We start from the raw sequence: 144,179 nt of genomic DNA on the forward strand, positions 1-144,179 counted from the left end.
TTGCGGGTATCTGAACTCAAGACATTCTTGTTGTGAGTCAGTTCCAAGACCTGGGCCCGTATTCAAAGGATATCTTAAGTCTAAGATAGTTACTAGATTTCACTTAAATATACGTAACTTCCTGTAAGTTAAGGGTAAGTGGTATTCAAAAGCAGTGTTAAGTGTCGAATTTTCCCTTAAAGTTATGTTTTTTGTCATCACCAAACTTGATTTTGTAGAGCCATAATAGCGTATAAGGTTACTACCACCCAAATGGTTACTATTATGTTTGTATTGCTTAATCAATCATGTTTGCCACGACTGTCATATAATAAAGTTTGGTGCGTTAAATTTATTTGTAAATTTGACATTGCGATGACATTCCATTATAGATTTCAGAAAATATTAATACGGCCGCGAGAAGCAAGGCATGGTTTATTTTTTACAATTCATTACCATACAAATATTTGAAGTATATGATGATGACTGCTGAACGAAGCGTGCCACCAATGATTTACAATTTGCCGTCATGGTTAGGTCTTTGGGATTCTAAAGTTTAGGAACTGACACAATTTCTAGGAATTTCTCAAATGATAGATTGATAAACAGCACTGAATGATTTGTTCAGTTTAACTTTAAAGCCAATAGCCCTGCATATTGCTAATATGTTATTTTCTATTCGTTATAATAAAGTTTACAATATCCATCATTATACTACGTGTACCACTATTCGATAACTTTTACTGCTAATGAAATCTTTTTATTTATGATTTTTTTTGGGGGGGGAGGGGGGGACATCTATACGAAAACAGTTGTTCCGGTAACGGATGCGTACCATCATAATTTATCATAAATTATAGTCATACTATTTTCGTGCGTTACAATATAATATTTCGACAAACATTTTCCTGACAATGACAACTAAGATTTTAATAGAGTATAGTGGTGCTCTTAAGGGGACATAACTTGCGTGCGACGTGAGTAATTCGTGATTTTTGGCAGTGGAGGTTATTCCTTAAGTTAAAAATTCATGTTTTTGGGCTAATGTTGATATTCCATATATTAAGTGTGCAGTTAGGGTTTTCAAATCGCCATGTCTATGTAAAATAGAGCCTTTGAAGGTAAGACACTTGGTTAAGTGGAAAAATTAAGTACTTTTACTTAACTTTAAGAAAACCTTTGAATATGGACCCTGTAATCAAGAACGGAGGGGGATTTACTTTCCTTGTACCTCTATCTATAGTCTATCTATATGAACAGATCTGTGTAATGTCATCAGAGACGGGCGTGAGACGACTGACAACAGCTATAGGAATAGTGAGTACACCATAATAACCAGTTTAAACATGATAATAAGAGATGAGACATTATATACTGGACATCGTTTATTATAACACACAGAAAGCAGTTTTACAATCAAAATTAAACACAATAATGTTAGTTTGGGTTGAGTGTTTAGTGTACGTTAACCCACGGTCCCTCCCCCCCCCCCCTCTCTCCAATGAAGCGTCAAACACCATTCACATCTCTTTATCGTTTCCGAGTTTCCTTTGAAGTCTGGCTAGAGCTATTTTTTTTTACTGGCTAGAGCTAATGTGTTTGTTAAAAACCAAATTTGACGAAGACTACGCATCTCATCATTAGTTGGTGAGAAGGCAAAGTTGGGTTCATTAGATACAAACGTCAAAGACGTCCCTGGACTGTAGTATAAATTTAACAAAATAGAAAAACACGACAAATGAAACACGACATAATAGTCTTATTATAAAGTGTATGATATTTACTGGTACAAAAGAGTTGCGTCATGACTTCAATCAACAGGTTTCGAATTTCTACAGAACCTCTCACACAAGACAATAATAGACTTGACAACTTAATAATAACGAAAAATAATTGCTATGATTGTTTAATACATTTGAGCGACGGGGGAATAACAAGAACATTTCTCATTTACGTACAAACACTGTTATTAACACACATAATATTCCAATTTTATTTCTCATTCGTGATGCTCATTATATCTCTTAGGGCACCGGGACATCACATTATCGTCTAATATTCAAAGGATTCTTACTGAGCAAATAAATTCGATGGACTCTTACTGAGCAAATAATTTAAATGTCTAACATAACTTAGAGAATGTCAATACTGTTAATCTTAACTTGTTGGACTCACAGTTACTTGTATAGGGCTCACAAAAGCAGATTCACATCACCTGAAACTAAATACACTGTATATTCTAATTCAACGAACAGTCTACATATATTGAGATATAACAGAGGCTGCGAACATAAGCAATCAAGACAGACTATCAGGAATTAAAGGCATATTGCTCGATATTACAGCTGTGTTTAACCATGCAATTGGCTATATAGACAAATCACTTCGTCGACTGTCAATGATCCAATAACAGCACGCCAAAACATGGTACTTGCATGTTTTCATCCTTATTGTGATCAAAGTCATCATTGTCGTGACCAGTTAATTTTTGAACAGTAGGACCCCATTTCATTTGATTTCATTTCTTACTGTGAGTACAACTTCAAAAATGTTCGCGTTTTATGTGTCTGTTTGAGGCAAATAGAGCCCAGCCAATATTTTTTTTTCAAACCCACTAATTATTAATTCTTTTGTCGATACCATTTCAAAAAGATAATGTCTTTTTTTACACCTTATGTACTGGATACGAAGATATAGAGAATCTCCTTCGAGTCTTTTTTTGATATCAAAAAAGACGAGTAGGAGATTTTATTTATCACTCAACCCTTTCTTACATGCACAAATAAATAAATATAATTCTTTGCTACAGATTTCACATTTACTGAACCTGATTACAATACGGCGTAGTGATACACCCTTTTTTGACAGCAATTCAACCATTGCAAAGTCCTCTATATTGACCTAGTGTTTCCATCAAAGTCAATTAAATAAAAATAGTTCCTTTTTAATAAGAAAGAAGTTACTTTTAATAAAAAATGAACTGTTCTTTGAAAATAAAAAAAGTAGTTCCCTTTTGATTGACCAATCAAATTCGTGTAAAGCGATATTTCCTAAGGAGATATCGCAGTAGATTATGAAACACACAAGCGATATCTACTGTAGAATGTATTATTTGGTGATAAATAATTATTTTCAGTAACGTTGCCAAATTCGGCAATGCCCCTATATAAACGCCAACCATCGAATGTTCTAGGCGCGATCAAATAACAGAACTTTGTCCCCGGACGAAAGTATAGTATTGTACTCGTCACAATTTCGTGTCATCAGTAAAAGCACAGAAGTCCTGTAACGTCAAATCGGCCAACATAATATATACGATGTCTGGCTGAAAAGTTCTAAGTCTGAAAAGGATAGATTAACTGGATTGAAACAAACTTTTGCCAACAACTAGTACAACTGCAACTGTAGTGTTATTTTTTTTTCGTTCCAGACCATCTTGTGAACTTACCCATTGAAATCTCCAGAAATGGACAACACTGGCTATAGGGCAATTATTAAGTACCTGCAACTGAAAGGACTAACCCCAACACAGATACATGCCGGCATGGTCTCCACATAGGGAATGGTGCCCCCTTCTTTTCCCACAGTAAAGAAGTTGACTGCGGAATTTAAACGTAGCGGGGAGAGTACCAACAGCAAGCATTCAAGAACACATTACCCGGGTGCATGACATGGTGATAGCTGATCGACGATTGAAGGGGACTATGTAGATTGTAAAAAGGCTTAGAACTATGAAGCCAGCTTTCGTATATTCAACAAAATTACTGGGTAACGTGATAGTCAAGTCGTATTTCCAAACTCATGGAAATTTCCGGAATCAACGCCGATTATTTCGAATGTATTGGACCGAAAAATCCACCAGTTTATAGTTTAGTCCACAAGAGAAAGCTTTTGAAGCACATGTATGAGAGAGAAAGAGGGAGAAATGGGGTTTAACGACCACTCGATACAAATTAGGTCATTCCGGGACTATCATAAGGTTCAATTTTATTTTAATAATTCGCGTGTTACATAATTTTTACGGAATACGATATGTCCATGTTTGCTATTGTTACTATAGTCTGTATGCTACATTAATTGTTGTAAGGTAATCAAATAAAATGGAAAAAGGTTCCCATTTTTTATATTTTTTTTTTTACAATCCGAGCCACATTAAAGTTTATCATAAACGTCATATCAGTTGTACTATGCACTTTAGTTTGTGCATGTTTGAAACTCATTTAAAAAATCGATAATGAGTATAATTGAAGAAACTACAGCAGCTGGAATTGTACTTCAGAAGTAATTTAGTGTAACATTGTGGACAAATTACTGCGAACGGCAAACTTTAATGTTTAGCACTAATAATTATCAATGTCGTTCAGAATTTACATTCTCTAAAAAGAAACGGAATGAAATGACAAGTTTTAAAAAAGAATCACATTTTTAAAAAAAAAAAGATTAAATGACACAGTCCATACAAAATCCAGTCTGGCAAACTGAAATCATCGGATTTTCAGTGTGACGTGTTTCTTTTAAAGTATCACCTTTTAGCTATACAATCTTATAAACAACAAAGTAGCGTAAACATTGTCCTATTAGACACAGACGTCATCTGGGAATACGAGTCATGGACACTACAATGTAACAGAGCTTTCACGGGAGGGATTCCAATTCACAGGAAGTAATTCCGACAAATATACTTTCGTAACAGGCGCGGCAATAGGTATACAGTTTCAAGATATTTTGCCTGATCCATCACTGGCACTTTGAATAATTACTTCTGGAATATCACCATTACCGGTAATTTCAATCGGTAAGATTTCCCCTGGTACCAATTCTACAATCTCACCATTTCCTTCAGTCATGGCCAAGACAAATTCTGGCGGCAATGCCAAACGCAAATTACTGGCATCTCTGGTTCTGCGATCTTCACGTGGTGGGTCTCTAATCAGACGTTTGATACAATGGTTCCAAACATTGATAGGATGACCCAATGTTACAACACACATTACTAGTAGAAAAATGTTCACCTGAAAAATTTATACACAATACCGATATTCATACACACAGTATAACTATTTTATATAATTTATGTCATTCATCCACACAATTAACTATTTAATTATATAAACTATTTTATTCATGCACACATTTTAACTGTTTTATGCAAATTATGTTATCCATGAACACAATCTAACTATTTTATGCAAATTATGTTATCCACGCACATAATTTAACTATTTATATAAATTGTTATTTATTGGTTCACGGCACATGCCACTTACTAAGTGAAGCGATAGCCGAAGATAACTGGCAGAACGTCCCGATTTCAGTGAACTTTGACTCTTGTAATAAACCCACCCAAGTTCCTAATCGAGAATCACAAACTGTTTTAACATAAGGATTTAATGGTAATAGTGATTTACTTACATACAAAGAAGCGTTGTACCTATGAAGTAAAAAATTCTTGATAGGAAACTGGAATGCATTAATGATGGCAGAAACAAACATGGCAAGTCCAAAAAATTTTCCAAAGTGCTGTTGAGGAAAATGCCTAAAACAAAAGAGAAAAAATAAATACTTATTAACCCTCTGCTATAACTCTGAACTTACTAGTACATCAACGTCAGCATGTGAGAATATACGCTTTCGGACAGAAACCAACACCACTAAAACATTAAAAAAGGTTTGAATTATCCATTATTGGCAGTACCAACTCACGACACGTACAATTTTATCCGTGTCATGATGAACGCTGATCTCAAGAAAAGGCAGAAGCATCATCGATGATCAATGAGCGAAACATTGCATAGAAATACACAACCGTATCTGATACTTTCATAATTATAAATAGTATACATAATAAATCTTGACGATTAACCAAAGACAAATCGTCCACTTAGTAAAAGACATATGGAACATGTAACAAATGATGTGTAGTCTATTTAGAAAAAAGACAAATTGTCCATTTAGAAAAAAAAGACAAATTGTCCATTTAGAAAAAGACAAATTGTCCTTTCAGAAAAAAGACAAATCGTCCATTTAACAAAAGACAAACTGGAGGTAACATATATAACGAAGTCATATACCACGGATAGCCATTGTTGGAATCTCACTTTTTAAACAAAAACTGTTAAATTACCCTATGCGTGCTGATTTCTACCCCAGATATATCATATCACAATGTTTATATGTCAATTTGTTTAAACGCTACTAGAAGATCATATATTCGATTAATAAAACCAGCAGCAATGTATTATTTTCCTACAAATTTCCAGATTCCATCTCTCCACGGATTTCAGATAAAGGCAGTCATTTATTCATTACAAACACAGCATCCTTTTCCTTTCTAGACGTCCAATTACTCCATGGAAGATCGAATAACCTGTTTATCGTGCTTACTGATACAATTCCTGTTTAACTTTTTATCAACTTCACTAAACCAGTTGATTAAAATCGTGATGTGCAACATTTTTAGTTAACTACAGTATTATTCCACCAACTAATTTTGACACTGAAAACCGTGTGTGGATTATATCGGGTGTGCTATTTCCATTATAGTGATAGAACAATATTAGTTTGTTAACTTCGATTTCTTTCTCGGAAATTTTCCTTAATGTACTTTCTAGTTGCGCTTTTGACTAAATCTGTTGACAGCTGGAACACCCATCGGCCATTTCTTAATGCCAGCTAAATTTAAAGTCACACTGCCACGTTGACAATATTATGAGTAAAGTTAACATTTCATTCATGTCCACATTTATACAAAATGTTATTTTGACTATACACAAATGGCCGACATAAGAAGTAGTAGAATTGGTCTTAATTATGGTATGATAGACCGACGAAATATCATACTTTTTAGTAACAGTATTACACATTTTGGTAGATATGGTAATTCGTTCAACTGAAATGAGACTGTATTTATTACACTCTATACCAGATGAATTAAATATCATAATTACTACGTGTGCGTCTTGCTGGTGATTAGATTTTTCACACATCCATTTAATGACGCTTCCACTTGCATCAAGTCAAACCAGATGTGGAACTTTAAAAGCACTGACATTTCTTTGTATATTTTCGCATGGAAAACCGAGTTTAAATAGACTTAAATTAGACTTACAGATGCATTAAAAATGAACAGAGATTGGTGAGTAGGAAAACACGATGCATGACATTCAAGAGAAGAGAGAATATAAGAGCTTCATCGATGGGTATCATTGAAACACTGGCCTGTACAATTCCTATAGCAGATGTTGCAAACATCACCGGTAAAGTGTTCGTCATCTGTTGAGTTCCTGGTGAAAGACCTGAAAAACATCAAATACATGCTGACATTAAAACTGATACACCATCATCATTTAATTATACATCTGATTGTGAATGATATCAGAAACATTCCACTGAAAGCGACACGGGCTCTTTAAACATGCAATTGATACGTGCATTGTTCGTGTGAACTATTCGTGAAAATATAAAGAGTTACGGTGTATATATATGTGATGTATAGATGCAACAAGGTCATGATTTTACAAGCTCTAAAGGATGTTTAAAATCTGAACAAGTTAGACGTGTTCTTGTACATAAAATATATATATATAAGATCATGATTAAATCCATACAGAGCTGCTTTAACACCAAATCTAATTTTATCTAATTGGATTTCCCTTTTTCCGCTTAATCCACGACTATTCGGGTGAATTTATAGGTGGATTTATTGATTTTGTCGTTAAAGTTTTGACAACTTAAGCTATTAGACTTCTTTTGTTGCCAATGGAAGAATAATGTCCTTCTGTAATACCTGGTAATTTGTCATTTGAACTGTAATATAATTCTTCATTCAATGTAGGTCGACGTGTTCTATATTTACAAATGTTTGTTTCAAAATAGACGCATGCGATATCTACCCAGGGTTCATAATGTTTATACATTTAAATACGAATTAATAGAAAGTCTGTAACATGTGATAATGTGGACTATGTAGAACGTACATTAAAATTTTCTGAAGCAATGGCTATAATTATTTTAGTCCCATCTGACCACTGGCGTCGCGAGTCTGATTTTATTATTCTCATATTTGGATTCTAGGCGACTTAGCCGATCTTCACACATCTGACCCACACTTTACAGTCTTTTCAGATTCAAACGGCTAATGAACTATACATTTCCAATAGTAAATGTACTGATAATTTTCGTGACAATTGCCGGGGGAATATGTACATAAACCAACACGAAGGAAACGAATATCTTATCTGTAAACAGTGCGGATTGGGAGCAATGATTGAGTACATGTATTTATAAAAGACCCCACAATTTGTCGCATGGCCTTTTTACACGCAACACTGCTTACAATCAGATGCTGATACAACGCTTATCGATTTGTCGATTTTGTTGAAAAGTTCTAAGGCTGAAAAGGATAGATCAATTGGGTTTAAACAAACGTTTTCCACCAACAAGTACAATCATTGAATTAATCATAGACATAAGAACTGCAACTGTAGTATTATTATTGTCTTCATACCAGTCCATCTTCTGAACCTACCCATTGAAATCACTAGAAATGGACAAAACTGGCTAGAGGGCAGTCATCAAGTACTTGCAACTGAAAGGACTAACGCCAGCCCAAATACAAGTAGACATGGTTTCCACTTTAAGGGATGATGCCCCGTCCTTTTTCACAGTAAAGAAGTGGGATGCGGAAATTAAGCGAGGCAAAAAGAGCCTTGACGATGACCTGCGCTCTGGAAGGCCATCAACAACAACCATTCAAAAACACATTACCCGGGAGCATAACATGGTGATGGCTGATTGACGATTGACCACTCGACATATTGCCAGTGTTGTGGGCATCTCTCATGAGAGGGTTGACCACATTATCGCCAACGAGTAAGGAATGACAAAAGTTTCTGCAAGATGGGTGCCAAAGCTCCCGACTGAGAATCAGCAACGTGTCAAATTCCTGACGTTCCGTAATAATCTGCACCGTTTTCAAGCAGATACTGATAATTTTTGGCTAGATTTGTAACCATGCATGAAACCTGTTTCCAAAAAGGAACTAGCCGGTCGCCATTTTGCTAGTAATGATGACGTGTGTACACCTCGAAGGGGACAATGTAGAAAATAAACGGAAACCATCGACTTTGTACAGGTTTTTCACAGATAGGCTTAGAACTTTTCACCCAGCCCTCGTATCATTTAAACAGTCTATGTGGCCGTTATCAGCTACATATTGTCGATCTTCTGGCTTACGATTCATTTACTCAAGATTCAGAAGAGATTCTTAAAATGACAGACGAACACTTATCGCTTATTTATCTTCCTATTTCAGATAAAACATTCCGTGATTTCTACTCAGCGTATAGAAATTATATAATATTTATATATTATACTGAAATGACATTATAACAAGGGGGGTTTTCTTCAGTGCGCTGACATTGAAATTTTATGTAGCACATCATGACTCACACCAGTGTGATACAACTTTTGGGAATATCCCCCATTTTTTTCTTGGACTGTTTCCCTTATTGGAAATTTGTTTGGATTTTGAGTGAAGGCTGTATCACCACAGACCCGGGACTGTACAGTGCAGGTGGACTAGTGCGCTAGCACCTGGGTACATTTACTTGATTTGATATATGCGTTTTTTGTTTGAATGTATATTGTGTCGTATCCGTGGGTTTGTCTCGAGAGATTGTTTATTACGCTTTGGTTACTTAACAACTCACGTATTTCATTCAGACCCGTGTACTTCTTGGCCAATTATATTGTCTTATTTATGTTTGTTTCCCAAAACACAATTTCCTGCGCACACTCGGTGAATATATTTATGTTGATTGTACACTTTATCCAAGTTAGGGAAACCTAATTAAAGCTCAAATTTCCATTATATTTATTAGCTTTATGTACATAAACCAGGGCCTTATAAAATCACATTTTGTAGAATTAGTAAAGGTTACAGGTGGTATTGCATCAATTTAAGTAGACACGAAAAGATAGCCACGCAAAGCCATGGAATTACGCCCACAACGCAACTTTAACTAGAAAGAAGATTGGCATAGCTTAACAGAAAGGAAAACTAAAATGTTGACCAAATAGGATAGGGGTATTTTATGCTTTAAGAAATTTATTTTATTGCGCTCATAAGAGAAATATACAATTTTTCATGAGTCACTTTTCACGTTATTTTGCCTGTAAAGGAGTTATATTATAGTTAGATTTTCGAATTTTTTTTTCACCAAATGATATTTTTGACTGGGCTGAACCAATTTCACATTTTCAATATCACCGGCAATGGCGTCATTTTGGCAAAACAAACATTTTATTCAAATATGTCACATTTGTAATTTGTTTATAATTAAGATATTTGCTTAGAATGAACATAAAGAGTGAACCCATGCGAACATATAGATATCGCAAAATACGGTTGCACAGAAATAGACGATTTTCTACAAGTCACTTTTCAAGGTTTTTGGACTACAAAAGTGTCAATTATTATTCGATTTTTATAAAAGTTTCACCATGTGATGCCTTATGCCATTCATAGAACTAATTTAACATTTTCATTATTACTGGAAGCAATGTCGTTTTGGCAAAAACTGTATTTTTAGCCTTCAAAACACATATTTTTTTTAAATGAGATATATTTATTATTCGTTTGAAATTATGATATTTGATTCCAATGGACATATAGACCGGATCAATACGATCATATAGATATCCAAAAATTGCTTCTAGCATCTCCCTTTGTCAAAAAATAACCAATTTTTCAGGATCATTTTTTATGATTATTTTCGCTTTTTAATTTTCCATTAGAACGTTAGCTAACTTAGCGGTAAGTTAGTAACCAATTTTGTCAGGATCACTTTTTTGTCATATGTAACACATGGCGACAAATGTATAAATGGAATTGATATTGCTGGATTTGGTTGATTCTGCATCCATTTTATAACAAGTGTGCAATGCTTATGTGGAAATCTGTTTAACGGTTTTATTGGTACGGGAAGTGAAATAAGTTCAAGTTTAACGTGGCACCGGAAGTGACACAAGTTCAGGGGTAACATGGCAACGGCGAAACCCGTCATTACTGCATCGCAGTTCTACTTAATGTTAGTTTTGTCCCAGATTTAAATACGTGTAAGATGACATTTCTACCACACATAATAACTGGTATTGAGTGACTAAAACCAAAACACCTGACACTTCCCATTTTAAAGAATCATATCAGATATATTTTAAAGAATTAAACCTGTTGATTCAGCTCTGTGACACATTTTCAAAGAAATCCAAGCGGTCAGATAACATGGGTTGTTTCCGTACCACGTGCCCACGCAGTGCTATTTTTAAGAATGAATAAATATATCTTTCAGAAGTTAAGTTACGTGTATCACGTTTATAAGGTCAAACAATTATGAAGCGAGGTTCATAACGTAGTTCTAACTCTTCACCTAGTAATGCGTATGCATTTATTGGCTATAAACGTTAACATCGTATTTATTTCTGTAAAATTAAAGATGCATTATGCCAAAGCTATATTTGCCTCTTTTTTTCTTTTTTTTTTTTTGCTTCAAACGTTATATAATTTCTTTTAAATTTTTTTATTTAAACATTTCATTTATTGGAAAATGCCTGCAATATCTGCGTTAAACGATATGGCCGACCAAGCCGAAATGGCCTGGTTATGCATGACGTCACTTACGGAAACTACCTATAAAAGGTCTGACAATCGAGACTACGTACGTTTTTCGTCATTAGGGGGATATCTCAATGTTGTTGTGAACTTTGAATCTCTCAAATGAATATCAGTCCAGTATTTACAAAAATATGCAGTAATTTACAACATTCGGCATCTTCTGTTGACAATATAAACAAACCAGTGTCACTTATAAGTATTGGGTAAAAATAGATATTACCCGACAATGTATTTGCCGATCAGCAGCTTGTTTACAAGGTGGAACAAACTAATTGGATATGCAGGACAGTCTTTTAGAATAGCTTTCTGGGACGTCGGAAAATGGTCATTCACAATGGTTTTGATTAGTTTCTTTTGTGACTGCATCGTAAATTTTCTCAAGTGTATTAGGATAGATTTGGGAGATACCGTGCCCTAAAAATCTGAACCATTGTCCTAATTATATAAGGATGACAATCTTTTAAAAAATCACCGTGCCTTGTAACATGTGAAAAATGTCAAATGGGAAAAGAAGGAGCTAAATATTCAAATGCAATATTTCAAGATGCATTATTCAAGATTTGTCTATTGCGGGTCTTTCTTTAGACCTTAATTGTTATATAAATTAATAACTAGACATTTATTAACATGACAAGACTATAATCAACTCTCGATGCCATCCGATGCTCGAGATTTTAACTAGATTAGAATGGTTCAGCCATTTAAAGATTTAATTTAAAAACTGGAGGAAGGACTCTACATCTCGAATATACATTACCATGGTTACAGCAATGCACACATCTTGTCAAAATTATAAACAGTGATAACTTGGCTCAGAATAAATTATTTTAAATGAAATATTCAACATATTCATTTCACAATATCCATGTTTGAACTATCATAGCAAGCTCTTTATCTAAATCTTACACTCTTTATCTTTAAGAAATTTATGCCATATAAGGTTGCATTAGCAAGAAGTCACATGCATTTAAATGAGCATAGCAGAATCCAATCCAATAACCGAGTTCGGTAAAACCGATAGACGATTATATCTAATCTTTCAATATTTTGAGCTGAAAGGTACGGACACGGTAATATCTTTAAATTCTGGTGTTTGATTTGCATACTAAACCCCACTTGCATCACATTTTTCACTTAGTGTTTCTGAAACCGAATACCCTTGTTAAGTTTATAGAATGAAACAGTTTCAGTGGCCGACTTCTAGTTGTATACTCAACACACAACAAACTCGCATCCATCATTATTTTTTTTAATTCAGGTCTAATTTATTGTGTAAAACGAATGAAGTAATTTTTTTTTTCACATAAATACAAACTTCACAAAACGGCGACATGAAACCATTAATCTGTGCCAAATTATGTGATCAGTGTACAAAGAATCAGACCTTTTTTTTGTTCGGAAGTTAATAAAAAAAAAGTTTATACAAAACGATATATTGCCCAAGTGAACAATCATAATACTATGACAGAAACGTTATGTCATCTTGAAATTTATTACGCATTTTGTTAACATTCACTGTGGGATGTGATTGTAGATTGAGAGCCCCACCCCCTCTCCCTATTTACAGCTTCTACTGGTTATTATACGACTTCATTCATCCATTTCTACGCTACATTTCAAATGAGCTTTCACGATAATGACAAATCTGTTTCTGTAATTCAATTATCTATAGAAAAAAAATAATCTCACGTCTGTGTGTAACACTACGATCAATTGACTCTGGAACACTTTGGTTTAACTATGTTTTTATATCTTTATAACATCCATAATACAACGGTTATATACAGGAAACTAAACACACGGCTATGACATTAAATATAAGCTAAATATAAGTTCCCTATCCCCTAGCTTGTGTTTTGCTTTTCTTTCTAAGTCTACATGGTGATCTTCCTCGGTCCCTAAGCCGAGGCGACTAATGGTATGTCCCTCTAGGAACACTGCATGTTGTCTCCATTTCTTCTAAGAACCCCGCATCATCGCGGAATCGCGACCCCTAAGCCGAGGCGGCTAAACGTCCCCCTAGGACCGCTCTATGATGTCTGAATGATGTATATTTCCCAGCCTCTCAGCCGAGGAGGCTGTGGCAACGTCCTTCTGAGAATACTAAATGAGGTCTCTCTACAAACTCCAAATGATGTCTAAAGTAACTTGAACGCCGCTCTTTCTTATAAGGAGGATAAGTGCTTGAGTTATGAGCTGACCCTCCCTGGAATTTGGAGAGGTATTTCCTTTATCTGATTGGTCATGTGCACAGAAGCTACCCTGGATTTAAACCTAGAGTACTAATATGGGCACCAAGGAGGGGGATGGGTGTTCACGTTTCTAAAGCGTGGGCTACAATATTTGGATTACCAGACTGTGATGTCATTGCTCGATTTTAACACAAGGTATATCTCATGAGCTCGGTCTCGTTGTCATTTGTGTTAGCTAACGACTTCAATACATTAAACAGTGCACCTTTCATAAAACTAAAATAACCCCTATAGTATTATATTTGATGGATTCAATTCTATAAAAATAAGGCCTATATTTAAACCAATGTGCCTGGGATCCGCCTTATGGTCGTTCTTAGATTACAAACAAAAACGGCAATAAAATTCAATAAGATAATTTTGTAATATTTTAAGATGATTTCTTAAATATGGATCACCATTCCGTGTTCCTTCACACCAAGAATATGTCGTCACAGATAACATAACACAACAAAATTCTGTTCCTTACCCAATTCTCTTGGGCGTCGTTTGTCCATCCACGCTCCAGCCATTGGCGCAAAGACAAAAGCTAACATTTGAACACAACCATATAACTTCTCAAAATCTGAAATGGATCAAGAGAACTAAGTGTTCTAAAATCTATATTTCAAATGCATGACAATATTTCTATAAGAATGGTATAGCAGAATAAACAGATTCGACAACACAAGTAGTAGAGCAATTACGTGTATAAGCCTGATTTTATTATAAATTGGCCGTACAACATATTTTGATACATTGTTACAATGATTGGCCTTGATTACAGCGACACTACATTAAGTACTGGCGACTGGTATGCACTATCGAATCGGTTTTTGATATTATGGTTATCTGATATAGTTACATCCATGACAAAAGCTTTTCGTAACTCGCCCAGGAGATTGCAATGTATTGGGTAGCTTTTCGGGTTGTCTAAACGGAACACAAACATTTACAAATTGATAAACCACGCCTTTATTCCGTAGAGTTTAAAAAAACATAATTTAAACATTGAATGGGGAGTTGAAATTGAGACTAATCCAATGTAAAACCCATCCATAGTGGAGCATCGGAAGTTTTAACGTTGAGTAATATTGATGTTAATCATTTTGTTCCATCACCATGCAGTGAATTACTTTATTTTGTGAACTAGGAGATCATCTCTGTTTACCAAGTTTAATATATCAGTCAAAAGTGAACTTATGTTAATATCCATCTGTTAAATGTCAACCGGTGATTATTTAAAATACATACGGTTCAATGGAACTGGGAGTAAAACTGATCTGCGAATTTTCTATCTTTCCTCATAATTCTGGCCTTGAACGTCGCGAATATTATTGTCACTATAAAACAGCTTAATCCCGAATAGTAATGACGGAGGGGTTGGGATGGCCTAGTGGTCTAGAGTGTCGCGCTTTGAGCTCTAGCTGACCGGTCACCTCTGTCTTACGGTCGTGTTTTCGATCCCTGGTGTGAGCGTATGGAGATAGGAGCGCCATCTCAACCTCGTGGATTTACTCCAGGTTCTCCAGTTTGCTCCCACAGGAAAGACCCCTGTGCATGCGCGAAGCTAATAAAAATGAATATAAGACAACTTGTCTGCAATATCACCCTCGGTGGAAGCAGAAGTTAAACACTAAGAACAACAACAACACAAACTTGTTAAGTTTATATCAACTGTAAGAATATTACTGTCAATATTATTTAAAGAAGCTAATACTCAATATTTTACTTACACGAAATTAAAAACAAACATTAGAATCAAATCTTGGTCCAATATCAATCAATGGTTATTTAATGCATCAGAAATATACACGAATAGTACTTATTATTTTAAAGAACGACCAGCTCTCTATTAATCTTACGTATTGGATCTTTAACACACACTCATACTTATGGTTTTTCTGGTATACCAAATAGACCCTGTGATTATACGTCGTTTATTTTGAGCTTTGTTCGTAACATTTAATTTCAGAGAAATCATTTATTCACTCTAGAATCCAAATGTTGCTCCTAATTAGATATTGCCAGAGGCACCCATGTAAAAACTTTAACCTTTCGCTTAAAAATATATAATCGTGCCAATGTAAATTATGTATATTTTGTAGTCTCGATTTTCAAGTGGCTGAACCCTAATTTTCAGTTTTATGTGATTAGTTTTCCACATAAATGAACGTAATTGGCCGATTTTACAGACTTAACATTTATCAAAGAGGCTAGAAAAGGGATAAAAAATATGGTAAGAAACTGGATTTTTATTCTACTATCGACTAAAGTCACTTACTGCTTGAATCATTAAATTTAAAGCTATAAATCCCGGCATTGGATCCACCAGTAGACCTCGATTTAATATAGAGGGGGGAAGCTCTAAAGCTCCGGTAAGACAGGAGCGTAACTAAAACTGTCACCACAGTCTGTTGATTAAAAAAACAAATTCAGACCGGAACCGGATACACTGGGCAAAAATAGCAATGCGCATGCCATCTTACCAAATTTCGCCCAAGCGAGATTACGCGTCTCATAGAAATATTTTTATGACGCGTTTAATCATTGACGTCACATATTTCTAACGCCAATGAAAATAATTCTCACACGTTTAATACAATTTAGATTTGAATTAAAATCAATTCGGAAAAACAGAATTAGTTAACATTAATAGTATCACTTAAGAAACTTAATTATGAAGGTTTTATATTTAATAACAATCACACCAGCTTCGCTCTACTCAGGCAATGTCTGTTACATATTATAAACTGTTGAAATTCTCGACAAGGTCTGAACAATTTGGACCACTTTTGTCACGTGTCGAGTCAACTTAATAGTTTGATTTTGCCAAATTCGTCCAGTGTATAAAATAAAGATAGAGTCACAGTGGCTCAGCAACCAGGAAGTTCCCTGGATTCAATCCCAGTGATGGCCGAGGGGGTATACCAATGGCAACACGTTAAAGGCCTCCTGACAATTCCAAATAAGAATGGGTGGTACCCCCACAGTCAGAACTAAATAGCTCATGTCCGTCACCAGTATCCAGTTGGTACATTACACAAGACAAACCCACGGACAGGACAACAATATACACAGACGCCACAAACAACAAACGAACACCTCGGATCAAGTGAATAGTTCCGGGGACTAACGTCTAATAGCTGTAGATTCTTACCTAGCGAGCCAGTTGAACGATAGGTGAAACTATCTACATAAACAGTTTCAAATACTGATGATTGTAAAGTCTGTACAGATAACCATACCAAACTCCATATATAGAGTGATTGTACCACGTGAGGTGAAAAATCTGGATGTGGTCGCCTACATTTAGGCAAACCTACTTCTGAAAAAAAGGATACATTATAACATGATCTATTATAATAACACTTCCGGTTTGGAATTTTAGTGTTAGTGGAACCTTTTTGCGGGTATCTTCGTTCAGTGACAATAATTACGACGAGAAAAGGACAAAAGCTATTTAACATTAGCTTACTTTTACCACTCGCCTGGTTGTCAGGCCTACAAAATCCCCTCGGCACCCATAGGTTGTTTGACCTACAAACGATCAGTCAGATTCAGCTTTAGTCAAAATTTGGAGACAATTTGGGATGGAGTAATCCCAGTGGAAAGGGAGACAATTTAGGCTAGGCTAATCGTTGTCGAACTAGAGACAGTTTGGCCTGGAATGGTAATAATCGAAAAGGAGATAATCAGGGCTGGAGTGATCGTACCCGAATTATTCTGGTTAAATCATGTCCGTTCACGATATTGAAATCTTTATTATGAACCCAAGCGGGAAGAACACTCTTACATAAGAACGACTGTTGAGTTTTTAATCCGTCGACCAGATCAGATAGTGAAATTGGTAAAACTGCGCGTTCCGTCGTCCGGAAATACCAAATTTAATTAATTCCAAATGCCGCCATTAATAATAAATATGCCACTTAGCTGCTGTGGACACACATTTCATTGCACATATCCTTTAATTTGTTTGGTAGTTACATGTTGTTCCCAGGCTGCAAGTTTTAATCTATCATTAATTGAGTTACTGTTCGCCCACGATTTATCTATTTGATGTTACCTCCAATATAATCCCAATGACAAATTGTCATTCTTGAAATACTGGCAGAGTGCATCTTTTCTACTTCATCAGAATATGAAATAAGCGATGGTTGATTCTGGCTGCTGAAAATGATATCTTTGATATGGATAGAGTTACATTGATTTGCCAGAACAGCTAAGATGTCGTCGTCTAAGGTTATAGTTTGAGTTTAAAGAGATTATTTTCTTTTTTTTTTAAATGACGAGGAATATGGTTTTTGGTAATATAAATATAAGAAGAGGGAGAAATGGGGTTTAACGGCCACTCCACACAAACTACGTCATTTAGGGACTAACATACAGTTCAATTTTATTGCAAGTAGGGGAGGAAACCGGGGGATAGATGACCCTGCTCCTTGTAACGTTCAAGCGGATAATCGAAACCACCCCCAGCCTCTAATATAGCGTTGCACTTCAACACGTGTAAAACCTTTCCTCGGCATTAAAGCATCGATTATAGGTAAAATTGTCATCAATTTAAAGAAAAGTATCCATAGGTGAAGCTATGGGTTCAGATTGCGATGCTTTTGATGGCATGACATCACTATACATGAACTTGTTTATATATCCATTTAAAAGGTGTAAATAATGATCACCTTTTAATACATCAGGTTAAAGATCAAAATCTAACAATTTTTCAGCTTAATATTTTGCCGGTTTCGACCATCCCCGCTATGGTCTCCGTCTCGACTATATATGACACTGGCTGTTCGCTTATAAAATTGACGCGATGGGATGAGTTGTCTCATTCTAGCATTTAACAACGCAGATTATATTCGCTATTCGCTCTAACCAAAGCAGAGACAATACACACGAGAATGTTCGAGACTATTCCAAATGAAATGAAATGAAATGGGGTTTAACGTCCTACTGTTCTGCTCCTATGCTGGGCTAATGAAGAAGGGCATACGCCATACAGTGTGCCATGAGGGGAATTTTGCCCGGGCAGCGGCACTATCACCTACTCTTATATCGAATTCCAACTGTCAAGGGAACTTTTACGTGCATTCTAATGTATACACGGGACCTCGGTTTTTCGTCTCATCCGAAGGACTAGACAGCTGTCCTTGTCAGGCCCTCCGTCCTGCATCACTGACAAGGGGGAACCACGCCGGAAAAAAATTCCAAATGAAATGGGGCTTAACGTTTTACTTTTCTGCACCAACTGAGTTAATGGACATATGTTCTGGGTTATCAAGTGTGCATATTCCATGCTTACTGTCTGGGCTGGTGATATGCCTATGTCCATTACAAAAGAGTTAGAGGTTTTCTGAACAATTAACATTGTCTAGCCGTATATAATGATATTCTGGTGAATTGAAAGGACATTTCTTCGAAGTAATCTGCATGAATGACCTTCAGTAGTTCATTAGTTAACTCACAATAGAGACGGATATATTCTGGAAAGCGATTCTGTCAAAATTTGTGACTTTTAACTGATATCTAGCGCCAAACAGAAAATAAAAAAACACAAAAAATACTATTATTCCTGCAAGCCTCTTTTACCTGACATTCGCCTTTGCCAAGCCCTTTGTTTTCTTAACATCGTTTCATCCAATGATTGGTTTCTTCTCTTACCATAATCAGCTGGTAGTGGCCAGGGTATTCTGGATTTCGGTAGAAAGGCAATTGTTGATACCAACAACGGTACAATACCAATAGTCAAAAACATAAAAGATGTCTGTACGTTAACACCAATATAATGCGATAGCTGAAAAGTAAAATAATTATTACAAATAGGAGACATGCTCTCAGATAGACCTATGGTATATCAATAATGCTCATCTAAGAATAGCGATTAGTATTTATATCAATTCGACCGAGTTGTGTATATTTTCTATCGTTGGCGTATCGGAGGGGCTTTATATTTTTAATATTGATGGGACAGCAATCCAAATTTAATGAAATAATGCAAATTCCGCCGAGCTTGGGATTTAGTGAAGATGTGTTATAAGGAGCTTTGTTTTTTTGTTTCTTTTAATGGACATTGTAAAGTATTTTGTAGTTCTAATATACTGCCCGATCAAAATTCAATAATATAGATATATCATTGTACTTTGAATTATGCATTACAAATAATTCCATACAAAATGCATTGACTAATCTATGTTTTAGGGCTTGATTATAGTGGAAATGTGTTGGATAACAAGTTTGTTTTAATTTCAAGAAAAAAAGGTTTAGAGACTATTGTTCTATCCACCTTATTAAATATATGAATAAATATAGGTCATATGTAGATTCCTTTTGATATATCATCATTATTATTCTATAACTACATGCAAATACAAGCAAATATCATTGAATACAGCCATTGAATACAGCCTACAGCCATTGAATACAGCCATTGAGTAAACTTATGGTTGTATTCAATGGCTTGTACACGTACTACTTTTGTCCAGAATGACGTCACTTTCAGAATAACATCAAACTGTAATATCGTCAACACTAGCAACCACAATTTTTGTAAAAAAAAAAGAGAGAAAAAAGGACGGAACCTATGATGAATTTTAATTTTATTGGTGATTTTGTATTTGATAATCTGGATAGTACAGTGTATTTTGAGATTTACATGTAGTTATAGAATAAAAACAGAACTCAATGACCATTGAATACCGCTCGGGTTATTCAATAGTTCATTTGAGTGTATCCCTGCCGCATTATACTCGCTAGCGCTTGTGGAATTCTTGCGCAGGGATACACTATCTTGAAACATTGAATAACCCGAGCGATATTCAATGGTCATTGAGTTTTATTTATTTACTCAATGATACATAATAATATACAACTGGGATGCATGTTCTAATGTTGCTCTGTCGAAATTTACGGTTAAACACTTTAGGCGCAGTGGTTGTCTTTTTGGTGAACATCTCATCTTTAATGGACGCCTTACCGTCCATTTGTCCTGTTTAATTTGGAGTGTGGTTTGTATCAACCATCAATCCCCACTTCTGTTTTCTTTACATGGAATTAAATTAAGGTGACATAAACTTGATAGGAAAATCAAATGATATTTGATTGCATGTGGGTATCAAATCCTAAAAATAAAATGGGCCTCGATCTGTAGGCCTAGGCCTACTATGAATGCATGGTTGTTAAACTAATTTGTTGTAATGAATTACCTTGAATTCAAACAAAATGTATTTGAAAGTAACAGGAATCAAAACGGTTTTAGTTTTTATGTACTTACATGCTAATGTGTTCGTAGTTATTCTGAATAGAGTTTTATTCAACATTCAGAGATAGCTATCAATTTTCATCTATAGGCCTGTCGCAGAAGTAGCCCCTGAGTTATTTGTAACATAAAATATTCAGACGTAGCTATCGAGAGTTATTGCTCCTGACATTACGTTAGTCCATCGGGTTAACATTTTGTTATCACTCGACAAATCAAAGCTTTCCAGATTTCCTTTTTAAAACTTGCTGAGATGATTCTACAACTCATTGACAATAATCTGATCGAAATTCATAGTCACGATTCAATTATTAGGAGAGTAAGAGTGATTTTCAACCTTACTGACACTGCTTAGCTAGTCATACAGATAACCCCTATCGAAAAACATGCGATTTCATTTTCAAACGTAGTTTGATTGATTTGGAGACCTAATTGTGCATCAATTATTTGTAAAGTCATCGCCATTGTGACCTAAACTTGTAATCGCTGCATATATTTAACACGCACCGGGAACCAAGCATGATGACATCGCATCTATCCAAGCTCGGCAATGTCGATCCTACTTGAATTTGGCGAACTTGCTGCTTTTTTCGAAGAGCGTCGCCCACAAGATGATCAAGAAGAAGAACAACAAGCCGAGTATGTAGTACTATGGTCTTTGCGACCATATGGTATCTTTAACTAATTATTGTATAAAGTCATATCTAATAATGCACTCAATTAATGAGTGACGGATTTACACATAAAAAGAGTTATATTTTGGTAAATATTTAATTCTGGGTTAATAACAAAATAACACGTGCGACACTTATGGTGTTATGTTTCCATTGTCCATGGTTTTCGACGTCATTAGGCTACATAACCAATCATCATAATTAACTACGTCATATTTGACCAATTAGATAATTGAAGGTCTAAACCCAAAGCTACAAAGTTATCATATCTTTGGGCATTCGTCAGAGAGCAGATGGATTCCAGAGGGAGAAGATGTAGCAATCTCTATCAGCAGATTCGCCCACAGCGAGTCCGAGTGGAATGGAATTTAGAGTATGACTTTTGTAATCCATGCTTGTATCTTATGTAACCAGTGCTTGATATATAAAATGTAAAAAAATCGAACTGATGCATTGTTATCCCTGGTAAGGCAAACGTCTTAACTACTGATCGAGAAGATAACCGTGTTAACGGCGGAAATAGTAAGAGGAAAATACACAACGTGAAAAGGAAGCCAAAGAAGACAAATGAAAATACTAGACGACCAGTAAGGCTATTAAGATATGTAGTAAGAAGAGAGTGCATGAGTCATACGTAGGATGTGGCGACCGGATTTGCTTTGCCCGCTTTCCACAATTGACAAAATACCAATGGTACCACATGTAGCGCTTTGGACCAAGTTTCTGGTCCAAAAAGAGTGAATGAAAATGTAGTGATCAAATTTATTGTGGACCACATTTCAGCGTTGGCGTATGCAAAGTATATATCTATTAAGTCTAAAAAAATCCGGAATAATTTAGTAAAAATCCGATTTAAATACTTCTCTTTCTTTTCTCTCGAAGAAAGATAGTTGATCAATCTCCTACCAGTTTGTAAGCATCTTAAAATGTTTATGTCAAGTGTTCTAAGATGTGGAATATCGATTGAGTAATGCTAGACTAAAGCTTTCCAATACAGACATTAAATTGAATTATGAAAATCAGCCCTGTTAAAGTGGTTACATTAATGGACACCTGGGCGTACTGGGAATTCACCGAGTTACAATCTATAAATTAGACAACAACAAAATTGACAGTGACATGTTCAAAATTGAGTATAGGTCTATTATGATACAGTGTGATTTCTCAATACTGATGCCTTTCTGTGACCTGGTTATATAGTCGCCATTAACAACGGCTGTAACAGTGTAAACCGTAATACCTTGGGCAGACGAGCGTATTTTTGCGATCGCGCCAATTTTTAAAATCGCTCGAAAAAATCGCCGGTGTGCCCGTTCACGGCGACGACGATTCTGCTCGCCTGATCATTTGTCCGACCGATCGTCCGTATCTAGCATGTTAGATATTTTCGGCCGAATATTTACGCCGACGATCGATTCGCCGGCATGTCCGCTCGTCTGTCCGTGCCCAGCATATATTGTCGAGCGAACCATTTTCATAAGCCAATCGCAGACATGAATGATATACAATGATCTCAAAATGGCTTACTCCACTGCCGAAGCGTGGAGTCTGACGAAAGAAGAATTGATGATTCTTTGGTCAGAAAGGCCCTGCCTGTTTGACGTCACGATTCCAGAATTTTAGAAGCAAATAAATAGCAGCTACCACAGCAAGCTTACGTTTTAGGCGATTCATCATTCATTTTGTACAGTCACGTGATCGACGTCATTTACTCGCAGAGTGGCGTAGCCTTTGAGACAATTGCTACGCGTGCCCGCTCGTGATCGGTCGTAAAAAAAATCGCTTGCGAATTCCAATCGCCGCGATCAGGCGAAAAAATACGCTCGTCTGCCCGGAGCTTAAGGCCGACATGTTTCGACCATCTCTGGGATTAAATTTTCTTTTCCGTATAGGTAGCGGAACCGACAAATGACTGTATTTTTTGCTACTTCGAGTTTAGTTTCATTTTTATTCACCCAGTTGTGGAAGAGACAGACTTTATTGACTGGGTTTGATTGGAAATATTATCACAATAAATGATGTGGTAAGCTCTGAACGATTAATATTTTGTCCCTAAGGATCAAGCGAAAGTCGGATTGCTTAGTAATTCTAGTTTTATTTTCGGTCACACAAATATAACATTTGATTGTATCTAGCTTTTTGAACGAAAACAGATTGTCGTCCCAATTCAGTGACACTGACTTTTTATTTTTCTCCCAGACTAGTTCACAGTTAATAACAGACTACATCAGTTTCTATGTCCATTACGGCTGTAGTATATCTAGTAATATCCCTTTAAGCAAAATTGAATAGTTTATACTCTTTTATTGTTACCCAACTGCCGTAAATCAACAAAGCCAGAAATTTGGACAATGATACTAGACAATTTACACCAGACAACACTTTAATATTATCTGATTTATAATTCTATCCAACCATTAAATAAGTTTCAACATCTTTTTAATGTCTCTTAATGATTAATCTCTATTCGTTTGATCTTTTCAGTAGAAACATTTTTAGTGATTAGATGTCTACATTGAGAGTGGTAAAATAATGTATGGTATTAATATGAAATAAAATATTCTAATAATAACAATGATATTTTAACATTTAGCACCATTACATTACAATCTGGGCTAATTAGCAAAATAATTTCATCTAGGCCATACACAAGAGAATCAAATATATTAAAGATGAATTCCCGTGCATAAATCAATAATGTGATTTGATGGAAAAAACATGTTCAAACTTATTTTGACTAAATTTGAAAACCCGTTTGAGGTATATAAAACATTTATATATACCCGATCACGTCTATTTTACAACTTTCCTCAGCACATGCGCGGTTACTGTCTATTTATAGTCACGTCACAAAGTTAACAATCAAGTCTACTTCCAGAATATAGTTCAAAAAAAGAACTCGCTAAAAATAAAAAATCATCCAATATTTTAATGATAAAATTTCTAAAATCATACTCAATATAATTTCAAAGCAAAACACAATAGCTGATAATGTCAACCTCAAATCTTGATTTCGTTTCATTGGTCGGCGAATCGGATCTGAAATCAATCATTGCGTCTGGATCTTCCAAGTTATGCGAGCTCAATCCCCTACCAACACATTTCCTGAAGCAGCATCTTCAAATATTCCTTCCAATTCTGTGTCAAATAATCAACAAATCTCATGAAACCGGCATATTTCCATCTGATCTGACCAAAACAATCATTAGATCTTATTTGAAGAAACCGAACTTGGACCAAGACAACCTGAAGAGCTACCGCCCAGATAGCAATCTTAGTTATATTTCAAAGCTTATTGAAAGGTGTGTTCTACTTCGACTAAATGATCACATACACAGCAATCACCTGGAAAACCCCATTCAATCCGCCTATAAACAATTTCATAGCACCGAGACAGCATTAATCAGGATAAGCAATGGCAGAGCCTTGAACAAACAGCAATGTATTCTATTAGTTTTTAAGACCCTGAACATCCCAGATCTCCTAAAATCACCATGAAATGATGTTGGGTTTAATGATATGTGGTGTCTCACAGTGTTCAGTTCTAGGCCCAGTCTTGTTTATCATCTTCACCAAACCAGTGGATTAGATGTACATTATTTGCCGACGACTGGCAATTATACATTAACTTTGATTCAAAGCAATAGAATCATGTCTAAAAGAATTGCCCCAGTGGATGGCCATGCATTTTCTGGAACTTAATCAAGAAAAAACCGAATTTCTAGTAATCGGTACAAAGCAACAAATTGCCAAACCCAAATCACCACAGTTACAATTTGACAAACAGATCTTCCAACCATCAGCATCAGCCAAAAATATAGAAGCAACGTTGGATTCAAATTTCACCCCCCAAAAAGCAAGTCCAATCAATCTGTACAACATCATTTTATCGTCTTTACAGAACACGACAAATTAAACCATACCTCTCCTTTTAAAAATACAGAGAGGCCCATTCATGCCTTTATATCATGAAAGCTGGACTACCACAATGCACTATCAAATACAGAAACCCCAACAGAACTCAGCTGCAGAACATACCAGACTATCAAATACAGAAACCTCAACAGAACTCATATTATACCTGTTATTTCAAAATAACGTTGGCTTCCTATAAAAAGCGGATCATCTTTAAATCTTACTCCTTGCATATAAAGGACTGAATGACAAAATGCCGAGCTATATAAAGGAAATGCTCAAACGCCATGAATCCATCAGATGACTTCGTTCTTTTTCAAAAGACTTTCTTGTCACACCACCAATACAGCTTGAACTGGAATCAATTATCAATTAAAATTAGACAATCCAAATCTATCGAAACATTCAAGTCAACATTCAAAACCCATCTTTTTCAAAATAGTTTTATGTGACCAACAAGAAAATGCTTGAACGCGCATTAGGAACTAAATGTTTAGTAATCATGCGCTATATAAATCCTGATATTATTTTTAACACAAATCTCACTTGATTGAGGGACACCAACTTTGTCCTTTAATAAGAATACAAACTTTATCAAGCAAAATGGCTTTGATTTGGCATTGGTTTCACTCCACATATAGTGTACTGAGAGAATAGAAAACATGGAGCAAAAAAGCCTACTACAGACATTAACATGGAAATAAAATGTAAACAGTAATTGATTATTGTGGTCAATTGCTATTATGTTAGCGTCGTTATATCATTAATGTAATGGATATAATCCTAAAAGATTCATTATATTTGATGGATGGCTTGTGTTATTTTTTATATCATAACAATAACCACCCGTAATGGGTGATATATCACATGTTATACTGGATAAAAATCAGCGTGTGTGTGTGCAACATGAAGACCGACCAATTAAGACCCCGAGACTTATTGGAGTTTATAAACCGTTTCTAGGTAGATATCACAAATACATGACCATGTTCAACTATAGTGTAATGTTTTATGAACAAAAATACAACGGACGTTTGTTAACTACAATGTGGTATTAGGTGTTCTTGAAAAATTAAGCAAATATCATATCATGGCATTGAATTTGCGTGACAAATTCTCCTGGCCCCGGTGTCACAAAGCATTCTCAGACTTTAGTTAAGAATTTAATCAACTTTAAATCGGTTTCACAAATATTCTCTATCAGCCATCAACATGTCATCCACCTAGATAATTCTTTTTTGAATGGTTGTTGTTGAAGACTCTCTCTCTCTCAACTTTTCTATAAATACCGGACACGATTTGAAAGAAATTTTAATATATCTAATGGAGTATTTGGTAAATAAATTCGTCCGATTAAAGTTTCAAAGCACAAGCTAAATTGTGATGTGTAACCCATTTGGCGGCAAGAATAGTAACGCTTAAAAAAACAATAATAGTATAATTTATGGTTTATTTATAGGAATGTACTATAACGATCGACTTTTAAAATGTAAGTAGATAATTAACCAAAACTAATGGATCAGGAATTTTTCGATTTTTCTACTTTACCTTTCTAATCTCGAATGGGGGCCGCGGTGGCTCAGTGGAAACTAACCAGATAGTCCGGGGTTCGTCCCCGGTGTTAGTCTCGTACACACGCTGGAGTCCACGTAAAAGAACTTCTCTTACCGTCGTCATCTTCCCGCTCTCCACGTCAATGGTACCATACGTAAAACTGGTGAACACCCACATTGCCATGTAAGATTATTATAAAATACATCCATTTTTGTATTCGTCTTTTAATCATTTTTTTTTACATCTATGTATTGTTTAATGGTCGAGAGCGAGACGTTAAGTAATATATTGTAACAACAAGAGGATCGTCAGGTCCGAGTGTTTTTACAATATATTACGCAATGTCTCAGCTCGAGACCATTAAACATCTTAAAATACAGACACTCCGCACGTGCGTTTACAGTGAAATACGCCACTCGAGTCTAATATTTGACAAGGTACGATTGGCAAGTTGCCCGTACGATTATTTGAAATAATGGTACGCCAACATCAAAGGGTGACGTCACATCTGTATTTTAATGCATAATATGAGAGTTGAGCATGTATATAGGAATAATGAGCGTATAGTACTACAGTGACAATGAGCTGTGCCAATTTTCTGACTTATCAGGTTTCTCCGTGGACGCTTTGCACTAAAACAACATACCAATGACCAGATCCAATTTAACCTCAAAATGATAAATTCTTTATATTATCGCGCCTTTTTTCCCTGTAGTTCTGAAGAGTTATTTCGAGTAACAAATAGAAGAATGAGACATGAAGTCTATGTAACAATTCAATTTCTTAACGTACAAAAGATGAAATGAACGATCATCACACCCATCACTGTCAAAACTAAATTGATAAAAAAAGTATTTGTCTCTCTTAATTCCATAATTCACAACTCTAACAATATCTTTAAGAAAATCACTAACATTCATTTCACAGAGCTAATTGAAAAATGATTTTGGGATCAGCAATCACTACAATATTTGTTCTAGTCAGAAATTGTGATAATTTTACTATATATACAGCTGCGATTTTTATATATTAACGGGCAATGTGTTGACCATCCGATTTAGAAGATATAATAGGCTTATAACTTTTATGCTGTGTTGCGTTTTAAATTAAAGTTATTCCAATATAAAAATGACAAGGATAAAGCATCTTCAGTATCGTAAAGTATGCAATTTAGTACTCAAGCCTTCATATGACTTTTATCCCACGTCTTCTTTACCATTAAACCAGTTCAATGACATGCATAAATCATTCTACATCAGTTTTAGACGATATTTGATAACTTGCAGGTAATTTATCAGCGTACTTATTTTTTAAAGTAATGTTACCAGGATGTTACAAATATCCATATTATAGGTTAGCTTAAGAAAATATGTGTAATGTTTTATCATTGGGTAATGTTTTATCCAAATATGGGTTATGTTTTATCAGTGGGTAATGTTTTATCCAAATATGGGTAATGTAACGCTGTATCATATTGGTAATATTTATTAAACAAGATGACTTTGACGATGCCAAAGTGTAAATGAATAGGCTACTGATCGCAGATAATATTATGTATAATACCACTGAGCCAATTATTTATTTCTGTAAAAAAGTTTTGGGGGTTGGATGGCCGAATTGTTGGCACGTGCGCGCTGTATCATAAGGCCTGTCATTGAGTCAACTGGCCTGGAGGTCGGGTGTTCGATCCCTGCATTGGCCGAGAAAGTTCATTCAGATTTTCCGGCGTGGTTTCCCCCCTTGTCAGTGATGCAGGATGGAGGGCCTGACAAGGACAGCTGTCTAGTCCTTCGGATGAGACGAAAAACCGAGGTCCCGTGTATACATTAGAATGCACGTAAAAGATCCCTTGGCAGTTGGAATTCGATATAAGAGTAGGCGATAGTGCCGCTGCCCGGGCAAAATTTCCCTCATAGCACACTGTATGGCGTATGCCCGTCTTCATTAGCCCAGCATAGGAGCAGAACAGTAGGACGTTAAACCCCATTTCATTTCATTTCATTTTGAGTCAACTGGCGTGGTACGTGACAAGGAGAAGGCTCGCCTGTCCAACCTCGTGGGTTTTCTCCGGGTCTTCCGGTTTCCGTTTCCTCCCACTGCTACAGACCCCTACGCGCAAGCGAATTATTGAAATAAAATTAAACCATATGTTAGTCCCGAGTGGATGTTAACCCCCCCCCCCCTCTCTCTCTCTGTAAAAAAGTTACCTCCACTAATTTTGAAAGGTACCTGTACCAAGTTAGTGTAAGCATAACATTGTTCGTTGAGATTTAACGAGGCCTAAAAGAACATTCATTTAGAGACCCCTGAGATAATAATGAATATATGGAAAAAGAAGACACCGGGTTGCTTTTTATCTATACATCTAGGAATGATAAACCTATTTCTTATACGTCGGAGGCTTGTATCACTACTGAGTTCATCTAATTTACTCACATTATTCGCCATTTATCTATAGTGGTAAGTTGTTCTTAGTACAGGCAAACGATGGCAATGAATTAAATTACCGGTGAACGATGGATTAATGTTCCCTAGTAATGGTAGTTTATGTATTCCCTAACACAACGTCTAATGTATAAGGAACATTTTCTAAATATTCCTTCGGGCTACTTGACTCCAAAGCAAATGAATGACGCATGGCCATTACCCCAGTTAACTCGTTGATGAATCCATCTCTACCAGAATAAGATAGTTATTTTGCAGCGGTATAGAAAACAGAAATTTTAATTTAGATTTTAGCATTCTGTAATAAATGGCTTCAGTTCTGTAGGTAAAATCATTAACATAATTGACACTGCATAAAAGTAATTAGAGACACGAAATGCAATTGAATCTCAACAAAGTGAAATTGATATAAAGCTGGAAAAAATGAATCCATCTAATAATTTGACGTAAAAGATAAATCAAATTGTCATACTTAAATGGTGAACTTTTCATTCAGATTTTCTAAATTAAACAGGATAATCCCCCTTATCTCTGGTCAAATTACATAATACCTCGTATGCATGTACAAGAAAAAAGAACCGCCCATTATGTTTTAATGAATTAAAACTGATTACTTATGTGTGAAAGACTTTTTTAAACACAGTTATCCTAGTCGCAGACAGGTGAAGTTACAGTGGTTCAGTGTCAAAAGTGCTGGCTTACTAACCAGGCCAAAGAGTAGGTGCAAACGCCACTGTCCGGACAAAATCTGCCAACGCGTTAATCACGTATCTATATAAATGAAAATAACCATATTATGTCAGTCTCCGATAAGCAACGCTCACGTCGGAGATGTTTAATATTCTAATGTTTATGGGCCACGTTAAATTAAAGTTCCGGGTTTGAATCTCTATTTTTCAGGGGTGGAACCTGCTGGGTTTGTGAGGAAAGTTTGCCTAATCAAAATGGGCATGCATGTAACAGAACAGGCGGTATTTGGAATATTAGGTAGAAATGCCGTTGTCCAGCATTGACCCAAACACGAAATCTAATCCCTATAACTAACAATAGAATATGAGGAGTTAATGGAACATAAAGTTGTTTTATTTTGTTCTTTAATGTGAAACAAATATCGATTAAAGGATTATTTGTGAACTTTTCTTCGATATCGTTGTTGGCAGAGGAGATCATGTGTAAAGCTATTTGTAATTTCCCTTACGGTCTGATGTCCATTTTGTCTCCAATTTAGTAGACAGCGTACAGTGATGTATTGGTAGAGACGCGGTAAATAATTAATGACTTTACATTTAAAATACAGTCGTTAATTTTGTATCTGATTCGTTTTTCTTTTTTTGTTTTTTTTATTGTTTCCCTCTGGACTCAAACTTTGCCGAGAGAGAGAGAGAGAGGGGGAGAGAGAGAGAGAGAGTAACGTCCACTCAACACAAATTAGGTCATTTTGGGACTAACATAAGGTACAATTTTATTCCAACTGCAAACGTAAACATTGGGTAATCGTCACATTTAGAAATATGATCTGTGTTTAACCATCTATTTATAAGAAGAATCGACTGCCAGCATTTCTTAGTATAAAATCTAGGCCATAGTGGCCACTTTAATAGTAAATTATTTAATTTGATTGCAACTGTTTACGCGACCAAATTCATTTAAGATAATGTTCCCATTTTCATACGTTAGATTTAACATTCGTTATTTTCATACCGTATTTTCAACAAAGCAAGCCATCGATATGTTGTTATCTAAAGACAGGTGTTGTGGGATGTATTTTCGTTGAGAAAAGTCAATAAATTTTACATCTATGACGACAAGATATGTCCTTGGGCTTTCAAATGTTAAGTGGTTAGAGAAGAGTATATCTATATAGAGTAACTGTGGGTAATTATTATCTGTCATACCACTGGGAGAATAATTGGATTTACAGAAGATGCCTTCGTTTATTATTAATACATCTGTTTGTTGGTAGAAATATTTCCTTGTGTTTCACTGGTTTTAACTCTGATCCACACTACCACCACTGGCGTTCTAATCTCGTATTGCTTTTAACTTCACATCTTGTAAAATTAATTCTAAGCATAGATATTAATCAAAGTTAGTCCGGATTTTAAACTCGTGGTGTTATGATCATGGTAATATCTTTGTAGCGATAGGATTTGCAATTTTGAAATAAGGTAGTGTTGGTAATATGTGAGTGGTATTTTGTAGTATACAAATTTTTAGTTTTACGATCATAAACAATGGGATGTTGTAGAGTTTCGATTATAAACAGAGGGATGTTGTAATGTTCAGATTATGTAAAGTTTGATACTTTAGTGTTCAGATCACGCAGAGTTGGGTGTTGTAGAGTTTGGTTTTGTGGTGTTTAAATTATGTAGAGTTGGGTGTTGTGCTGTTTAGATTATGTAGAGTTGGATGATGTAGTGTTCTGATCATGTCGAGTTGACTGCTGTAGTATTCGGGTGATGCAGAGTTAGATGTTGTAAATTGTAATTTTTAGATTATAAAGAGTTTGTTTGACTTTGTAGTGTTCAGATCATGTAGAGTTTGATACTGTAATGTTCGGATCATGTAGAGTTTGATGTTGTAGATTTTAGATTTGTAGAGTTGAGATAATGTAGAGGAGATGGATTTTGTAATGTTCGGATTATGTAGAGTGGGAATTTTTCGTGGCGTTGGATTTTGTAGGGTTGATGGAATTGTGTAGCCTGGAATTATTTTCGAGTATGAAAATCACATTTCCTATTTTATGACAAGGTCAATAATTATGTAAATAACAGTGGTAAATCCTTATTTTAAATAAGGTTTAATAAACTAGCAACTTTTCTAGGTAGGAACATAAAAGATCAAACACGGCATGATACGACCACAATTATTAATCTAGAAGTAATTTTTTAAAAAATGTTCAATTAATGACCTTTCAGAAATATCAAAGGTAAGACTATATTTAGTCTAGAAAAGTTTTTGGAGCTATTATAGAAAACGCCAGACTAAGTGAATAAAGATACTTTCATTATTATACCATTTCTGTATAAAGAGCTGATAATGACACCATTATCATTGTTTATTCAAACATATCATTGGTAAAAAAAAACCAGCACAATAAAAGTCAAATGTACATGCTTGTCCGATATTTTACTATATTTCTTCACACTAGGACTATATACAAATGTCAACATATTTTAGCTACGTGAAACCGTCCTTTATACTGGCTTTTAGTTCGAAATCCCCCAAGTTCAACCTTATATTCATACTCATCGCACTGTTTGGTTTGATTAGACCTAATCCCACCCAAACACTGCTGGTCTGATTGATGATTCATGAACCAAATTATGTCTGGTTAACAGTCGGGATACAGCGGAACAAATCAATAGGGATTAACCAGATCTCTAAATATGTTAACGTAAAAATGTATAATGACAATCATGGCTACATTACCTTACCACAAATGTCACGAACTGCAATTTCACTATGAATGAATTACCAGAGAATAGCAGAATATTGCAGAAACATTGATTGTGTGATAAACGAGGCCTTACAAAAAAACTCCGAAAACGTAAAACATTGGGTGATCGTCACATGTAGAATCTTTTTATTACTAACAATATTTTCACCATCTTTTAATACATTTAATAAACTGTCCACGCTTTTATGGAAGACCACAAACCAAAGATACGGACTGTCATGTTACGTATTTTGTTTGAACAAACTGATATAATTTTATATTCCAACAATGGTACTCAGGTGAAATTTGACGGGACGGTAAAAATAGACACACTCCAAATGTTGCAATGGATAGAGAGAGATTTCTCGGGCCATTGCTTCAGGAATGGAATATGCCTTTATTATTAATGAGACTTCTTCAAACTTTGCGGAGTACCTCAAGGATCAGTCCTAGGACTTGTCTTATTTATAATATTCACAAGATCACTTAATGCAATAGCCAAGAAACAGCAATTGTACAGGATGTTGAGGACTGTTTAGATGAGATTCACAAGTGGATGACTGTTCATTTTTTAAAATAGAATCCAGACAAGACTGAAGTCCTTAAGTTTACATCGGTACCAATAAACAACAACAAAAAAGAAAAAAACCCAGTTAATTCAACCAACAAACAAGGCAAAGAACATCGATGCTATGATTGATTCCACACTATCAATCAAGCATCACAATATATTCAAGAACAAGTCATAATTAGTTAATCCTGCTGTCAAACTTCAATAGGCGAAACGATCTTTTCACTTTGTAGCACCCTTGCATTGGGGTTCTCTACCCTTAGACGTCAAAGAATCAAAAACTCTAGACATGTTCAAGTCATTTTTGAAGAAAGGAAATGAAATGAAATGGTGTTTAACGTCCTACTGTTCTGCTCCGAACTGGGCTATGCCATACAGAGTATGCCATACAGTGTGCTATGCGGGAAATTTTGCCTTGACAGCGGCACTACGGCCTACTCTTATATCGAATTCCAACTGTCAAGGGATCTTTTACGTGCACGCCAATGTGTACACGGAACCTCGGTTTTTCGTCCCTTCCGAACGACAAGACAGCTGTCCTTGTCAGGCCCTCGTTCCTGCATCACTGACAAGGGGGAACCACGCCGGAAATTCTGGATGAATCTTCTCGGCCAATGCAGGGGTCGAACACCCGACCTCCAGCGTCTTACCCACTTAGCCACCGTGATCCCCCATTTTTGAAGACACATCTATTTGACTAAAATAAACACTAAAAGAATCAAGAGTGGGTGATATAAATCTTCAAAACAATATTAGCACTGTTTACAATAACATGAGTGTATTGTTCTCATCAATGCATCCGTCAAATCTGTAATGGCCATGTTTTGTCTATTATCTGCCATTAACGTAGACAATCGTGACTGTCCGATCAATCAGTAATATGTTTTGGAATTTTGTTCTTGTTTGGGGGATTTTTCCCCTCAAAAATCTTGTATCCGCTCATGATTACAGAAAGTTTCATCAGGAAAGCAACATACCATTAAGCAGATTAATATAAGCGGTTGAAAATTGTCTAAATTGAGTGTCCCACCAGAACTTATATAATATTGATAGATTGATAGTACACGTCAATTAATAACCAAAGATAATGCCATTTTATAAAGTTTGTTGGGAAAATTCGGTTACTGTACCCAGTGACATTTGGTGACGTATCTTGAGTACCGATTTAACATTAAAATGTCAATTGTACGTGTAAAAGACATCAAAGAACTATTTCATGATTGTGTAAACAAGACATATGAAACCAAAAGGAAATGAGACCACAAACCATAAAGGTTACGAAGACGATCTTCTATTACATAAAAATAGCGTTGTTACTCAAAAAATATACACAAACCAAACTCGTCGCGTATTGACATGTAACTCAAATTAGCAAAATAACTCTCTTTTAAAGGTTCCAATAATAAAAAAAATCTGTGTAGATAGGTTTATCCCATTCACCAACCGAACATCCCATTGAACATGTACAAATTAATAACTGTGCCCATTACACGAGAACACCAGCGGTTGCCAGGCAAGATACGCCCACATTTTGCAAGAGATGGATAGAGTACAGGCTAAAACGAGAGATTTTTTTTTCGTACAGGAACCAAGATTGGGTTATAAACATACATTTCAAGTTTTATCTAAATCAGATAAAAAGAATTGTGACCTCTAGAGTGTCCACAAGCTATAAACACGATACATGCCAATATCGAAAGGAAACGAGATCTTTTGGAGATAAACCTATATTTCAAGTTTCGTCAAAATAGGATAAGAATTGTGACCTGTAGACTGTCCACAAACAAATTGTAAACGGACACACGGGCGGACGGAAGGACGACAGGGGCGAAGACAATATACGTCAACATGAAAATGTGGACGTATAAAAATGAGTCTGATAATATTAATAATAATTCGATAAATGTACAAAGCAAAAGACATTTTTTTCATTACGAGTAGAATCTAAATACATGTATATATAGTAAACCAATATGAGTAACTAAGCGCGCAAAAGAAAATAACTTTTACTTAGATGACAGGGAAATCTCGTGCATCTTCAATTTGATCTTTTAATAAGCATTAGCTCTACATTATGGAATTTCCAGTTCAAATACTTACATAAAATCATCTATACAAACGATTTTATATTCAAAATTACATAAAATTAAACTTCCTTGTGCAATTTCTGCTACCAATTCTTTGCTACGGTCGATCGATAAACTATTTTCTTCCCGAATGTTTTTGATCACCCGACAATCCGTCCTTTTGTGAATATTTTGGTTCGAACTGGTATCCTGTCACAAACTCAATTTACAAATCTTCTTCTTCATAGGAATTATTAATGTGAAGAAAATCGGACGTTTAATAAAGCTATTTCACACACACCTCACTGGTTCATGGGGGTTGGGTGTCCGAAGGCTGTAATTGTACATAAGGAGTGGGTCGTGGGTTTTCTCTTGGTCCTCCGGTTTCCTCCCACTGGTTCATCATTTGGCTCAAGATTTCTTGCAGTGCACATCACTTGAGGAGAATATCCCTGGGACATTATCGTCAGCAGATGGAGGAGCTCCGCCTGGATGATCAAGAGTCCTTCTCCAACGTCTTGAGAATCACCCGTGTTCGACCAACCAACTACAAGGGGGCTCTGGAACCAAGAATGAAGCTTGTCATCACACTGCTTCATCTCGCAACAAAATATTCCCATGCCACCATGCAAGAAACACAATAATATGCTTGTTGGTGAAAGAAATCTGTGATGCCTTGGTGATGGCACTAAAAAATGGTGTCATCATCTGCCCTGTCCTGCCCCGTTGATAGAGACACATGGAACGAAGCTTCTGGGGAATGTCCCACGTGCCTGTGGAACCATGTACCACAACTACAAAGGCTTCTGCTCAATAGTGTTAATGGCCTTAGTAGATGCAGATTACAAATCCATGTGGATAGATGTTGGTGCTGGTGGAAGCCAGTCTGGGGCCCAGATCTACAACCATTCAGATCTAATAGAATGCTTAGAAGATGGCTCCATTGAACTCCCTTCACATTAAATTATAGAAATAAATAAATGAACACCCCAATAATAAATTCAAATATGAAAGGTTTTATAATTGCATGCAGTAACATTAAATTATAGGTTTTTAAATTATGCAAAAATGTCTAAATAACCATGATTTTATTCTCCATCACATGAATTAGTACCGCGACCCTACAAATACAATACTAGTAAAATATAAGATACACAATAAGAAAAACGTTTTAAAAAAATCGCCTACCCCAAAAAAATAAAATAAAATAAATAAAGTATTCATTATTGATGCTCGACCACGTCACGATGTAACACGTCCCAAGGAGGATCAAAGTACGGTGCAATTCCGTTCATAGTATGGCAATTCTGTTCCTTGTACGTCCATCTCGTTTTTAAAACGTTGCCCTCCATCTAATTGCAGAACGAGGTTCAGAATTCTGGAGCACTGTCAGCCCGGACAGGCACGGACTGGTGATGATCTAATTAAACATGTAATTAATCCCATATGTCATTTACAAACTACGTATGATCTGTATTTCAAAGAAATACGCACTGGTCAGTAAGCATGCCATGACGAGATAAAAGAGACAATTGCATGTATGACCATGAGCTTATCTATTATCCGAATATATATAACGAGACGATTAGAGAAGAGAGGCTTGGACGAGTGCATGGACCCACCCGAGTTCAGCCGCTGCCTTGGCAGAGGGGCAGAATGGTGGATTTGATATTGTTATATATAGTTCCCGATGTAGTGTAGTCTTGTTGTATCTATGTAACTGTTTGATATTCTGTTCCCGTTGTAAATAAATGCTGATCTCTGTTATCACTGAAATAGTGTTACGCGTTGTCACTTAAAAAATTGGGTATGTGTTTTCGTGAAAAATTAATAAAAGTTTAATAATGAAAATATATTTTTCACTTTAATTCGCATAAAGAGCTTCATTCTGTCATTTATTTCATAGAAATTGGCAGGTAGGACAAAAATTGTTATAACGTCGGTGGTCATCTTTGATGACGTCATAGTGGAATACCCTACCATGTGGTGAGTGTCCACCCAGGTCCAAAATACTGACTAAGCCACCTACTAAACATTTCTACAAAAGAATTCTCCCTACTCAAATTTTCCTACAGACCCAGGACTATAACAACTCTTCTTCCTTATGTTGGGCTCAAGACGTAAAGTGATTTTAAGGTAAGTCTAGAATATCAAACCGATCGATTTAGGATTAATATTAAAGGGAATGAACCCCATTGCTTAAAAAATATCCCTTTAATAATGAAAATTAAAATCACATTTAACTGTCCTACCTGCATGAGAAATGCAACCAATGCACCGGATTGATGAGCGCCAACATACATAGAAACAATCGTATGACGTCTTTTAGAGAAAAGATTTCCAACTTGCAGGTTAGTGAACAGAACAGATGTTCCAGCAACAGCAGTCAGACTTAACGCAGGAACTATTAACCAAGGAATACCTGAAAAATATGGTTTCAAAACATTTAATGGCAAATAGAAATCCTGACATGCACAGATATGTTGCGTCACTAATCTTTAGTGTCACACCCATAATGTTTATTCAATTATATAGTGCGTCTTAGGTTGTTGACCTGAAAACAAAATTAAAAGGGTGATTACGCGTTGGTTCTCCGCCCAATATTGAATTTCGTCATTGAATTGGAAATGAAATGAAATGAGGTTTAACGTCCTACTTTTTTGCTACGACTGGGCTAGCCAAGACAGTCATTGAATTGGACGTTCACATATGTTAACAGTGAATGTAATACGATATAAGGGAAGGACGTAATATTCTATAAGTGACAGCGTCTAAGTCAACAATCTTAATTCTAACACTAGACCAGATTATCTTCTTAACTAGAAATAAATTCGTTGAACCTCGATAATTTAAAATGATCAACTAACTGAATCGATTATATCTACAACAAGCCAACAGTCAGGCTGGTGTCCCCCGTCCAAATCCCAAAATAAATAGATGACACATATTAATTAATCGCACATTTATTTGTTTTCAAAGGTATCAAGCAATCAAACCGATTATCAACTATGCACCAAGTTTCATCCCTCTCTCTCAGATAGAATCAACGTTATCTTGTTCCAAAGCATCGACCAATGAAATTGCTTACCCCTGTTTAACTTTAGCTCGAAATGTTAATCATTGAACTCAGTCAAGACATCCACCTAATGGACATCTACATCAAGTTTAAACATTCTATCTCAATTAAAAGCAGAGTTGTTATGTTCCCAAAGCCTGGACTAATCAAATTGCTTATCGATCCTTAGCCTAAGCAGAAAATTCTCATCATAAAACTTAGTCAAGGTAATGATATAATGAATCTATACTCGGAGCTTCATCTTTCTCACTTAATTAAAACCAAAGTTATTGGCCCCAAAGCATCAACCAATCAGATTGCTTATCTCAGTTTACAGTAAGCAGACGCTGTTTATCGTCGAACTCCATCAAGGCATTCACCTACTGAACACCTACATCAAGTTTAAACATCCTACCTTAACTAGAGAGTTATTGTGTTTCAAAGTCTCGACCAATAAAATTGCTTATCGCTCTGCTTACCCTAAGCAGAAAATGCTTATTATGGAACTTAGTCAAGGTATTGATGTGATAAAACCATACACCAAGTGTCATCACTCTCACTTAATTAGAACTAAAGTTATCGTGTCCCAAAGCATCAACCAATCAAATTGCTTATCTCTGCTTACCCTAAGCAGAAAGTTCTCATCTTCTAACTCCCAACCCCATCAAGTGTGAACATTCTAGCTCAATTAGAATGAGTTATTGTATTCCAAAGTCTCGACCAATCAAATTGCTTATCGCTCTGCTTACCCTGAGCAGAAAACGCCCACTATCGAACTGAGTCAAGGTATTGATGTAATATAACTTATCGTGTCCCAAAGCATCAACCAATCAAATTGCTTACCCTAAGCAGAAAATGCCCATCTTCAAACTCCACCAAGGCATTCCCCTAATTAACACCTACACCAAGTTTGAACATTCTAGCTCAATTAGGAGAGTTATTGTGTTCCGAAGTCTCGGCCAATCAAATTGCTTATCGCTCAGCTTACCCTGAGCAGAAAATGCTCATAATCGAACTTAGTCAAGATAACGATGTAATTAGAACTAAAGTTGTCGTGTCCCAAAGTATTCGAACTCCATCAAGGCATTGGCCTAATAAACACCTTACACCGAGTTTGAACATTCTAGCTCAATTAGAAAGAGATTTATTGTGTCCAAAAAAGTGTGACGGACAGACAGACGGACGGACGGACCCATTTTAATAGTCCCCTGCTTTCTTCGAAAGGCGGGGGACAAAAATAGTCTGAAGCTATCGAACTTAAGTTCAGTTCTAGGAGTGTAAAAAATGTAAGAATTCTGAACATTAGACCTTTCGTTTGTCAGAGCTTAAATGAATAGTATTTAGGTCATCTAAAAGGTTAACACTTGCTTCTTTTCTCATTTCAGGCTAATTAGAAAGATAAATTGTATTGTCGATATTAACAATTACTGACACGCGTAATGATGAGACCAAAATGGCACAATAAAAGAAGCAAACGGGTCTGCCGTTAAGATTCGATCTGTCTTTCTTTCTCATTGCACTGTCATTCAGGATGTCTTTTCATAATGTAGTCGAGCGAATAATTAGAGGGGTTTCCGGACAGCTGAATGTTCACCCAGTGCAGTTAACAAAACCCAGGGTTGATTTGATTTGACAAGGTTGGAAACCATGTATAGATAGATGCCATAAAAGTGTCATCGTTATGAGATTAAACATTTCAATTCACCTTTCAAGTCGATAAAAGAATAACGATATCGCTGGATTGAGCTGAGGTGTTACGGGAGTTTTAAAAGGAACTGTCATCAGATCAAGCAGTGCACAGTAGCCCATTTGACTCTACTCAGCTCTTGAAATGCAAAAGTTCCTGGAATTTTTATTGAAATATTTCATAACAGGTACCGGCTTTTAAAATAGAAACTAATTATTTCATTGTGCGAACTTTTCCCTGAACACAAACTTTCAACTGCGCCTGAAACTTTCCGGTGAACTAGAGAATTTATGTCGGCAAAACGTCTTACACTCATCCACGAAATAACAATAGCGTCAGCTATACCGTCAGTGTGGGTCCTTGGAGGTCTGAGGTAAAAGCTAATTGTTGACTGACGGATCGACGGAGGGACAGGGGTAACTACATAATACGCTGACACTGAAATGTTTGGTAATTAAAATGGTATATTATATGAAGATTCTATGTACACTACAGATGGTGACCTATGTAGGTACTTACCTGGTTTGGTAAATGTCATCATCAAAGTACCAACCGCGAACACAAGTCTGTAATATAAATAATTAATAATAATCGTAATTAGATATTTGATTCTTGGTGTTGCCAATGTTTTGATATTTCCACTAGTAGTATTAGAGGAGATCCAAATACGTCTACATATATTTTTGACCATTTGAGTTTAACGGAGCTAAATCGCACCTAGAAATTGACACAAATGGATCGCAACGCATATAATAATGTAATATGAATGTATATAAACTGATTTACATTCAAACATTCCCGTTTTTACTCTAATTTTAAATCAGTTATGTTCGGCGAAATACTCCAGAAGTCTCAATCGAATGGCAATCTCTAGCATCTGGTTATTCCAGTCTGCATCGTTAGTATTTATTGCGCGTTCTCTCAAGATAAGAATATGGCGTCACCGTTTTGCATGACTTGTGGAATATGTCTAGCCTCGTTCTTCGAGTCCCTGTTACAAATGGCGCTGAAACGCATTATGGTACACGATTCGTGTACCAATGGTAAAATGTTTATTTTGTCTTAAATGGTGGATATCAGAAGATCATATTTTCCCGGCAAGATCACAACATCAGTGTTGATTTAAATTGACAAATAATTTGTGTTTTTAATGTCGAGGACTTTAGATGATAAAGAGTTAGAGACTTAGCTACTTTAAAAGAAAAAGCTGACCATTCGTTCGTCTCACTCCATTCAACTCAAATATTATATTTCCCAGATTCATTTATTATTTTACACATTTTACACATTATACTCAATGCATGGACGAAATAATATATTCAATCATAACCTTTGCGATAAAAAGTTCTATTAATTATTCATCCTGACATTTTCAAGACGGGTTGCCGAGCACGGCACAATTTGTTGCCGAACAAGGAAGTAACATGGATAAATGATGTCAACAGATTCGTTGAAAATAATAATTTTATATTTGAATTAGCGCTTACACACATACCTAATAGGTCAATAACTACGCGACGAAAATAAAGCCATGACGACTGTAGTCCCTATTAAGTGCAGTAGAATCACACCGCACGTAACAACTAAACTGAACAAAAAATAGACCACCGGACAAGACACTGTAAGTAATAAAAAATACTGACAAATCAAGACAATTGGTCCCGAAATGGCATTATACAGTTACGGGCCCGCGGTGATACAAGCTTCGCTTAAAATGAACGGAAACAAAACTTTCCAACAATCGTATTATACTAATGCAATCTGATTAAAACACAGATCCTATTTCGTTTCGTTTTTTATAGTTCAAAATTTCGTTTTACTTGTCTTTACTTCACCAGGATCTGGAAGGGTTGTTATATAACCCGCGTTCTGGGTGATGTTAGGGATTAGCCAATGAAACGGTCTGTTACAGCGAACTGTAGGTAACCCACTAGAAACATCAACGCTGATTGGTTAATCAAATGTCTGACGTAGGGTCAAAAGCGGCTCGCATGACCCCGACGCGACCTCCCATTACAACCAGTCAGATCTCCATGCAGTGTAAGCCATCGAAAGTGTAAAAAAACGAAACGATATATAGATCTGTATTTTAATCAGATTGATACTAATGTATATACCATGTCCGACTGTAGAAGTGAGGAAAACCCCTAACAAGTCAGAATGTCTGATCCCATTAGCTTCATCTAATGCATTTAGACTGTATTTAGATACCGTACATGTGATAAAGGAAAATTGTAATGGGTTTATGAATTTCCCTCTAGGACACAAGGGATTTTCATGGGAACAAATAAACTGCCCATGGATCTGGTATCCGATAGGGTTAAAAACAATACAGTAGTAATATTGACGTCTCTAGACCTTGTAAAACATTAGAAATGTACAATTTGAGAATAATAAATATCGTATTATTTAACTGTATCATTGCATAGACTTTGATCAGGTAGTTGTTGTGCATTTTCTCGTAAAAGGACAACGGAGCAGCAAAAGTTTTCGGATGTGTTGAATTTGGTGTGCATCGGATTTTCACCTTGTGAAAGCGGTAAGGGTTATATTTGTTAACGGATGTTTTTCAAATTTGGTTTGGAGGATTGGTGTCATGTGGGGACGACTCCTATCGGTAAGTCATGCCCCCTCAGCCGAAAAGTTTGTGAATGCGATAGAGGCCACAGTTTTTAACAAATCTTTCTCAAATTTGGTGTAAAGCATTGGGCTCATGAGAGGACGAGGACGAAGCCCGTCGACATTATTCAACATTCCACAACCTCCCATTCCGGGGTAAACCCCCTTTTGATGAAAAGTCTAAACGAGATAGAGGCTATAGTTTTTAACGAATTTATTTCAACATTTGGTGTGAAGCATTGGGGTTATGCGAGTATTCGATTGTTCTGGAGTTACACCCCCCCCCCCCATCTTGTTACAAACTAGTCTCGACACCAACAAGGCTGAACATATTATTTTCCAACACAAAACAGTGACCCTAGGATACAAAATTCCAAAATAACTATATTACTCACATACACTATTTCACTGTCAATACCCCTTTAAATCGTACACCCGCGTGTTATCATGCAAACGAAAAATTCAATTTCATCACTGTCGTGCCAAATCGCGGTTACACCTACAGACAAAATGATAGAAGTTGGGGGCAGCTATTATCTCTCCATTGATACTCTGATCTATGTAGTATAGTAGTCCAGTCATAGATTTAGAATGGCTTTCCTGTTTCCATGTGTTGTGGAATTCCCACCTGCTTTCTACCACGCGGTTTGAATCCGCCATTTTCTTTTTCAATCTTGAAAATGACCCTTCATATCGTTGGACGAGTGATGCGAATAATCGTTAAACTGACAACGCTTAGCGAAACACTATATCGATATGTAACGCTTTCATTTACATCATCATATTCCGTTTAGTAATAAAACACTTCACCGTAACGGTTGTATAAATGTAAACAATGTTTCGCAGGTAACTTTCGTCTCCGAATATTTAGCAAGTCTTTGGCCTTATGCTAATATCAATGAGCAAAGTGTTAAGTTAAATACAATTTTTTAATTTAAACAACTGCGGAATACGATTAATTCATATCAAAATACAAATAAGGTGTCATTTACGGGATTTGATAATATTAAAAAAAATGAACTCATTGATGCGAGCAACACTTCCGTTGAGCGGTAATTCGACACAGAAAGGTAAATAAAAATGCAGTGAATACTTTTTGACTATTATCACAATTATCACTACATCAGGTGGTAAATCGTAATATTATAGACTACTGCGCTTCATTTGCAAGAACTGTCACATTTGTAATATCAACATTATTCATATGGACCATTCTATAAATTGTGAAAACAGAACTGTTTAAATCTAAGCTATCATGGTTACCGTTGTCAGGTGTTGGTAACTGTGAGCAAAAAGGCTCGTTTCTAAATTTTGGATAGATTATTATTCATTTATGTTAGAATAATAATCATTTTGATGGTTTGATATAGAATTTGTTACCTAGATATCCTTTTTGTGGGACAAATTCTTTTCTATGGAGTACAATCAAAAATTAAACAATGTGTTGGGTGTGAATAGATATTGAAGAAAATTTATAACAGAATATGTTACTGTAAAACTTAGTAAATATGTCCAATGTTTAATTGTCAGTGCATCTTTATGCTTCCAGACACAAAGTTTCGAGGGGTGAATTAAGAAGTCATACAAATGTTAGCAATGTGTATTCATTATAAAAATTGCTGAAAACAAAAACAGTGTCAAGGAAATTGTGATCAGTATTAACTATTTTCCATACAGACCTGAAACATTTAATCAAAATGATGTTTATGATGGTACTCCATACAAAAAGTTTGAAAGTAGTCCCTTGAAAAAATGGAGGATATTTAAAAAAAAAGTTTGATTATATGGATGTGGTGTTCTAAAACAAAGATAATTTTCAAAATTTGAAGTCTTGATGATTGTAGTGTATATATTCAGGTATCTGTGAGACTGTGTGATTCCCCATGTTGAGTTGTTTACCATGTAACTGCTCAGTGCTGAATGGTATATTTGCTTCATATTTTCCAAAGTCATTAATTTTGATTTTCTTCCATTTTTTTATTGTTCAGTATCACGTTTAGACATCAAAATAAAGTCACTAATGGTGTTGTGAATGTTTTTTTTAGGATCCCCCATTTCAGGTGTTGTGACAATTTTTGTCACTTTACCTTGTCCAAAACAGATTTGTCAAATTGCATTGATGAATGTATAAATGTATACAGGCATACACATATTAAAATTATCTTCTAACTTGTTTCGTTGCGTGAAGTAGTCGATTTTCTATCAGTCACTTTGGGCATTGCAAACTACTTGATATTTAAGAAAATAACACAGGGGCGATGATGGTAAGCTAACAAGTTTGGTGCAGTTTGTACTACTTCGCATTGCTACAAGTTGTACTTTTATACGAAACAACGCGCAACATGATTTCTATTAGTTTGGTTGATAACAACTTCTCAACAAAATTAAGAAACCCATTTATGTTGCTTTTAACAAGCCAATAACCTGTCTACAATGTTTACTTATAGCTTTCTTCTTGATAAGAATTATAGATATGGTAATGTGTTCTCCATGATTTCCATGTAACTCATGCTGCACGTGCTGTTCACCGGGACCAGTCTTATAAAATGCACCCCCATACCTGGTTGAATCATTCACACTACAACGTCAGCAGCATGCCACGAATCACGACAGCTAAGAGGAACCAGACGCTTGAAAGACTCGACGCTGGCTACACTGCCCAATCCGTTGCCAATCACTTCCAGGTCAATGTTCGGACCATCTACGGGCTTCAGCAACGCTTTCGGGTCACCAACACCACGGATGATGGCCCCAGAATTGGTAGACCAAGGGTTGCCACAAGGCGACAAGACCGCCATGTTGGGCAATCCTTTCACACAGGCATCTGAGACACCACGTCAGACAGTGGGAACACACGGAGGACCCATCAGTACCGCTACAGTGCGCGGACGTTTCACCAGAGAGAACATCCATTGCCGTGGACCTTACCGTGGACCGATCCTCACCCCTCACCATCGACGTGGGCGTCTACAGTTTGCCCAACAACACCAGAACTGGTGACCCAGGCAATGGAGAACTGTTCTGTTCACAGATGAGAGTCAGTATTGCGTATCAACTGCAGATGTCAGTACCAGACTATGACGTCGACGTGGCCAGCGTTATTCTGATCAATGTGTCATGGAACGAGACTCCTGGGGAGGTCCAAGCATAATGGTTTTGGGTGGAATCGGCCTGAACCAGAGAGTGGATCCTGTGGTGTTCCAGAATCTTGGTCCAGGGAGAGGAGACGGCATCACAGCAGTGCGCTACATCGATCAAGCTCTCAGACACCACGTCATACAACATTTCTCACGCCATCGAAACAACGTTTTCCAGCATGACAACGTCCGTGCCCAACACCGCCAGAGTTACTCGGGACTTTCTACAGCCCTTAGTCTAAACATCTTTGGGATGGAATTCAGAGGAGACTTAATAACGTCTTACCGAGACCAAACACAGCCGATGGATTGCGCCAGGCTTTTCTGAGGGTGTGGTTCCTGGTGTCAATGGCGTTCATCAATCGTCTGGTCTACTCCATGTACAGACGTCGTGCTGCTGTTATTGATACTCGCGGTGGACACACCAGATACTAATGTATAGACTGTGTACAGAATCTAAATCTCCTCATAATGTCTTGGAATGGTGATGAATTAATCACTAATGTGTCAACATACTGTTCACAAAATATTGCTTTGATCCATTTAGTAAGTCGTTTTCTAGAATGGTTTGATTAAAATGCCTCTCTGATTTTGAAATCGTACTGACAGGTTTTTTTTTGCTATCATTACATAGAGCTGTCTTATTACCCCAGGGAGTGGCTATAATTTTTGGAACAATCTCACTACTCTAATTAAAAACAAACTAAAATATAACTAATTAAAAACAGACTAAGAAATAACCAATTAAAAACAGACTAAAAATATAACAAATTAAAAACAGACTAAAATATAACTAATTCGAGTATTATTTTGTAACATAAATTCAATAATCTATATTGATCAACAAACGGCCAATCAAGTAACAACCCCACAACTGTCTGTAAATATCCTGGCCCTTGAACTTTCCTCTAATTTGTCAAAAGGTATTTTCTTTTAACATAAACATCGCTCAATAATCAACCAAAAAATATTTTGACTTTAAACTTTGTGCCTATTTCTTCAGTCTCCATTAATATCTATTTAAATAAGTGTGACACATGCTACTTCAAAAAATCGCTGCTGAATAATCTTTGTGTTATTATGTAACACATCAAACTTAGTTTTTTTTATGTGTAATTACTTTTACGGCGTACATGTCAGAAATTATTCAAGATATCTTTATGAAATTTTATGAAATTTGTTTTCAAACTTGCATCATTCATACTTTGAAAGTATAATTCTTAAAACAACTTTGGTTGTAGTTTATAAATGAACTAAATTTACTATAACCAGGCATTGATGCCTGCTACTAATTGTTGTTATACATCGTATAACATGAACACTGCAGGTATTTGGTTGTTGATTACCAGTAACACAGATACATTGTCTATCACTGTATCTTCCAAAACATGTCCAAGTTCTCATCAAGGTGACTAAATAGTGGCTTTGAGGGGTTTTAAAAAAATAGACGAGGATCCCGAAAGCAAAAACTAATGCGTTGAATTATAACCCTATATGTTGACAGAAAAAATGGCCTAGTTAAAGTCACATAATTATGTATTATATACTACTCTACAATTCAATGTTTAAATAGCAAAATGCAATACTTACACGGTAAGAAGTCGGGTCCGTGTCGTACCATACTTATCAAAAAATATACCCAATGGTAAGGTCATTAAATCTCGTATAATAAACACAATCCCAAATAAAATCCGTAATTGATCTGTTTGTTCAAAACAACCCATAAACGTTTCTTCTTCAACCGCCGTATTACTTTCAGTCACCCATCCGACAGTTGTTAGGTCACCAAAAGTACCAATTCGTGATGTATTCCTATTTTCATCACGTTTACCTCGATGTTTCTTTCTACATTTCTTGCGGACTGGTACAACGGCCTTTTCAGTTTTAGGTTGACTAACGTCCAAAATTATAGGTACGTCATTAAACAACTGCTTATTAAACGGAAGCGTCATATTCGTAGTATTACACATATTGATAAAATATCCGTCCATCCGGAATAGCACTATAAACCACGACCATCCGATTACCACACCGGAGAAAAAAACACATTCAAATAACGTCCACAAAAAAGCGTAAAGACTTTTGGAGCACATTTTCGCCATCATGCAGGATGTAGGCGCTTATTTACTCAAATGATCTCTTTGAAAATACCCAGAAACTAAGCTTATCAATCTATCCTTCAATTGGAAATGCCAGAAGGTTAAGATATTTAATAATATCTAGTCCTGTCTTTATCGTTCGTTTAATCTGAATCTGTTCTTTAAGTTGTCAATCTAAGGTTTCTTATAATATTAGCTTACAAGGCCCATCGCTTTGGTTTACTTAATGGAAATACTGATCACATTGATAGACCGGTTTATCAGCATGCAATGTCGCTTGTCTGTTTAATTATTGACAGTCCCTTAATATACACGGTTATACAATCCTTCCAGTTTCAAAGTTAGAACCGATTCAATCAGCATTGGTTGATTGGCATAAGCCTATTTCGGGGCAAATTCCGGACTTTTATTTGTGACTCGAAAAATATATTACTCGTCTTTCAAAACTGGAATTAAATTTGTCATGAATGAAGTTAATCAACGCCTAAATCTTGACATCCATCTACAATATCATGTCCTCAAGTGTCTTCATTATCGTCGTCTCAGATTTCACACGTATAAACCGCGTCTGACGCTAGGGAAAACCTGAAAATAAGATAGTTTAACATCATTAGTTTGTTTTTATCTGAAAAATCAAAACGAAAAGTTGTAATGAGTTTAAGGAAATCTCTTAAAGTTATCGGATAGTTATTAGGTATGGCAAATATCAACATTAACATCACAATCAACAACAAATAAACAATAAAATCACAAACTTTCTTTTAGAAAAGTGTAATGAATAAAAATCAATCGTAACCACCAATATAATGCTACATTTTATATAATAGGTAGTCCTTGATCTTTATTAAAAAGGTTGTTTTGTGTTTGTGATTGCAAAAAAAAACAAACAACAAACGTACCATTTCCGGTGGCAACGTCCATGGCAATGACTCAAATGTAGTATAGGAACAAAATTCTTTGATAAATATACAGGTTCGTGATGCTGATAATGTTCAATTGTTCAGAGAAAAACATATGAAGCATTAGCGAATAAAAAGAGTCATGAATTAATAAATAAATAAACTCTCGAGTATCTATGTGTTGCGACAATAGATTACAATTCTTTTGTTTATGTATGCTGACTATCTGGTCTTTAGGGACTGGGGAATATGAGAGGAAAATCCAATCTATTGATTTAGCGTGTCTCACACTATAGACGTGTAACGTCACAACTAAACGATTAGAAAATCCATCAATTGATGCTTGGGTATGTGAAAATCTCTAGCCAACCGAATATCATCACTACCGCTATCCATGCGGCAAAGAAACACGACCACGTTTGCATTGTTTTTAACATAGGGAATATGTTCTGGGTGGGGTTGGGGTATTTGTCAAATTGGATGTCACAGTATGCGGTTTTGTAAGTGCTTCACGAAATGTTAGAGAGCCTTCAAAAACGAAACCACCTCATATTGTTGGTTATTTTAGTAGCAATAATATCGATACTTTACCAGTTTGAACAATATTCCGACAATCGCTGTAGCCTACATATGTATGTGTAGGTGTGATTAGCTATATAACCGGACAGTCTATAAAAAAAAGGTGTTGCTATTAAAGGCATAGCCTTATTTTTTTTTCTAAAAACTAAAAATAAAACTGAGAAAAGAAAAGCAGAAGTTACTTTATTTCAAGCAAGCCCTATGGTAGATTGTTCATTAGTGAATGTCCCAGGAGTAAGTCGCATTGTGGTAGGACTATCAGGTACTGATTATATTATTGTTATTGCTATGCTACTGTCTAATTATCTGTTATCTTTTTGTCTCGCAGGGCCTTATTATTGTTATTATGGTTGCTTATAATTATTTTAAAGGTTTCTTCTTATTATTAATCAGCTTGGTGTGAGCTAAAATATGTATAAATAGGCTGACTAGATGTATATTTGTCATGAACTTGAAACGTGACCGGCAAGTGTTACGAAACGTATAGATATTTAATAACAAAGAAGTAGTTATATCCATATATATCTTGTTTTGTGTTTTGTTTTAAACACCAACTACGTCAAGTTCACATTTGGGAACCCAACTGGTGTTTGTTGTTTGGAGATTATTCTATTTCATAATAAGCACAATAAAATATATAACATAATAACTGATATGCAATACAAATAACAAATATTGTACCGGAATTTTCACAATAACCAACTTTATTCCCTTTAAAAATATAAAACATATTCCAGAATGATGACAGTTTCATAATCCGATCATTGGCACAACCACAGGAGATGGAGTAGGCTTGGAAATGTTCGCAGTAATACTCTAGTCAATGTAACATGTGTACAGAAATCATTAAACGAATTGGGCCCTGTAATTGCCGTAAAGTTTAATAATTTTCAGCGGACCATCCGATATATACCGAAGAAAAAGTGAACATTCGGAAATAACTCTGCTTTTTATTGGCGAATCCAAAGAAATTACGGAACAAAATTTACGGAGTGAACCAAACCGATTACTGGGTAATAATAGTATGTTCGTCATCGTAAAGCCTGTGTTAAGTAGAGATTCTTCGCCCAGTTATCTCTTATTCCGAAAGAAAGATTTTAAAATTGCATGCAATGTTTTGTTGCTTTTTATACGCCCACATTTTCATGTGGACGTATATTGTCGTCGTCCCTATCCGTCCGTCCATAATTTGTTTGTGGACACTCTACAGGTCACAATTTATATTCGATTTTGACGAAACTTACAATATAGATCTATCTCCCAAAGATATCTGTTCCTTTCGATATTTGCATATATCGGACCATAACTTCATGGATTATGGCCCCTGATTGTACGAAAAATCACGTTTTTAGCTCGTGGACACTCTAGAGGTCACAATTTTTATCTGATTTTGATGAAACTTGAAATACATTTTTATAACCCAAAGATCTTGGCTCCTTTCGATATTTGCGCATATCGGATCGTGACTTCCTGAATTATGGCCTCTGATTGTACGAAAAATCGCGTTTTTAGCTTGTGGTCCCTCTAGAGGTCACCGTTATTCTCCGATTTAAAAAAAACCAAAAACGTTTGAATATATCACTGTCATACTGTAATGACGCTTAAGTTCGAATTTCGTGAAAAGCGGACCAAAACTATTAGACAAAATGGCCGCCCCTCGTACGCAAACATTGTAAAAATATTGTATATTAAGGTTGTGGACCCTCTAGAGGCAACAATTTTAATTCGATTTTGATGAAATTTGAAATACTTGTTTATAACCCAAAGATCTTGGTCCCGTTTGATATTCGCGCATATCAGATTGTAACTTCTTGAATTATGGCCCTTGATTGTACGAAAGATCGCGTTTTTAGCTTGCTAGAGGTCACAATTTTTATCCGATTGAAAAGAACGCTTGAATATTTCACCGTTCACACTAATGACGTCTGAGTTCCACTTGCATGAAAATCAGACCAAAATTGCCGGACAAAATGGCCGCCTCTCGTACGCAAATAGTGTAAATATATGGTATATCAAGGTTGTGGAACCTCTAGAAGTCACAATTTTGATCTGATTTTGACGGAACTTGAAATATATTTCTATAACTCAAAGATCGCGCATATCCGATCGTAACTTCCGGAATTATGGCCCTTGATTGTACGAAAAATCGCTTTTTGTTTTGGCTTGTTCTCTATCCATCTCTTGCTAAATGTGGACGTATCCTGCCTGGCAGCCGCTGGTTTTTACAAATAAGAAACAAACGTCTAATTTCAACAATGTGCAGAAACCCCGGTGTTCATACTGTAATTATGAAACTTGATAAATTAGGTTTACGAAAGAGTGAAAAAACATTGCACGAAACTGTGTTAGATAAAGCGCAAGCACACTCAGGTTGTACGTTAGTTTGTGAGCTATAATCAATATTCTTCCATTAATTACTTCGATTATTAATTCTTTGCGTTCTATAAAAATTAACATACTTTGTCAGCAAATACTTTTAGTGTTATGTTTAATATCATATGGTGGATCCTCCCACACAAATTAAAAGAATTGACCCTTCGATGGCCACATTGAAAATAAAGTATAAGTTGTCCAAACATGAGAAGGGTATACGACAAAACAAAACATATGATGCCAACAGGAAAATAAACATGGGGTTATAAACCACGACAGTCCCATTCACTTATGAATAAATTTTGTTTACAGAAAAATAAGTACATTTATATTATTCAGTTAAAAACTTAATTTAAAAGAACCACGCAGAGAAAGAGAGAAATGGCGATTAATGTCCACTCGACACAAACTAAGGCATTTAGGGACTAACACATGGTTGAATTTTTTATTTCAATAATTCGCTTGCGTATAGGGGTCTTTAGCAGTGGGGGGAAACCGGAGGACCCGGAGAAAACCCACGAGGTTCGAAACCATGCCAGCTGACTCAATGACAGACCTTATGATATAGCGCGCACGTGCTAACCATTCGGAAATCCAACCCCCAAAGAACATAGTGGCCTATAAGCCACTAGATATATCTATATAATTCTAAAATACAGATGAATATTAAACAAAACATATCACATTATGAAATAAACTCACATAACTTTTAAAAATCGTCATCTCCTTTAAAACATGTCAAATATATAATTGCATATTATATTGGGGTTGATATCACTGGACAAAATACTAATAACTTTCTCTTTTGAAGACATATTATAGACATTCACATTTGTCTAATGCATTTCATTATACATTTCGAAATACATTGGACATTCAATTAAAAAACGGGATTCTGTCTCAATGTCAGAACAGAGGGGACATAATGGACAAAAAGTGGGGTGGGGGATGACTGTATCATTATACATTTCGAAATACATTTGACATTCAATTAAAAACGGGATTCTGTCTCAGTGTCTGAGCAGAGGTGACGTAATGGACATATAAATTGGAGAGAGAGAGAGAGAAATGGAGTTTAACGTCCACTCGACACAAACTAGGTCATTTCGGGACTAACATATGGTTTTTAATTTTATTTCAATAATTCGCTTGCGCGTAGGGATCTTTAGCAGTGGGAGGAAACCGGAGAAAACCCACGAGGTTGGACAGGCGACCCTACTCCTTGTCACGTACAACCGGGGATTTGAAACCATGCCAGTTGACTCAATGACAGACTTTATGATACAGCGTGCACACGCTAACCATTCAGCCATCCAACCCCTCCATATCAATTGGGTGGTGGATGACTGTATCTTAGTGTTTAGATCACCAGGTAAGAGCTTAAAGTTATTAATGGTGACGTGGCTGTACGTACATGGCGTGGGAATATATTAAACATAAGGTTCGGTTTTCAAACCAGTTAGTCTCATCATTTAGTTTGGAATATGTAACGTTTTAAGGCTTATTTAATTTTAAGATTTTTTTTATCAGTGCGTGGAGGCTCATTTCCCAAGATTTAGCCCGTCTTGATGGCCATGAAGGTTTTTTCAGTTTGTCCAGGTGTTAATTGGCAATGTTGGTCATTGGCCCGGACGGTTGATGTGATTTCCTTTTAGCTAAGTAGACATTGAAACGAAAAATAATACTGAAGAGGATTTAAAAAAGAAACCTGAAATCATATAATAATTAAACACCGACGCATTTTGACCTGTCTTGTGTTAAGGGCTCACTGGGTTGAGGCGGGGGCTATAACTATAACTTTATCGGGGGCTATAACTATACCTTTGTCGTTATTAAGGATTTGGTGTTTTGGTCAGTGCTAATAACACCATCATTTATGAAACAAATTGTTTGCAGTAACGACCATGTTTATTGACGAACTGACCACATTTCTATTTGTTTATCAGTCTTTGCTGCACATTATATTCATTTCATAAATTGGATATAACACTAACCTCTAGCGTCAGAAAAAGATGATCTGGTTTTCTTCATGTTATTAACTATAAAGACGAGTGGATGTGTGTTTTGAGAAGTCTGAGATTAAAGAGATATGGAAAGGTTAAAGCGGCGTTAAGTCTATGCAAGCAGCTAGAATAACCTTTCGTTATAATTCAGCCTTTAATTATTCTAATTAATATAGAAATTCTTACAGTTTAATCTCTGGTAGATACAATCTACTTGATTAATGTCCATTTTTGCGGCCTTTTTGCAATTTCAACTTGTCGGGTTAACGTCCTACTGTTCTAACTAGGTCAATGAAGGTGGCTATTCACCTGCAACACGATTTCATAGCCAACGCGTGTACTCTTAAATTATAGTATGGACAGAGATGGCAAATGGAATGAATCCAACTGAATAGGGATGGAAGTAGGAAAATGATCAGTCAGTTAATTCCAATTATGGCCCAAAACAATGCTGCGCCTGGCAAACTCTTGAAAATTATCCATTACAGGTTAAACTGTATTTTGACCTGACAATAGGTAAATCCTTAACAACTAGATATATTTGCAAAGGTATATTAAAATTCCACTCCGTTTTGCTGGAATAATATTAAATCTTGTTTTCTGATCTGTGATATCAAGTACAATTAATTCCATCCTCCCCCAAAAATTTACTACACTTTTTTTGGATAATAAACCAAGCCTAGAGAAAGATTGGCAATTGTTCCGTTTTGTTCTTAAACAATCATCTACGATATCCAAAATCTATTCTTGATGTAATATTCAAGTTTAGTGATCCTGAAAACCTGATAAAGGACATATTACAAGCCATACAAAACAGAAAAAATGGCGATTATCTGAAAAATCCTCCATTTTAGGGAAAATCTTGCCACCATCTTGGATTTTTAGAGGTTGTATTTCAGGTCAGTGACACCGAAAACCCTTAAATGGCACATTGCAAGGCATATCAAACAGTAAAATGACGATTAGCCGAAGCATCGACCATTTTAGTAAAATTTTGACTGCCATTTTGAATTTCCGCTATCTTGGATTTTGGGAAGACAATTTTAGAGATCAATTTTAAGTTCAATGATTACGAAAACCTTATATATGACTATATATGATATATCACAAGCCTTACCGTGCGTGATACTCATCCATCCTAACAAGAAAATGACGTCAAGAAGTGACATAGTATCAAAATCGTCTTCAGTGACATATTTTGACTCAGAAACAACCCGTCTCCAAATATCATTCCGATTGTGACACCCCTAGCTAAACGTTCACTAGGTTAGTACCCTGCCTCGCCGACGTTCAACATTTTAAATTTGACAGTCTACTCAAGACTCCTGTTGAGTTTGCAGCCACCGCAGCTGTACCGAGATTTATTTTTGCCAAATGAATAACCTAAGAAGACCACATACATAATTTGGCTAAATTTACTCTGAACATGATTTGATAGTAAATTTATAAAATAAATATTGAAGAAAAAAATTGCCAAAAACGTTGCTTTTTTTTCAGAATAATCTGTTGATTTGGAAAATAGATGATTCTCTCACCAACCTGTATGATATAACAGCAGATGTAGAATTTGAATGCGAACAATTTGAGCCATATTCCATATCAATAGGCAATCTGTTGAGGAGTTATGAAGGTTTATCTGACGCTCTCAATTGCAATGAAATAACAGCGGCCATTTTTAAAGATGGCATTTAGCAAAGTGACCCGAAAGACCATCAACCAAATTTGAACACTTCGGGCACCAGGCTAAGTGAAAATCATGGTTGAATTTCTTCATCAAATTGGTAATGATACTCCAAAACCTGAGGTCTGTCACATGGACTATTTTAATATCTTTATATAGTAAATATTCTCTATAATGTGAAACCAATAATTAGTTAAAGATATAATATAATTATTATTATTAATTCAAAGAGCAAACATTCTACTATAGTCTGACAAATGGTAACAGCATAGGCTGCAGATATTACATGCGTCCATGTTATATTGTGTTTTTATCGTGTTCTGAACTTCATTAATCAAATACTAAATTAAAGAATATTTTTTATTTTGTTAGATACCATGTATACTTCAAATTTTGTCAATGTATTGCACCTGTTCCAGTGTAGCATGTTTGAGTATGTTCGGATTTTTTTTTTCTTTTTGTTATTTTTTGTCTTTTGTGCAATTTTCCCACATTGTCTCCGGTATCTCTGGCGATTTATTTATTAAATTATCTATCTTTTATTATCCCTACTTTTACCTTATAAATGCTTCCTTGTAACGGATTTTATTTTTAAAAATGTATATGTAATGTATGTCTAATAATGTATATTCTCCATTTTTCACAAAAGCTAACTAATTTTACTCTTAATATACGCCCGCGCATGGACCAAGCAGGCGATGGCACAGTCGGGCGTTTCTAGTCAAAAGTGTTGTCATAGTTGTATTCAATGACATCGTTTAGTGTAACTTTACCTCTTTGCCTGCAATTTCCCAAATATTATGCCATTTGCTAATACCATACCCCAAAAGACAAGAACGGTAACATTTAAGACTTTTCGGTTTCACACAAACTAAGCATAACGTTATTCTTATAAACGATAATAATTACTTTATAGCCGTAAATATTTGTTTTGCATCATCTAGGCTACCTAAGATAAATACAAAATTAATGTTATAACAGGGCTTACATGAACATGATGTAAACATGCTTATAATAATTTTTGACATTATGATACAGTGTAACAAGTAGTTTACATGTAAAGCAACGTATTAAAAATACTTTAATACATCTTATTAACTGTCAGTCCAGAATTAAACATCATGCAGACTTTCTTGGGTAACTTTTCGACGAAATAAAACCTAGAACATCTTTACATGTAAAGCAATTAATTCAAAATACTTTTATACATCTATTTTTAAAACTGCCACTGCTTAATAAAACATCATCCAGACTTATTTGGGTAACTTGACAAAGAAATAATAACAACAATCAAAAGGAGACGTTTTGTTTACCTTCAAATATCACAGTTTTAATCCCCTCTTTGCGTATGAAACCACTTTATCGCAGATTTTTTCAGTGAAACTCAAAACTTTTCCTAAATGCACTAAACACTTCATTTTCTCGGGTCTCAAATCTGATTATGTCTTTACCGTAAAGGACGCCATTCTGTAAATTGCAGCGATTTCATTGGCTGATAAGTCAATGAGTAGTTGTTTGAAAACTTTCCTAATGGCATCATTGTGTCACTATCAGCAGAATCAATCTTGAAAAGCTCAATTATTTTTTCGAGATTAATGTCTACTGTATTCTAACCGTTTACTGTCTGTTGTGTTTATTATCTGCATTTTTATTATTAGTATCCTTTAATTCGCTTTGGAAATGCAGTTAGTTCTCTCTCTTCTAAATGGTGTGATTGGCTTTTGTTTGAAAATCGTATCGTACATTTTCGAACAGCATAATATATGCCATTTCTCTTGAATGTACTTGGTAAGTTAAGAAAAATAATTTGTTCAATGAGCATCAATCAAGATTCCGGGGATGCTACCTACTCTACCGACACTAAACTTGTTTAATTCATTTAATTCACTTAAACGATCAAAATGTTACAGGACATTCTACAGGCATGACACTTTTAGACTTACGAAACAGCATTGGACTCGGTTGATCATAAGATTTTATGTAATAAATTGAAATCATTGATTAAGATCGACTGACTGGTTCTGATAATAGCTGGCCATCAGGAAACAAATAGTAATGTTGGGTACTGGGTGACTCCCTTTCCGATTCGTCAAATGTGACATGCGGTGTTCAGCAGGGTAGTATTTTGGACCTTTGTCATGTTAATGATTTATGATATGATTGTAATCTCCTACCTTATGCTGATGACAGTACCACTTTATTTTCCGATAAAAATCATAAATATATTTCTCAAAAACTCAGCGAAACCTTTCAAATGTCTTGTTCAGACTGCTTGGTTATGGAATGGTTGGTTGAGAATAAATTGTCTCTCCATTAAGGTAAGACTGGATACATTTCATTTGGTCCTCATATTATTCCAATGCAATACATCTTTAACAAAATGGGTTAATTACAAAATATGCTTCATTCAGTGTCACTTTGGACAAGTCATGTCCTGCTTGGTTTTCTGGTCTACAAAAAAAACTACAACTAATCCGCAATGAAGAATACTGGAGTTTTAACTCCGTGAAGATCCCTGTATAATTTTGGCTCGTGGTCCAGTACAATGTATGAAACGTATTCTTCATTGCGGATTAGTTTTAGTTTATTTTGTAGACCTGAAAAGCCAGTCTGTTTCACCGAATTACGAGTCTCCTCTAATATCTCTGTAAAAGATGACTGGCTTTAACACGTGCCGTCACAGCACGCGGCATCAATCATTGGCTGAATGGCACGAGCATTGTTTACATAAGACGTTACTGCTTCGGGCAGAATGCTGCATTTTAGTCATTTTAATACCCATTTACACTAAATAGGAAATAATTTTTACCTAAAAATACGTCAAACGTCTTTATTTATTTTTCTAATACCTAAAAAAAAATATTTTAGAATTTAATTTGTCGGTGGAAAAAAGTTAATATTTCAGACTCATTAAGTCGCATTGATGTTTTCCTTATCAGTGATTGTAGCGGCCTAGCGAATATTCACTGCTGATCAGTGTGCTGAAAAGCAAGTTGAACATGATTAATCCAAGTGACATTGAATGATTATTTAAAAACAATTAAACTTAAATCATTTGCACGGCTGTCCCATAAAATATGCAATCTAATTAATTTCAATTTATTAGAAGATTCTCATTTGTATACCACTATAGAACAAGCGGTTTTTCGTACAATCAGGGGCGATAATCCAGGAAGCTATAGTCTGAAATGCGCGAATATTGAAATGGACTGAGATATGTGGGACATAACGATATATTTTAAGTTTCAGCGCCATTTGTAACAGGGGACTCGAAGAATGAGGATAGACATATTCCACTAGTCATGTCAAACGGTGACGACATATTCTTATCTGGAGAGCATGTGCAATAAATACTATCGGTGTAGACTGGAATTACCAGATGCTAGCGATTTCAATTCGATTGAGACTTTTGGCGTATTTCGCTGAACATAACTGATTAGAAATTACAGTAAAAACAGAAATGATTGAATGTAAATCAGTTTCTATACATTCATATTACATTATTATATGCGTCGCGACCCAACTGTCTGTTGTTTCTTAGAATAATAAATAACTACATAAATAAATGTACTGATGCTGTGGTACTCCATAGAACAGGGCTAAACTTATATTTATCTAACCAATATTATACCAATACATATTTACCAACAAATAACAAGGGCAGACATCATGACTTTCCATTTTTGCATGTTCATTGATTTTTAGAACGTTCCACTACGAACAGAAGTGTCAGTTCTTGCAATGGAATATTAAGATATACCACCTGACCTGACGATAATTTTGATAAATTTGAAATTAATACTTTGATCATAGATGTAAATGTCTGATCAAAGACGCCTTGTTAATCATATCAAAGAAAACATGTTTAATCTTATAAAAAGGCGAAATGCTTTAATACTAATCGGGATTTGGCACAGTTTTCCGTATAGTGCAGCAAATGAAGAAAGCCTTATTGACTATAATTCTTGGATGGCAGTTAGCATTTGAGTACAATAAAACAATTATTTATATAGAATATAATCACATATAGAACGATGTTTATCATTTCTTAAGCACAAATTATAGTAAATAAAGGGTATTATAGTGATACAATGAGTTATCCATATTCTTACAATACAAAGTCACTTGTAGATTTTACCTTGTGTACAAAATAGTCGGTAATTGATTAGGGTTAACAATAGAAATGAAATGGTGTTTAATTCTAACTTTTCTGTACAGACTGGGCCAATGAAGACGGTGGGCAGCATAGGGCAATAGTAATGTCACATTAAGCCAATAACACAACTAATGTACACAGTGGTTGAAGCTCAAATAAAATTATATATAGTTATTTAATATACATGTATAATCTTTTAAAGATACCCTACCGCGTACAGACTGTGTGATTTGATATATTTGGACTAAAAATATATTCAAATTAATTTATCTATCAAATGTTTGCTCTCAAACATTTTAACCGGAAGAAAACTACCTGAGGCCGTGAGAATCTATTTGTATTAGCCTTGTTTATCACGTAACTTGATTGGGGGAGAATCCATTTCTAGCTTATACTTGTCGTTATGGGCTGATATGTGACAGACGCTGGTTTTGATAGTGCTATGTTCTCTACAGACCTCCAAGAATGGGAGTCATTGGTCAGCTTCTGTCTCCATGGTGAACTTAATTCTCAAGCGCTGGTGGCCAATTAGAAATTCTGGATATTTTTCTTTCAAAATAGCGAAAGTATCGTCTACTTAACGAAACCAACCTACAGTTGATATAAGTGACAACTGTAGGGCAACTTCTTGAAATTATGTTACGTAGACTTATGTGCTGAGTGGTTATGAGGGGTGCCATAGGTAGGCCACGGATCTTTTTATTAATTTCGCCTCACCAGTTGAAGTAGTTTGAGTTAATAATGCTGACTAACCTAACCACATTCTCTGTTGACAGATTGATGTCCAGCGGTAGTTCAAGATTGTTGATTCGTGATCGTAGGCTATCTGTGGCTTCACCTCTGGGCACGTTGGTGAAGTGGTCTACCACATCGTAATCTACAATCTATTATCTTTTCACAAAACATTAGCGGATCGACTATGGATAAAGCAGAGGTATTACCTAACGGAGAGAAAAGCTTAGTGAGATACTAGAAAACAAAGTCTCATTGGTGGAATTGGTATTTGGTGATCTGTTCTTGGTCTCTTATATCTTCTAGTTTACCATTTTCTTTTTTTCTAGATGTCTGTAGGTGGAAGTATCTTGGAGTAGATTGTTGCGGAATATACATGAATATACTGGTGTAATGTTTATGGATTGGTCTTTATTTGGGGTTTTGCATGACCCTTCCCCCTTCTTTAGAGTTGTTTGATTCTTATTGGTTTTAGATTTTAGGATTAAGTCGGCGATTTGATGAAACAGACAATCTGCTTTACCTCCGGGTGACAGTTGGCGTATTGATGACGACTATAATCCCCTTGAGTGACAGTTAACCATTGAACACATCGACATCGAAATATATATATATATATATATATATATATATATATGTGTGTGTGTGTGTGCGTGTGTGTGTGTTCAATGTAGAAAAAAGAAATCTGGTGAAGAAAAATATTGGTGGAAGGAAATTTTTGTTGGGAATATTCGCAAAATTGGGTAAATACATCTTTTTCGGAAAAATTGGATATGTTCAGCAGTTAAACAGATCAAATAATATTAAAGTAAGATTAAAATCAAGTTACAAATTAAAATGATTAAAATGCAACTGTATAGAGAATACAGGTATGTATATTATCAGGTTAACATGACCTGTAGTAAGTATCGTAAATTTGAGTAATAAAAATAAAAAAAAAGTGGGGGGTAGGAATAATAATAAGGAAACGGAATAGGGAATAAAGTAATGAATTAATGTTGTCTCCGGATCAAAGTGAGAAGATGGCAGAGCTAAGGATAGAGTTGGTATGTTTCTACTTTGATTCGTTAAAATGTGTGTTTTTGTGTCGCCCATGTGTTTAACTAAGCACAGCTAATATAATTTTGAGACTCTAGTCCAAGTTTCAGAATTATGGTTTTAGTCGAGTTTGACTAATTTAGGTAATTTATCTTTTGAATAAAAGGTTGAATTGGATTTTGTGTTTTTGTGTCGTCCATGTGTTCAGCTAAGTAGACCTAATGTAATTTTGAGACCCTTAGTTTCAAAATTATGGTAATTTAACTTTTGAATAAAAAGTTAGATTATGTTAAAATCCCATGTGGTTAAATCTAGGGATGTAGGTATAGTTTTCCTGGAAAAAAACTTAAAATTAACGGCTCGTTCAATTGTGAGATTAATACGAGTTTATTACGAGGTTAAGGTGAGAATAAGTTTTTAGAAAAGTGTGGGATATACGGTAAATTTTGTCCGTATATAATTTTGCGTAATTAAATTTTGCTTTAGAATCGTAATATAAACGTTAAATACATATTTGATAAAGGCTATTTTGTCATTAATTAAATTTTGCTTTAAATTTAACGCGAAGTGATTAAGAATGTGTAATTTGACATGATGTCTGGTTATTATAAACAAACGGTTCTAAATTTGACGTGTGTGAAAGTCACTTGATTTCAGTGATGAGTTGAATGAAATTATATGGTAATTAAAAGCTAGGAATGCCATGTTTATATAAATATAGACTGTGTTCCGAGTGAATGGGTGCGCAACCATTTCCTTGGACATATTTCTATTCTAAATAAATTATCGTCTGGTAGTGTCATAAGTTTGAGCTCAGCTTGTGTCAGTGTCAGTCTGGTAGGAATGTTTATGTAATGTTGGATAGTGTTTGTAAAAAACGACATACCAAATGGTAGATTAATATGATTAGGTCAAAAAGGGTCACATTACTGATGGTGAAATGTAAAATAATAATGTAATTGTTTTGGCGAAATTCTAAAAGGAAAACGCAATTATAAAATTGTCCATTACTGAGTTAAGGTCAAGAGGTCAAAGTTAGTTTGGAGATTTATAATTAGTGACACATCAAAGTTTATTAATAATTAAATGAAGTTTAATTTTAATTAAAAGTAAGAGTTAATAATAAAATTAGGAATAGTTAGTTCTTGGTCTGATGGCAATGACATGTTTGATTGATCGGTAAAATTTGTATTCTGTCTCACACCAATCATACTTAGAAGAGAAAAAAAGAAGGTTTCAACTTGACGCTATGGTAGCTGAAATCCAAGAAGAAGAAATGGTTGACCAATTTACCAAATTGAGATTTCCTGAGACAGAATTTAAAGTGCAACCTGAAATTAATAAATGTTAAGTGATGTGTTATAGTGTTTTGAAATTAGGACACATGAAGATTTATAAAAGAACAATTTGTGTTTCCTGTGTTTAGGTTAAAGTGAAATTTCATAGGACTTTGAACTACAGTGATGAAATTTTGGAGAGCTTTTGCATGCAATTTTTGACATTTGATTTTTATTTGTGTTTTCATTGATACTTATATTCTTGGAACAGATTGACGCAGATTGTGATCATATGTAATATTGTATGTTAATCATATAGTAATCATATATATGTGCATGTTGCATGAATAATTATATGGTTTAGTACATGGACGTTTTTATAAGTCCCCTACCTGTTCATTTCGCATAAATTTTACAGGAGGGGAGGGGGTAAAAATATCAATTTTCGAGATTTCTGCTACATGTATGAATACTTATATAATTCTACAGATGTTGGTGTCGTTATTGTAATGGATTCAAGGGATCTTTTGTCTAATATCGAGCAAAACATCTTAAAGAAAGGGACGAATGTAAGACATTTGTAGGATTTGTGCTCTTTAAATTAGTAGCATTGAATTAATTAATATCTTTGGCAAATTATTAGATTCACATATTATATATACTTAAATCAAGTTAGCTAATGAGTGGCATATTGTTACTTATAAAAGAGTCATAATGTGGTAAACATTCAATTCTAGGTTGATAACAGATATGTTGTGGGAAATTTCTCCAGTAAATTTCCACTAACCATATAAGGGTGGGTTTTGACGTCATTTGGCTCAATTAACCAATCTCTCTAATTATTTACATCACATTTGACCAATTAGATAATTGAAGGTCCAAAACCCAAAGCTACAAAACTATCATACTTGTGAGAATTCGTCAGACAGAAGACAGATTCTGGAAGGGAAAAGATATAGAAATTTCTATCAACAGACTCGCCCAGCGAGTCTGGCTGTCTAGGATTTGAGAATGACTTTAGTATTGTAATCTATACTATGCGTGTATCTATGTATCCGGCTATGATATATAAAATATAAAAACGAACTGTTGCATTCTTATTACTGGAAAGACAAACGTCTCAACTAACTGAAAAAACAGCAAGAAGTAAATACACAACGTGAAGGGGAAAGCAAAGACAACCAGAGACAAATTAAAGACGATCACAAGGCTACTAAGATATGTCGTAAGAAAAGATGCATGGGTCGTACGTAGGATGTGGCGACCGGATTGGGTTCCCCGCTCTCCGCGTCTGACAGAAGAACGATGGTGCTACATATATTATAGTATAAAATATAAAAACAACACCGATTTGCTTCTACATGTTTCAATAGTAAGAAAATAGATACTGAAAACAGTATATGCTGAAATTTCAGACAAATTGCTTCACTCTGAATCGAGTTATTAGCGATTTTAATTTTAGCCTAGCCTCTATCGTCATTACTAACGTTGGTACGATAATAAAAAGAAATGTCTCGATTATCCATTTTTTACGTTAAATTATCCATCACAAAATGTATTCAAATCAACTAAATATCGTAGGCTAACGGTGCTATCGAGAGTTGATTATAGTCTGGTGGATAAGATAATTAATGTCTAATTATTAATTTAGATAACATTTCAGGCCTAAATTATAAATTATGGCTGTTGTGTTTTTACATATCGATATCATTGTGACGATCGTATTACACGAACCAAGGTGTGAGACTCAACTCGCGTACTACATAAATCAGTGTATTAATTAAGAGATAATAGCTGTTCTCGACTCTTCTCGTTTTATCTATAGCTGGTGTAATTTTGTTCAATATCCATAATAGTTATACATTTGGTGCTTCAAACTGGTTCTTTAAATCAGATTGTGACTTACAATCTCATGAATTTGATCACGGTTAAAAGATATACTGAGATGTGAATGCCTATTTAATACATTTTTAATCATATTTTACAAGCAATTGCTGCTGTTGGGTTCGAGATCAAGTTTCCAACGATATAAACTACAAATTTCACGTCAATGTTATTTGAAATTACTGTTTATCTCACGCTAAAAATCAAAAGCTCTTGTGCAAATTATTTTTGTCACGCAAGGAGAAAATTGTCGAATTAGTTAATAGTTTTCTGTGATTGTCAAGAAATCCAACTTTGTAACGCAAATAACATGTTTACGTGGAATTTAGGAGTTGATAATAGGATTTAAAAGCAAACTAATCTTTCAAATCATCGAATGAAAAGAAACCAACTCGGGTTTTAAATCTCTAAAAGTAGGAAACAATTTTTTTTAAAACAAATGTTAAAATAATTCACATAATATAAGGTTGGGTTTTTTTGGTTTGGGGGGGGGGGGGGTGTTTTGTTTTTCGCAGTTTAATATGGTTTATCATATCGTGATATTGCTTGTGTTAGATTTCTGATCGTGCACAATATTAATTCCAATAAATAAGCCGCTGATGAGTTATATATTTTGTAAATACCTAATCCAAGAAATTTGAAGCGTTTGCCAAATTTCAGAAACGTAGACAATAATTTTACGATATATTTGTGTACAACAAATTTCCACTGTGTAGGTTGCAATAATCTTTGAGGAAATACTCGATATTATTTATCCTTTTCAAAACTGGCAAATTTTTCCCCTTTTTGAAACAGCGAGCAAATTTTAGGCAACTAGCGATGCTGTCGAAATCGCGGTTCAGGGCTGCTGATCTTGTTACTTGTCAAAATGGCGGCCCCCAAGTATGAAAATCTAGTTTTAACAAAACGCGGGCCGTCGATTTCGAAGATGACATAAAATTTAACTTACTCCACAAGAAATTGGTTGCTGTCACATACATAGAGGTTAATGTAGGATTTCAGATTGAAAAGCAGTAAAAACTATAGATAGATCCATTTAATAGGCACCTAACAACACCCAACAAGTTGCTTGCCCGTTAAGATAATTATACCACTGGTTAAAGAACGATTTTATCGATTGAAATATTAGTACTACTCCCAATGTGACTAACTGGCCAATACGTCCTTCCGATTGTGCTATATACAGAAAAAAGAAAACAATTCGACCATTTTTCTACATACGAAAAACACTAAATACCGAAAAGCAACACTAATTACCGAAAAAAACCTAGGCCACACATACAATTGTTAGGAGGGTCATGGGACAGGCTAGGCCACTTATAAAAATAGTGGGGCATTATGGGTAGGCCTTGGGTTAAGTTTTTTTCAAGCCGCAACTTCTCCCGTTTACACCATTCAGTACGGCATTTTCTTAATAAACTAGCTATAAGACATCCCAATGCTGGTTGTAAGCATTCTTTGACGGCTTTTGATCTTTTATTTTTTTATGTTCAGCATTCAATCGACTGTCGATATGCCGCAAACAAAAGGAGAGGAAAGTCGGAGCAGCCTTAAAGTTCATCAAATAAGTTTCAGTCTCCTTTTGGTAAAAGGCCATACCCTACATGCAGAAAAATCTGTACAAGGGATCAGGACTGCATTCCCTGTATATACATGCACATTTTGGTTTCATTCCACTTTATGGCAAGGTTTGAGGGCATTTGTGTGGAACTTTTCAGCACAAGAGTTCCACAAGATATTGGACTTATAAAAATAAATACATTCCACAAGTCGAAAATCTTGTGGAATGTGTTACCGCATCGGCATATAGGGGGTCTGAGAAGAAATTTAAAAACAATTGTGTTGTTTTCTATGTCCAATTCCAATATCTTCTGGAATGAATCATACAGGCATATAGTAGAGTGGTTCAGGGTTTGAAGAAAATCCAACAGACAGACAATATTTAGAGCTTATATTAACATTATATACTTTTTTTTTTAAAAAAAAGTAGGGATATTCAGAAACAATACAAAATTGCGGAAATGCACTGTTGTTTTTATTAGAGGTAACCAGTGTATGTTAATAACAGGCCAATTGCCTACACATGAACATAAACAGTTCATATGGGCGGCTTATCTGACGGCCCCATTTCACTCGCAAAGAGATACACTGTCAAAAGTGAAAATGGACGGTTTTTTATGTTTGTCTTAATAATGAGTAATTGGTCCACCAATTCGTCGTGGCATGCAAGTTAAATGTATCACACAAAAGCAAAGATACGTTAAACAGTAAATCTTATGCAAGAACCGATTGGAAAGCAAACATGGATAGGATAAACCAGCACGCGGCAGTTTTCATCAACCCTTCCTTGAAGTGTCAAATTTGACAATGAACCCCTCCCACATGTATGGCGCTATTGCGTGTTGCATGTGCATCTCATTGGTTATGCTGGATCTGTGAACATACTCTCAAAGCATGTCAAGTGTCCATGACTATTTATCATATCACAACCTTCATAATTATTTGCATTTCAATATCCCCTACTTTTTTTGAAGAGATATGATAAGGCTTACCATAAAAATTTCATACATCAACAATGGAAGTCTGACAATGTTTGATTTTTGAGGATATAACCATTTGGACATGTGTTTTTAAATGTCTCAAAATATGATCTGCTCCCTTTATCAAGGTTACATCAACATTTCATACTTTGCTCTGGAACGAATACTGAATTCGAGAATCTTCGGGGTTTTTTTTTTTAACAAATCACGTTTGAATGATGAATCTAAACAACTTCAAATATCAGTCCAATATCTTGTAGAACTCTTGTGATAAAAAACACCACATACCAAAACACTCTTTCAAAATTATTCGGAAATCCTGTGGAATGTGGTATGTGTGTCCGGGTGGTATGTGTATTCCAGTTCACCACTGATGGCATGTAGTCCAGTCCCCCAATGATGCTCTGTAACCCAGGCCATCACTGATAGTAGTATGTGTTCAGTCTACCACCGATGGAAATATATGAACTGAAATGGGGTTTAACGTCCTATTGTTCTGTCCCGACTGGGCTATTGAAGACGGGCATAAACCATTCAGTGTGCTACGATGAAAATTTTGCCCGGACACGGACCCCGGTTATTCGTCCCATTCCAATGACTATACATTATCCCTTGGCAGGCTCTCTGTTCTGCACCACTGACATGCCGATATACTTTCTCGGCCATTGTGGGGGTCGAATACGCGACCTCTAGGTTAGCGAGCCAACGTCTTACCCACTGAGCCAACGTGACTCCCCACCACGATGGTATGTGTCGCAGTCCACCACTGATGGTCTGTGTGTCCCAGTCCACCAGTGATGGTCTGTCTCCCAGTCCACTATTGATTGTCTGTGGCCCAGTCCACCACTCATGGTCTATTGTGTGGACCAGTTCACAACTGATGTATATTATGTGGACCAATCCACAAATGATGGTCTATTGTGTGGACCAATCAATCAATGATGGCCTTTCTTTCCCAGTCCACCATTGATGATCTGTGACCCAGTCCAACATTGATGATCTGTGACCCAGTCCACCAATGATGGTCTGTGGCCCAGTCCACCAATGATGTACTGTGACCCATCCCACCTCTGATGGTATGTGGACTGGGCCACATTGCATCACTGGTGGACTAGGACACATACCATCAGAGGTGTGTCCTAGTCAACAATTGATGATCTGTGGCCCAGTCCACCACTGAAGTACTGTATGTCCCAGTCAGCCTTTCAAGATTTGTGTGGACCAGTCCACCTTTGATTGTCTATTATGTCATAGTCCATCACTGATGGTCTGTGTATCCCTGTCCGACACGGATGGTCTGTGTGTCCCAGTCCAACACTGATGGTCTGTGTCCACTGATGGTATTTGTGAACCAGTCCACCATTGATGGTCTATTTAGTGAACACTTCTTTACAATATATATAAATGCATTTAGTCAATGCATAAATACGTAATTATTACATTAAAATCTTTTTATGTGAGTAAATTTCGTGCGACTCACGCACTTTTAATTATCGCATCTACAATTTTACCAGCTTTTTTTTATGAGACTGATTTAGGGTGTCCCACTATATTTATGAGTGTCAACCATTTTCATGCGTGAGCTAGAGTTCCCCACGATTTATATTTTATGCGTGGCCTAGACTGACCCATGATCCACCTAATTTTTATGTGTGGCCTAAGGGTTTTTTGGGGGTTTTTTCGGTGTCTAGGTTTTTTCGGATTTTTTCGGTAATTAGTATCAAAAAGGTTTTCTCGGTGTTTTTTCGGATTTTTTCGATACTTTTCGGAGTTTTTTCGGAGTTTTTTTTCTGTATATAGTACAGCCCGCTCTTCCACATATAAACATGCAAGCGACCATTGGTAAAAATAAGCTGTGTTTACTGGGAATATTTCGACTCTATTTTAGATGATATAAATATGTAAAGGACTTTTATTCAGGTGTTTATGGAAGCGTATATGGGTCAATATCAAGAAAGATATCGCGATATATTGTAATTGTTGAAATGTTTTCACCCTAAAAAGACAAAAACTGTCTTTCGAATATGACATTAATATGGTAATATGTCTGCATATTGTGATTGTTGCAATCACAATATGCAGACATATTACCATATTAATGTCATAATATCTTTCGCTCTATTGACCCCTGTACGCTTCCGAACGTTTTCAATGTTACACTTAGCCTCATCGTGTTTACATTTCGCCATTTGTGAACAATTTAATTCCAATAAATACACTGCTTAGCGGCGTTGAATCCCGTGATGTCGCTTCACGTGTCTGACTCTTGGTCGGCATTTGTCATAAAAAGTTATCATAGACATACCAAAGGTCAGATATTGCGGACTACTGTCAACAAAATTATGAATTAAATGCTCTGAATTAAAATCCCAGAAAAAAAATCTGCAACGCCCCAATTCACAAAGCTCCTGTGAGTAGAAGTAAATTGAAACGGGCAATGAACAGAAAAAAGAAACGACAACTTCATTATGTGTACGTCTCTTGTCCACATTAACATTATTACCAATGAAAAAGAGTTACCATCGTTAATCAACAAAGGCACAATATTCCATTAACTTAGTCTAACCAAAGAGCATATTGGTCAAACAGTGGAACGTTTAATCCTAATGGAAGTCATGGCCGTCAATGTCTATTGACTTCACGCCGCCATCCTTTTTCTCTTCGATAGTTAGCCAAGGCCAGAACAACAACTATCCACAAACGTTCAGGTTAAAATAGCATATAACCCACGGTTTGTAGTTTTAATCCCTTATTTTTGTTAAATTTAAATAAAGAAGATGATTATTTTCCACGGCTGCCGACAACCAGTATCGCAGCGCAATTTGCGATACATATTTTGTCCGTTGCTAATCAAAAATTAAAATCTAACGTTTTTGATTCGCAGTAACTGCGAATCATTAATATGCCTGTCATTTTGGATATTGACACAAGGATAATCCACTTTCAACGTGTATAAAATGCCGAATAAAATTTTATAAACAAAACTGAATTCTCCGTGTGACATTTTCTTCTCGAACTACCCAGACACAATTCATTATACTACATGTATATAATAAAGGGACATAACTCTATGAATAGCGACTATTAAACCGGAAATAGGGAATCAAGTAGTACCACTCACGTTGCGGGACATGTCAATTTCAAGTAATTATATAAGAAAACATTTTGAAAGAAATAAATCCAGTGTATGCCCGCGTATTGTAAATAAAATTTGTAAAAATAAATACATCTTAACGTATTGTAACATGATAAATCAAAGTAAGAATTCCCGTAAAATATTATTGTTCATATCGCGTGTGTCTAGTTAGTAATAATAAAGGTGCGCGCGATTGAACCAAAATAGTAATACACCATAAAAAGCTGACGAAATTGTTTTCTAAAGAAGATTTCTAACGTAACAAAGAAATAACAATTAAAATGAGTAGGGCTTCGGAAGTCACTCCCAAGATTTGGCTTCAGACATTCACATTCACAAACTGTCACAACTACATGTGGCAGTGCTAAAAAAAATCTAAGAATGAAATCTAATCATCATATTTGTTATGAATTAAAGTAATTTCTTGTTATTTAGGTGTTTTATGTTGAAACTGAAAAACTGCTAATCAATTTTTAAATTTGCTAATCAAATTTGGCGAAATTGGACTTTTTGATTAGCAGTGCTGCTAATCAACTGTGAAAAATTACCGACAGCCCTGTTATTTTCTATTGACATTCTGACACAAGAGACCTTTACAAGCATTTATTCTTACACTAACTAACGAAATAGAACAAAGTCCTCTTTAAAAAAAATAAAAACAAAAAGTTAATTATTTAAGTGCTTTTCATCATTCAAAACAGGTGTGGCAATATATTTTTCAAATGCGAAATATATTTTATTTCTATGCCTTTTTGAATGAATTTTAACGATTTCCTATTTAAGAAGATCGAAAAGCAGATAATGACGACCATTTATCCGTTATAATTACGATAAATGACATTAATGCTGACATGAAAATTGTATATTGACCATTAATTTGTTTTAGATGACTGATAAACGAGGCATTGGTCGCATAAAATACACATTTGTAATTCCCATATGGTAGTTTCTATATTTCCAATTTATGTTTGTCCATACAAAATTTTGTCATTAAGAAATAAAACAACTGACATAGATTTTTATTAATGTTTTCCAGGTGTAGTTTGGTTCGTATTTACTATAATGTCTTTATTATTGTATTAATATTTTTAAATAACATTTATAAAACACACCTATTATGTGGCGCTGTAAAAAAACATTCATTTACCATAGGATATCGCATCAATATTATCAAATGTATAAATTTCTATACAACTTCAACACCAATAGAAGCTCTTCGTCACTGATACTGATACACAAAGCAAAAATAAACTATCTATTATATACTATTCAAAAAAAGTAGGGGATATTTGATTTTGGGGGCATAATACTAAAATATGCAAATGACTACGAAAAAAGTCACTATAGAACCTAACAGAAGAAACATTTCCAGTTACATGTGACGCCCAAACGCACCAATAGCTACCGCATGGAATGCAGGTGATGCTTGGGATCATCATGGGGGTCCAACCCAAGATTTGCACGACTCTGACATTGAATGTTACAGGTATTGTGGCATTGAATTCCAGGGTGGAAACATCAGTTTAATTGTTTTAGTGACCAGAAAACAAATTTTGATATGCGTCGGCTTACCCAAAATGAAAGGTTACGTGCCCTTGGCATGCTACAGATCGGCACAACACAGGCGGTTGTGGCGCGGACGATGAATGTTTCTCAGTCTGTCATAAGCAGGCTATGGTCCAGATACCGTGATACACAATCTGTACAGGACAGACCACGCTCAGGTCGACCAAGGGCGACAACTCAAGCCCAGGATCGATTTATCCGTACCTTGGCCTTGAGAAATCGTGTCATCACAGCAAATCAGATCAGCGCTCGTCTTCAAACAGACACTGGTGTGAGAGTGAGTGGCCAGACGATTCGGAATCGACTGCATAGGGGTCACCTTCGCGCCCGACGTCCTCGCGTGATCCCTTGTTTGAGAGATCATCACATTCAGGCAAGACGTCGTTGGTGTAGCGATCGTCAAGACTGGGATAATCGACGCTGGAGCAATGTGATGTTTTCAGATGAGTCAAGGTTCACTGTTGATTTTTTGGACAGACGTAGGAGGGTGTGGCGTCGTCGAAACGAGCGCTTCCAAGACGTTAACGCCATCAGACATGATCGATTTGGGGGTGGTTCTGTTATGGTGTGGGGAGGCATCACTGTTGCTGGAAGAACGGCTTTACATGTTGTTGCAGGGTGTGTTACAGGCCAGTACTACCGGGATAACATCTTGGCAGTCCATGTTGTGCCGTTCACACGACGTCATGGCCGCCGTTTCATCTTCCAGGATGACAACGCAAGATGTCACAAGGCCAGGATCGTTACAGGTTACCTCCAACAACAGAACATCACCACATTACCTTGGCCAGCACTGAGTCCCGACCTCTCCCCCATCGAGCATGTCTGGGACATGCTTGGACAGAGGTTACGTCAACGTCAACAACGTCCTGCCAATGTCCAAGAACTTGCTGCTGCGTTGCAACAGGAATGGGACAATCTGGACCAAAATGACCTTAGACGTCTCATTAGGAGTATGCCACGTCGGATCAATGCTTGTTTGGCAAACAGAGGAGGATTTACCCGTTACTGACTTGGTTGTGATGCTGTGGTAACTTTGCTGTTTGACCCCGGGTATCATTTTACCCTTATAATGGTCAGTCTGTGCCTTACTTAGTCTAACGATCATTTGGAATAAATCGATGAATGTGAACTTCATTTCATTTTGTCATTTGTTTCTTCGTCAGTTTCATTAGGTGACTTTAATAACACTTAAAAATCAAATATCCCCTACTTTTTTTGAATAGTATAATTGTTACATAATTCAGGTACTAATTACATAGGGCAAAAATAATAAAAACAACGATCTGTTAAAGGTAGTATTGTTACATAGTTCAAGTACTGATATGATAGGACAAAAAAAAAACCCGATTGTTACATATTTCAGATACTGATACATAAGATACTGATACTGTTACATAGGACAAAAATAAAACGATCTGTTAAAAGTTGTAGTGTTACATACATGTTTCAGGTACTGATACACAAGACAAAACACCCCGATCTATAAATCGTATAGTAGCATTTTAGATTCACTATTTTAATACAAACGGTTGGTATCGAACGCATTTCTTTCATTTAGTCAAGAAGACCTTGAAACTATGGAAACCAAATCTTTGAAGTTTTGAAGAGAACACTAGCAAGCAAGGTGTGCTTGCTGAGTTGAGCGACCAAAGACTGATAATGAATAACTATATATGGTTTGGTTATTGTTCAATGGAACTAACAAAAGAACATTTTTGAAGTTTACGTTTGCCAGTAGAGTTCGTTTTCCGACTGAAGCATTGGTTTCGTAATATGAAGGGCGTCGTAATCACCCGGATTCGATAAATATGTTATAAATATGTAGAACATATTGTCGGGATTCATTTGGCGATCAAGGATCGGGTTGACAATTTTTTTCTTCGTAGAAATTGCGCAGTAAACTTTACTGGGGAGATAAAAAGTTTCGACAAGAAGCCAATCAGCCCGGGCTGAACGTAGACGGCGAGTGAAACGCGACTTACGTTCAGAGCTGAACTATGTTGCCATTCCGTTTTCCGTGCACACGTTTGCGCTAAGATAATGCTTTCTCAACATATTACATTTCGCCTAAGTATATATCGACATATCGCATGGGAATATTATGTCAACATATACAACGACGAAATGAAATATGTTGACAGCTTCAGAATGTCAATATCTTAGTACAAACATGCACAGTTAACACGAAATGTCGACATGCATAGCCCGTTAATTCAATTAACTCAGTAAATTTGTCTTTTCGGGGGTAAAATCATCGCAACGGTCACAATATGTTGACATATTACCAATTAATGTCGCTGTATCTTCCACGCAATTGACCCCTATACGATTCCATAACGGGGCCATTGATTGCCGGTGCTCCGAGGGTCGAGAATGGGAACAGACGATGCTGGAAACATTAGTCGTATCACCGATGAAAACAATTAAATGTAATGGTAGATATAGTTGATGTTATGAAAGCTTCTAGGAAATTACACCAATGCGATCCACTGATTGATTGTCCTTCTATTTTGTGATTTATATATTTACAATCAGATAGCCACAATCTCGTTGGAAATTCCACTACAATTCAAATTATTAGTATCAGGTGGCATTAGATTCAATATAAATTATTTATACAAATGATGGTCTTAGAAACTACACCACGATGTTGAATACAAGAATACGTGCATTGTCTTTGTGCATTAATAAAAATGAATTCAAGACGTAGGGCTCATTTTGGCCATTGCCGAATATTATCATGAGAGCTAAACTTATTTCGTCATCTTATGACGTCATATCCGTTTTGAAGGTCTTCAATGATTTGTAAAAATACATTTTCTATTTAATCTGAAAAACAGTTTTTTTTAGGTAATGTAGAAGATTTTAAACCAATCCACCCCAGATTTGAATGTTTTATGTGGCAGACTAAAAGCCGTACAATGTTTTAGTGGTTTTCAAGGAATTTAATGACCGCTCGTGCAAAATACTCACTGAAATTAGTTTGACTATTAGGTTGACTTAGAAGCTGAATAACATACTTAAACATCACAAACCTGATACATAAACGTTAATTTAAAAAGAATACAAGAGATTCTTTTGGGTTATAGATGAAATAAAATGAAAATGGGTGTCTGCACCAAATGGGATAAAGAAGACGGTATACACCATTCAGTGGGTTATGAGGGAAATTTTGCCTACTCTTAATTCGATTTCCAACTGTCAAGGGTTCGGGTTTTAGTGCCATATGCGAAGGAATAAACACTGGTCCTTGCCAGGCCTTCCATCCTTCCTGTGCTACTGATATTGGGAAACCACGATGGGAAATCCCGGAAAATCACTGGGATCTCACCCCTGATCTTCTGGTTAGTAAGCCAGCGCCTTACTCCCCCAAAGTGGCTCGAAGTTTGGTTTGGTGAAGAGGGAATTAATAATTTAAAGATCCGGAAAAACATTTCCGAACCGATTGACAGTCTGTGTCTGTGGAATGGATTTGAAAGCAAATGGTTCTTATATATCAAAGTGAAAATTAAATGATACTGTATGTCTTGGCGTAGAATTATTTTCCACAGACAATCACAGCACAATGTGATTAAAACCTTAATTTAAATCAGATGATCATTACGATTAGTTTATTTTTAGATGTTTCGTTCACGCTAGTGTAAAATCAAAATAAATTAGATTGACCAGAGATTGACATAAAATAATACTCACCATACAAGAATCAGAGTAAAATAACACAGGCTTTCATATATACATGTACTTCGCTTAAAACTCATAAAATAAAACCGTTAATCATGAGTTGAGTAGGGTGTGTGTATATGCAGTTCGACAAATTTCCAGTTCATAATCAATATAAAGGCCATGAAATTCTCATCTCTCTTCTTCAATTGTTTCAATCCAATTATATCTCAACTAAAACTCTACTGGCTCTCATCACAAACTTATCAACGTGCGTACACATAAAACTTTATACTGAAACCGTAATATAACCTATTCTATTAGTGTTTATATGTCTTCGTGATTTCTGAAGTTCCTGGAAAACGCCAGTGATCGATCTATCCCAGTGCGGCTTCTCTTATTTTCCTACCATGTTTTCGTGGAAGCAAAAAGCAGTCGGGAACACGACAATGTTATCTTTAACGGCCTCTACTTTCAAAATGAATTCGATGTTCCAAAGTTACCAATAGCGTTCGCTGTGTTGGGAAAATCGATTACCGGAATCAATCCGATGCGTATTTATTTTGAGCGTACACCTACTGTTTTCCTGATGCCTCCTACGGTACATCCACTAATAATAACAATTTACATTATCAATTTAAGAACACATATTTAAATAAAAAAAATCTCCATTCAATTTTAAACCCAATTCATAAGACAAAACACCGAAACACTGACATGACGCATCACAAATTAACATGTAGGTTTAATGAGATTAAACCGATCCATGGCATTTTGATTATTATCAGACGTCAATCAATTTATTTTTGCTGTTACACTAAATTGACAATGTAGTTCAATAATTGCCGGAAAAAAATGAACGAAACGAATTGTAATTAATTCATAAAATTTGTCACGAATTTGTTGAAGATCGTTTTGAAAATAAGGTGAGGTTATAACCACAGGAATGAAGATCAGAGTGGAAATACACCTTAAATTTTAAATTAAAGACACTGATAGTACATGTTGAGGAAGATTACACCACATATAACGACCAATATAAAAACCAATAATACAAACCAGCGGACAACTAGACAAAAACTTTGAGCAAAAAGAGAAATTGAAAACTACGTAACTGGATGTGAGTCTGTGTTGGTCTCCAATTCCGAAGTGTCACTCACTGCCACAGAAAAGGGATATCAAAAGTTCGGGAAAGAACCATATCCGACCTCACCAGATGTCCTTTTGTCTAACACGCCCTCGAGGCCTCGAAACTAATAAAACATGTATAGGCCTACCCCCCCCCCCCAGATGACCCTCATTAATTACCTGTACAATTGCCTTTTTATAATGCATCGAGCGATCATATTTCATATTATTCTGCTTAACCTGAGCAGAGAATGTTCATTATAGAACTTAGTATGTAAAGAAACTTGACACTTGATAAGTTAATACCCTCGTTAGCTTCCAGTCTGTCCATTTACAGTAAGTTGTATGAGCACTAAGTCGTAACGACGTATAAGAGGAGCTCTGGTTGACCTATCTTCAGTCAGGGCCTATTTCAAGGTTTTATTGACGAAGCACGGTTTCTGGAGATGGAAGTTGTTTGATGGGTATCCCCCCCCCCCCCTTGGGTTCCGACAAAATTTCCGAAACTTTGTCCACTCAGAACTTGATAGGCTCAATTTAGCTTCTTCCATTACCTTTATCAGCTCTACTATGTCAGAATAAACTTTATGAAATCGTGAACAATTAGTCGTAAAACAAAGGCTCTCCAGAAGTGTAATAAAATATTCCTTGGAAAATCGATAGGGCTCACATTCTCCATGCCTCACATCGAATATGAACCTATATCGCGTTCACAAGGTTTTTGGAAAAGTTTGGTAACTCGATAACGGAAGGTCACGATCGCTGAATATCGATGGGGTGTGTTGTCTCATGACCCCAATGCTTAACATCAAATTTGAAAAAAAAAACACGGTTAAAACGGTAGCCTCTATAGCTTCCACAAAGTTTTTAAAGGGGCTTAACTCCGGAACTGAAGGTCGTGGAATGCTGACTATCGATAAGATTCGTGCTCCCATTTTCCCAATTTATCACATTAGATAGCTCACAAACTTTGTGTCATCAACAGATTTATTTTCAGATATTTATAGACAAAACACGAAATTTAAACGAAATCATATGCAGTGACTGATGATCACAATGATTGCTAATGGCAAACTTGCTAAATTTCCTCATGCATTTTTTTTTCAGATTCACAAGGATACATACCATCTTTTCAAAGCACGGATTTATGAATCTCGAAGCACGGATCTTTTATTTCGAGGCACCTCCGTGTCTGTAGGCACGTTAAAATAGGCCCTGTTTGACATCAGTTGAAGCCAGTTGCTCCCTGTTGCGGAAAAGCCAGGGCCCAGTTGTATTGCTCTCAGTTGTAAGGCCGACAAAAGCCCCACTTTAGATGAAAATCATTTGAACATTACAAACGTGTTGTAATTAGATATATGTTATAAATGACCAAAAAAAAATATATTTTCCACGGGGCGAAAATAGATTTTGGTGCATTTGGTTCATGAACACCTATGAATAAGTTATTGATTCTAATAGGTGTTTCAGAAGATAAAATATATTATTAAAAATACTGTCTGAACCAAGGACAAGATTTAAATGTGAGATATAATATTTATGGTGGCTGGTTTGTATCAAATCGTAATGTCGTGGTGTCGCCCTTCATACGGCAACAACCCGACAATCCCACATCACGACATTTTAACCCGACACCAAGACACCACGACAAACCGTGTAATTCAATTACAGAATTTTAAACATTGAATATTTTAATATTCAGATGTTGGGGGGGGGGGCGTAATTTATGAGGTCTTAAGTCTCTATATACATATAGTAATATCTCACTTAATCTGTGCCTGGAGGCCGTCAGTTATTGAACTGATAGGTTACCTCGTATAAATCAGGAATAACACCTTCGTATTTGGAAAGTGAAAATTGATGCAAATTAAACTTTATGCAAATTAAATGTTGTGTCATGGGTTCAGTTCGTTGACCAGACCTTAGTAATCCCAAAATGAGATTTTAGACGACGTATTCTCATTAAACTTTGCCAAAATAGCAGATTTGCAAAAACTATTAAATATTAACCTAGATATAAATATAATTCACTATTGAACTAACTATAACGAAAAGACTAAATACAGAGACAGACACTAAAAATGATTATCTTTTTAAGTCATTTCATCCTCGTCATGCTAAAAATAAACTACTCTTTCTGTACTATAGTTATAGATATTAGAATTCACGGACTTGATGAATTGAGATCAAACTTATCGAAAAAGATTATCCGCCTAAGATTATTGACATAGGGATTGAAAAGGCCAGGTCTGATTAATGCAAGAACGACCAAATAAAAAATAAATATCTTTACTTGTATTACGTTCATTTCGACATACATAGCAAACATGTTTTAAACAATATTTGTGATACCAGTTCTCCTTTTTAGTGATAATCTTAAAGATAATTTTCATAACACAGAATCAATCAATAGTAACGGTCAACCACCTAGCCTCAGAAACTTCCTTACTAGAGCTACATTTCTAACTACTGAGTATTGTGTTTTCTACTTCCATTTTGTAAATGGTGCCGAAGTATTATCATTATTATTGATAGCAAATTCACCTTCCTTTTATGATAACAAACGTTTAAATTTAATAGTAATGTAGCACTCACATTTTATTTTATATTCTTGTGTGTAACTAGTGCGGAAAATATGATTTGGTGAAACTGGCACCAAAATACGCGCGCGAATTCGTGTTCACTGGCAACAAAGCATACAAATAAATCCTGTTTTGAAAGTTTCCTAACACTGAAATTTAGATGTTAAATTTAGTATTTTTCTTTATTATAAAGTAAAAATTGATGGTTCCATTAAGAGGATGAACATGGAATAAACATCACTGACAGATTCCTAACAGAATTCTTAATTTGAATAAAGGAAAATTCTTTTTATCTGGCTAGTTCAAAGTTATACAAGGTACGTAAGCTGGTTCTTTAATAATGCAATTCGTGATTTTTAACCTTTTCTTTTCGCGTAGGCGCATCCTTAAAAAATTAATGTCAGTACAATTATTTGCTGGAAGAGTTACAAATTCTTGGACTAGGAAATGGTCCCCAAACGATTAAAAAAATGATCAACATGGAGCTTGGTATGCTTGTTCCATGGACATTATAATTCGAATATCACTGCTCGGTTCCTGGTCCATATAATACTATTAAAGATACATTATAAATTGTCCTATTTCAGGTCTTTCTTTGGGCCTTAAATGTTATATTAATTATTAATTAGACATTTATTAACATTACAAGAGCATAGCCAACTTTCAGTGCCATCGGATGCTCGAGATTTTAACTAGATTAGAACCGTTAATTTAAAAATGGAGGAGCGAGTCTAAGTTACGAATATACCAGTACCGTGGTCACGATAATAAACAATCAATGCATACATATTGTCAAAACTACAAACAATGATAACTTGGGTCAGAATAAAGTAATTTAATTGAAATTTTCAATATATTCAGTTTGCATTATCTATTGTTGTACTATTATAGTAAGAACGGCCAGCTCTTTATCTAGATCTTATGTATCATTAACAATAGACATGTGTTACAGGTGATTGCAAGTAATAATGATTAATGTAGCTGCATCATCAGTTCTATTAGAACTAATACTAGACGTCATAGAAAAAAACACTATATCCCATGTGTATATAATTATTACATTCATCATAAAACCAATGTTTCGGTTACACATATGTACGCCTAAACGCGTTCCCATTTCTATTAAATCTCGTGGAACACACTGAATAATTAATGTGGAAAAACAACATTATACTATTATATTTTATGTTACTTCAAAATTCTATCCAACATGGAGACAGTAGATCTAAGGATAAATAAACGTGTATAAAATATTTATACACTGCATTATTTTGAGATTCTTTTCACGATATCAAGCGCAACTATTTTGTCTTGTGTGTCTGAGTTCGAATGCTTGGTCAAGTTACATCAACGTCGAGACACTACCAAAGTATGGCTTCCTAATTCTAATTCCATTATAAATATTGCTCTTGAATTCAGTTTGTCTATAACTTAATACAGTTCTGGCCCGTAAACTATGTTCTGGAAAGTCTTGTTCGGATAAGACAAAATTAAAACAGGCCCGTGTACATGTACACGTCTGTTGTGTACGTTACCAATTCCTTGGTAGTTAGAATTCGAAGAGTAGCTTAAAACGCATCGGTCATTGAAAATATATATTTGACCTAGCCCTTCGTGTAGAAGCCATTCACGAAGAAAACTGCTAAATGTAGAACTTTGGAGAAACTTAGAGCATTCCACCAATAGCACAATGAAGGGCAAACTAACTATACCCCGACTTAATCTAAATGACACCACAGACAAGACTGCGCTACGTATCTCTCTTATGAGAGGGCCTACGATGTCCCATGTCTGCGGTAAGAATAGGACCAAATAATGATGACGTTTATTTCGAAGGATGAAGGTTGGAGAAAGATACGAAATCCCCGTGTTTATGTATCATTACAAACTTGTTCTTTCCCTTATAAGAAATGGCAACGTATTTATATTGATTATGCTGGACCTTTTATGAATAAGATGCTCTTCTTTGTTATTATTGATGCATATTCTAAATGGGCCGAGGTATTTATTACAGATTCTAATACGTCTGAGATGACTATTGAATTCCTAAGAGAAATGTTGCCTGATTTGGATAACCTTAACAATTTGTCAGCGATAATGGGACCCAGGTATCACCATCGGTGGAGGCGGGCGTTAACACTTATATATTGATAAAATATGATAAAAGCCAAAACGGCTAAAAGTACATTATGTAAGAGCTAAATCTGCCTCATGCAGATCTTTTAAATGTTATATAAATCAAGCCATTAATCAACTCTCCAACATTGGATGATTATGATTTTCAACGGATTTAAACACGATTGACAGTTAATAATATAATTAAAATATTGGATAATCGAGACTTTGTTTATTATTGTAACAGCAGTAACAATGATAATCGAGACTATACTATTCTTCAAACGGCCATAACTCTGTTCAGAATGATGAATGATGCAACTTGACTGAAATTTTCAACATAGTCCCTTTTCATTATCTATTTTTGAACTATTATAACGAGAACAGTCAGCTCTCTACCCAAATCTTACATACTGCATCTTTAAGAAAACTATATACACGAATGTTTTGATTGATATAAAGATTGAGATAAAGGAATGCCCAGATTCGCGGTAGAAAATAAATCTCTTGTTATTATGATTATAACAACAGGTTTTATAGAAAAATATTTTATTACCACGCGTTTCAGTTATGACAAAAAAAAATTTACAGTGGTGTACCGGTGTACGCGCTGGAAGGCGCATAACAGTTTGGAATTCGTTGAAGAGTAGTAGCTTGAAACACCAGTGTGCAGACATAACTATCTTCAAAGTGGCCTGCCTCGACCAATAACATGCTAGGGCCCGGACAAACCCTATCGATATTGAGGATTCCGTGACATTCCGTTCTGAAGTTACCAAAGCTCCCCCCCCCCCCCCGTCTCATTTCCGAAAACATTGTGAACGTGACGGACGCTACAGATTCTAAATGGATGAGAAACATTGGTACAAGGAGAGCTTTGTATTGATATTCCCGTCCATCTATTGCAAAATCAGGGCGTATCTAGCATGGCAATCATTTGTTTCTTTTTATTTTTTTTTTTTTTTTTTTTTTTTGGTAAACAATTCATAAATTGTGTCATTTTTTATAGGTTCAATGAAATTGTGATCTAATTTACGTCATCTGTAAAATATTTACTTCTCATGTTAATTTCTGTCACTTAGATAACATATTATTTGTTGGTCCTAATCCACAAGCGATTAGAATATGTCGCGTGACTGACATTCTTTGATAAATTATGGGTATAAGTGATTTAAAAACATGTTGAGTCTTGTTGGAATTCTTTAAAAAAAAACAGTTAAGGATATTTGATGGAATTATTTACACAAAATAAACATTGAAATCTTACGTCTTTTCGGATTCAGTTTTAAGTAGGTGCTATATGAAATAAATAAATGACAGTAAAAGGCAATCTAAAATATATCATGCCTTACTTTTTTTTCTGTGGTAGATGATGGGATGGGGGTGGGACTGTGCTGGCGGGTGGTGGGGTGGCGTGTCTTGCTATTGGGTGCTTTTGTTTCTTAACCTTAGTGCCTAATGTTATTTATATGTCATGTTGTTTTTATTTTTCCCTCCTGTGTAATTCAAAACAGCTTTATGGAACAAACAGATAAAAGGTAGAAATGATGATGGTAGTGTTGGGGGTATATCTAATAAACTAAACATCCTACAAAATATAGCGGGCATCGTCAATCCGGTTATTAAATGGTGTATTCTTTTACATTTCTCCTCGAATCGCACGTGCCACAACAGAAAAAACTAACTACACAGCTATGGTTTTACGATTTATGCATTCTTTAACCTTTATTTCATACAAATGTTAACTTTAGGAATAAGACTAAGGGGGCTTTTCCCTTTAAATTTGTGTTTACTTAAAGTGTCTTATTCAGGTAATTACTGTTTCCTGGACTAATAGGCATTCGTTAGTAAACATAGAACCTTACAGTACAAGCTTTCAATAGCTATTAACATGTCATGTCATATTTATCGCCATTAAACCTCTAATAACATCACATGTACTTAATTCCTGGCAAATCCCACATATACCATATATCAACATACAAAGTCAAGATCTTATGGCCAAGCGGCTTATACCCCGAATTAGTATATTAAACGAATTACTGTTATTCTTTCAAATATCATCTCATAAAGGTCTTTTATGATGTCAGCGGGAACGAAAAAAGAGGGAAGCATAGCAAAACAACTTAAAGGGGAAGATTAATCACATTTACCTTAATCACAACTAACATGGTAAATAGAAAAACAGCACGGATGACGTTAGTTCAAAAGCTGATTAGAATATTGGTACGAGCATAGAGGGTGGGTGTTGCTTTAATATATTTATTATGCAAAAGCTAATATGAAAATTAGAATAACAAAAGGTAGGATATAGGGATTTGTCTTTTACAATATGAAACACTGGTTTTAATGCTTTCAGAGATATACATGTCAACATGTAGTTAGTACCTGACGTCAGTTGGTTTCAAAGATCAACACTTTTCTCGATCAATTAGTCTTTTTTGATCTGAAAGTAGATACAAGGGGGTCCCATTAATTTATTGGGGCACATACATATACACGTATAGCCAGTTACTAAATAATTGGCAAGCCGACCGACGAATCAACCAAGCGTAAAAAATAGTTCGAATTCTAGTGACAGCTTCTCGCCAGCAACTTTAAATCCCGTAAAATCCACTGTAAAATCACTGCGACCAGCAAAAACAACAACAAAATTTTAAATTTTTTTTAAAAAAACCCCAACAATTTATCAAATGAGGATAAAACTATGGCTGAATGTCCAGAATACGCTTTACAGAATCTTAAGCATGAAATTATATCTTTGAAAAATCTGCTTGAAGGACAAATTGAAATTGAGTGACGTCTCTAGCCTGAACTTGAGGGCGCTAAAGGGATCGCTACTTTTGCAACAAAAATAGTAAACGACTTTGAACAGTGGACAAGACGGTCAAGTGTTAGAATCTATGGCGTTGCAACCCTGCAGAAGATTTCAGTATGTCGATAAATCTAGCCATTGAAGTCTTTATATCTTCAAATGCGCACGGCGTTTTCAGTGCTCGGTCAACACAGAAAGAGAGAGAGAGAGAGAGAGAGAAAGAGAGAGATGGGGTTTAACGCCCACTCGACACAAACTAGGTCATTTCGGGACTAACACATGGTTCAATTTTATTTCAATAATTCACTTGCGCGTAGGGGTCTTTAGCAGTGGGAGGAAACCGGAGGATCCGGATAAAACCCACGAGGTTGAACAGGCGACCCTACTCCTTGTCACGTACAACCGGGGAATCGAAACCCCGCCAGATGACTTAATGACAGCCCTTATGATACAGCGCGCACGTGCTAACCATTCGGCCACCCCCCACCCCTCGGTCAACAGAAATGAAATGAAATTAAATGGGGTTTACCGTCCTACTGTTTTGCTCCGTACTGGGCTAATGAAGACGGGCATACGCCATACAGTGTGCTTTGAGGGAAATTTTGCCCGGACAGCCTCACTACGGCCTACTCTTATATTGAATTCTAACTGCCAAGGGATCTATTTCCAACTGTCAAGGGATCTATTACGTGCACCCCAATGTGTACACGGGACCTCGGTTTTTCGTCCCATCCGGACGACTAGACAGCTGTCCTTGTCAGCTCGGTCAACAGAAGATAGTATCTAGGCTATCATCAAAATCAGTCATCATATAGATCTAAATTACCTAATTGAAAACACTTTTGTATCGGGTCTATTTGCTGTTAGGTCAAAATCTTATAACCACATGGATGAGGAAAACAGTGACAGCCAAGCACGGCCAAGATGGCGGCAAGTGGGAGGCTGTGTAAGTGAGTCTCTCTGACCAACTTTTATTGATTTCTTGAATGGGGGTTGAATATATTATACTTTTCAAAAAAAAGTAGGGGATATTCCTAAACAATACAAAACTGCGGAAATGCACGACTATTTTTATTAGAAGTAACCAGTGTACGTCAATAACAGGCCAATTGTCTACACGTGACGGACCCATTTCACTCGCAAAGAGATACACTGTCAAAAGTGAAAATGGACGTTTTTGATTTTTGTCTTAATAATAATGAGTAATTGCTCCACCAATTCGTTGTGGCATGCTCCTAATCAACCGTCCAATCACGATTTGGAGCTAGCAATCTGACCCACTCCTCTGGCAGTGCCACGGCCAATTCTTGCAGGGTTGTCGGTTGACATTGACGTCGACTAACACGTCTCCCGATCATGTCCCAGACATGCTGGACCTAGTCATTCACGACACGAGCGCGGTGGGCACGGGCATTATCATCTTGAAAGATGAAACGTCGAACTGCACGTTGAGCAAAGGGCAGAACTATCAGTGCCAGGATGTGGTCACGGTAGTACACACCAGTGACCCTTCCTTGAACAATATGCAAATCCGTTCTGCCAGTGATGGTGATTCCTTCCCACACCATAACAGACCCACGCCCGAATCCGTCATGCTGTCTGACGTTAACGCTCATTTACACGCCTCCAAACGCGAGCACGCCAATCGGTGAAATCCAGAGTAAATCTTGACTCATCTGAGAACATTACACGCGCCATCGACGATTACCCCAATTTCTACCCTGCCTACGCCATTGACACCTGTTTGCCATGTGCTGGCGAGTTAACGGGGGCACAACACGCGGTCGTCGCGCATGCAAATGGGCTGCATGTAGCCGATTTCTAATCGTTTGGGGTGTAACTCAAATTCCTGTAACTTGGTACAAGTTTACAGAAAGCTGATTGACCGTTTGTCCTTGATTTCGCAGGACCTGTATACGAATGTATCGACCCTGGACTCATGTAGTGGCTCTAGGACGACCTGAACGAGGTCTACCATCAACATTGTGTGTTTGTTGGTACCGGTTCCACATGAGTCTGCTGCTTGCTGTGTAGAACCCATTAGAAACATGCCAATAGCACGTAGACGTTCATCATGTTGAAGACGTCTCATTGCAAATTAAACGTAAATCTTATACAAATGAAATGGAGTTTAACGTCCTACTGTTTTGCTCCGAACTGGGCTAATGAAGACAGGCATACGCCATACAGTGTGCTATGAGGGGAATTTTGCCCGGACAGCGGCACTACGGCCTACTCTTATATCGAATTCCAATTGGCAAGGGATTTTTTACGTGCACGCCAATGTGTACACGGGACCTCGGTTTTTCGTCTCATCCGAACGACTAGACAGCTGTCCTTGTCAGGCCCTCCATCCTGCATTACTGACAAGGGGGAACCACGCCGGAAAATCTGGGTGAACTTTCTCGGCCAATGCAGGGATCGAACACCCGACCTCCAGGCTAGCGAGCCAGCGTCTTGCCCACTTAGCCACCAGCACGCGGCAGTTTTCATCAACCCTTCCTTGAAGTGTCAAATTTGACAATGAACCCCTCCCACGTGTATGGCGCTATTGCGTCGCGCACGTATAGCTCAGTGGTTCTGTTGGAGCGATAAGTTCTTCATCTGTGAACATACTCTCAAAGCATGTCAAGTGTTCATGACTATTTGTCATATCAAAACCTGCATAGGTATTTGCATTTCAATATTTGCTGATTATTGTCTAATATGCTTTGTTGATGTTGTGATGGAGTCTATAACTAGAGTGGGGGTTGGATGGCCGAATGGTTAGCACGTGCGCGCTGTATCATAAAGCCTGTCATTGAGTTAACTAGCGTGGTTTCGAATCCCCGGTTGTACGTGACAAGGAGTAGGGTCACCTGTCCAAACTTGTGGGTTTTTTCCGGGTCCTCCGGTTTCCTCCCACTGCTAAAGACCCTACGCGCAAGCGAATTATTAAAATAAAATTAAACCATATGTTAGTCCCGAAATGACCTAGTTTGTGTCGAGTGGACGTTAAACCCCATATCTCTCTCTCGTTATCATCAATGTCGCTATCATCATAACCACTTCTCACGTGCAGGTTCCCAGCTGTTGATTGTGTCTATAAACTTTTTGTGTTTAGTAATTTAAGCATCGAGAGGCTTATGTATCATAAATGTTATTATGTCACTTGAAAAAGTGAGGAAGCGACTTACTTCAGCCTCCAGTATTGCTAACCCCAGAAAGTCAAAAACTTTTGACTTAGCGCTCGATTCCGAAAACGAACTGGACTTTGAAAATGAGTACAAATTGATAGTTAAATTTCTCCTTGTTCTAAAAGATGAGAGAGCAGTGTTTAAGATGGCTAATACATTGCCAAACATCATAAGCCCCCAGATTGCTGATGCTGTCTTAAAGCTACAGGTTAAAGTAGAACATTTAGAGAAAGAGATTCAAGAGAAGAACGCCCAAATTAGAGAAATCTATAATAAGCGCGACGAGTTGGAACAGTATGGTAGGAGACATGTGGTGCGCATATCAGGAATCGTTGAAAAACAAGATGGGGCCACTGGCCAATTGGTGATTGAGGTAGGAAAAATCATTAATGTCCCACTTACCAAACATGACATAAACAGGAGTCATAGGGTAGGCCCCCTTGAAGCATATCATCCCGTGTCGAAAACCAGATCTATTATAGTGAGTTTCTTCAAGGGTTACTTACTATACGGAACAGGCCGTTATGAAGAACGCCCAAAACAGATGTAAATAGTAACGCAAGTGAAGAAACATCGTTAAATTCCCATGAAACTAATGGTGCTGTTGATAAAGATTTGTCACTTATAGCTGATGTAATGAAAAGAAATAACATTTTTATCAATGATGATCTGACAAAACTTAGATCTACTCTGACTTTAAAGCCCGTCAACTATTAAAAGAAAAGAACATTTTGCAAACATGGTGTAGTGATGGGATCATCTTCATAAAAAACCGCGATGGGTCAATTAAGTTAGTGAGAAAAATAGAAGATTTTGAAGCAGTCTGCGAGGCAACAAAGATAAAAATGAGGTTTACCAAAGCAGGCGACGTTACCACAGATCCACAGACAGGTGAAGATTCATATTTAAATATCTCGTCAATGGAACTTTAAAATCGTACGAACCTAAATGAATATCAGTACGCTTTATTATTATTATTATTACTATTATTCTTATTATTAACATAAATATGACACCCTTTAAAATAGATAGTATTAACCGAACGTGACATAAATTTAGATGTCGAATTTTTTGTATGGTAAAATACATTTATTACAATTATTACAATAGGTAGAGTGGTTCATGCTCAATTTTTTTTTACAACAAACAGAAACTATTTCGGGATTATTTTAACATTATATGATAAGATTTAACATAAAAACTTCATTCATCAACAATGGAAGTCTGGACACATTTGATCTTTGAAGATATAACCATTTGGAAATATGTTATAAATGCTTCAAAATCTACCCGGTTTCCATAATCAAGGCAGATGGCCACAGATCACTAAAGACTCCCCCATTGACTTTAATGTTAATTCTCGTATCTTAGACCGTCTCTAACTTTTTCCCGAATTTTCGTTGGGTAGAACGCTTTCTACCACTGATGGAGCAACATGTGGCAACCTCTTGCTCAAAAGCACGTATGAGGTTCTTCATGAAAAACTTGAGATACACAAGCTGGAAGTAGAGATAAGTAAACATGCAATTTTAGGCCCTACATTTCAACCTAACCAACCTCTCAACTCTTGTATCCTTCCGCGTCAAAATTATGAATACTCACCAAAACCTGGCAGAAAATGTATTTTCAAACCCTTTTCTTCGATTCTACACCAAAACAAAAAGTCAACAAAAATCGCCATACAAAAGGGGAAAAGGGAAAAGGGAGAGGGAGACTAAAATAGCTTTGGCCCTTGTTTCGTTGGTGACGGCGTAGGAATATTTGGTGATCTGTGTCCTATATAGGGGTGAAACTTCAGGTATCACCAAAAGGCCTTTTTTATTTGCTTCCCATGTGTTCTGGCAACATGCCGGTGAAAGAATCAAAATCAAAGAATAACTGCAAAAATGATGTCCCTTTAAGTATACATTGCTGCTTTATGTACACTGGTGCATCTCAGGTCCATGTGCTAAAATTTAAAAATCTTTCTTATTAAAGGCAGTATCTGAGTTCTGTGAAAAAATTAGACAATTTACAAACCAACTACAAAGAAAACACTCACAATTTTGGAATTATTTTCAAAAATATAATTTTTACAGCCATGTCATGAAAAACGTACAAAATTTACATGTAGCATCTTTCAAAATACAAATAATTTTCCACTTTTTTTAAATATCCAGACGGGCAAGAAATATATTTTTAGAATCTGTGGACAATATGCAAACAGAAAAATGGCAAACCAGTTGCATTGATTGTAATATTAGAGATCTATACTGAAACATGTATCCCTAACCCCTGAACATTTTGTACAAACCCATATGCTGTACATTATTAACTCGGTGTAGCCCATTTTCAATTTTCTGTAGGAAAGCTGGAGCTATTTCTAAACCTGACAAACATGTAGATCCCATCTACGTTATATAAGCAATAAAAATAAGGGCATTTTTAGACATTTTGACTCATTTGAGTAGTCATGACAGGATTAATTTCTATATCGAAATGGGGGGAATCTTACGGTGGCTGATTTAGGACACAAAAAAAAAATAATATCTCGAGGTGAATGTAGAAGCCCGACACGATCGCGCCACTTGCGCCAGGGTAAATTAAGCAATGGTCAGTTCCTACATATGAAATAAATAATCTTGGATCAGACCCGAGCTTCTAGATTAGAGGAAATGTCAGCCTCTCCTAGCAAAACTCTGTAACCTCGATATATACAATTATTGATTCGTATAATAACATGTGATATACTCCCTACTTGGAAGGGGGTAAATATAACGGGAAATATTTAGTGGTGCCTGGTGGTGATGAGCATGGGATGAAGTGTGTATGTGTGGGTGTGTGTGTGTGTGTGTGTCGGGGGATTAATTATCTCGAGCGCTCGATTTAACTATCTCGAGAGCTCGACCTTAATATCTCGAGCGCTCGGTTATGTTTCGGTTATGTTCCGGTCTCAAATAGTTCTGCGTATTTAGAGCTAGCAAATATTTATTTCCTATCATAAAGAGAGCGCCACGTAAACAAAGGTTGTAACCACTAAATAAAAATAAATCCCGAAATGTTGTAATGAGTTTATCCTGCCGCGCGGGACTAAACTTTGCTCACTTCAGAAAATTTCTCGAAGATGCAATCGGACAGATAAGTGGGTCAGTTTTTTTATAAGGACAGAAATTTGAGTCTCTGAACCACTCTACAACAGGGGTTGATATTACAATTGGGGTTAAGTAAAATTTTATTAAAGTTATTTAATTTATTACAATAGGGGTTGATAATACAATAGGGGTTAATTGAAATTTTATTACAATTATTACAATAGGGGTTGTAACAGTGCTATAGGTTGTTACGTGTTGCTCCGGTGTCCAACACAACACTAGACCACTGGGTGGGGTATATTGCTATGTTTTTTTCTGTACGAATACAGCACAGACAAGCCATGACGCCGAATTAAATCAAAATGAAATGGGGTTTAACGTCCTACTTTTCTGCTCCGACTGGGCTAATGAAGACGGGCGTATGCCATGCAATGAGTTATGGGTGAAATTTCAACTATCAATGATTATGGTTCTATTACTATGTGCACGGGACCTCGGTTTGTCGTGCCGCCCAAACCACTAGACACCAACCCTCGAATTTAGTTAGTGTGATCATGAACCTTATAATATTATAAGGTCCATGTTGTGATGGGCTCTGAATAAAGGGAGGTGACTTATTCAATAACTCCACAAACCCTTTAATGTTTATCCCAGATCTATTGTTGAGAATGGAAAAGATCTTTTCGTGCAATTTTTGTAAGCCCTTCCTGAATTGCTACACCCCCTATTTTCGGAACATCGAAATGCCTGAATGAAATGTAGGACGCTTCGTTTTTTTTATATGTAGCAGCATAAAAACAAACAAGATTTTAAAATATATATATCTTTATGTACTGGTACATGAACAATATAAATATTTATTATATATGTAACCAAATAGATATACTATTCCTATAACAATATAAATATTAACTTTATCTAAAATATAATTTACTATATCTATTACAATATGAATATTTACTTTATCTATAACAATATAAATATTTACTAAATAACCATATTAATATATATTATAACAATATACTATATCTATAACAATATGAATATTTACTATATCTATAACAATACTATATATATATTTACTACATCTATAACAATATGATTTTACTATATCTATAAAAATATAAATATTTACCAAACTATAACAATATAAATATTTTCTATATGGACAGCATATTTATAATTACTGTATAGATAACAATATAAATAATACCATAACAACATATACCATAATATAAATATACTCTATAACAATATACTATATCTATAACAATAAAATTATATGTATAGCAATATTAATATTTACTATATATATATATAATATAAATATTTACTGTTTCTAAAACAATATAAATATATACTATAACAATTAACTATGACCATAACAATATTTACTATATCTATAACATAAATATTTACTATATCAATATATCTATAAACATATAACAATATACTATATCCATAACAATAAAAATATTTATTATATCTATAACTATATAAATATTTACTATATCTTTTAAAATATAGCTATTTACTATATCAATATGAATATTTACTAGATCTATAATAATATAACTATTTACTTAATCTATAACAATATTTTTGTATAACAATATTTAGTATATCTATAACAATATTTAGTATATCTATAACAATATAAATATTTAGTATATCTAAAACAATATAAATATTTTGTATATCTATAACAATATAGATATTTACATTATATATAACAATATAAATATATAATATAACAATTAACTATATCCATAACAATATTTACTATATCTATAACAACATAAATATTTACTATATCTATAAATATATAACAATATACTATATCTATAACAATAAAATTATATGTATAACAATATTAATATTTACTATATATATATATATATATATATATATATATATATATATATATATATATATATATATATATAATATAAATATTTACTGTTTCTAAAACAATATAAATATATACTATAACAATTAACTATGACCATAACAATATTTACTATATCTATAACATAAATATTTACTATATCAATATATCTATAAACATATAACAATATACTATATTCATAATAAAAATATTTATTATATCTATAACTATATAAATATTTACTATATCTTTTAAAATATAACTATTTACTATACCAATATGAATATTTACTAGATCTATAATAATATAACAATTTACTTAATCTATAACAATATTTTTGAATAACAATATTTAGTATATCTATAACAATATTTAGTATATCTATAACAATATACTACAACAATATAAATATTTAGTATATCTATAACAATATAGATATTTACATTATATATAACAATATAAATATATAATATAACAATTAACTGTATCCATAACAATATTTACTATATCTATAACAACATAAATATTTACTATATCTATAAATATATAACAATATACTATATACCAATACAAATAATTATGACATCTATATTTTTATATAACGATATAAATATTTACTATATCTTCAAAAATATAATTATTTATACTATCTATAACATTATGAATACTTACTAGATCTTTAACAATATAACTTTTTACTATGTCATATGAGTATAAAAATATTTGTTAAAAAATAATTTTATTAGGCTGTTGAATATTTATTTTCATATTTTACTCTTTCTCTATTCACCTCTTATCTAACAATATAATTTAATATATCAATATAAATATTTACTATATCTATATAAATATTATCTATATCTATATTTACTATATCTACTATTATCCATAACAACATAAATATTTATTATATCTATAACAATATATCTTTATATACCTATAGCAATATGAATATTTACTGTATATATATAACAATATAAATATTTACTATGTGTATAACAATATTAATAATTACTATATTTATAACACTATATAAATTTACTATATATACAACAATATTTATAATTTTTACTAATTCTATAACGAAATGAAATGGGGTTTAACTTCCTACTCCGACTGGGATATGAGGGAAATTTTGCCCGGGTAGTGGCGCTACGGCCTGCTCTTATATGGAATTCCAACTCCCAAGGAATCTTTTACGTGTACGCCGATGTGTACACAGGTCCTCAGTTTTTGGTCCCATCCAAACAACTAGACAGCGAGCGAACCCGTGACCTCGCGGCTAGCCAGCCAGCATCTTTCTTACTTGGCCACTGTATCTATAACAATATAAATATACTATAACAATACAAATATATACTATAACAATGATACTATATCTATAACAATATATACTATATCTATAACAATATATACTATATCCTGTATCTATAACAATGATACTATATCTATAACAATATATACTATATCTATAACAATTTTAATATTTACTGTATCTATAACAATTTTAATATTTAGTGTAACAATTAACTATATCCATAACGATAATTACTATATCTATGACAACATAAATATTTACTATATCTATAAGAATATGCCTATAACCATATAACAATATATCTATAACCATATAACAATATACAATATTTATAACAATAGAAATAATTATTATATCTATAACCATATATATCTACAACAATATATATATATATACAACAATATAAATATTTTTTATACATATAACAATATAAATATTTACTATATCTATAAAAACATTTACTATATCTCTAATATGAATATTTACTAAATCTATAACTATTTGCTATGTCATGTAAGTATTAAATACTGACAGCAAAATATACTTTAATAAAATGGAATATCTGCACTATTCACAACCGAACCAGTATAACGTGATGGGGGTGGGGGGGGACAGAAAATGTAGATAAATACATTTTGTATTAAAGTTAAATTAACTATATGTGCTTTTGTTAGGTCATGAAGCATATGCTTATGCTTTTTTTTTTTTTTTTTTTTTTTGGAACCGTTCGAATACTTATTATTAACAAACACAAGAAGAATGTACATTGTTGGTGTCTCCAACCTTTTCCCCAAAATAAATGGGATGTGGTATTTAGATAATATCTGTGAAAAATGAAAATATATATATATATATATATATATATATATATATATATAAATCAAACTGGGTTCTAAATCTAAGTAAAAGTAATATTCTATTCTATTATTCTATTAACAGAACAAAAAATGCTGGGTAATAATGATTTGAGGAAACCATGCCTTGGGGCGGGGCTATGGTGATGGAAATTAAGGTTTTAGAAGACTGCTTTATAGGATGTTCACACAGATACCATAACAGTAGTTGATAAAATAACTAGAGAGGAGTAACGTTCACTCGATTCAAACTACATGTACATCATTTAGGGACTAACATGGTTGAATTTTTTTTCAACTATTCCCTTGCGTGCATGGGTCTTTTAACAGTAGAAGGAAATCGCTACCCTACTCCCTGTCACTTGACTAAATGCATTATACACCCCTCTATTACTGTAAGAAATCCAAATATAAGTGTTTACATAATATATAAACTGTCAAATATACAACAATTAAAATTTATATAGGTTATAAATCTAATAAAAGTTATAACATAATATATAAACTCTCAAATATAAAATGATTAAATGTTTTATAAGTTATCAACATAACATAATATATAAACTTTCAAATATAAAATATAAAAATTGAAGTTTTACTAATTGCATATTCCTTGATAGACCCAGTCAATGTTAGCTTTTTATTTTAGCTAAAGCCAAATGTTCATTGTTTGACAAGATAAACAAGCAACGTTTAGTATATATATATTCAAATAAAAGATTGACGGAATAAATATTGCGGATGTCTATTTAAAAAAAACCCACACGACTGGGAAACTACCAAGTAAATAACATATTTTACAAACTACAGTAATTTGTACTTCTTTTAAACATTTTTACAATGATTTATGACTTGTACCATATAAATATTTGACCAAATGTATGTGGGTTTTTTTATGGTGGGGAGTGGGGGGTATTGGGGGAGCCTTATCCTAATTAAAACAGTCGTGTGACACTTTACATTCAGCCAACTAGTACGAGAGTTAGTGAGTTTAGTGGTATGCTTTAAATTATAAATACAATTAAATTTACTACTCAATTAGGAAAACGTTATTTCGGCAATGAAAGACTTATTTTCAGTAACTGTTTGATGAGAAACAAAACTAGAAAGCTTTAAACTGAAATTTCAACAATACATAAATTAATTTATAAATATACAGTAAAGAGACAAGGGGTATTATATACATAAAAATATATACAGTAAACCGACAAGCGTCAACGGATGATATATACATCAACAGGGGCCATGAAAGTCATGCGGTTAGGGTACTGTACTCTTAATTAGAATGTCCCGGATTCGAATCTTAGCGTGGACTGGAAAGAACCTTCGGGATTCTACAAGCCCGTGACCCACTTGCCAAGGGCAAAGCCTGCGGAACTGACAAGGAAAGTGTACCTAGTCGTTGGAATGGGACGATAAATCGAGATCCATCCATGTACACTAGCGTGCGCGTAGAAGAACCCTGTACAGTTGAAACAAAAGATGAGTGGGTTGAGATACCACAGTCAGGACGATATTACCCAAACTCGCATTTCATACATGACCATTGTAAACAAAGACAGCTTTATGTTAGTCCCAAAATAACATGAGTGAAGTAACAACGAGACGTGAATCACCAGGTGGGAGATACACCCACACATCAGCTATGTTTCAACTATAGCTTATCCGAAATCATAAACAATTGTGTAACGGTGATATAATTTTAAAATTGTGACATCTAGAGGATCCACAAGCTAAAAATGTGATTTTTCGTACAATCAGGGGCCATAATCCAGGAAGTTATGTATTGTTTAATGGTCGAGAGCGAGACATTAAGTAATATATTGTAACAACATGAGGGCCGTGAGGCCCGAATGTTTTTAGAATATATTACATAATGTCTTAAAGGCTCAATACCACTCTTGTTGTAACTGAATAATATGTCCCAATCTTTATTCTGGTCAACAAATTGTACTATTTTAGAATATTTCAATTAATTGATGATACAAATTTCATCTAAACACACCGAATTTAAAAATTGTGAAAAATTCAACATAATGGTTTGAAACGTCTAACGTAAACCTTTTCAAATGAAACTTCGATTTAAAAATATTTTCGAACCCTCTGGACAAGTAAAATAGGATAAAATGGATAATTTACACAACAGGTAGGACACTTAAACATCTAGTACTTAGATAGAGATATTATTTATTTTCTGGAGCTTTCAAGCCAGCAAGAGTGTTATTGTCCCTTTAAGCTCGAGATCATTAAACAACTTAAAATACAGAAACTTGCACGTGCTTTGCAATGAAATACGTCACTCAAGTTCAATATTTTACGAAGTTACGCTTGGCACATTGCCCGTACGATTATTTGAAATAATGGTACTCCAACATCAAAGGATGACGTCACATCTGTATTTTAAAGTCTGATATGCGCGAATATAGACAGGAACCGAGATCTTTGGGATATAAACACATGTGTTAAGTTTCATCAAAATCGGATAAAAATTGTGACATTTAGAGGGTCCACAAACTTGATATTACATAATTTACAATATTTGTGTGCAGGGACCGGCCATTTTGTCCAGCAGTTTCAGTTTGATTTTGACGAAATTCGAACTCGACTGTCATTATGGTGTAACGGTAGTATATTCGAACGTTTTTTTTTTAATTGGATAAAAATCTCTGCAGTCATCCGTCAAAAAGTCTAGCCTTTATCGCTTTTAACAAGAAATTGTTGACGGACGTGGGGCGATAACTAATACGCCCAAACTACAATAACAGATGTGATTTGATTCAGATATACATTGAATTTAAGTGACAATTTCTAATCATAGACAATGACAGAACAAGCCATACTATTTTCTATTTTGTTCATGGGTAGAAGGAAAGCGGTAGAATACATTGTCTTTTCATCTACTTTACTCCGTATGAAATCCACCAGGCTTCTAACAGGCCATTTATAACAACTGATAAAAACCATCAAGGTTGTAAATCAGAAGTCGGCCATCTTGAGTGGTCTCTATCTTGTATACGGGGATATGAGGTTATGACAAATGTTTCTATTTACACCTTACAAGACCACAATATAGCACGAATTCTAAAACTCCGCTTCTTTGAGATAACTAGTGACCAGGGCGATACCCAAGTCCACAACTATAGATTAGTTGGAACCGAAGATTAAGACATACGCGACACCAGTAATCATCACAGAAAAAAAGCAATCAGAAACGATGTGCACACATCAGAAACAAACTAAACCAAAATAAAAAAGACCTGTACCATAGTGTGAATCACTAGTAAATCTCCAAGAAGTAAATCAAACAACAATACTATAAACAACATTGTCATAAACCTCATCTTCTGTTAAATTGTCTATCTGGCCGATAGCTGCAACTGACAAATGTTGATCTTCACACCCTACAACTGTCCTTTAAGATAAACTAGAGACACAGATTGTGAGAATATCAGAATAAAATAAGCGAAGACAGGCGCATTACGGATCGCAAAACAAACAGCTGAATGGAGAAAGCTAAACATGTCTCTAGAAAATCTCTCAGAAGTAAAACCAAACAACCTCAACAGATCAACATTGTCACAACACTTCTTCTCTTTGGTCACCTCTTGTAGTTTGTCGATTATATACACAATCAGACAAAGTGGATGATTTCTATAATGCAATCTGGACTGCAACAATGATGTTTCATAACGCCAATAAACTCATCTGGTAGACAACATGTTGGATGGTAGTATAGTTAGTAAATTAGTATAGTTAGTAAATTAGTATAGTTAGTAGTTTAGCATGTTACCAATAGTAACCCATATACAAAATACAAAAACATCTACACCTGTTTCATCCTGTGACCGGAATAAAAATCTTTACCAAAGTCAATGTATATCGGAATCAAATCACACCTATTCTTTTAAGTCGAATGGGGTTTAATGTCTCGTAGATATTTCCTCAAGTCATTTTGAGACTAACACATGGTTATATTTTGTTCACTATGGTTCCGCATGAAATTTGAGGGAGGGGAATTTACCCCAGTGGTGGCATTTCCGCTTACTCTTCCTCTAATTCCGACTGCCAAGAGTTTCTTACGTACTCGCCAATGTGAAATGGATGGACCCCGATTCTTTGTCACATCCAAACGACCAGACACACTTCCCTTGTCAGCTACACGGGCGTTGCCCATGAGAAGTGGGTACTGGGCTTGAAAAACCCCAAAGGCTCTTCTCGACCTCCGTCAGGACTGGAACCCGAGACATGCTAATCACGAGTACAGTTCCCCGAACCGCTTGACTTCCGTGGTCTATTAAACGAATATGTTTAGTTTTGAATGCACCAAAGGAATGTCTCTCACTGTACATTTACAAACTAGGACAATTTAATGGAATAAAATATCATTATTAACACATTACTACAATGAACTGGAGAGCGGGGGCTGTTATTGTCAAAAGTACAACCTTTCATTGCCGATGTCATTTTCCTACTGAGATCGAAGCTATATCAAAATAGTTGCAGAATTACAGAAACCAGGAACTCTCCTATTTCTCCCTCAATGGTTTGAATGAAAATTCGTGAGAAGAGAGTATGCAAAGTATAATAGTCTATTTTTCATACTTGGCTAAAATGTACCAAATACTAATTAAATACTACCAAATACTACCACATCTGGTTATTGTCAGAAACTACCACGGTTGTTGAATTATATAGAAATAAATTGATTTAATCTGAGGATTTAGCTAATTTTTACGATAAACTGGATGAGTCTATTTATAGTATCAGTACCCTGTAACTTATGCGTCTGAAAACCTAGCCAAATATGACCAAATATCTCCTAATTCTAACCCAATGCTACAAAATTCAACCACATACTACAATTATTATTATCCAAAACTGACAAAATTGGCTCGCTATTTTACAGGTAACGGGAACATTGAGGCATTGGCCATCATTTTTGCCATACATTTTTGCAATTTATCCCAGAATTAACTCAATTTTGTTTAATATAATTGAAGTATCCTGTTAGTTTTTCTCAATAATGGGGTAGTATGTGATTATAGTATTTTGTAGTATTTAGTCTGTGTTTGGTGCTATTCGGTAGTATTGGATAAATTAGCTCGCCCATCGGCTACCCAGAATAATGCTGGAATTTCAATTCGTCCTTTATCGGTTTTAGTCATTTTTGGCAATTTAGATATCGATTATAGATTTACACACCAACCAGCAGCAAGGTATCTTAAAGAATTACAAGCAAAGCCAAAAGACTTGTTGAGAACCATCTTGTATGGCAGTGTTTTTTAAAGATAAAGCTTCACCTTTCTAATAGTCTCGTGTTTTACCAAATAAAATGTAGATTATAAAACTTCACTGGGGTATAAAATTAACCATAGTTATGATTCGCCTTTTTAGAATATGAACACCTGTCATAGTATGAACGGTCTCATCTTCAGCCAGAAATTTGGCCATCATTTCTACCATTTCTATCTCCCTCAGATTGATCTGTTAATAAAAAAAAAAGAATAAAAGTAAGTAAATTTTTTTGTAATCTCGCCTATATGAACTAGGACATTAAGTTTTCCAGAAGTATTTTTTAAGTAATCAAAACCAATTCCTATTTAACTATGCTGTAAACATACAAATAAAAGAAAATTAATCCTTCGTACAAAATAATGTCGCCTGAAATGTAGAATATTAAGAGTCATTAAAATATGTCAGTCCAGTGCAGTATTAAAATATATCAGTTCTGTGTCACTGGTGATTTATTTAAAATTTAATTATTTCACCTAAAAACAAAATTTCCTCTTTAATCCCAATCCTCCACTCAGCCATAATGCTTCACACCTAATTTGATAAACATTGTTAAAAAGCAGTTGTCATGCAAGATACGCCCACATTTGGCAAGAGATGGACAGATAACAATTTTTTAATAAAAATGATTTTTCGTACAATCAGGGGCCATAATCCTGGATGTTACGGTCCGACATGCGTCAATATATAACGGAACCAAGATTTTTGGGACATAAACATATATTTTCAATTTTATCAAAATCGGATAAAAATTGTGACCTGTAAAGGACACGGGCGACAACAATATACGCCCAAAGGCAAATATGGGCGTATAAAAACTGTAGCCACTATTGCTTCAACAAGATATAAAGGAAAAGGTGGGTAACACCAGAACGGAAAGTCGCGGAGCGTTAATTGAATATCAATAGGGTTTGTCCGCTTATTACTCCAATACTTCAGATCACAAATTGTAGCCTCTATCGTGTTAACAAAACTTGCAGAAGTGGCGGTGGGAGAGGGAGGGGGGGGCGTAACTCAGAATGGAGGATTAACATGTGGTACGTTAAATATCGCATATGCTTCACACTAAATTTTAAAAAAATCCGTTAATATTTTTAGTCTATCACAACAACAAGGTCCTAGAAAGGGGTGAGGGTGCAGCGGACGGCTAAATGTTCACCCTTTCGTTTTCCTAATTATTCACCCCAAACCTAACAAAGAAAACCCCAAACCCAACAACATTAAAAATTGTGGTCTCTATTACGTTAAACACTTCTTTCAGAATGGCGGTGGAGTGGGACTAATTTTGGAACGCTGAATATCGATAGGGTTCATCCTCTCATGAAGTCAGCGCTACATAAAACTGGACTATATCAGTAATAAGGTTTTTGGAAAAGTGCAAACATATATCATATACTTATAAATATATACAGTAAGTAGAATAGATATTATATACATCCATGTACTCTGATTAGAATGTCTCTGTCTCATGGGTTGAAAAAATCCCTGGAGAATCTTCAAGCCCGAGGCGCACTTGAAAATGGCAAAGCTTGTGAAACTGGCAAGGAAAGTGTACCGAGTCAGTCGAATGAAGCGAAAAATCGACGTCCACGCGAGTTTGATAGCGTGTATATAGAAGGACCCTTGGCAGTTGAAACTTAGGAAGAATAGGCTGAAATGATTTAGATACACAATGACTTTTAGTAAAGATTTCTATTCAGACTACAGGGCTAAACAGGCCTAAATATTTTCTATTTTGTTAAACAGAATACATTGTCTGTCTTTCCATCTACTTTACTCCGTATGAAATCCACCAGGCTTCTAACAGGCCAACTGATAAACCATCAAGGTTGTAAATCAGAAGTCGGCCATCTTGAGTAGTCTCCATCTTGTGTTATGTCGTTTTCAGCTTGTATAGCTGGGATATGAGGTTATGACAAATGTTATACCTTACAGGACCCCATGCAATATACATCGAATTCTAAAACTCCGCTTCTTTAAGATAACTAGTGATCAGAAAGATATCCAAAGTCCATAATCATAGATTAGTCATGGACTGCCAACTACCCGTCATAAGAAATAACTGGATCCGGAGGTTAACATATACGTGACGCCAGGAATCATCACAGAAGAAAGCAATCAGAACGATGTGTGCACATCAGAAACAAACTAAACCAAAATAAGAAAGGTCTGTACCATAGTGTGAATCACTAGTAAATCTCCAAGAAGTAAATCAAACAACAATACTATAAACAACATTGTCATAAACCTCATCTTCTGTTAAATTGTCTATCTGGCCGTAAGCTGCAACTGACAAATGTTGATCTTCACACCCTACAACTTTCCTTTAAGATAAACTAGAGACACAGATTGTGAGAATATCAGAATAAAATAAGCGAAGACAGGCGCATTACGGATCGCAAAACAAACAGCTGAATGGAGAAAGCTAAACATGTCTCTAGAAAATCTCTCAGAAGTAAAACCAAACAACCTCAACAGATCAACATTGTCACACACGTCTTCTCTTTGGTCACCTCTTGTAGTTTGTCGATTATATACACAATCAGACAAAGTGGATGATTTTTATAATGCAATCTGGACTGCAACAATGACGTTTCATAACGCCAATAAACTCATCTGGTATGTAACCTGTTGGATGGTAGTATAGTTAGTAAATTAGTATGTTACCAATAGTAACCCATATACAAAATACAAAAACATTTACAACTATTACATCCTGTGATCGGAATAGAAATCTTCACCAAAAGTCAATGTATACCAGAATCAAATCACACCTATTCTTTTAAGACTTATCCTCTCCCCCAAATTCTTAAACCCAACTCTAAAGAATTCTCTAACGTACTCGTCAATGTGACATGGATGTACTCCGCTTCTTTGTCACATCCAAACGACCAGACACCACACTCCCCTAGTGAGCTACTCGGACGTTACCAATGACACGAGGGTATCAGACGTTAAACGCCCGAAGGTTCTCCTTGAACTAAGCCAGAATTGGAACCCAGACTATTCGCTTTCCTGGTCCCCAAAATGAACATGCTGTACAATTACCATTTACAATTAATCTCTTACTGTAATGTGACGGAGGGTGGGTATGTTATTTGAACTATTTATACCAAGTATAGGGAAGGTTCTTCTCTCAGACAAAGTAGATAAATACATTTTAAAGGTGTATTACGCAAATTTTAGATATAGCTGGCCTTCATTGCAAAAATAAGTTAATACTACATAATGAAAAATGAATATATTGAATATTTCAGTCAAATTACTTTATTCTGACCAAAGGTATTAATGTTTGAGGTTTTGACAAGATAAAGTGCTTAATACTCTCGATTCTCACGTACCAGTGCTACGATAATAAACAAAGTCTCGTTTTGCAGATTAATGTTTAATGAAAATTGCAGAGAATTGATAGAGCTCATCTTGTCAATAACCCAACCCTTCACAAAAAATTGAAATAAAATAATTCAAAACTTTAGTCACTATCGAATTAACTTTTGGAGAAGGGAGAATGGAATTGGTTAAAAACTGTAGCCTCTAAAGCGTTAACAATGTACCCGGACAAGGGGAATGTAACTCCTTAACAGAAGCGTTGAAAATTGATAGGGTTCATCCTCTCATAAACCAAAATATTTAAATCAAATTTGAAAAAAAAATCTGTTAAAAACTGTAGCTTCTATCGCGTCAACAAGGTTTTGTGGAAAGGGGGGGTTACTCATGAACGAAAGAACGCGGTTAGCTGAACATATTTGGGGGCCGTTCTCGCATGAAACCCAATAGAGCCGTGTACGGCTCTGAAACACAATGTTTCATACCAAATTTGAAAAAGAAATCTGTGTTAACGGATGTTCACAAGCTGAATATTGACAGGATTCATGCTCTCATGACCCCAATGCTTCATACCAGATTCGAAACAAATCCATTAAAGGCGTCTGTCACAATCATGTTCACAAGGTTTTTTATAGTATACGCCACGGGAGGGCGTGTCAATAGGGAACGCTAAATACCAAAGATATTAAAGGAACGGGACTCTTAACCACAATAATTCGGATCAAATTTAACGTACATTCGACACAAACTAGGTCATTTCGGGACTGATATATGGTTTAATTTTATTTCAATAATTCGCTTGCGCGTAGGGGTCGTTAGCAGTGGGAGGAAACCGGAGGACCCGGAGAAAAACCCACGAGGTTGGACAGGCGACCCTACTCCTTGTCACGTACAACCGGGGATTCAAAACCACGCCAGTCGACTCAATGACAGACTTTATGATACAGCGCGCGCACGCTAACCATTCAGCCACCACCCCCCCCCCCCCCGCGGATCAAATTTGAACACATCCGTTACAAACTGCAGCCTTGGGGATAGAAACGGCAACGGGCGAATGCCAAAAAAGCAGCTGTCACGTAAGCAGCTTATCTACATGAAAAACTTGGTAAGGATCATCTATGCCTTCCAGAAATCGGAACAATCGTGTTCACAAGCTTGAACAAATCTGCTGAAAAGTACTTTATATCGCGTTCACGGGCTTTTCGCGAAACGTGAACGGGGTGAGGTTAACTCCGGACCGGAAAGTCACAGAAAGTTGAATATCGATAGGATTTCTCCCCTCGCGGCCATAATAACCAAATATGAAAAAAAAAACATCTGTAGAAAGCCATGGTCTATATCGCTATTGTTGATAGACATTACGGTGGACGGACAGCGTGACAACTATATTCGTCCAAACTATGCGTGGACATATAAAAATAATAAACATGTATATATATATACTCTCCCAAAAAAGTAGGGGATACTCAGAAACAATAAAAAAAACTGCGGAAATGCACTGCTGCTTTTATTAGAGGTAACCAGTGTATGTTAATAACGGGCCAATTGCCTACACATGAACAGTTCATATGGGCGGCTTATCTGACATTCCCCATTTCACTCGCAAAGAGATAAACTATCAAAAGTGAAAATGGGGGGTTTTCATTTTTGTCTTAATAATGAGTAATTGCTCCACCAATCCTCAGACATTCAGTAATTCGTCGTGGCATGCTCCTAATCAACCGTTCAATCACGATTTGGTGCAATTTGACCCACTCCTCTTGCAGTGCCACGGCCAATTCTTGCAGTCTTGTCTGTTGACGTTGACGAACGCGTCTCCCGATCATGTCCCTGACATAGGGGAAAGGTCAGGTATTGTGACTGGCACGGGCATTATCACCTTGAAAGATGAAACGTCGACCTGCATGTTGAGCAAAGGCCAGAACTATCAGTGCCAGGATGTGATCACGGTAGTAACACACCAGTGACCCTTCCTTGAAAAATATGCAAGTCCGTTCTGCCAGTCATGTTGATTCCTCCCCACACCATAACAGACCCACGCCAGAATCTGTCATGCTGTGTGACGTTAACGTTAGCATGACGCTCATTTACACGTCATGTGCTGGCGAGTTAATGGAGCCACAACATGCGGTCGTCGCGCATGCAAAAGGGCTGCATGTAGCCGATATCTAATCGTTTGGGATGTAACTCGAATTCCTGTAACTTGGTACAGAAGTTTACAGAAAGCTGATTGGCCGTTTGTCCTCGATTTCGCAGGACCTGTGTACGAATGTATCGATCCTGGGCTTGTGTATTGACTCTAGGACGACCTGAACGAGGTCTATCATCAACATTGTGTGTTTGTTGGTACCGGTTCCACAGTCTGCTGATCACAGACTGTAACACATTAAGCATATTGGCTACTGCTCGCTGTGTAGAACCCATTTGAAGCATGCCAATAGCACTTAGACGTTCATCATGTTGAAGACGTCTCATTCCAAATTAAACGTAACACACTAAAGCAAAGATACGCTAAACAGTAAATCGTATGTCAAATTTGACAATGAACCCCTCCCACGTGTATGGCGCTATTGTGTGTCGCACGTGCAGCTCAGTGGTTCTGTTAGGGCGTTAAGTTCTTTATCTGTGAACATACTCTCAAAGCATGTCAAGTGTCCATGACTATTTATCATATCACAACCTGCATAGGTATTTGCATTTCATTAGCCCCTACTTTTTTTTGGAAGAGTATATATGAATGCTTGGCCTATATATTGGCAAGCAACGGATCATACTGTTACAGGGCAAAATCTTTAGTCGGTACATTAATGTTGCTGAAAATCAATAGAATTTTATGTGTTAAGAATTTAAGTAAGGCATATAAATTCAATACAGATCTGATCATACCGGTTTCTCTAATTTGAATAATCCATCTAAATTCCATATAGATAGGGTGGTAATGTTTTGTCGTTAGAGTCCCAATACAGTTCCACAAGGTTCGTTACTCTATAAATAATTTATGGAAATTGCTGAAGATCAAGAGCTTTCATAAGATTTCACAGAGTGAAACGAAGGCCAATACTCTTGGCGTAATGAACGGAAACTGTTGAAATTCAATAGGTTCCCTTGTGAAAATGAGGTGTTATGTCTTAATTATCACAAGCTATATTAAAGCTATTGTAATGAAAATTCACCACCTCTCGTTATCACGCCAACTCGGTCGCGGTGCTGGAATTGGACACAGTCGTGTTACACTATTCATTTCATCAACTAATACAATAGACAGTGAATTTCGTGGTATGCTTTAAAATATAAAATACAATTAAAACTAGAACTGCGATGCAGTTACCACATGCTTCACTGGTGCCATGTTACCCTTGAACTGACATCACTTCCCGTACCAATGAAACCAAACAGATTTCCACATGAGCATGACACACATGGACGCCAAATAACCTGTTGATAAAACAACTAAAGGATATGAAATGAAAAGAAATTAAAAACGTTTTTAATACATTAATATTTAGATTGTCTTCACATGCATTAGTGCTACAGGTTTATGAAAGTTATGAGGAAATATTTGAACCAGCGGTTGCCAGGCAAGATACGCCCACGTTTTGCAAGAGACGGATAGATATACTAAAAAAAGGGCGATTTTTCGTACAATCAGGGACCATAATCCAGGAACTTATTGTCTGAAATGGGCGAGTATGAAAATGGACTGCAATATTTGGGATACAAAGAAATATTTTAAGTTTCATCAAAATTGAATAAAAATTGTGACTTCTAGAGAGTCCACAACCTTGGTATTACATACTTTTACACTATTTGCGTACGACGGGCGGCCATTTTGTCCGACAGTTTTGGTCCGATATATTCAAACGGTTTTGTAAATCGAATAAAAAATGTGACCTCTAGAGGGACCACAAGCTAAAAACGCGATTTTTCGTACAATCAAGGGCCATAATTCAGGAAGTTACGAACCGATATGCGCGAATATAAACCGGAACAAAAATATTTAAGTTTTAAACATGTATTTCAAGTAAATGCGAAAAATCTTAAAACGTGATCCTGGCAAAATTGGTTGTTTCTCAGCACGGGAAGTTGTTAGAAACAATTTTTTGATATCTATATGATCGTATTAATTCATACTATTTGTCCATTGAAATCACATATCATAATTGTAAACGAATAATGAATATCACTCACTTCAAAATGAATATTTGTTTTGGAGACTAAAAATACAGTTTTACAAAATGACATTACTTCCGGTAATAATGAAAATGTTAAATTAATTTTATGAAATAATAAATGGCATTGGGCATCACAATAATTGACACTTTTACAGACAAAAACCTTCAAAAATGACTTAGAGAACCCCGTCTATTTCTCCGCAATTGAACAAGTTAGAAACCATTTTCTGGTATCTATATGACCGTAAAATAATTTATAAATATACAGTAAAGAGACAAGGAATATTATATACTTATAAATATATACTACAAAGTGACAAGAGCCAGGGTGTATTGTATTCTTCTAAATATGTACATTAAGGAGACAAGAGTCAAGGGATATTATATCTTATTTATATATACAGTAAGGCGACAGGGGATATTATATATTTATAAAAATGCACAGTAAGTATAAACTTATATATTTATAAACATTTACAGTAAAGAGACAAGCTAGGTCATTTCTGGACTAACATATGGTTCAATTTTATTTTAATAATTTGGTTGCGCGTAGGGGTCTTTAGCAGTGCCAGTGGGTTGGGGGACCACAGGACCAGGTGAAAAACCATGAGGTTGGACAGGCGACCCAACTCCTTGTCATTTACAAGAGGGTAATCGAATGACCTTATTGTTTCACGCGCACCCTGTTAGTGAACTTTATTCTTGATTAGAATGTCATTGTCCCGGATATGAATCTCGACATGGGTTGAAAAGAACCTAACGGATTCTGCTAGCCCGAGTCCCAATTGGCAGAGGTAAAGCCTGCGGTAGAAAAATGTACATAGTTGTTCGATTCATGCGAAAAATCGATGTCCCCCCCCCCATGCTCACTGATGTGCACGTAAAAGAACACTTGGCAGTAGAAAAAACTGAAGACAAGTTAAAATCCCACAGTCCTCCCACGGATTGTCCATGTAATTATAGTAAATAAAACAACCTAGTGTTAGTCTCAGAATAACATAAGATAAGTATCATCAAGATGTTAAACATTATTCCATTTAATATAACAGGTGTGATTTGATTTTAATACACAATGACTTTTAGTAAAGATTTCTATTCAGATTACAGGACTATACAGGCCTAAATATTTTCTATTTTGTTAAACAGAATACATTATCTGTCTTGCCATCTACTTTACTCCGTATGAAATCCACCAGGCTTCTAACAGGCCATTTATAACAACTGATAAACCATCAAGGTTGTAAATCAGAAGTCGGCCATCTTGAGTGGTGTCCATCTTGTGTTATATCGTCTTCAGCTTGTATAGCTGGGATATGAGGTTATGACAAATGTTATACCTTACAGGACCCCATGCAATATACATCGAATTCTAAAACTCCGCTTCTTTAAGATAACTAGTGACCAGAAAGATATACAAAGTCCATAATCATAGATTAGTCATGGACTGCCAACTACCCGTCATAAGAAATAACTGGATCCGGAGGTTAACATATACGTGACACCAGGAATATTCACAGAAGAAAGCAACCAGAAACGATGTGCCACATTAGAAATATACTAAAATAAAACACGAAAGGTCTATACCATAGTGTGAATCACTAGTAAATCTCCAAGAAGTAAATCAAACAACAATACTATAAACATTGTCATAAACCTCATCTTCTGTTATCTGGCTGTAAGCTGTAACTGACAAATGTTGATCTTCACACCCTACAACTGTCCTTTAAGATAAACTAGAGACATAGATTGTGAGAATATCAGAAAAAAGCGAGAAAGCTCATACCACGGGTTGCTAAAACGGTCGCATGAGGAATGACCAGTCTCTAGAAAATCTCCTAGAATTAAAGCCAACAACACCAACAGATGAACAATATCACACATATTTAGATAGGGAGAATTGGTTTCTTTAAACTGATGAACTCTATTAATAGAATGATGACATCTTAATTATCTAAACGATAATTTATGATAAATGTTGACACTACAAATACTGTTCTTTCTGATAAACTATCGGAACAGTTTTTGGGTATCGGAAACGACTACGCGTGGACAAACGGCTGCATTGGAAAAACTAATCATGCCTCTAGAAAATCTCTTAGAAGTAAAATCAAACAACCTCAACAGATCAACATTGTCACAACACTTCTTCTATAATGCAATCAGGACTGCAACAATGACGTTTCATAACGCCAATAAACTCATCTGGTATGTAACCTGTTGGATTGTAGTATAGTTAGTAAATTAGTATGTTACCAATAGTAACCCATATACAAAATACAAAAACATTTACACCTGTTACATCCTGTGATCGGAATAGAAATCTTCACCAAAAGTCAATGTATATCGGAATCAAATCACACCTATTCGTTAAAGTGGAATGGGGTTCAATGTCTCGTAGATATTTACTCAAGTCATTTTGAAACTAACACATGGTTATATTTTGGTCACTATGGTTCCACTTGAAATTTGGGGGAGGGGAATTTAGTCGAATGGTGGCATTTCCGCTTACTCTTCCTCTTTTTCCGACTGTCAAGAGTTCTCATACGTACTCGTCAATGTGACATGGATGGACCCCGATTCTTTGTCACATCCAAACGACCAGACACACTTCACTTGCGAGCTACTCGGGCGCGTTACCCAAGACAGGTATGGGACCTGAGACATGCAAATCACGAGTAAAGTTTCCCGACACGATCAAGATTCCATGGTCCATAATCAAAGGAATTCTTAAGCCCAAGTTAGTCACTTATTGGATTTGACTTAAAGATGCATGATGTAAGATTTAGATAAAGAGCTAACAGTTCCTGCTATAATAGTTCCAAATAGATAATTCAAAATTAATATATTGAAAATTTCATTCAAATTACTTTTCTCTGGGCCAAGCTATCACTGTTTGAAGATTTGACAAGATTCGGCAAATATCGTTTATTACCCTAGCAATGTTACTTGTTAATCGAGACTCAGTCTCGTTTTTAAATTTTTAAATTAAGTCATTAAATGGCGATCGTATTTAAATCGATTTAAATATCTGCTATCCAATTCAAATGTCAGTTGAAGTGAGAAATGTCCACTTTACTTTAAGTGACCTATAGGAGGTATTTAAAGTTAAGTGGTGTTGTAATGACAGCACACAATGTTGCAGCGATCCTATAAGGAAAATTTTAAAATGAAATGAAATGGAGTTTAACGTCCTACTGTTCTGCTCCTAACCTGGGCTAGAGAAGACGGGCATACGCCATACAGTGTGCTATGAGGGAAATTTTGCCCGGACAGCGGCACTACGGCCTACTCTTATATCGAATTCCAACTGCCAAGGGATCTTTTACGTGCACGCCAATGTGTACACGGGACCTCGGTTTTTCGTCCCATCCGAACGACTAGACAGCTTTCCTTGTCAGCCCCTCCGTCCTGCATCACTGACAAGGGAGAACCACGCTGGTCTCATTTTCGTTTTCATCACCAGCGTTGATGTTGCAGTGCCATAATAATAATAGTACATAGGTAACTACCAACGAGATATTTAAAGATGGGTTCCCAGAAAAGTATTTATCGGGTGGTTATTTCCAATAAAAGTATGGCAATTTTTTTATATATGGAAAGTAGAGATATCAAATCTTACTAGAAAATTACTAGATTCCCCGAAAAACACTCATGGAGCGTATACAGTACAAAAATATAAGGGTTCCCCTAATCGATTTACAAGTTGATTAACTTTATGAAGAGTTAGACGTACAACACTTTCTGAGATAAAAATGACAGAAAAAGACGTGGGTAGTGGATAATCCGAGAATTTAATTAGGATTCGATATTTGTAATAAATAGTAAGCGATTAAAGACAGCATCGTCTTATGTATGCAATGAATTCTCCTCTGACTTCCAAGAGAGGTACGTCACGTGACGTAAATATGACCTGGTTTGATCGAATTTTTATAGCAGGGCATTCCTTCGCAATTACAATGTTTGAGAAGGATCTGAAGCAAAATTATGACAAATTAATTAGTTTTTAGTCCATATATACCATAAAATCATCCAGTTTGTACGCGGGCATGTATCTTTAAGGATATATTTGTTCCCGTTAATTTATCATGATCGTATCGCTTATTCATGTTTTCCACGGCTGTCACATAATAAAGCTGATGTGATAAATGATTTTTAAAATATTGACAATGTGATGGCATTTCATTGTAGTTTCAGCGGAAATTTATACTACAAGATTTCTATTTATATAACTCATTCCCATATATACATATCAGTATTTAGCTGCGGATTGGCAGTAGTAGTTGTTTGCAACATGTTGTTGTCTTCGTTTGTATATAAATTTACAAATACATGTATATTATGATGATGACTGCTGACGGACGCGTAACACCAATGTTTTACATTTAATTACTTATTGTGTTTTAATCTTAGGTGAAAAACAACGGCACATGCATCTTTCGACCTTATTTAGTACACGTAATGGGTTTCTGACGTGTAGGCACTAAAAGATTTCTATGAATTTCCCAAATATTAGATTGATAAACAATACCGAATGGTTTGTTCAGTCTAACTTAAAGCCAAAAGGCGCTGCGTATTGGTAAGAAGAAGATGTGGTCATCTATTCGTTATAGATTGTTAAAATAATAAAGATTACAATTTCCGACATTATAGGCCTACTACCATAAACTGCAATTGAAATCTATTAAACTGAAAAAAATAACAAGTGTTCGTGAAATGCATAGGGTGTGTACTATCATAAAATAGTCATGATACGAGCGTATGGTCATATGTTACAATATAACATTTTATCAAACATTTCCCTACCAGTGACAACTAAGATTTTAATAGAGAAGTGGTGCTCTTAAGGGGAATAACTTCCCATCGAAATCAGAAATTCATGATATTTGGCAATATAGGGTATTCCGGAAGTTAGAAATTTAGGTTTTTTGGCAATCGTTAAGTTAAGTGTGAAGTTAAGTTTTTCACATAGCCACGAATACTGATTTACGGCAACACACCTGACCCTGTCTCTCGGTGTACATTTAGAAATTAGGACAATTTAATGGAACAGAATTTCGCAATTAACACAATATTACTGCAATGAAATGGGAAGCGGGTTAGTTAATGTTTTAGAAAATAACCTTGTTATTGCCGATCTATCATTTTGCAACTCAGGTAGTAGCTATAACTAAATAAATGCAGAATTCCAGGAACTCTCATATCTCTTACGTTCTTTTGACTTCAAATACTTCGAACTATCATACACCTGAAGATATAAAAATATTAAAATTATAATGTTCTACCTAAAACATCGTTTTATTACAGATTTAATAGCAAACAGTGAGGGTTGCAACTAACCCACGTTTATTCACCAACCAGCAACATTGGCACCCAATCAGCTACCAACCACACATAAGGCATGTGGAACTACAACGCTTTTTTATTAAAAATAAATATTCACCTTTTTAATTACTAAATAAAAAGGAATATTATAAAAAATGGACTGGTTTAGACATTTCTGGCGTTGGTTATAAAAACAATCAGAACTTGGCTTTGAAGATTACCTGATCCATGATACAAAACTGTCTCATCATCTTCACCCAGCGGTATGGTCATCATCTCTACCATCTACATACACCCAATCATATCTCTGTCTCTGAACTCTTAATACAAAAGAACAAAAATAAGTAAATTATTTGCAAACTTTCCCAATGAAATATGGCATGAAGTTTTTCAGAAATATTTTTAAGTAATCACGATTTAACAAATTTATACTGTAAACATACAAACAGAATAGTATGTTAATGCCAGTAGGGTAGGGTAATTTGTCGCCAGATATTATTACTCCGACCTCATAACTACAAACATATAATTGGTTTTAACCCAAGAAAAATATATGTTGACCTGACATCAATTGATTTCTCAAAAGAATCATTTATTCATTTATAAGGACAGTCCAGAATAAGATAAATATATCACGTACATGGACCTCTATCATACATCAAACATCTTGTTTAAACAAAAACATATCTTTCAGCAAAACATATCTTTCAGCAATGAGGTAACCTGAAATCATGGTCCATGCTGAAATCAAAAACAAAATAATTTCATATGCATCTCTGTTGTAAAAATATACACGTAATTTTTGTGGTTTGTTTTATTGATCTTGACTATTATTTTGATATGAAATACTTTATGGGCTTGGAATGAATATGACACGTGAAAAGCGCTCCTCTAAGTGTGAAAACATTATAACATTGTCAGACGAAACAAACCACAGGCACCTGTAACGTGGAAAATATTTCAAAAATAACATCAAGCTATGTCTCAAGTCTGCTACGTCCATGTTCGTAAGCGAGATTATCAAATTACTGATCTGACTCCGATTTCTAGCTCAGGGGCAAATAACTCGTCTGAAAAAAGATTCTCTTTCAGTAGATATAATAATACCAAGGTAAGAAACGGGTTGGGATTAAATAATTGGGATCAAAGTTCACTACTCAAGTGTCAACCAGTCACAATACTCACTAAATTTCGCTAGGTAGACAATCGAGACTACGATGACGTTTAAAAAATTTCCACGTGACGTAAAGAGGGTCACGTGGATAATTTCAAACACTTTAGTCACAACTTAATGTTTTTTTGTGAATGATTTCCAAAATTACAGGTGCCTATGATGGGGTTACTCTTTATGACCACTGACTAGCGAACAATCCCAGCAAGTATTGAAAAGAATCTTGAAAAAATAACTTGTAGAGTGTTTACACGAATTATTGTGAATGGGCATGGGTGACAGCAATGTGGGAATATAAAAAGAGAAATCTTTCTTCTAGAAAAATGACGTTTACATATTTATTCAAATCAAACACTTGTAGAAAAGCTCACCGGTAACTTATTATACTAGATTTTGTCTTCTTCCAATCTCCATCACCATGGTCTTTAATTACCACCCTTTTTGTTGCATGAGATTATTCTCGAGACTAGAATGTAAAAATTGGTTGACATTGTATATCAAAAACAAAAGATCAAACCAGTCACTTAGTATACTGTCTGTTTTGTATGTGGAGAATTTGATGGGGCGATACAACGGGATAAAAACTGCGGTGCCTTCACCCATTTTGTTTCAAACCGTGAAACAGAGAGTATATTTATATATTTTCTCATTGGTGCATGGGGAAAAGAACGCGGTTATTTGATTTTTCGAAAACAAATATTTTCTGTCTGTTATTCTGTTTTTACAAAATTTGTGATTTTCATTTTTTATCTGTTTATTTGGCTGTTAAATCAAGTAATGCTTACTATCAAACATTGTTGATTTTTTTCCCTCTGTGAGCTACCGCCAACACTATTTATGTCGTGATAGTGGTTTTACTTCAATGTCCATTATTGTACATCAGAGTTTTTGCTTTTTTTAAATACGAACATATCTTTAAAAAACAGGTAGAACAAAATAGAAATCAAAAATTTAGAAAACTCACATAAAGCCGCAGCAATAATGCATATTTAATTAAAAATCTATTTATACTTACCTAAAGAAAATAACCTCCCTTCTGTTGGTCAGCTAATTTAAAATTGAACTGTCCGTTTGCGAGTTGCCCAGTGACACAACCCAATATTCACGTGATCTGCCCGCTCGGTTACCCAGACGCTTACGGTGTATCTCTTCCGCAGTGCGTCTGGATAAAAGAATCATGATGAGATTTACTTCACAAAAGGTGATCTGTAATCTGTGGTTGGAAAACAATGAACATTGTCAGTGATTGGATAGTTTGAGGCTTTTGACCTCACTTTATATCAATCAACATTAAACACAACATTAAACTTACAGGTTGAAATGAAATGGGGTTTAAAGTCCTACTGTTCTGCCCCGACTAGGCTAATGAAGACGGGCATACGCCATACAGTAGCTACGAGGGAAATTTTGCCCATACAGCAGCATACGGCCTACTCTTATATCGAATTGCAACTGATTAGGGTTCTTTTACGTGCACGCAAATATGTACACGTGACCTCGGTTTTTCGTCTTATCCGAACGACTAGACAGCCGTTCTAACCAGACCTCCGTTTTGCACAACTGACACGGAGAAACCATGTGCGTTTTACTATGTTTTGAATCTGATGGCAGATAACATTAAAACTAAATAAGTTGGACTCCATTCAAGCGAAACTCGTGTACATGGTAATGTCAGTTGAGAAAGGGGACCAAAGGATCACGGCATGCATAGCTGTCGAATTTTGCTTCTTTATCAATTCTTTCGCAACCGGGGATTCTGACTGGTAATTCTGCCCACAATGATTTCCATGCGCGTCATTTATTTATCATTCCGGTGATCTTAATCTTCATTATGACAAAGAGTCTCGTAAAAATTTAGAAGGGGGTTGACGATCTCAATATTTTTCAGAGGCTGTTTACATGTTTACGGCGCTAGGGAACCTGATTCGCAACTAGAATGCCCCGGATTCAAATATATCAAAAGCCTAAAATGGGTTTTAGCATTTACCGACCACTCCTAGAAAATGCCAGTTCGTGGATTTCCGAGTCAAGGGTGTTTTTGAATACGACATTATGTACGAAATTAATTACCTCCTATTGAGATTTTCCATTCTTTTTAATATAAAGATGACAATAAAATAATCAGTCCTCCGACACACTTACTATGGGAGAAATATTTTGAAACAAAAACTACAACCAGATAGTCTAAAATCCATAGCATAATACATGTAGTTCGTAACAGTGCCTGGTTTTCTGATCTAGAAATAGCTCGTGACAAAGTCTACATAGTTGAAGCTGGTACATTTAACGTCCATTCAACACAAACCATGTCATTTTGAAACTAACGTATGGTTCTATTTTATTTCAATAATTCGCTTGCGCATCGGGGTCTTTAGCCGGGTTGGGGGGGGGGGAACCGGAGGACCGGGAGAAAACCCACGAGATTGGGCAGGCGACCCAACTCCTTGTCACGTACAACCGGAGAATCGAAACCACAAAATGCCTGATTTCTAGAGCTTCGCTCGTTTATTTTGAAACCATATTTTCATTTGCGATTCGTTCAATTTCAGTTCCTCTGCGAGTTCTTTTCGTTAATTTGTGTCGAGTGGACGTTAAACCCCATTTCTCTCTCTCTCTCTCTCTCTCTCTCTCTCTCTCTCTTTTCGTTAAGGATCATTTAAATATGTTTTCCCCAAATCCGCATTGAAGTTTGGACAGTTGTTTGAAGCGAAAAGCTGTTCGTCTTTTTTCTTCCGATTTCGCCCCATTCTTTCGAATATCTTTCCAAGTTCTGGATCCTGGTAAATAAAATATTGTGTACTTATTTTAAATTGTTAAATGTTGATGTTCAGTAGGCGTATATCCACTTCTGTATGTTAATGTGTAATTATAGTCCAAGTCACCCCAAATAAGGACTTGCGTGGATATTGAACTCAGAATTTGCCAGTTCGATGACGGGATTTTCGAGCGTGTTTACCCTTTATGAATTGGGCGAAAACCCCTAAGTCCTGTGTACACGTTGCACGTAAGAGAATCCCTGGCAGTTGAAATTCAATTGCTGTCCGAGCAAAATTTCCCACAAAGCACATTCTACACAAAAATCTATAGTTGAAATTATAAGATACGTTTAAGTGACCGCGCTTTAAACAATCTCGGAATATGCCGAAACACCCCATTACGTATACTATTGGTATGTATTTTGTTCATATAATGTTTTATGTCATTTTTATCCAAACTGTCTTGATATGAGACGAGAAAAAAGGCAAGAACTAGTCGTTCCTCAGTCGAATATATTACCGAACAATCCAAAAATTTATATGACATCATTTGAAGAAATGGCATTAAGAACATCACCAATTCACCCCTACTGCTGGTCTTCATTGGGTCAACTGGCGCGATTTCGATTCCCCAGTTGTACGTGACAAAGTTAGGCTATACTCTCTCATTTAAAATATTAACATTTTTTAGATGCAATGAATTTATTGAAACCCAGATGTTATTGATCTACGATATAAGTTACTGTCCACTACATATATACACCTGTTTAATTACAGACTAAATAAATCCCACGTGTAGTGACAATGCTGTTTATTAAATAGAATTCGCACAGTCAGCTATACGAAGGTATATAAGACCTTGTGTTTTCTGTAGTAAAAGATACTTGATTAGAAAGAGACTTGGTTAGGAGAGCATAGGCGAGCGGAGGCGAATGGAGGGGAGTCCATTCGCTTCCTTGGCAGAGTGTAGCAAGATGCAGTGCAGTGAGTCGCTGGCTAGATGTGGAAAGTACAATTAAACAAAAACTCCCCACATTCAACGTGTGACACATACTCTCTTCTCTGCTGCATATTTTAGAACAGCCCTTGCCCGTCTAGTATTGTCCATGGTTGTATTTGTAAGTCATTGACTGATTAGGACGTATCTTTAACTGCCACTCTGACATTTCACGTTGTCAGTCCCAAAATATCGTATGATTAACAAACACGTTGACAGTAACAAAAATTGGGTTTCTGCAGTTTTATATCAAGCTGGATACTTATGGTACAATGCATAAAAGATTACAATAAAGTCATTCTGTCAATTCCAATCCACCCATACTCACTGGGCGTGTCTGCTGATAGAAATTGCTACATCTCCCCCCCCCCCCCTGGAATCCAGGGGCTGTCTGACGAATACTCAAAGATATGATAGTCTTGTGGATTAAGGTTTGTACCTTCAATTTTCTAGTTGGTAAAATATGACGTAAGTTATTATAACATTTGGTTAATTTGCCTAATGACGTCGAAAACCACCCTTATGTGAACAGTGCAAACTTACACCAGAAGTGTCACACGTGTTATTTTATTATTAACCTAGAATATTAAATGTTTACCAAATTATAATTGTTTTTTTTATGTCGAAATCCGTCACACATTGTTTGAGTGCATGAGATGTGAATCCAATAATTAGTTTAAGATACAATATATTAATAATTTAAAGAGTAAGAATTATACCAATAGTCTTACAAGAACGACAGAACGGTTGACTTAATATAGTGATGCACCGTGTTTATGTTATAGTTTATGATCCTGATGTATTTAAGTTGCTGTTTGATTCATGTTCCTGTGTATTTATGTTCTTGTTCCCGATGTAAATAAATCCTATATTTACGAGACTGGTTTTCTGTTATCAGTAAAAGTGTTACAGGGCTCCGTACTCATGTGATCTGTGGACAAAATCCAAAAGAAATGATTCTTGCTTTTTATGAAAGGTCTAGTTGAGTACAACTTCAGAAAAAATATTCACCAAAATCGGCCCTGGCCAAAAAGTTACAGGGCTAGCGTTCTGGTTTTCGTACCAATCCGACAAATTCTTCATATTTTTCGGCATGCTGAGAATATATTTATGGATCAGAAATGCTTTCCGCTATTAGACCATCGACAAACATGTTGCAAAATGCACAGCATAAAAATGACAATGACCAGACGTTTTCCTTAGTGGAGTACCCCAGCCAGAAATCTAATCGCTCCATCCGAAAAGCTAATGTACATTACCACATGACTAAAGTATTAAATGTATCTGAAAACCATCAACATGTCCAAAGGAATAATAAATGGCCACTCCCAAGCATTTCAGTGTTAAAGTACCCCTGCCATGCGGACCGTACAAGCTGTAAATTTGACCGTTCCCAACGATAATTATCTCACTGCGCTCACTGGAACTCTTTATCTGACCATGATATTGCATCTCATGATTCTGACCATGAACCCTGGGCAGAAGAATCCAATTGTGATCAAGATGATACTAGTGTTTTTTTTACTGCTCACCGACTCTTGAATTATCTAATACGGAACATTTCAGACATGTCACATATAAATCATAGGTTACTAAGATGGTTATTTCTGACAACAGTTCCATGACCATCCTCTCGTCGTTATTAATAAATGCAAAAAAGTGCATGTTCTAATTACCTGAATGCCAGCGTCACCAGCTCGCCTTCACATTACCTTCTGATTGAAGCCAATGCCAAACTATATACCCTTGTGAAAAGCCACCAAGCCTAGAAGATCTACCAACTAAAACTCAACAACCAGGCACCTGCTAAAACATCCCAGAATGAATATATTACCAAAACTGTTATCAATCTTAGCCAACGTATACCCTCCAGACAGGTGACACCGAATCTTTCCACTATCACACGAACGTCAAGTTTGTATCAAAAACCAAACTTAGAACCATGATGATATCGCCATTATTGAGAAGAGACTACGACAGTCTGCAATATCATCTACAAAACCCCAAAACACCCAACAACCACACCAAAGAGAACACGGAGCCCTCAACGAACTTAAGGAAGGAAGACAGGACCCACCATCAACACAGTACCTGCGAACCAGGAAGGCAGCTGTAATAGTGGATACAACTGACTACGTCAGCACCGTCAACACACTTCAAGACCAAACAACCTACACACGGGTAGCGAAAGGCCACATTTCTGCTCATCAAACTAAACACCTGAAACACAAATCGTCTGCCACCACCAAAACCCACCCAACGCCCGATAAATGTGTACTCAAGAGACTATTCTGACATGACTCCAAAGATTTCTGTGATGCCATCAATGCAAGCTCGTCTCCTACGATGTTGTCAACTTGATCACGAGCCCCACTCCGTACTAGACCACCTCAAAAGACAGCATAACGAAATTAAGTTCACCATGGGAACAGAAAGAATCTTCCCTTTCTAGGTGTCATTGTCCGAAAAAACAACAAATCGCTCCAAACCAAACAAACCCAACCATCCGTATCAGACCAAGAAGGCCATCATCACGACACTCCCAAAGATTCAACTGTCAATGGTTCTATTTCTATGTGCACGGGACCTCGGTTTGTCTACCGCCCAAACCACAAGACACCAACCCTCGAATTTAGTTAGTGTGATTATGAACCTTATAATATTATAAGGTCCATGTTGTGATGGGCTCTGAATAAAGGGAGGTGACTTATTCAATAACTCCACAAACCCATTAATGTTTATCCCAGATCTATTGTTGAGAATGGCTAAGATCTTTTCGGGCAATTTTTGTAAGCCCTTCCTGAATTGCTACACCCCCTATTTTCAAAACATAGAAATGCCTGAATGCAATGTAGGACCCTTCGTTTTTATATTTAGCAGCATAAATTCTATAAGATGCTTATATGCGCACTTTCAACTTGTTATAAGGACAACGGGTATTACTCGAATATCTTACACAGACATACTTTCACCATAGATGTTGCTGCATCAGACACACGGAAACCAGACTTAAGATCAACCTTGCTATAGACAAATGATGTTTGGAATTCTCACCACCATACATAAAAACAAACAAGATTTTAAAAAATATATATATATATCTTTATGTACTGGTACATGAACAATATAAATATTTATTATATCTGTAACCAAAATTTTATACTATATCTATAACAATATAAATATTAACCTTATCTAAAATATAATTTACTATATCTATAACAATATGAATATTTACTTTATCTATAAAAATATAAATATTTACTATATAACCATATAAATATACATTATAACAATATACTATATACATATGAATATTTACTATATCTATAACAATACTATATATATATATTTGGGGTTCGTCAGATATTACAAAAGTCTGGAATGGTTCTTCAAATCTTTAATACTGGAAACTTATAATAATAATTATCTACATACACTTACAGGACCGCAGATAACCGACTAGTACCAAATGCTTCTAAGTCAGATAGACCTAAAAGACTAACGTATCAAGTACAATCACATATTTAAATGGAATTACTTCTAATCACTTGGCTAGATCAAGTGTTGACATAAATAAGCATTGATGTAATAATGTACAATATGAGAAATAAAACAATGGTAAATAAAACCATTAATATATTAATGATACAACTGGCATGTTCACGAGACATGTTACTTTCTATCTACGGGTATAAAAGTTTTATAAACAATAAGGGATTATAATAAATTAACATGCCATAAGCATTACATAACATTTCATCATTGGCTTGTCACCTTTCAATAGCACACATATAATTCATGTTTTAAAGGAACAGAATAGTTATTGTCTCGAGAGTTTATAAATTCAATTTGAAGGCTTTCACTTTTATAATTAATAATGCTTTATCTTAAATATTCAAGATTTAAATTATAACATGTAACTACTATAACCTGCACGGTTATACACAATATGATTTTACTATATCTATAAAAATATAAATATTTACTAAACTATAACAATATAAATATTTACTATCTTATGTACAAGATATTTATAATTACTATATCTATAATAATATAAATAATACAACAACAATATAAATATATACTATAACAATATACTATATCTATAACAATAAAATTATATGTATAACAATATTAATATTTACTAATAATATACAAATAAATATATACTATAACAATTAACTATGACCGTAACTATGTCCAGAAGGGGGCGTGGCAAACTTTTTAAAAAGTTTTTAGTTTTTATGGGCGACCTGCAGAATGGTTACCGGACCACCCCTGGGGTATCCCCCTTGGCCGATCACCCCCACCCGTGACACCTGGACACGACAAAGTGCGAATTACTGACTTTATGCCAAAGCTGCCAATCGCATTCTCGATCCAACACGTTTTTACGGCCATTAAAAGGTCCGTGAGGCCGGGTAAAGGGGTCCTCACAAACATGCGTCACCCCTGGTCAAGTAGAAAGCAGCGATCACAGATTCGTGGGAGGATTAAAGTGCTGTTCCCTCATCGAAGACCCAGGGGTTCAAAACATCGTTTTTCGGGGTGTACGGACAGGGGAATATCCCAAGAGACGCAGATTCAGAGAGATGGGACCCTGGGGTATCTCAAGCGCAGGACCGGGGTCGATTACAAAAATGGGACGTCAAGGTTAATTCTGCGACAGAGTGAATGACACTGTTGAGTTTGGCTCACGATTGGCGTTGTTCGGCAAGAGCACAGGTATAGCCTAGGTGGGACTGCCTTGTGGCGCAAGTGAAAGAAAACTAAAGACCACCAAGGGGCTAAGCGAGGAATTCCTTTACCTCGCGAGGGTGTTCGAGGACAGATTCAGTATTGAGTTTAACTGGGGCGGTGTGCCATGTGAAAGCACGGCCTATCTATCCTTTTGTGTCGTCTTTCGGGCGACGATGGGAGAGCCCACTATAATTGACTTGTGGCAGCCAGGCGTTCTTAGCGACGTTGCTTTTTGATCCTTTGATGTCGGCTCTTCCTATCATTGCGAAGCAGAATTCGCCAAGCGTTGGATTGTTCACCCACCAACAGGGAACATGAGTTGGGTTTAGACCGTCGTGAGACAGGTTAGTTTTACCCTACTTGTAGGGAATATTTCGAGCTTGTACGAGCGGGTAGGGCTGACTAGTATGAGAGGAGCATTGGCTCGGGATTGAAAGCGTTGGTGCTTGATGGTGACCGCCATTGGCGGCGTATGCCTCTCGTTGACCGGCAACGGAACGATTAGGCCCATCGCCGCCCTCCCGGGGCGAATTGTGTGGTGTGTGTCCGACCTGTGTGTTTCGGCAGGTGTCTTTCGAAGGCAGGTAAATCTGCTTGCAGACGACTTGTGTTTGTGCGAGGCGTTGAGACTTGTCCCTCGACTAGGAGATTCGTCCGCGGTAGACGGACTGAGCTCTCGGTTTCGCCCACTCCTTACAACGCCGCAAGAACCGAGACTGGTGATTCTCTCGCCATTGGCTTCAATGTTATAGCCTATAATATTTTTAAACTTCAGTGATTTGGATTATGACTATCTGATGGTCTTAATCATTATACCCACAGAATACCCCAAATTAGCTGAAAAAAATTTGAAGGGCTTCGCCTATCTCCATTTTTTTCTGTGCGAGAGCGAAAGAATCTGTGACGTATATTTCTTTGGCAGGTAATTTCCCTGTTTGCTTCCAGATCCTTTCGCCTCAAAATCATTTAATTAACAGAAAGAGAACTAATAAAGCGAATTCCTGATTTCACATTGTCCGCGTTTGTAATCAATTTACAAAATGTATCCTTTGTTGAACAAATGCCAAAAAGTTCCAAGGGTTTGTCGCATTTAACGATGTGTCCAAAGAAATCTATTTTGGCCAAATTGTCGACATTTCTTTTCTTTTACAAAACCGTAAATCTCTAATTTAAATTAGACTCAGCAAGGAATCCCTAAAAAGACCAATTGATCGAGAAATAGTTTTGGTTTTTGTCCTTGAAACCAACCAACTTTCTGATATGCACACTAAATTGTAAATACATACATATTTTTTAATAAGTATGATGATTGGTTGGTTAAATTCGTATCATTGTGTCACGATGTTATCTATTCTGCTACAATATTGTCATCGTCTAAGATCAATTATTGACTAAAACCAATAATTTGAGCATCATTATCCCTAAATTATAGGATATCGTACCTATTACAGACCAGTAATAGTCTAATAGCCCATCAAACCCAATTTATGACAATCAGAGGTATTGATTATCAGGAATAACGCGACCTGTAGGAAGATCGGCGCAATTTTAAACATCATAACTAACAACTTTAGTTAGCTATTGTATAGTAAATCAAGCTTTTATTTTTTTAGTATAAAGAAATCAATATTTTGGGATGGGGGTGCGGGAGGTACTGGGTGAATGTATTGCAATTACAATAATTATCACCTCGTCATCTTTGAAATATTCTAACTGAAGTCAGCCTTGAGCCCAATATTCAAAATTACGCATATAAATTGTGAGTCCGTGTTGAAGCAGGGAGAGTGAGTTCCCTTGGGATGGGGGAGGAGGGGAGTGAGTTCCCTTGGGATGGAAGAGGAAGTATGCGAGAGAGATAAATAATGAGAAGCCTAGTAGAGCCGACTTGTAATTATTCACATTCCTGTGTACAGTTATTGAATTATTGAATAAATATGTTATGAGTACCAACACCACAAAGTGGCGACGAGGTGAACGGTTCTACTGTACTTAGGTCTAGCTACTTTTAACACTTCTACGTTTTATGTCAAGTCAGAATGAGGGTGCACGCCCCTCCATTTTTCCTGCCTACACCCGGCGAGCCGCTTTACACTTGGACTCATTGGAAGAAAATATTCCAGAACTATCTAGTTGCATCGGGGGGCGCAGATTATTCAAATGAACGCAAGAAAGCCATCCTTCTTCACTCCTTAGGCCCGGAGGGACAAATTATCTTTTACACACTGCCACTGGGCACGGCAGATAACACTTATGAGGCTGCATTGGCTGCTCTCGAGCGGCATTTCACACCCGTCGTTAATGTCACCGCCGAACGATACCGGTTCCGATCACGCTCCCAGTATCCTGGTGAAACAGTTGATCAGTTTATTTCGAGCCTGCGAGATTTAATTGCTCGATGCGAGTACGGTGCTTCCACTGATGACATGATCAGAGACCAACTTATTGAAAAAACCAGCGAACTTAAGATACGGGAGCGATTACTACTAGAGCCACAATTAACTTTAGAGACAGCAGTTACGTTAGCTAAACAGGTCGAAACAGCACTGAAGGAATCTAAGTGTATGGCCACTGTACCAGACGATACGGCAGTCCATAAAATCCAACGTTCGCAATTCCGGCATTCAAGGTCACCTAAGAACTATACCTCACCATCATATCCTCAAACGGAAAGGCAGCTTCCAGTCAATGCCTGTTTTCGATGTGGGAGTCGAAACCATTAAGCTAACCATCCTCGCTGTCCAGCTATTGGTCGCGTATGTACAAACTGTCGTCGCATGGGACATTTTCACTCCGTTTGTATGTCAACTAACCAGGATTCAGCTGCATCACCTATCAACACTGTTCATGCCAGTTCGGCTGCTATCACCGACCATATTATACTTAAAGTCACGGAACGACAGGGCCCCAAACGTCTTACCTGCACTTTAAACATTGGTAATACGACGTCCCAATTTCAAGTTGATACAGGCTCTCCTGTTTGCATTTTGAATTACTATACATTTTTGGAACTTTTTTCCAGCTGCCTCATTACACCAAGCCTCCACCCAGTTACGTACCTACACACAAACTGAAATTTGTGTTAAAGGAATTTACACTACTACAGTTTCTTTCAATAATCGTACGGCTATGGCTACATTCTACGTTGTTGAAAATGGAGAGTCGTTAATTGGCCTGGATCTTATACAATCGTTACAAATGACAATTAGCCCTTGGCCTACTACAACCTGTGTACAATCTAATCAGCCACTTACTGTCAATTTCCTGTCGTGTTTCAAGGATGTTCAGAAGGAATTTCCCTCGGTTTTCACCGGTGTCGGCTTGGCTACCCGATTTCTGCATAGATCTATTCTGAAGGATGATGCCATACCGGATGCACATACACCACGCCCCGTTCCATTTGCTTTAATGGATGAACTACAGACCGAAATCAATAAATTACTGGAAGATGATGTCATAGAGCAAATTGGCCATGCTGAATGGGTTAGCCCTTTGGTTCTGGGAAGAAAGAGTACAGGTAAATTGCGTGTTTGTGTAGATCTCCGGTCCGTAAACAAGAATATCTACCCAGTGAAATACCCGCTACCCAACATTGAGACATTGTTTGCATCTGTCCGGGACCCAAATTTTATCACCAAGATGGACATGAATTCTGCTTATCACCAACTGCCGTTGCATCCCGAGACAATGAAACTTTGTAGCTTTACAACACCAATCGGCCTCTTTCGATACAAACGTGGCCCGTTTGGTCTTGCTGATCTACCAGGAAGCTTCCAGAAAATGTTGGATGTGATTTTAGGAGGTTGCAAGGGTACCTTTTGGTTTCTTGACGACATCGTTGTGGTCGGATCTACAGCAGAGGAACACGATATTCGCCTACGTGACGTACTTACTCGGTTACGGGACAATGGGTTGACTCTACACCCAGATAAATGTACCTTTAAAGCCAGTTCAGTGGAATGGTTGGGTTTTACCATCTCGTCTTCAGGAATTCATTTAAGCCCCACAAATGGCGAGGCCATTACTCAACTACTTCCACCTAAAGATGTTAAAGAAGTTCGTCGGATTCTGGGTCTCTTCAACCACTACGCTAAGTTTATACCGGATTTTTCTAAGCGTTCCGAACCACTACGCGAATGTACCCTGGCAATGGACATCGTCCCAGATCAATGCTTTTGAGGATTTAAAACAATGTTTGTCAAAGTCAACAGTGCTGGCTTTGTACTGCCCTTCTTCACCAATCTATGTTACGTGTGATGCCTCAGATTATGCGTTAGGGGCGGAACTTGCACAACTTCAAGAAAATGAAGAACTACGACCCGTGGCTTTCGCTTCACGGAGACTTTCTAAATGTGAACAACGTTATAGCACTGGTGAAAGGAAGCCCTTAAAAAGTGGGACCGTTACTTAAGGGGCACACACTTTAAACTGTTAACAGACCACCAAGCTCTGGTGACACTCCTTCAAAACCCAGAGAATACCGGGAGACGGCCTGCTAGAATTAGCCGCTGGGCCTCAATACTGCTTGATTATCATTTTACATTAGAATACAAAAAGGGTACTTCCAATATTGTTGCTGACGCACTTTCACGATTGCGGACAGCACATACTCAAGAGTTTGGTTCTACAGTCTGTCATCTATCAATAGATGAGAATGTTCTTGCCGGCCAGCTTTGCTCTGCTTGTACTATCTCACATGAAAAGCTAGCACACGAAACCACCAGTGATCCACTGCTCTGTACTTTGCTCACATACGTACGCACCGGGTGGCCACCAAAGTCTCAGCTATCTCCAGGGTTACTTACTTTCTTTCAGCTCAAGGATGGACTGTTCATTTTTGAAGACCACTGTATTGCGCGTGGTGATCAAGCCATTATACCCTATTCTTTGGGGAATGATGTTATGAAATTGGCCCACGAAGGTAACATGGGCATAGTTAAAACGAAGAATAGATTGCGCAACTGTGCATATTGGCCTGGATATGATAAGGATATTGAAAACTTTGTTCGTTCATGTGCCCCGTGTTCATCAAGTGATAAATCTGCTAAATGTGCTACTGCCCCCTTACAGCCCAGGAGGCCATCTAATGGACCATGGCAAGATCTCGGTATCGACATTCAGGGATCATTTACATCTGCCCCCTACGGTATGTGGTATTTGGTTAATCTAGTAGACTATTTTTCGAAATGGCCAGAGTCCCTTATGACAGAGAATATTACATCATCAAAGATCATTGATTTTCTGGAATCGCGGTTTTCCGTATGGGGTCTACCACGTTCAATAACTACAGAAAATGGACCACAATTCATCAGCGCGGAATTCAAAAGATATTTAGCACAGAATAACATCACGCATATTCGCACCCCAAATTATCACCCCATGGCTAACGGTGCCGTGGAAAGACTAAATGGCACTATAAAACACTTGCTACAAACTAATGTTTCGATTCATCATCCTGGGCACAAGCTTTACGCGTTATTTTATTTGTTATCCGTTCTACGCCTCATTCATCTACACAGTGCTCACCCCATTTTCTGATGACTGGACGGGAAATGCGATCGAAACTGTCATGCCTGAAACCCAACGTGAACAATAAGAATTGTGCGGAACCTGATGTCATTTCCGAACTACAGCACTGTGCTCAACGAATGAAAAGTTCTTACGACACGCGTCACAATGTTCGACATCACGTATTCAATGTTGGCGACAAAGTGAGAATTAAGCTTGACCTTCATAGAGGCCGTCATAAACTGTCTTCAAAATTTTCTGATCCCACTGTTATTACGGATATTCATAGAAATATTGTAACGTGTGAAGGTGGCAAGCGATGGCATGTCAATCGTTTAGTTAAATGTTTTTTACAAGATGATACTTTTTCGCCACATCTTTATGCCCCGGTAGCGAAGCCTACAATTGCGAGGCCGCAACCGGATGTTGATGTCAATAATCGGCCTCGTCGGAACATTCACCCGCCAAGGTACTTACAGGATTATGTACTCCAGTAACTATTAATCTCCGCAATGATATTCCTTTCCAAAAGATATTTGGATTGCATCCCTTAGTTATATTCTCGATTGACTGCTTACATATATTGTTTTCATATATAGTGCTTATTTTTGTTGCGGGGGGAGTGTGTGGTGTCGGGCTGATCCGTATTGAAGCAGGGAGAGTGAGTTCCCTTGGGATGGGGGAGGAGGGTAGTGAGTTCCCTTGGGATGGAAGAGGAAGAATGCGAGAGAGATAAATAATGAGAAGCCTAGTAGAGCCTACTTATAATTATTCACATTCCTGTGTACAGTTATTGAATTATTGAATAAATATGTTATGAATACCAACACCACATAAATCTAAAATGATTTAACTGAATTAGGCAGTCATCATGACCAATATGCATTGAATAGCATTAAAAAATAATTTTTAAGTAGAAGCACTACCATATATTTGATTTGATGCAAAAGTAAAAGTGATAGATTTTTACCCCGTGGAGCTATAACAACGGGTCTATTAATCGCCGGACGTGAACAGTTCTTTTGTCACCGGATTCAACCATTCATGGCAATTATTTTATGTATTGATCTACTTTTAACGTAGAAGTATTTGTACTTTATCCCTTTTAAACAATAAGGCATAAAAATATGTGCTTAGTCGTTCGGATAGAGCCAAACATCCGTGTGCATAAAAGAACCTTTGGCAGTTGGAATTCGAAGAACAGTAGTTCGTAATAGTCAATTGATGTACAACACTTCCTAATTACATGGGTATAAAAAGCTTTTTTATTATTGACAAAAATAAATTTATCGTCAACACCTTATAAAGAATTTTATTTCTTGCGAGTAAGTCCCTGCTCCTTACAAACGCAACTTTGAAGGCTTTATCAACGAATCGATCGATCCTGTATTTGTGAGATACAATTCGATCTTGCAGATCATTTGGATTGGTTTGTTGATAAAACCTTCAATTCGGTGTTTGTAAGGAGCAGGGATTTACTATCAAAATGTACACTTTCGACAAACATACTTTCCATAGCAGAAATCATTTCTTATTGTCAGTGGCACTTTTGAGTTGGGGGGTCCGATTATTTTTCGAAGCCAAAATGTAATCCGTGGTATATAGGCTTCACAGACGAAGTCTGCTGACAAATTGATGTTAAATCGGTGAAATTTTAATCGTTCAATAAAGCAGTCTACAAACCCGTCGGAACAATATTCATATTTCTGCCAGCGTACAACGCCATTTGTAACAAGGGAATCGAGGAATAAGGCTTGACTTATTCCACAAGTCATGTCAAACGGTGACGTCATATTCTTATCTGAAGAGTATACGCAATAAATACTATCGGTGTAGATTGGAATAACCAGACGCTGGGGATCGCCATTCGATTGAGACTTCTGGTGTATTTCGCCGAACATAACTGATTTGAAATTAGAGTAAAAACCGAAACGATTGAATGTAAATCAGTTTATATACATTCATATTACATTATTATATGCGTTGCGACTCATTTGTGTCAATTTCTAGGTCGTACGGACTTTAGTAATGATGATCGAGGCTAGGCCAAAAATTCAATCGCTAAAATCTCGGTTCATAGTGGATCAATTTGACTGAAATTTTCAGCAAATTGCCTTTACATTATCTAGTTTCTAAATATACTCTTCAAAAAAAGTAGGGGATATTGAAATGCAAATACCTATGCCGGTTGTGATATGATAAATAGTCATGGAAACTCGACATGCTTTGAAAGTTTGTTCACAGATGACGAACTTATCGCCCCAACAGAACCACTGAGCTGCACATGCGACACGCAATAGCGCCATACACGTGGGAGAGGTTCATTGTCAAATTTGACACTTCAAGGAAGGGTTGATGAAAATTACCGCGTGCTGGTTTATCCTATTCATGTTTGCTTTCCTATCGGTTCTTGCATAAGATTTACTGTTTAGCGTATCTTTGCTTTAGTGTGTTACGTTTAATTTGCAATGAGACGTTTTTAACATGATGAACATCTACATGCTATTGGCATGCTTCAAATGTGTTCTACACAGCGAGTAATAGCCAACATGCTTAATGTGTCACAGTCTGTGATCAGCAGACTGTGGAACCGGTACCAACAAACACGCAATGTTGATGATAGACCTCGTTCAGGTCGTTCTAGAGCCACTACACAAGCCCAGGATCGATGTTCTCAGATGAGTTCAGATTAACTCTGGATTTCACCGATAGGCGTGTTCGGCGACGTCAACGTCAACAGACAACACTGCAAGAATTGGCCGTGGAACTGCAAGAGGAGTGGGCCAGATTGCCCCAAATCGTGATTGGACGGTTAATTAGGTGCAAGCCACGACGAATTCCTGACGGCCCCATTGCACTCGCAAAGAGATACACTGTCAAAAGTGAAAATGGACGTTTTTGATTTTTGTCTTAATAATGAGTAATTGCTCCACCAATTCGTCGTGGCATGCACCTAATCAACCGTCCAATCACGATTTGGGCCAATCTGACCCATTCCTCTGGCAGTGCCACGGCCAATCCTTGCAGGGTTGTCGGTTGACATTGACGTCGACGAACACGTCTCCCGATCATGTCCCAGACATGCTCTGTAGGGGAAAGGTCGGGACTCATGGCTGGCCAAGGAATATGGACAATATGGTGACGCTTGACCTAGTCATTCACGACACGAGCGCGGTGGGCACGGGCATTATCATCTTGAAAGATGAAACGTCGAACTGCACGTTGAGCAAAGGGCAGAACTATCAGTGCCAGGATGTGGTCACGGTAGTACACACCAGTGACCCTTCCTTGAACAATATGCAAGTCCGTTCTGCCAGTGATGTTGATTCCTTCCCACACCATAGGGGTTTAACTTCCTACTCCGACTGGGATATGAGGGAAATTTTGACCGGGTAGTGGCGCTACGGCCTGCTCTTATATGGAATTCCAACTGCCAAGGGATCTTTTACGTGTACGCCAATGTGTACACAGGTCCTCAGTTTTTGGTCCCATCCAAACGACTAGACAGCGAGCGAACCCGTGACCTCGCGGCTAGCCAGCCACCATCTTCCTTACTTGGCCACTGTGGTTCCCTGTATCTATAACAATATAAATATACTATAACAATACAAATATATACTATAACAATGATACTATATTTTTAACAATATATACTATATAACAATATATACTATATCTATAACAATTTTAATATTTACTGTATCTATAACAATGATACTATATCTATAACAATATATACTATATCTATAACAATATATACTATATCTATAACAATTTTCATATTTACTGTATCTATAACAATTTTAATATTTAGTATAACAATTAACTATATCCATAACGATAATTACTATATCTATGACAACATAAATATTTACTATATCTATAAGAATATAACTATAACCATATAAATGAAATGAAATGGGGTTTAACGTCCTACTGTTCTGCTCCTAACCTGGGCTAATGAAGACGGGCATACGCCATACAGTGTGCTATGAGGGAAATTTTGCCCGGGCAGCGGCACTATCGCCTACTCTTATATCGAATTCCAACTGCATTCCAATGTATACACGGGACCTCGGTTTTTCGTCTCATCCGAAGGACTAGACAGCTGTCCTTGTCAGGCTATAACCATATAACAATATATCTATTACCATATAACAATATATAACAATATACAATATTTATAACAATAGAAATAATTATTATATCTATAACCATTATCTACAACAATTTATATATACACAACAATATAAATATTTTTTATACATATAACAATATAAATATTTACTATATCTATAACAATATAAATATTTACTATATCAATAAAAACATTTACTATATCTATAACAATATGAATATTTACTAAATCTATAACAATATCACTATTTGCTATGTCATGTAAGTATTAAATACTGACAGCAAAATATATTTTAATAAAATTGAATATCTGCACTATTCACAACCGAACCAGTATAACGTGAAAGGGTGGAGGGGGGGGGGGGGCAGAAAATGTAGATAAATACATTTTGTATTAAAGTTAAATTAACTATATGTGCTTTTGTTATTTCAGTGGCTGTTGAGTCATCAACCTAATAAAATACAAATATTTAAAATCATGCTGATGCTTATTTTTTTTTTATTTTTTTTTTTTTAAACCGTTCGAATACTTATTATTAACAAACACAAGAAGAATGTACATTGTTGGTGTCTCCAACCTTTTCCCCAAAATAAATGGGATGTGGTATTTAGATAATATCTGTGAAAAATGAAAATATATATATACAAATCAAACTGGGTTCTAAATCTAAGTAAAAGTAAATTTCTATTCTATTATTCAACAGAACAAAAAATGCTGGGAAATAATGATTTGAGGAAACCATGCCTTGGTGCGGGGCTATGGTGATGGAAATTTTAAAGGTTTTAGAAAACTGCTTTATAGGATGTTCACACAGATATCATAACAGTAGTTGATAAAATAACTAGAGAGGAGTAACGTTCACTCGATTCAAACTACATGTACATCATTTAGGGCCTAACATGGTTGATTTTTTTTTCAATTATCCCCTTGCATGCATGGGTCTTTTAGCAGTAGAAGGAAATCGCTACCCTACTCCTTGTCACATACAAGCGGGGAATCGAAAGAACGTCACTTGACTAAATGCATTATACACCCATATTACTGTAAGAAATCCAAATATAAGTTATTACATAATATATAAACTGTCAAATATACAACAATTAAAATTTATATAGGTTATAAATCTAATAAAAGTTATAACATTATATATAAACACTCAAACATAAAATGATTTATGTTTTATAAGTTATCAACATAACATAATATATAAACTTTCAAATATAAAAATTGAAGTTTTACTAATTGCATATTCCTTGATAGACCCAGTCAATGTTATCTTTTTATTTAAGCTAAAGCCAAATGTTCATTGTTTGACAAGATAAACAAGCAACGTTTAGTACATATATATTCAAACCAAAGTTGACGGAATAAATATTGCGGATGTCTATTTAAAAAAAACACACGACTGGGAAACTACCAAGTAAATAACATATTTTACAAACTACAGTAATTTGTACTTCTTTTAAACATTTTTACAATGATTTATGACTTGTACCATATAAATATTTGACCAAATGTATGTGGGATTTTTTATGGTGGGGGTGGGGGTATTGGGAGAGCCTTATCCTAATTAAAACAGTCGTGTGACACTTTACATTCAGCCAACTAGTACGAGAGTTAGTGAGTTTAGTGGTATGCTTTAAATTATAAATACAATTAAATTTACTACTCAATTAGGAAAACGTTATTTCGGCAATGAAAGACTTATTTTCAGTAACTGTTTGATGAGAAACAAAACTAGAAAGCTTTAAACTGAAATTTCAACAATACATAAATTAATTTATAAATATACAGTAAAGAGACAAGAGGTATTATATACATAAAAATATATACAGTAAACAGACAAGCGCCAACGGATGATATATACATCAACAGGGGCCATGAAAGTCATGCGGTTAGGGTACTGTACTCTTAATTAGAATGTCCCGGATTCGAATCTTAGCGTGGACTGGAAAGAACCTTCGGGATTCTACAAGCCCGTGACCCACTTGCCAAGGGCAAAGCCTGCGGAACTGACAAGGAAAGTGTACCTAGTCGTTGGAATGGGACGATAAATCGAGATCCATCCATGTACACTAGCGTGCGCGTAGAAGAACCCTGTACAGTTGAAACAAAAGATGAGTGGGTTGAGATACCACAGTCAGGACGAAATTACCCAAACTCGCATTTCATACATGACCATTGTAAACAAAGACAGCTTTATGTTAGTCCCAAAATAACATGAGTGAAGTAACAACGAGACGTGAATCACCATGTGGGAGATACATCCACACAGCAGCTATGTTTCAACTATAGCTTATCCGAAATCATAAACAATTGTGTAACGGTGATATAATTAAACGGTTTTTAAAATCGGGTAACAATTGTGACATCTAGAGCCACAAGCTAAAAATGTGATTTTTCGTACAATCAGGGGCCATAATCCAGGAAGTTACAGTCTGATATGCGCGAATATAGACAGGAACTGAGATCTTTGGGATATAAACACATGTGTTAAGTTTCATCAAAATCGGATAAAAATTGTGACATTTAGTGTGTGTCCACAAACTTGATATTACATAATTTACACTATTTGCATGCAGGGACCGGCCATTTTGTCCAGCAGTTTCGGTTTGATTTTGACGAAATTCGAACTCGACTGTCATTATGGTGTAACGGTGGTATATTCGAACGTTTTTTTTTAATTGGATAAAAATTGTGACCTCTAGAGGGACCACAAGCTATAATGCGATTCGTACTATCGGGGGTCATAATCCAGCAAGTTACGGTCCGATGTGCGCGAATATCGAAAGGAATCGAGATCTTTGGGTTATAAACATACGTAAACTCTATCGCGTTAACCCGGTTACGGTGGTAACTGAAGATCGCGGAGTGCTGAATATCAATGGGGTTCATCCTCTCATGACACCAAAGCTTCGCGCAAAATTGGCAAGGTTTTTGTAGAAGGGGAGGAAAAAGAAATATTTTAAAAACTCTGCAGTCATCCGTCAAAAAGTCTAGAATGATAACTAATACGCCCAAACTACAATAACAGATGTGATTTGATTCAGATATATATTGAATTTAAGTGACAATTTCTAATCATAGAAAATGACAGAACAAGCCATAATATTTTCTATTTTGTTCATGGGTAGAAAGAGAAGCGGTAGAATACATTGTCTTTTCATCTACTTTACTCCGTATGAAATCCACCAGGCTTCTAACAGGCCATTTATAACAACTGATAAAAACCATCAAGGTTGTAAATCAGAAGTCGGCCATCTTGAGTGGTCTCCATCTTGTATACCGGGATATGAGGTTATGACAAATGTTTCTATTTACACCTTACAAGATATTTTTTTTTTTTTTTTGCGTGTCCTAAATCAGCCTCCATATCCGAGTCTCTCTATTTATGAAATTAATTTCACTAGTATCTGCCGATGGAGTCCCGTCCGCTATCCCTGGAAAAAAATGGGGTGTCAAGAAAATCGTCCTATGCTTTTGTAGATTTTTTGGACTTAGACTTACTTTTCCCCAGCATCCTAGTCTTTGTCTTCAGTCTGACCAGTCTATTTTGAATGTGTTTGTCATCAAACGTTACACAGTCGTCATGTAAAGCAGTTATGATAGACCGATGATCCGTAGTTGTCGGTAATTTATTAACTATGCCTAGTACAAGCCTATTTGTGATTTTTCACATGGGTAGTTTGGTTACAGTGCTCAAATCATAGGGGTACGTGTCAAATCCAATGCTGGATAGCAATTCATCGGTGGACGCCATCTTGCAGGGCTCAGTCTCAGATCTAGAAAAAAAAAATAAGTCCGTCGATCAAGGCGTAAGTCTACACAATAATTAAATAAGATACTATGATTATGAAAATAATTTACACCAAGTTACCAAAAAGTGTCTGGAAAATAAAAACTACAAATAAAAATTTTGTTTCGGTTATGTTCCGGTCTCAAATAGTTCTGAGTATTTAGAGCTAGCAAATATTTATTTCCTATCATAAAGAGAGTGCCACGTAAACAAAGGTTGTAACCACTAAATAAAAATAAATCCCGAAATGTTGTAATGAGTTTTTTCTGCCGCACGGGACTAAACTTTTCTCACTTCAGAAAATTTCTCGAAGATGCAATCAGACAGAAATTTGAGTCTTTGAACCATTCTACAACAGGGGTTGATGTTACAATTGGGGTTAAGTAAAATTTTATTACAGTTATTACATTTATTACAATAGGGGTTGATAATACAATAGAGGTTAATTGAAATCTTATTACAATTATTACATTTATTACAATAGTGGTTGTTATTACAATAGGGGTTGTAACACTACTATAGGTTGTTACGGGTTGCTCCGGTGTCCAACACAACACTAGACCACTGGGTGGGATATATTGCTATGTTTTTTCTGTACGAATACAGCACAGACAAGCCATAACGCCGAATTAAATCAAAATGAAATGGGGTTTAACGTCCTACTTTTCTGCTCCGAAAGGGCTAATGAAGACGGGCGTGAAATTTCAACTGTCAATGGTTCTATTACTATGTGCACGGGACATCGGTTTGTCGTACCGCCCAAACCACTAGACACCAACCCTCGAATTTAGTTAGTGTGATCATGAACTTTATAATATTATAACGTCCATGTGGTGATGGGCTCTGAATAAAGGGAGGTGACTTATTCAGTAACTCCACAAACCCTTTAATGTTTATCCCAGATCTATTGTTGAGAATGGAAAAGATCTTTTCGTGCAATTTTTGTAAGCCCTTCCTAAATTGCTACACCCCCTATTTTCGGAACATCGAAATGCCTGAATGAAATGTAGGACACTTCGTTTTTTTATATTTAGCAGCATAAATTCTTATAAAATTCTTATATTTTACGCAGACATACTTTCACCATAGATATTACTGCATCAGACACACGGAAACCAGACTTAAGATCAACCTTGCTATGGACAAATGATATTTGGAATTCTCACCACCATACATAAAAACAAACAAGATTTTAAAATATATATATATCTTTATGTACATGAACAATATAAATATTTATTATATATGTAACCAAATAGATATACTATTCCTATAACAGTATAAATATTAACTTTATCTAAAATATAATTTACTATATCTATAACAATATGAATATTTACTTTATCTATAACAATATAAATATTAACTAAATAACCATATAAATATATATTATAACAATATACTATATCTATTTCAATATTAATATTTACTATATCTACAACAATACTATATATATATATTTACTACATCTATAACAATATGATTTTACTACATCTATAACAATATGATTTTACTATATCTATAAAATATATCAATATTTACCAAACTATAACAATATAAATATTTTCTATATGTACTGCATATTTATAATTACTATATCGCCAACAATATAAATAATACCATAACAACATATACCATAATATAAATATATACTATAACAATATACTATATAAGAATAAAATTATATGTATAACAATATTAATATGTACTTTATATATAACAATATAAATATTTACTGTTTCTAAAACAATATAAATATATACTATAACAATTAACTATGACCATAACAATACTTACTATATCTATAACATAAATATTTACTATATCAATATATCTATAAACATATAACAATATACTATATTCATAACAATAAAAATATTTATTATATCTATAATTATATAAATATTTACTATATCTTTGAAAATATAACTATTTACTATATCAATATGAATATTTACTAGATCTATAATAATATAACTAAATGTATAATATAACAATTAACTGTATCCATAACAATATTTACTATATCTATAACATAAATATTTACTATATCTATAGATATATAACAATATACTATATTTATACCAATAAAAATAATTATGACACTATATTTTTATATAACGATATAAATATTTACTATATATTCAAAACTATAACTATTTATACTATCTATAACATTATGAATACTTACTAGATCTTTAACGATATAACTATTTACTATGTCATGTGAGTATAAAAATATTTCTTAAAAAATAATTTTATTAGGCTGCTGAATATTTATTTTCATATTTTAGTCTTTTCTCTATTAACCTTATCTAACAATATAATTTACTATATCTATAACAATATAAATATTTACTATATCTACTATATCTTTATTTACTATATCTACTATTAACCATAACAACATAAATATTTATTACATCTATAACAAAATATATCTTTATATACCTATAACAATATGAATATTTAATATATCTATATAACAAGATAAATATTTACTATGTGTATAACAATATTAATAATTACTATATTTATAACACTATATAAATTTACTATATATACAACAATATTTATAATTTTTACTATTTCTATAACGAAATGAAATGGGGTTTAACTTCCTACTCCGACTGGGATATGAGGGAAATTTTGACCGGGTAGTGGCGCTACGGCCTGCTCTTATATGGAATTCCAACTGCCAAGGGATCTTTTACGTGTACGCCAATGTGTACACAGGTCCTCAGTTTTTGGTCCCATCCAAACGACTAGACAGCGAGCGAACCCGTGACCTCGCGGCTAGCCAGCCACCATCTTCCTTACTTGGCCACTGTGGTTCCCTGTATCTATAACAATATAAATATACTATAACAATACAAATATATACTATAACAATGATACTATATTTTTAACAATATATACTATATAACAATATATACTATATCTATAACAATTTTAATATTTACTGTATCTATAACAATGATACTATATCTATAACAATATATACTATATCTATAACAATATATACTATATCTATAACAATTTTCATATTTACTGTATCTATAACAATTTTAATATTTAGTATAACAATTAACTATATCCATAACGATAATTACTATATCTATGACAACATAAATATTTACTATATCTATAAGAATATAACTATAACCATATAAATGAAATGAAATGGGGTTTAACGTCCTACTGTTCTGCTCCTAACCTGGGCTAATGAAGACGGGCATACGCCATACAGTGTGCTATGAGGGAAATTTTGCCCGGGCAGCGGCACTATCGCCTACTCTTATATCGAATTCCAACTGCATTCCAATGTATACACGGGACCTCGGTTTTTCGTCTCATCCGAAGGACTAGACAGCTGTCCTTGTCAGACTATAACCATATAACAATATATCTATTACCATATAACAATATATAACAATATACAATATTTATAACAATAGAAATAATTATTATATCTATAACCATTATCTACAACAATTTATATATACACAACAATATAAATATTTTTTATACATATAACAATATAAATATTTACTATATCTATAACAATATAAATATTTACTATATCAATAAAAACATTTACTATATCTATAACAATATGAATATTTACTAAATCTATAACAATATCACTATTTGCTATGTCATGTAAGTATTAAATACTGACAGCAAAATATATTTTAATAAAATTGAATATCTGCACTATTCACAACCGAACCAGTATAACGTGAAAGGGTGGAGGGGGGGGGGCAGAAAATGTAGATAAATACATTTTGTATTAAAGTTAAATTAACTATATGTGCTTTTGTTATTTCAGTGGCTGTTGAGTCATCAACCTAATAAAATACAAATATTTAAAATCATGCTGATGCTTATTTTTTTTTTATTTTTTTTTTTTTAAACCGTTCGAATACTTATTATTAACAAACACAAGAAGAATGTACATTGTTGGTGTCTCCAACCTTTTCCCCAAAATAAATGGGATGTGGTATTTAGATAATATCTGTGAAAAATGAAAATATATATATACAAATCAAACTGGGTTCTAAATCTAAGTAAAAGTAAATTTCTATTCTATTATTCAACAGAACAAAAAATGCTGGGAAATAATGATTTGAGGAAACCATGCCTTGGTGCGGGGCTATGGTGATGGAAATTTTAAAGGTTTTAGAAAACTGCTTTATAGGATGTTCACACAGATATCATAACAGTAGTTGATAAAATAACTAGAGAGGAGTAACGTTCACTCGATTCAAACTACATGTACATCATTTAGGGCCTAACATGGTTGATTTTTTTTTCAATTATCCCCTTGCATGCATGGGTCTTTTAGCAGTAGAAGGAAATCGCTACCCTACTCCTTGTCACATACAAGCGGGGAATCGAAAGAACGTCACTTGACTAAATGCATTATACACCCATATTACTGTAAGAAATCCAAATATAAGTTATTACATAATATATAAACTGTCAAATATACAACAATTAAAATTTATATAGGTTATAAATCTAATAAAAGTTATAACATTATATATAAACACTCAAACATAAAATGATTTATGTTTTATAAGTTATCAACATAACATAATATATAAACTTTCAAATATAAAAATTGAAGTTTTACTAATTGCATATTCCTTGATAGACCCAGTCAATGTTATCTTTTTATTTAAGCTAAAGCCAAATGTTCATTGTTTGACAAGATAAACAAGCAACGTTTAGTACATATATATTCAAACCAAAGTTGACGGAATAAATATTGCGGATGTCTATTTAAAAAAAACACACGACTGGGAAACTACCAAGTAAATAACATATTTTACAAACTACAGTAATTTGTACTTCTTTTAAACATTTTTACAATGATTTATGACTTGTACCATATAAATATTTGACCAAATGTATGTGGGATTTTTTATGGTGGGGGTGGGGGTATTGGGAGAGCCTTATCCTAATTAAAACAGTCGTGTGACACTTTACATTCAGCCAACTAGTACGAGAGTTAGTGAGTTTAGTGGTATGCTTTAAATTATAAATACAATTAAATTTACTACTCAATTAGGAAAACGTTATTTCGGCAATGAAAGACTTATTTTCAGTAACTGTTTGATGAGAAACAAAACTAGAAAGCTTTAAACTGAAATTTCAACAATACATAAATTAATTTATAAATATACAGTAAAGAGACAAGAGGTATTATATACATAAAAATATATACAGTAAACAGACAAGCGCCAACGGATGATATATACATCAACAGGGGCCATGAAAGTCATGCGGTTAGGGTACTGTACTCTTAATTAGAATGTCCCGGATTCGAATCTTAGCGTGGACTGGAAAGAACCTTCGGGATTCTACAAGCCCGTGACCCACTTGCCAAGGGCAAAGCCTGCGGAACTGACAAGGAAAGTGTACCTAGTCGTTGGAATGGGACGATAAATCGAGATCCATCCATGTACACTAGCGTGCGCGTAGAAGAACCCTGTACAGTTGAAACAAAAGATGAGTGGGTTGAGATACCACAGTCAGGACGAAATTACCCAAACTCGCATTTCATACATGACCATTGTAAACAAAGACAGCTTTATGTTAGTCCCAAAATAACATGAGTGAAGTAACAACGAGACGTGAATCACCATGTGGGAGATACATCCACACAGCAGCTATGTTTCAACTATAGCTTATCCGAAATCATAAACAATTGTGTAACGGTGATATAATTAAACGGTTTTTAAAATCGGGTAACAATTGTGACATCTAGAGCCACAAGCTAAAAATGTGATTTTTCGTACAATCAGGGGCCATAATCCAGGAAGTTACAGTCTGATATGCGCGAATATAGACAGGAACCGAGATCTTTGGGATATAAACACATGTGTTAAGTTTCATCAAAATCGGATAAAAATTGTGACATTTAGTGTGTGTCCACAAACTTGATATTACATAATTTACACTATTTGCATGCAGGGACCGGCCATTTTGTCCAGCAGTTTCGGTTTGATTTTGACGAAATTCGAACTCGACTGTCATTATGGTGTAACGGTGGTATATTCGAACGTTTTTTTTTAATTGGATAAAAATTGTGACCTCTAGAGGGACCACAAGCTATAATGCGATTCGTACTATCGGGGGTCATAATCCAGCAAGTTACGGTCCGATGTGCGCGAATATCGAAAGGAATCGAGATCTTTGGGTTATAAACATACGTAAACTCTATCGCGTTAACCCGGTTACGGTGGTAACTGAAGATCGCGGAGTGCTGAATATCAATGGGGTTCATCCTCTCATGACACCAAAGCTTCGCGCAAAATTGGCAAGGTTTTTGTAGAAGGGGAGGAAAAAGAAATATTTTAAAAACTCTGCAGTCATCCGTCAAAAAGTCTAGAATGATAACTAATACGCCCAAACTACAATAACAGATGTGATTTGATTCAGATATATATTGAATTTAAGTGACAATTTCTAATCATAGAAAATGACAGAACAAGCCATAATATTTTCTATTTTGTTCATGGGTAGAAAGAGAAGCGGTAGAATACATTGTCTTTTCATCTACTTTACTCCGTATGAAATCCACCAGGCTTCTAACAGGCCATTTATAACAACTGATAAAAACCATCAAGGTTGTAAATCAGAAGTCGGCCATCTTGAGTGGTCTCCATCTTGTATACCGGGATATGAGGTTATGACAAATGTTTCTATTTACACCTTACAAGACCACAATATAGCACGAATTCTAAAACTCCGCTTCTTTGAGATAACTAGTGACCAGGGCGATATCCAAGTCCACAACTATAGATTTGTTGGAACCGAAGATTAAGACATACGCGACACCAGTAATCATCACAGGAAAAAAGCAATCAGAAACGATGTGCACACATCAGAAACAAACTAAACCAAAATAAAAAAAGACCTGTACCATAGTGTGAATCACTAGTAAATCTCCAAGAAGTAAATCAAATAACAATACTATAAACAACATTGTCATAAACCTCATCTTCTGTTAAATTGTCTATCTGGCCGTAAGCTGACAAATGTTGATCTTCACACCCTACAACTGTCCTTTAAGATAAACTAGAGACACAGATTGTGAGAATATCAGAATAAAACAAGCGAAGACAGGTGCATTACGGATCGCAAAACAAACAGCTGAATGGAGAAAGCTAAACATGTCTCTAGAAAATCTCTCAGAAGTAAAACCAAACAACCTCAACAGATCAACATTGTCACAACACTTCTTCTCTTTGGTCACCTCTTGTAGTTTGTCGATTATATACACAATCAGACAAAGTGGATGATTTCTATAATGCAATCTGGACTGCAACAATGACGTTTCATAACGCCAATAAACTCATCTGGTAGACAACATGTTGGATGGTAGTATAGTTAGTAAATTAGTATAGCTAGTAAATTAGTATAGTTAGTAGTTTAGCATGTTACCAATAGTAACCCATATACAAAATACAAAAACATCTACACCTGTTTCATCCTGTGACCGGAATAAAAATCTTTACCAAAGTCAATGTATATCGGAATCAAATCACACCTATTCTTTTAAGTCGAATGGGGTTTAATGTCTCGTAGATATTTCCTCAAGTCATTTTGAGACTAACACATGGTTATATTTTGTTCACTATGGTTCCGCATGAAATTTGAGGGAGGAGAATTTAGCCCAGTGGTGGCATTTCCGCTTACTCTTCCTCTAATTCCGACTGTCAAGAGTTTCTTACGTACTCGCCAATGTGAAATGGATGGACCCCGATTCTTTGTCACATCCAAACGACCAGACACACTTCCCTTGTCAGCTAAACGGGCAGTGCCCATGAGAAGTGGGTACTGGGCTTGAAAAACCCCAAAGGCTCTTCTCGACCTCCGTCAGGACTGGAACCAGAGACATGCTAATCACGAGTACAGTTTCCCGAACCGCTTGACTTCCGTGGTCTATTAAACGAATATGTTTAGTTTTGAATGCACCAAAGGAATGTCTCTCACTGTACATTTACAAACTAGGACAATTTACTGGAATAAAATATCATTATTAACACATTACTACAATGAACTGGAG

At 35.7% G+C, this 144,179-nt stretch overlaps 1 protein-coding gene across 1 annotated transcript; it reads right to left on the reverse strand.

Moving 5' to 3' along the window:
• Window positions 1-3,864: 3,864 nt before the first annotated feature.
• Window positions 3,865-76,367, reverse strand: LOC126823274 (equilibrative nucleobase transporter 1). Its single transcript, XM_050552007.2, has 10 exons — window positions 75,964-76,367; window positions 47,895-48,988; window positions 41,068-41,114; window positions 38,059-38,228; window positions 19,477-19,681; window positions 17,045-17,212; window positions 14,375-14,470; window positions 7,088-7,274; window positions 5,392-5,515; window positions 3,865-4,991 (listed from the first exon to the last, which is right to left on the reverse strand). The coding sequence occupies exons 2-10, from the start codon at window positions 48,407-48,409 to the stop codon at window positions 4,695-4,697; spliced, it is 1,809 nt and encodes a 602-aa protein (XP_050407964.1). The 5' UTR covers window positions 48,410-48,988; window positions 75,964-76,367; the 3' UTR covers window positions 3,865-4,694.
• Between the last annotated feature and the right edge of the window lie 67,812 nt (window positions 76,368-144,179).

The sequence above is a fragment of the Patella vulgata genome, chromosome 6 (assembly GCF_932274485.2).
Source record: "Patella vulgata chromosome 6, xgPatVulg1.2, whole genome shotgun sequence".
In the NCBI taxonomy this organism is placed as follows: Eukaryota; Metazoa; Mollusca; class Gastropoda; family Patellidae; genus Patella; species Patella vulgata.

Bases quoted from the DNA above. Each gene is read 5' to 3' on its own strand.
- LOC126823274 (XM_050552007.2), bottom strand. From the start codon at position 48,409: ATGATGGCGAAAATGTGCTCCAAAAGTCTTTACGCTTTTTTGTGGACG. The intron at 41,115-47,894 runs GTAAGTATTGCA...TTTATATTACAG, and splicing joins CGGACCCGACTTCTTACCGT to ACTTGTGTTCGCGGTTGGTA. The intron at 7,275-14,374 runs GTAAGGAACAGA...GATGTTTTTCAG, and splicing joins ACGACGCCCAAGAGAATTGG to GTCTTTCACCAGGAACTCAA.